Source organism: Diadema antillarum, unplaced genomic scaffold (genome assembly GCF_040938485.1).
Source record: "Diadema antillarum isolate AM-2024a unplaced genomic scaffold, OU_Dant_1.0 scf00000028, whole genome shotgun sequence".
NCBI lineage: Eukaryota > Metazoa > Echinodermata > Echinoidea > Diadematoida > Diadematidae > Diadema > Diadema antillarum.
This window is the reverse complement of record NW_027270917.1, coordinates 7,259,481-7,379,030: the sequence shown is the minus strand read 5'-3', so window position 1 is coordinate 7,379,030 and position 119,550 is coordinate 7,259,481. Positions and strand designations below refer to the sequence as shown.

At 39.4% G+C, this 119,550-nt stretch overlaps 1 protein-coding gene across 2 annotated transcripts; it reads right to left on the bottom strand.

Annotated features, from left to right (window-relative positions):
- Positions 1 to 6,298: 6,298 nt before the first annotated feature.
- Positions 6,299 to 117,493, bottom strand: LOC139737331 (signal peptide peptidase-like 3). Of its 2 annotated transcripts, none has more exons than XM_071648018.1 (11): positions 117,319 to 117,493; positions 68,412 to 68,489; positions 53,874 to 53,974; positions 50,548 to 50,664; positions 31,931 to 32,009; positions 16,842 to 16,954; positions 15,079 to 15,257; positions 13,643 to 13,731; positions 12,176 to 12,375; positions 8,636 to 8,745; positions 6,299 to 6,438 (listed from the first exon to the last, which is right to left on the bottom strand). In XM_071648018.1, exons 1-11 carry the CDS (start codon positions 117,333 to 117,335, stop codon positions 6,370 to 6,372), a joined length of 1,152 nt encoding a protein of 383 aa, XP_071504119.1. In that variant the 5' UTR covers positions 117,336 to 117,493; the 3' UTR covers positions 6,299 to 6,369. The 2 variants fall into 2 exon arrangements, with proteins under 2 accessions (XP_071504119.1, XP_071504112.1); XM_071648011.1 differs by lacking the exon at positions 117,319 to 117,493 and adding an exon at positions 82,226 to 82,822.
- Between the last annotated feature and the right edge of the window lie 2,057 nt (positions 117,494 to 119,550).

Sequence of the window (119,550 nt, the reverse complement as noted above, 5' to 3'; positions counted from 1 at the left end):
AGAGACAACAGCGCCCAAGAGGAGACCACAACAAAGACAGTACACGGGACTAACTTAAATAAATATTTGTTGTTGATCACAAGTCAATGTAAACATCATCCTAAACAAGGGTTACTTTCAGGAAACTCTTGTCTGAGCTGGGGGCCCTTATACTTGTCCATGTTACATGCCTGTCCCAACCCCCTCCCCCCCCCCCCCCCCCCCCACAACTAAATCTGTCTTGACTCAAGGCTACACTTTCTGTGGTGATATACCAGGCATCCATGCCAGTGCTGAGAACAAGCCACGGAAAATAGTCTCTTTCCAGGCTGATGCATTTATTCACATGATCAGGATGCTGATAGAGGTACAGCCATCACCAGCCTAAGATGTAGACTGCATATAATTTTACACGTCGGCAATCCACTGTAATTCTTATTCGCATATGACATGATTTACCATGCTAATGTTATAAATGGATGCTTTACGCAGCGAAAGAAGAGATAGGAGGAATTCTGAAAAACTCTCTTTTCTCTCTTTATCTCTGCTAAGTCAATTGGTAGTTGGGGCTTTGAAATTCAGATCACTCTACTTTGATTCCAACTGCCACCTTCAAATTAATGCTAGTGGACGCTGAGATGATTCAAAATTTGAGACATTGAACACCTGATATAAATGAAATTATCCTTTGTATTTTCTTTTCTTGTTTCTTTTAAGGAAAAAGTTCTTCATTCAGATACAAAACAAGCAACGGTTCACTTGTACATCCTTTTGTAGGATATGTACATGTTTTGTGAATTAGTCGTGGCAAAATCTGCTTCGACTGAATTGCCAAAGATTTCATCACTTTCTTTGCACAGACACCTGACCACTTGTACCAATCTTCAAATTGGCAACTGTGAATCCCCCCCCCCCTCCTATCACAAATAAAGCCACAAATTACCACCATATGATCACGCACATATAGTGGCTGTGCCAGAATGTATCGCTGTTGAGTTGCATGGTGAATACATAAATAAGAACGTGTCCTAAAAATAATGTGTGTCATGTGGCATGATTTTGGATCAGTAATACGTCCCATGTAAAGCGATAGAGGGCAGAGTAACACAAAGAGGATCTGAAGCTACATGTAGGGTGACCAATACTTCCTTCAAAAACCCATTAGTAACTGAAACTCTGTCTTATTACTCCTTAAAACGCCCAAAACCGCCTGTCTGCTTTTTAAAAAAATAGTCTTATAATTTACCATTTTTGTTTTCATATAGAATATAATCATGTAACTTGAAAGAGGTCAAAGGTCCACAAAAATATGTCAGGATTATTTCTGTGACACATCATTCTCTTGGTAAAGTCTTAATAGGCTTTCAAATATTAAAACATAACTTGAAATAGACAAAAAATAAACATGCAGTGAGCTATTCTACATAATTTCGAAAGTTGTCGAAGTGAGAATAATAATGCTGTACCTTCTAGGGAACAATAGTCCATTATGCATGGAATTTTCAGTTGTTAAAGGGTTAATAAATGATGTGCATATTTGGTGGATGTACTGTATGTACCCTGCAAAAGATGACGCATACCCTACACTCACATGAATTGCTTGAAAATCTATTTTTAGAAATGGGATAGACTGAACTCGTCAAATTTAAATCTTAAAACGTGACATGTTTTTTGAGCATTTGTATCTATAGTGAGCAGAATTTCTGAAAAGATTCAGGTGGATTGTTTTCTTCTGGCTGCAAATGGTAGAGTCCCATATGAACAATGCAATGATTCTCCTGTTGCTTAGTGCAAGCAGTTAAAAGCAGGATGGAACTTCCATTATTCAAAATTTAGTCATTAAAAAAAAAACTACTGGTATATAAAAACTTTTGATTTGAGGAAGCAATTACTGTTATGCAGCAAGTTTTGAATAAATCTAACTGCCTGGCAGCAAGCCTACTCTTTGACCATCTATTGAGAATGTCGGCACAGCGTATTTTTATGCTCTCTTGGTTTCGCCCTTGCAAACACGACATACATGCTAAGTCAACATAATTTGAGAGGTGCTTTTATTCATTTATTTTTCCTTTATTTATTAATTTTTCTCTCTTTTTGTGTGCCGAGGCATAGATACCCATACACAATGCCATTCTCACTTTTTCTAAATTCTAACCAAGACTCTAAAACTCTACTCTGGACATCTCCCGGTCAAAGATACTCTACGACAATTATTCCCCAGAGAACATAATTAACAAGACCGATAAGATAATAATATATCATACAAACATGACGAGTGACACTGACTTGAAGCATTTGTCTGAGACTAATGGTGTCGATTACTTGTTTGTTTCTTTGTTACGAACAGCACATGATTTACACAAAATCTCAGAGGACAAATATCGTAATCAGCACCCACGGACACAAGTTTACATCATTTATGAAGAGCACATTTAATACTGAGAATAGTTTAACTTGTCTAGAGTTAACAGTCTTTCAAATTGTCACATTATAACACATCGCCAACAAATCTGACATCGCTCTGTTTGTCACAAAAAAAAAAAAATAACAAAAAGGGCTTGTTGCAATAGTAGCTTATAATTAATTGCATTGACCAAGTCGATAATTAGAAGCGATTGAAGGTAACTGGATACTGACAAAAGCTGTGATAATTGTAGCAGTTGCAAAAAGTCTTTCGTATGACATAAGTACAGGTTTGACTTGAGGAAAGGAAAGGAAAAGAAAAGAAAGAAATGGATCTGCTGATTTGATCATTTGGTCATTGCGTATACAACACAGATTTACATTCATATTGCTTGGCATTTAGGGCGGCATTTAGAACATGTCATACTCTACGGCATGCTACGTGTGTAATACACTGTATTGTGAGATGGCGTACTAAACATACCCCCAATAGGTTAAGTCGATCAAAACCAGGTACCAAACTGCTCCAAGGATATATAAAAGAAAAACGAACAATTACTACAACAGTTACTGACCTTCATGGCAAAAATTGCATTAACGAGTACAGATCCTTGAAAATTTCATGGATTACATCACACATCATGATATGCTTCACTGGCACCCTGCTATCTGAGAGATACAAAGGGGACTCCTTCACTCGCAAAACGATGCAATTCTCATGGGGTGAAGGGAATCCAAATTTGCCCCTCACTAGAGGGGATGGCGCGGTAACACCCAGCATCAAACGGCTCACTGGGTCTTACAGGGCCTTGACCCTGAGCCTTCTGATGGCAATGCAGATGAGCCAAACACCGAGTTGGCTCGCCAACCTATCATCACAGGTGACTAAGGCAGCTGCTTAACGTGGCGAATATGAAGCGAGCAATACTTTCTCGCAAGAGGGACCCGTGATTAACAAGAGATCATTCTGGAGAACTTGGTTACAAAAGAAACAGTCGTCTAACATGGCCGTCATTTAGGTTTCTCAAATCAAAATGAATTATAAGTTAGTTTACTAAACATCATGTGCAAAACGAATCTGCGATTATCCCAAAATTACTCTGAAACGCATGGTGAGATTGAAAAAAAAAGAAAAGAAAAGAGACGGCTAATTTTACTCACACCCCCAAGGACCAAACCATTCCACACCACCACAATGGCGTGAAATCCCATTCATCATTGCTGTAACATGACCACACAGGGTCTCAACAAAATATATCTTTCATGAGAGTGGAGAGATTTCTCTCCTGGCCTGCATCAGTGTTCATGATTCCATACAAACCTCATCACACAGACAAGTTACAATTGCCATGATTCAAAGTTTGTTCCCCCCCCTCCTCCTGAAAAAAAAAACAACAACAACCTCTCAATACAGAAAATTCTTTGCATTTCCACCTTTTTGGCATCAAATGTGTAAAGTTAAATGCATATGTGATAAAAATGTTACCACGGAAACTTCATAGCCATTTGAATACAAAGTATTATTCATCTGCTTGAAACCTCACTGGAACGTACGTATTTCATTTCTACTCTTGTGCGAGGAAACTCTTTTACCATCCAAGTCATACTAAACGTCTTGCTTATTTTATGTCACCGATTTCATTGTCCAAAAGTTTACAGACTAAAGAACCTAGATCCATGGCTACCAGGCTACATGTACAATACATCAAATTGACAGCCAGCATGAAAGTCTGATGTGATCTTCACTGAACCAACTTTGAAAAATCCACATGTACGACAACTTGAGCTTGATTATCAAGTTCTATTTGTCATATCTTTCCGTACAAAAAATGGCCGGGATTACGCATTGCAGTGGAAAATACCATCTGGACATTTCAATAAAATCCGGTAGATACATGTACTTTCTCACTCATTTACATATATATCTGGACCCGATAGTAATCCTGCATAAATGTAAAACTATGTGTTCTTTGGACAAGGGTGCCATAACAGGGCGGAATAAACTGATTAGTAGGGCAAGCTTCACTGCATACTACCCTTGTAGACATTACTTTTACTGGTGATTGATGATAAGGGGGGGGGGGGGTACGGTGGTTTCTGGGGTTTGGGTCAGGGTGGGGTGGGAGAATGGTTCATCACACAAAATGTGACATAAAAGTTCACAAATGTTGCCCAAATTATGCTAACTTCTTTGAAACATCTGCAGAAATCGAAATACTTCTGTAAATATGCCAAGACAGAAAGAATCAGTATTGATTGAAAAAAAAAGAGAGAAAGACAGAAAAGAAAAGAAGTATATACTTCACTTGAGAGAAAATTACGATACATTCCAAACCCTTTACCTAATGATGATTTAAAAAAAAAAAAAATCACAGATTCCTCAAAGGGTGAGTGCCTTTGGTACAACAAGCCATTCATCCAACAGATACAGTTTTATTCTCAGATCATTTACACCCACCAGGATCCACCACACCCATGTAAAGTTGTGTATCATCCAATGGGCCTTGTGGTGAGAGCTATACATAAAAAATGAGAACAAAAATTTACCTGGAGCATTCTAGTACATGATTCCAACATACTAACGGTCTAAGTTGAATGGCAATATTGTCCAATTGAGATCAATTTCTACGCATTTGAAATGGGCGAGCCGTTGAGGGTGATAGGCCACGGAAAGATCTCCAAAACACACTCCTTCGATTCTTTGTTGTAGATATTTGCTGGTCACTGGCGCACGGCTCGTCCTGAAAAAACAGTGCCATCAATATTTTGTAAGCTTTTCACGGTGCGAGATGCAACCCGAAGTAACCCGCATATCATTGCACTACAGAAAGAGAAAACACGCGAGTAGTCTTTGTTCAAGCTCTCGCGGGGGCTTGTCGTTAACAAATTTCACATACATACGATCAACCATGATGATGATGATGATAATAATATTAATGACAAACAATGACTCGCTGTCCACAAATTTGGTTAAATCCGACGCGATAAAACGCCACCGGTAGCAATACACCTAGTCACGACCGCTGCTTGTAGAGCACAACGCAGTACGCTCAGAGAAATTTATACACTGCGGAGAGGCTACTGCTTGTGTCTTGTCCTTCACATCTGACAGACAATCATAACGCACGGTCCAGTCGGTACAAGAACGCTTCCTGCTGGGGGTGAGCGGCAGAGGGTCACTAAGAGGGAGGTCTGACCCCTCCCCACGGACGCCATCTAAAAATCTCGCTGCCCCGTGACCGCTGCATCCTACCGATTCCGCGGCCCCCGTGCACTTCTCATGAGGAATCGCTACTTTGGCACAATGTCAACAAAAATAAATCGGGGGAGCGTGTCATTCCGAATGGCTCGTGGGGCTTGGGACGAGACTAGTAGGCCGACAGGGGGAGGGGGGCATCATATTAGCTTGGCTCTCCGGCAATGCTTTGCCCTACAACCTTGTGTTCAGCCGTTTCCTGGTTTGTCTTCACCCTGAGAATACTCTGTGCGTGAGTGTCGCATCATTTTTTTCTGGCTTTGCTGACCGTACACTCTCACCAACAACCTGGGTATCCCAGGTCTTCTAAAACATGCATTCTTCTTTTTTTTTCTATCTCTCTTTTTATTTCAGTAAATTATCAATGTATTCAACATGTTGGTGAGGTATCCTTTCTGCCCAGTGTTAGTCTCCGTTCAAGTCACTGCCGTCAGGACACATTAACCAAGCAAGAGTCTCCATTCTCCAGCGAGCACGCCGTCATTTCATACCATTAATGGACCTGGTGCCATCGTAAAATGCGACGCTCTCTCTCATGACGGCACATGAGTGTCCCTCCCCCCGGGGGCAACGACGCTCCGCAGTCCAACCTACGGACCCCTCCGCCCACCCCCAAGAGCGCAACGGCATGACGCCTCTCGTGACGATTCCGTTGCGCTGAAGAAAAAGCTCGATTCCTGGTCTCTTCCAGCCTTTGCCTGTTACTACACCAGATGCATTTTGGCCTCCTGTCATACCTCCAGGTACTTATTCTGCTGGCCTTTGATGAATGGCTCGTGCCACATTCGCCGCAAATCGCCCTGAAATCAGAACAGAGGGGGGATCATCAGACATCAGTCAATCATTTTACCGTCAATTTCTCAATATACGAAGAACTTTTTGTTTACACATTTTGTGACTATGTAACAACCATGGGAATAAGACATCATGTCCAAAAGAAAACAAAATGTGCATATCTGTGGATTCTACAGAAGATCTTGTACAGAAGAGCTGAGATTTTTGGAATCCTATGCCATAATGATGCCATGGCTGAAGTCTTTGTATTACACTAACACATCACGTCCTTGAAGAATATTGTGGCAAGAATTATCATACATCATGTATCTTGTCAGCTTCGAGTAGGCACCTCCGAATTTTACTGCATATCCTATATAGTGTATGTTGGAATTATGCAAAAAGTGGGGAAATATACCAAAATAGATCACAGAAACACCAACTTTAATCATCTTTAACTGTGTTGAGAATTTAAGCAGTTATAAATTTAGTGATTTAGATGCATTTGATAATTTTGTAACCGACATTAAAAAATGGTGTATGACTGAAATAGGGCTTTATAGATGAAAGAGAAGTTATATTCTACTGTGATAGATACATTATGCAAAATTCCTGTCATATTTTCTTCATGTTATTCTACCACTGTGACATTGACAAACTGTGCAGAGGGAGAGTTTTCCTTTAAAACAAAAACCCCTCTAGAAGAGTAGTTTTGTTTTGTTTTGTTTTTGCTTTTTCTGGTGTGGTGGTGGTGGTGGTGGGGGGGGGGGGGGAGCTGAAAAGCTGTAGCCCCCACAAATACCAAATGAGAATAACTGGTAAGGAATGACATTATCAAAGCAGAACTACTGGAGTCTCAACCAAAACCCATACAGGAGCTGTTAGGAGTTGAATGTCAAGTACTGGTATACTGGGCTGATCCATCAGTGTTGGGGTATTTTGAAGCAGCAAATACTGCAATGTGTTACCACCATCACTCAAAGTCTGTGCAAACTGTAACTGTTATCAATCTGCTCCCCCCCCCCCCAACAAAAAGTATATATATATATATATATATATATATATATATATATATATATATTGTCTGAATGACTGAGCTAAGGCTGCCTAAAGCTATGACATACACTGTATGTACAACTGTAGGTATGTTTGTATGTATGTATTTAATTAATATCATTTCATTTCATTTCCAGCAAAAAAAAAAAAAATCATGTATGTACAAATTGTAGGCCTATACATGTCTGTATGTATGCATGTATAAATTGTTTGTGTGCATGAATGAATGTATACATGTCTGTCTGTCTGTCTGTGTATGGGTGAATGCTGATGTGTTTTTGCAAGTATGTGTGTGTTTATAAGTATGAATATGTGTCTGTAAGAACGAAAATATGATTGTATGTCAGTATGTGCATACATTGTATATGTGACCGTGCACCTCAAAACAAACAAAGTCGCACACACTGATTTTGCGTGAGGACAGAAAATAAAAGTGAAATGGGTCAACCTAGCTGAACTTGACTTTTTCATATTTTCTGAAGGAGCGGGTCTTCTTTTATATTATGCTAAAATTTGGTATCACAAAACGGGCAGAAAAGTGGTTTTTTTTAGCAGTTTATCTCGAACATTTTTGGTACAATAGTGTGATTAGGTGTGTCTTTAGAATCCCTTTTTCATTTCTGAAAAACCTTGTCCACACTCTTCGCTTTCAACTCTAATAACTTTTGAAAGGATAGTGCTACTGCTTTGAAAGTTGGCATTAATTATGGACAGAATGTGTTAATGAGGCATGCTAAATTTAAGTTTAATCTAATAATCCCTTCATTGTTGTTATTCTGGTGGTTTACTTCCTGTTTTTTGTCCCATTCATCGCACAGCCAGCACGGTTTGGTAAAGATTAAGCGCTTGAATAGACACTGTACTTCAGAGCCTCTTTTCTCAGTTCACACTTTTCCTGAGTTTGTGCTTTCTTTCGAATATTTAGATAGGTTAGGAGAGTCCATTTGATTTGAGTTATACATCATTTTAAAGCTTAAAATTTGCTCTTTTAGAATATGGTCTTAAATAAAAATTCATGTCTGGCAACTTTTCGTTTGTTTTGAGGTGCAGGGTCACATACGATTTCACAAAGGTTTCTCTGTATACTAAGTGCGTGTGTGTGTGTGTTTGTCTTTGTTATTTGCTGGTGTAGAAGGAGGGGTCGCCGTGGTTACGCTGTCATCTCACCTTGAGATAGGCCATGATGAGAAGGGGTAGGAGCGTGAATGGGACGAGGTACAGGAGGGCCGGCTGTGCGTTCTTGTAGACCTCCGACGATATCGTGGCCGTCAGCAGTCCTGCAGTCAAAATATCGACACACATGAAATCATTGAGCTTCTTTGTTGCACAGCTATCATCTTGGTGTTCATGGTCCACATGCTTTAGCTTCACTCCAAAATACGCCCCTGAACACACATGTAACAATTGTTACGATGTAAGTTTTTCATCCAACATAATATTAGCTTGATGTCGCAGAAAATATTTTACCTCTGCCAAGAAAGTTATGTGATTGCCAGCTTTTGTTTGTTGGTTTGTAAGTCTTTTAGGATAAATACTACTTATTTCAGTATTATCATTTTATGCTAGAGGTATAAAAAGGGAAAACTAGCAAAGATGTGTGCAGAGATCACTGAGAGATGAAGTGTTGTCATTATCTCTATTATCTCTAAATATCATCATCAAAAAAGTTGGAAACCTGTAGCACCATCTGGACTGAAACTGTACCATCCCTTTAAATAGAGATATCATAGCAAGAGTCCAGAGTCAAGACTACACTACTATCGACACAGCGTGCCCAGCAGGTGTGACCTTCATCAAGGTTGTAGAATTTGAAGGTCGCCTGACCTTTTCAAATTCCAGTTAACAATATTGTCCACTATCTCATAATGCAGTAGCCGCCGCATACCAGCTGCCCATCAATAGTAACGATAGTGTACGATTACCATTGTCACAGCTAAATTCAATAATCACAATTGATTTTAATTGTTTGTGGTGCCAGAGTAGGGTTAATCATGGAAAGTGCCACAAATAATATCTACAACCCTTACAGTTTAATAAGCAAGATACCAACTGCTCAAGGTCTACGAATAATGGCAGGGTCTGGCTAAAAGCAACCCGAAGCTCCATTAAATGCACACATGTATGTGTCTAGGCACTTAGCCTAAACATGTCCAAAAGTTTTCATCAGCATTCAGAAATGCATCCTCACTTGACGTACTCGTACTGGTATGTGTAGTTGTAAAGAATACCAAGCCCACTCAGGTGTAGCAGTTATGAAGGCTATAGTGACACTCTAAGGATTAGGGGGATTAGATAATCTCCATTATTTGACAATAAGTTTCCAGGCATATGTGCCAATTGGCAAAGACAGTACAGTCAGGGTTCACACATTACAACTGCTTTACTATTAGCATTTTCTGATTGTGATGTAAATTCATTACAAACAACTGGTGGACATAGCCTAACAATGAAGTGGGGAAGGACAGGCTGCCAAGAAAAAGTAAAAAACAAACTGTTATTTGGGGCAAAATTCAATAAAAAGAACTTAGCCAAGGTAAAGGCAAGGTATTGCATTTGATGTCAGTGTGCCACCGAAATTAATAAAGACACCTTATTTTGAATATTGATCACAATATGTTAAACTAGAAATGTCGCTACAGCGACTGGTTATACCCCCGCCAAACAACATTTCATAAGCTTTGGTCAAAAAACTGAGGAAGTAGTTAAATCGGCAAGATCTTTCCTTGATCTTCTGCCATTAATATGCCGTTACCATGGCAACGTACTTTCGGGTACTGTCGAAAAATGCGTCTTGCACATCTACAACCAAAGGCACACATCTGTACCAAGTTTCATGGAAATTGGGCAAAAACTGAGGAAGTAGTTTGCAACACAAAATTTTCCATCATTTTGGCTCATAATATGAGAGCTGTTACCATGGCAACATACTTTTTGTCACTATCAAGAAATGTGTCATGCTGACCTATATCCTAAGACAAACATTCAATATGAATTCCATGAGAATTGGAAGAACACTGATGAAGCAGTTTTGCCATGAAGCATTTTGCCCTATATTTTACCAATAACATGCCGTTACCATGGCAACGCACTTTTTGCCACTGCGGAAATATGTGTCTTGCACATTAACATATTCAGATGAACATCTGTACCTAATTTCATAAAAATTGATCAAAAACTGTGGGAGGAGTTCGCGACGCAAGATTTGTACCCATTTTTGCCCATAATATGCCGTTACCATGGCAACGTACTTTTGGGTACTGTCAAAAAATACGTCTGCACATCTACAACCCAAGGCACACATCTGTGCCAAGTTTTATGGGAATCGGTTGAAAACTGAGGAAGTAGTTCGCGACGCAAGATTTGCAACGGACCGACCGCCCGACCGACCGCCCGACCGCCCGACCGACCGCCCGACCGACCGTCCGCTGATTCCTATATACCCCATTCAAACTTTGTTTGGCGTGGGTATAATAAAACCAAAATCCCCCCCCAAAAAAAAAAAAAAAAAAAATGATTGAACAGACATTGGAAGGTGCTTGTTTTTTTTTTCTTTCTATGTATGAGTTAAGTCTGGAGACAAGACTAAAGTGCCCATGCTGGACTGGTCGGATTGACTGCTCTGGACACAGGCAGGCCTTTTTTTCCTTCATAATATAACTGACCCTGACCTAAAAGATGACCACCAGATAGTTAGCCGCTGCAGTGCAGTGCTTCCTTTGTATTTTAATGATATCATATTCCCCCCCCCCCCCAACACCATCCAGAAATTGACCTGCACCGCAAATCTCCCATTGTTATGATTATGTCTCCTCAAACAAGCTGTCCTCACTGACTTCCAGCCTTGTGTCATCAATAGATATTGATAGTTTTTGCAATTGATTTCCTGTCAATAAAAATCATACATAAAGCTTTCAGATGCACTTTCCTAGCTAGTTCCAGTTTGCAAGAGAAATGTCAGCCAATTGCTCTCTCTATTCATGTTCCTCTCTTGAATTTACTATGATTAAGTTTTATACCAGCACACAAACTAGTACAGTGTACTGTCACGCGTGGAGGGAAGAACTAGATCATCTTTGTGATGCTTCTTGGACCAAAATTTAACTGATATCACAAGGACACTTCAATTTTCATCTTCGCAATGAATGGTTACGGTTGTACATTCCTTACTGCGCAATCTGATGCTTCCCTGAATTGACAAATATGAGTAGATACTTCTGCGTTTAAACCCCCATCTCATGTCAAGGCGATTCTGCTACGATCCTCAAAAACTGACACAGCACGATGTGGCAGCATTGTACTATCATAGAAGCACTATTACCTTCAGTGCAGGTTGACTGCCGAGGACTCATACTGTATACGCTGTTTTTTTCGCATACAGATATTTTCGTGAATGATGAGGTCATGGACATTTTTGCAAGATATTGTTTTTTGCAAATTGATGCCTACTCTAACGTAAATGTGCTATTACCAAACGCATGAAGACATTTTCGCGTGTAGTTAAATTCGCGATCCAACTGAGATTCGCGAAATTCGCGAAAATTAAACCCTCGCGAAAATAACAGCTTATACAGTAGTGGAATCACCTCGCAGGCTAAATATGGAGATGGAGGGCTATTGTGCCATGCTTTGCAAAATTTTCAGAGATCGCAATGGCCGCCATGATCACCTTCCTAGTGAGATGGGGGCCTCGTCGGGGGGAATACCTACCGACAAAATAGCCGATGAGGGAACAGTGAAAGTAGGTGAGCTTTTGCGTGATGCTGTTCGGTGGCAGGATGGGGGCGGGAGCCACCACGTCCGTCTGCTGCCGCTTGTAGTTGTCGTAGCGCATGACGAAGCAGAGGAGGAGGCCGGGCATCACGATGTCGCCGAGTCCCAGCATGGAGAAGTGACCTGAGTTGTGCATGCTGTAAGGGGTGGGGGTTGGAATCGGGGGGGGGGGGGGGGGGGGGGATGTGGGGTTGTCAAGAAAGAGGGGGCAGAGAGGGAAAGGGGTGAGAGGAAGGGGAAGGGTGGAGATGGAGAGAGGGACGGAGGGTAGACATGCATTTATGGAGATAGACAGAGAAAGCGATGATAAGAAAGGAAAGAAGAATAAAAGCCATTAATTCACTACATCAAACCACAATCATAGTAAAAAAGGAACATGTTATTGACAGAACTGGTACTTGGGAGCAAAGGTGGGGGGCATCACTTAAAGGTGCATAGTCCCAGTAGTGTAGAGGGTACTGTTGATGATACTGCCGATCACCGTTAGCACTGATACGAAGATTACCGAAGTTGAGCTGTCATCAAGAGTAAAGTGCGTAGGTGTTGCTAAGTAACCTTGCCTTTGTTGTCTTCTCTGCGCATTGCGCAGTCTGTAGTAATGCCAGGGTGCGTACATAGGCGCTTGTTATTATGACATCACAAAAGAAGTTTGCCAAAGCTGTCATCTCCCTCAGCCAAATCATGAGCCGAACTGTGATCCGACCACTGACTACAGTGAATCGGACTTCTTCGGACTCGGGGAAGTGGGCCAAAGCGTAAGCGCTAAAGAGGAGTTGATAGCGTAGGTCTCTATAGGAAACTTGCGCCGTGCGCCCGCGTACGCATTTGACTAAAACACTGGGACCATGCACCTTTAAAATAGGAAACATGTAAATAATTTGTAAGTGAATATGACATGGGGGAGGAAAATGAATCTCAAAGGAGAAACTAAGATCATTAATTCAACTCAGCCTAAACTTGTACACTCATTACAAAACAGAAAACTAGAGCAAACATTGATATGCAAAAGGAGAGTCAAATATTAGACAGTACTATCACTTTTTAGTAATATACTGAAGTGTTCAAGGAAAGTAGTTTGAACTTAAAGCTGACAATTACTGACACTTGCGGTTCATTTACACAAGGATGCAATCTTCATGGATGAGAATTGAATCGAATTGAAAAGGCCAGATAAAGTAGAGGGAGAAAAAAAAAGAGGAAGGAAATACACCCTTCAACTTCCAAACGGCTGCTGTCAACCTTGCACAATTCCTTTCTTTCCGCTACGGTGCCCTGCGACATTGCGACGAAACGGGTCTATCACGGCTGCTCGCTCGGGCGTGACGCGCCACATCAATCAAGAGCGGCAGGGATCCGAAATGAACCATCCGCACTGTCAGTGACAGCTAGCTCTTTGCAACTCACCTTGGGAATATGAGTTTTCCGGGGAGAGAGAGCTGCGGCGCCTCCTTCGCGACTCCCGGCAAGTTGAATTTCTTTGCCATGATACCAACCTTGGGAAATTGAATAAAAAAAAGAAGGGATGGGGGGGGGGGGGTGAGTATGGGGAGAAGGATTAACAGCACAATCATGAAGAGTGACAGTTAAAGCTGCACTTACACAACCAAGGATACACAGCCAAGGATATTTAGTCTACTTCGTACATTAAAAGACCTCATATAGAAAAATTGGAAGCCTACCAATTAAGGGATTTTCTGTCTTTTTTTTTTTTCAATTCGAGGTGTTAGTTAGGTAGCTTTGTTGAACACAAGGGAAAGACCCCTGATTGAAATTTCCAGCAACAGCAAGGCCAAATCTTACACGTATATCACCTTTTGCCACCCAAAGACTACTTCACTTACAAATTTGTTTCCACCCATCCAAGTAGTCTCTCTTTTCTTTAGTTGTTATAGTTGCTTGTTTTTGTTTTTTTTCCAAGCTCGTTGCAATAAATTTCAGAGTCATTTTATCTTCACTGGCAATGTACAAGTACACATCCATTTGCCATAACTTTTTGGGGCAGGATCACTGGAGAATACGATCTTATTGCCAAAGCGACATTTGGGCTTTAAATAAGGAAGGTGCTGATACTTCCATTAGAGCACTTGTCAATCGCCTGACACTTCATCTCATTCATGCCATGCAGGCAGGTATCTCGAGTTACAGACCGTAGCCTCTCCGCATCCGAGATGGGTTACCACGGCGATGACTCACGGGGGTGTGAATGCATCGCTGCCCATCCTCTTACCGGCAGTATAGAGATAAAGTGCATACGTGTATGCCTGCATCTCATACATTCTCCCTGGGACTGCCTAACAGAGGCTCTTTCATTCTTTCTTACTTTCTTTGTTTCTCTCTTTCTTTCATTTCCTTATTCCTTTCCTGTTATTTTTTTCCTTCCCTTATATCTCATTCTTTCTGTTTTCCAGACACCACTTGAAATCTGGAGGGAGGCAGATTCTGCACAACCTCAGCTCTACGCCACAGCATAATGATGATGATTTTTCTGAAGAAAGTCTAGACCTCTGCAACGTGAATGTACTCCAGAAATTTCTGTTTCATAGATCCAATTTATTTAGGATCATGCAGATTCATTTCAATTACAAGCAAGTTTTCCGTTCTACTGACTCTTTCATTATAGTTGCCAAGTTTCAACTTACCAATATGATTGAACACCCTCCATATAGGCAGAATAAACTTTTGAAATGCATTCTTTCTTTACTCAATATCTCCCTTCTACGTCATTGTGTTATGTAATGTCTGTGATTAAAATGGCTGAACTGGAATGCTATGGAACATACATGTACGCATGTTTATGAAGAACTACACTTCAAACAGAAGTTTGTGGTGGAAGAACTCACTGGATTGTCGGCCGGCCGTGTGGCTACCTTGACCATGACGTTTGCATTGAAGATGTACGTGGAGAAGAAGACCCAGAAGACGTCGTAGATCAGCAGGCCGGTCAGCAGGAGAGTGGACACCTTGAGGCTGGGCAGCCGGACAAAGGCTATCATGGTCACACAGAGACCCATGGCCAAAGCTGCAGTCAGACAGGGAGAAAGAGAGGGAGATAGATAGATTAATAGATATATAGATAGATAGATTGATAGACAGATATATAGACAGACATACAGACAGATAGACATACAGATACAGACGTACATGTAGATATATAGATAGATAGATATACAGATAAACAGATAAGCAGATAGATAGACACACAGATAAATATATGAGATGGACATACAGATACACAGACAGATCAGTAGATAGACATACAGATAGATAGATAGACAGACAGGTAGATAAGACAGATGAATAGATCAATACAGACAGATGGGGGAGAATCATATGAACACAGCAGAACAAAAGATACAAGGGCATAGATGGGTAGATTGATGGCAAATATATAAATAGATGACAGATAGGAAGATAGATAGGCAGAGAAGACAGATAGAGATATATGGATATTTACTCAAAGAGAGGGAGAGAGAGGTAGATTTGTTCATGATTAAGGAGCAAGGTACACAAAGACAGGTAGCCAGGAAGAGAGAAAACAAAGCACGAGATAATGGATCATATGAACATATAGATAGAGAGAGAAAGAGAAGGATGCCACAGAAGCAAACAAAACAGCAATGCCTGATTCACAGCTCTTTGAAAGTAACAAGGTATATCCGGTTTCAAACCAATCACGACAAAACACAGTATTCAAATCATGATTTCAATTTCCATTAGGAAATACATTGATATTTTAGATGCATTATTACCCTTGGGGGCAAGGACATTTTGACTGGTACAGCAACATGGGGAAGGGGGGGGGGGGGTATGACCTTGCATGAGCCAATGAAATGCAAAGCCATCACTTACACCCTCTTATGTAATCTGCCCCCGGAGGACAGGTTTATTCTAGGAAGACATGATGCTCATATACCACTTGGCACTTAAAGACCACACCCATCAATACTTCTCTCTATGATTCTCCAAATAGATTCAACATTTCATTGCCATTTCAGCAGTAGAAGGTTGCTACACCCATAGACTTATCAAATTAATGAATTCTTGCATTAAGTTGCTTTTTTTTATTGTACAAGAATGAAAAATATCCTCTATCGGTGCAAATAAGCAACTGACGATATTCTCTGGCATACACATTGTTCAACCTGATAGGGCCTGCGGGGGGGGGGGGGGGGGGGGGGGGGGCGATGTATCTGCCATACAAAAGTCACCATAACTGTCAAAACTAAGGCTTTAATTTAGCAGCTCTTGACAAAAAAGCCCAAACAAAACACTATTGTTAATTCTTTTTTGCATATGATCCCATCACCCCCTTCTCTAAACAAGCTACAAGAACGATAAAGACCATAGATTCTGCCTTCAGGTTACTAGTCTAAGAACGAGAATCTCACTTGCGACAACATTCTATTGAAACGATGTGACAGAATATGTCACTCTTGAGTACCCCCTGTAACATTCTCAAATCCTCTCCCCTGTTTCTGTGAAGAAGATGGGGGGGGGGGGTGGTGGGTTGGGAGAGAACTAAGCCACTTACAGGATTTAAGGGATTATCCCAAATGGGAAAGGGGGGGGGGGGGGTGAGGATGAAAAGTGGAGATGGGCTTACCATCCATCAGCAACCAGTGGCCGGTCATGACCCAGAGAAATACCAGCATGACGGACAGACAGAATGACATGATCTCTGCCGACGTGAACCTCCCACAGCACCCGAATGAAATTCTGCAGAGAAGAAGAAATAAGGAGGGAAGAAATGTGAAGATGACATAAAAAAGGCAAATGATTATTTCCAATAATTATTTTCCTTCTACTCCATTCAAATGCTCTTATCTATTACATTTTGAAATCAGACTGTAAATCAATTTTTTTCTGCTTATGTATGACAACAAATGACTGAATTGAATTGAATTGAATTGAATTGAATTGAATTGAATTGAAATGAATTGAATTGAATTAAAGATGAAGAAGTAGAAAAGCAGAAAAAAGAGAGAGACGAAGGAAGAGGAAGAAATAGAGGAATGAAGTTAGAGAAGGCAGAAAATGGAAGAATGAGGAGGAAGAGGAAGAGCAGGAGGAGAGAGAAGGGAGGAGGTTGTTGGAATAAAGAATACAGAAAACAGGATGAACACAGAAGTGGTGGAAGAGATACTAGGAATTCAAAAGATGAAGCAGAAGAAGGAGGAAGGATTGACAAGAAGAAAAACAAAGATGCGGGAAGAAGGAAGTAAGAGAAAGAAAAAAAAAATCCATTAAACTGTGATTAATCGTCTCCTTCTCTCCCTGGATGTAAGATATAAGGAAGAGAGACCACAGCAGCTTTTCTGCATCTCTAATGTAGGTTGGTTGACATCAAGAGACATGGTTATGTTTAAACGTGATAAAAACATACAGAGAGACAGAAAGAGACAAACACGGACATGGTTGGCTTGCAGCACCTACCACGCTCCCACTTTTTATCTGACTTTTACTTTATGGGTGTATAATGTTTCCATAATTCATGATGAGTAATTCATTTACATTCATATACTATATAAAAAAAAAATCATCAATAGCTGATGATGTGTACATTACAGCAGCCAGCCATGCTGCATAATGACAATGTGCATCAGATCATTCTATGATTGCCAAAGTAGTAAACTGCACTGAGTGAAACAATGTTCACCATCCCATTACATAAATACATGCCTTTGTCATGAGCGCCAGAATTTGTGATCACAATTCAATATTTATGTTGTCACATAGAACCCCTCGCATTAACTCCTAGGCCTTGTTCCATAATGGATTACAACTGACAGTAATTTTATCTGATGCAGGACACAAAATCGACTGAGATGCGCAGGACCTTGCATCAATCTTCAGACCAAGTGCACAGCTCTTTCTGATTCCTCTCCCTATAATGGTTGTTTTCTAATCCCTATATATGCTCTACAAGGTGAGGGTATCATCACTCTTTGGGAAGGAGAAAGTGCTGGAGCGACGTGTAGGTTTGTCTGTTACAGGTTGACAGAGCCATTTGAGCAGCAAGTGCAGAGATACTTGTTCATGTCGTTTGTTTATTTGTTTGTTTGTCTGATTGTTTGCCCATGTTTCTACAGCTATCATACACCATCCACAAGCCCACTGGTTGTTGTGCCATGTAACACTTGCGCCTTACATTATACAGTACCTTGCTTATTAAGGAGAATCAATGTTTTCAAATAAAAATCACATGTTTCTATTTTGTTTAAGAGCCTATCCCAGTGTGACTTTTTCGCGTGTGTTTAAAAAAAAAAAAAAAAAATTTTCGCGTGATGTTAAATTCGAAAAGGAGTCAAGACAAGTCTTTGACATTGTAACAAACTCCATCCTGCATCCATGTCTTTTCATCAATCCTTACAAACCGAGATATCTGTCAATTGCAGCACCTTTTGTTCCACCTTGTGCATGCAGTCTGACATTACGTACTTCACATAGTGAAAGTAATTGTAAGGGGAACAAAGAGAAACGAAAGGCTTGTTCACACTCCAACAATCCTGACGATGCATTGCTTTCACACGGTATACTGAAAGCAATTTGTAAAATTGCCAATTTTAAATCCATCATGTGAGCAGGGTTTCCATCTACGCAAGATGGCTACACATCAATCATATCGACAGTTCACACTATTCCTTCCCAATGGGTCAGCTCTGCGGAACTCAATCATTTAACTCGTTGAGGACGAATCCCCAGTATACTTGGGGCAAGTGTCTATGGGAAATGCGTGTTGTAGCAAAATCAGTCCGTCCTCAACGGGTTAAGCATTTCATGATGGCCTACACTGTAAGATGCCCTGTTACAAATCCTGTTTCCCAAATTTGGCTTCAATACACAATGCGTTTTATACACATTTATTCATGAATGTTAGCTGTCTCTTGCATTCTTCAAAATATGATTATACTCAATATTTCATGTTTTTCCCCAGAGTAAGCCTTTGATAACAACTGAAACCTCCTCCCCCATCTCCCACAACCTCACTTCACTTGCTATCTCATTGTAGAGAGCTGGCCATGACATAGCACTCTGCTCTGCATGCTGAGAAACCTCTAATCAGCTGATGGCTTGCCCTGGTATTGACATTGGTGGTAACATGACACTAATAGAGTCTGCTTCTTTTTCCCCTTCCAACCTTCCAACCTTCCACCGCCCCACCCCCCCCCCCCCAAAAAAAAAAAAAGAAGTGAAAAATAAAAAATGGAAAAGGCAAAAAAGAGCTTGATATGACGAATCACACAGGAAGTAATGGTTAAAGGACATTGTATGCATTGTACAGATACAGGAAAAAATGAATGTGGCGACCCTATTTACCACTGATCGAACATGTACTATTGTAGGGGGGGAAATCAACAATGATATTTTCTCGGATGACTGTGGTCACATGTCTAATTTGTCAGCTGTTGTTCTATAAATGACTGGCCCCAGGGGAATTTACACTATAATTTTTTTTGTTTGTTTTTTGAGAAAGAACAAAAACTTCTCCTACATGTATGTCTTATAGTGGTAAACGCCAGCCTACCACAGATCATCAGAGTCAATACTTTAAAACAGGGTATACAGTTGTGATATCTGTGCAGCTTGCAGTAACAGCACTCTCCAAATGACCGACAAGAGCACTTGCTTCGTGGATCGAATGGTGTCGACAATCGTGAAGTGTTTTCTAGGGTAAAAACAAAACTTTAATGCGCCTATACTCTTGACAACCATATTCCAGGGAAACCACCAATATGGATGTGAGTAGGTGGGACAATGAGCTCATGACTTGCATATGTCAGCACATCTACAATGTATCATTGGACTGAAAAACCTACGCCTTCTTTAGTGACCTTCCCCAAAGAAGAACCTTCGGCAGAGACACAGATCACGTCCACTTAAATGAAACATAAATACTGTAAAACCAGAAATATTCGCGGCGTGAAACTTTCGCGAATTGGAGCTGACGGCGTTTTTTGCAGCATGAAACGTTCGCAAATTGCCCCTGGCATTCAATATGCACTGTGTAGAGAAGAACTTTTGCATGCATTTACCAGTTGCAATTCTTGGCTCCTCAGGAATTTTGCAAAAGTTTCACGTACACTTTTGTACATGAAAACTTTGAGTTTTTCACTGCACCTGCCATGCAAAAAATAATGGTCTATCAAGAGCTACACCGTATACCCAGCATTTTTTTTTCTCTCTCTTTCTTTTTCATCTTGTTGTTTGACTTTCTTGAGAGACGTACATGTATCTCTGAAGGTTACAACTGGTGTGGATTCGTCGCTGATCTATTTGACCCACATACGGTAGGTAGACTCGACGAGAGACAGCAGGCTTGGATCGGATCATCTCTCTGACTCTGCATTAATCACACAGGTTCTTCTAAAGCCTGTGCCCTTCATAGTGGATTATGGGTAATCACACAGAGGAAGGGTATATTACTGAATCTTCAGTTATTGTCAAGCAGTATACAATTCTTTTCTTTTCTTTTTTTTTACATTTTATGTACAAAGCCCTTACTACTTCAAAACCCCTTGAACACATTAGCGGTGAATGAAACCCAAATATATACATGGACTGAGTAAATTCAGCAACATTTAGTAGAATAAATCAGTGAAGTCTGAGGAAAATTGGACAATCCATTCAGAAGTTATTCTCTGAAACTAAAGTTTAGAGCAGCCAAAGCTTGGTGTCATATGGACATTACAAAGAAAGTTATAAAGAAAATTCAGCATATTTTCACTCTTCCAGCATAAATGAAAGAGCTCTTGACATACAAGTGCCTCTTTAAGAAAGCCAGGGAAATAATATTACCCTTTAGCATATGTCATTCACAAGTCAAAGGAATGCACATTTCTAATTTAAAAAAAAAAAAATGAATTCTATTGATTTCTTTTTTATAGTTTCTTTAAAATTGTTTTCCAAGATGACATCATGAACTGCAGTAGACTTCTCATCCAGTTATGGCTGCACGAAAACTTGATTAAAGAATTAATAACTTTTGATCAGATTGTCTGATTTTCCTCAAAGTTCACTGATGTGTTCTACTAGTATTGCTGCATTCACTCAATCCAAATACATGTATATTAATGGATGTCATTCCCCCTTTAAACCTGTACATTTGTATCACAGAATGGGACTGTTCAGGGGGAAACAAAAATACTATTTTTGTTTAAAGCAACAATCAATATCAGTCTGGCCTTCTTCTCGTGACTTGCTCGTGTTGGTTTTGGCAGGGAAACGAACAATGCGGCCGAGACCCAATTTAGACACGACAATGATTTCATCCCATGCTATAGACATTAAAAGGCATTACTCGCTAGCACATCACCCATCTTTCTGCTCTTGCCAAATCGAGTGTGAGTCAGCGGATGAATCTTTCAATTTTTCCTTGCTCGGTTCAAGGTTGTAATAAACGCTCAAGCTCAATGCAGTTTGGCCGGCACTGACGACGATGATCAAACGCACAGAAACACATGAGATAGGATAAGCCTGGGTTTAACACAGATTCTGCTGCCTCAGTATTTAGTGATGCTAAAAATATTTCACACAGCTTGGAAATACAGTCTACCACTGCAAACCTACGATGGGTATTTGTGCATAAACTGCAAAGTAAATTTATGAATGTCACCACTGAAACATGTCCTGATTGTCGAATAACAACAATATTACGGAAGAAGTTGACATAATTTACATTCATTTTTGCCTAGGGGTGCATTCACATACTTGTTTCTAAACATTTCTTGAGGTATTGTCACTACTGTGCAAAAGTGGTCACATCTTAGATTTTTACAGTGCGGGGCTGTTTTAATTCAAGCCTTTCAATATTTCGCGCATTAGTCGCGCAACCAGAAATGTAGCGCGAAACTGGACTAAAAGCACGTGAATATTTTTGCTTGCCATATGTGCCTGTGCGGACAAAACCACCTTGATGTCTTGATTCCGCGGAATTCCTGAAAAAATACGCGAAACTCTTCCGACCCGGCCAAGCGCGTGAGAAAATTAGTCCGCGCGGTTGAAAAATATCCACTTTTACAGTATTCCAAAAGCAGTTAGAAATGCAAACAGCATTTGCTTTTTACATGTCACATCTCAATGACATGGTTTTTTTAATATCAGATAAATGAACAAATCAAATATTGTTAACATCAGATTAATGAAGACATCAAACTATTTTTTTATAAAGTGCACAAAGATAATCTATCCTTGCATTATCTTTTTTTTCTGCCTCATAAAGTAACAGAGCTTCTATTTTTTTTTTAACCAAGTGTAAACTGGTTGTTGCTACTTCAGGCAACATTCAGACAAATTTGGAGATTGCTTGATTTTACCTGTTTACGGAATTTAAGTCAGCATGCAAATTATTTGAATGCATTGAGCAGAGCTTTCAGTAGTAGACCTAGCTCTGGTGTACGTTCTTTGTCAAAATACCTCAAGTATGAATTACAACTGGTTTCCATCAGATGTACTCGTAATTAAGCTGATCAAATATGGCAGGTAGTCCTTGCAGCAGAGCTCAGATGTAACAGGAAATGGAAGAGACACGTAGAGGTGGACGCAACGATCTGAGAAAGCGAAAGGTGCGAGATCGCCTGGTGTGCGAAATCAGCATCAATCCATTCTACAATCGGCCCCCGTTTGCGTGATTGATCATCAGATTACTGTGTCGGCAGTAGCGTGCGTACGAACAACCTGCACGGTCAACCGAAGCATTTTCCAGCATTTGTGGGGCGCGCATAATTGGCACCTCCGAAGGAAATCAAATATTTAATTGTTGCCATCATTATCAAACTACAGGTCACGGAGCACATGAATGATTTACTTTCAATATAAGCACACCATTGACTACAGTACAATGAGAGAAAGCCATATCTTTGCAGGATAATAGTGACTGGCTAAAAGACTGTAAATCATGTGCACTGCTGATTAACATGTCTCTTCAATGGTGAGCCACCTTATTTAATTTTTGTCCCTGATATATTCATTTAATACCTGGTGATTTCTGTATTAATTTCTTTGCATGGAATTACTGTCTGGGTAACAATTAACCACATGGACATTCAATGCCAAACAAGAGTGCCACAGAAAAATTGTGAGTCGCAGAAGTTTTCATATGCATATATCAAGACTCCTTTTCACAATCAGCCTCAACTACAGAAAGAGCGAGTGCATGGATAGGATCACTTTGAATTTATTTCATGGCTTTTAATAATAAGACAGATGGCATAGAGACAGTTTTGCTGCAGTGCCATTTGTTTTCATGCTCTTGTTTATGTACCAACAGCTACAGATGTCTATATGGACAAATGCATCTTTATTTCCCCCCTCCCCCCCCCCCCCCCAAAAAGTCAGCAAATAGTGGGCAACCTTCGCCGAGTGGGGCACGGAGCACCATATAAGAGAGGGAGTCAAATCGGACGTGATCGCTTTTAGGGATGATTTTTGACGTATCGTCCATTCTCGTCACATCTCCGAGGGCACGCACACTCTCTCAGAGCACTGTTTCATGGCACGAACTTATGGCTCCGACCTGGAACTGCCGTGCGACAGAAGTGAATTTTCTTGCGCGGGCTATCGAGGTAGGCACAGTATGCACCCAGAATTATCAATGATACAACATTTACATTCAGTTCACTCTGTATCTCTGTAAGATGAAGTATACATAAGTGTATACATATACACATACATATAGTATTTGCATATATCCATCTATCTATCTATCTATCTATCTATCTATCTATCTATACATTTGTATTATATTTACAGTATACTCATGCGTACAACTACAATGTATATATCGATAGATTCATATGTATACATACACCGTACAAAGACATTTTTGTGTATCTGGTATGCATCTGAGGATGTGTATTTACAAATTATTGTACGGAATAACTAGATGGTACATGTATAATACATTCATGAAAAATACTTATAATTGATTATGCCTAATTTCTTTATAATATGCGCTACAATTTCATACTTCAAGTTGATGCGCTCCTAGCATAATGGGCTTCTTTTAGTACCAAAAGAGACAGACTGCAAAGCTTTAAAATATCAAATTCTTATCTCATCCCATCCAGTTGGGAGGCTTAAATCACGTTTAAAAAAAAACGATCCACGCTTTCATCCCGTCCCAAGAATACCGGCACGCTTTCTCCTACCTCTCCCCAGAGGAGTCTGGCCCGATCCACGATCTAGATTGATGGCAAATTACACAACAAGATGAGGGATGGCTGTGCGTCGTCGAGAGTGTTCCATAACACCTGGTACTGCTATTTTCGTCACACATACAGTTTGGGGAGGAAAACAACTCTCTGGATTATAAATTGAAAAATTTTCTCTCTCTTTCCTTTTTCTTTCTTTTCAAATTTTACAAAGATCTACGAGAAAAACATCCTGCATCATATTTCATTTTCTCGAGGGAAATATCTCGACACTTAAATCGCTATTGTTTGACCTTTCTACTCACGGCGGAGTTGAAGAAATGGAAATGCTATCGCGCTCGAGAGAAATAATGAATTTTTGCCACCCTCAAGTGCATGCAAGCCCGGCTGGGCACTTGACTGCATGCAAATGATGTATAAGCAAAGCTGGCCGGCTGACTGGGCATTTTGTGTGTGGTTACAAAGTGTATTCAAATCACCAGGAGAAAGTCATGTTACACGAATCATATTTCTGCGCTGTGGGTTCATACTACAAGCAGTGACAACAAATTCGTAGGAAATTCGAAAAATCTCACCCTGGTGGGCGATCGATGTACCTCATTACGCAGATTCCTCGTAAAACGCATTACAGACTACTACTCCAGCTATCCAAGTCACTGCTAAAGGGATAAGGTATACAGCGTAGTTAATCTGTGGCAAATTGTCACTTTTCTGAGGAAATTGGTACCATTTGTAAATCAAACTTGCATTATCTTTTCTATCACCTTCCTACTCTCTGTAAAATCTATGGTAATATAAACCATTATGACTACCATCTTTTTTTTTTGTCATTCAAAATTTTTCTTGATCCTAATTCTATAAGCACTGTTTTGTCTTTACCATCATCAGTGTGTACCTCTACCCTTGCCATGGCGCTAGTCAATATAAATCTTTCTCTTCAAGATTGTGCGTTCATCGCTCCACAAAGCGTCACAGAGAGATGCCTCCTTTATCCCCTCCCCCACACCCCTTTCCCCACCCCTCTCCAAGAAACCAGCAAAAGGAACACCAACGTACTCCCATGCTTTCATCGTAAGCCTCTTAATTAATTGATACGCAAGCCCAAATCATAGATGTCCCCCATGAGGACAGACCCATTGTGTGCCGAACTTGACGAGCTCATTTGCGGAGGGGTTGCGTGCACTAACTTCATGAATATCCCACCACCCCTCATTTTATCCCCCCCCCCCTCCATCCCAGCCATTAGTTGGCCAAATATTCATCTGAATCTCCTTCCGCAGGCACCCTAGCGGATCCCTTGCTTTAAAGTACTGTTTACCGTTGGGAGCAGTGATTTAAAAGATGTTTGAGTTATCACATTTGATGCATATGTGCAGGTCTGTTGTAGCTTGTATCACAAAACATCCTACCATCTTGCCATAAAGCCTAAGATGTAAGGAGATGCCTATTTTTCTCAATAAACCATAACTGTAGATGGTTTATTCTAGAAACAATTTTATTACAACTACAGTTGTGTTGTTCACATTTTGTATATTCAACAATATTACTTACAAGTTGTAATATTGATTATACTGATTACCATTTTGACATCTGTTGTTTCTATCCCTAACTCACACTTAAAAACTAGTTTAAAGCACTAAAGCTGCATTTTTGTTTCATCTGCACATGGTAAACAATGCCTTTAACCTTTTGTTTGCGGATAAAATCATGCATGCAAGCTTGTTCCTAATTCGCCGCCGTGACGCTGAGAGCCTTCGGAAGAGCGAGCAGTGACTCTGGTCATTATGGAGTAGCCCTTGTGAGTGCATATTCTGTCCGTCGTCAAATATTCATGATGCACTCTGCAACCTCCATTCCATTTTTACTTAGTTCCCTCTCTCTCTCTCTCTCTTTTTTTTTCTCCCCTCCTATTTCCTTGGACTAGAAAAACGACAGGGTCAGTGTTGTTTTTTTTGGCATTCTTCAAGTACCTACACTGAACACTGCGAGCATGCTGAATTTGAATAGATTTGGTTTGAATAGAGCTGAATTCAATTGAATTCAATGTGATTCCCCTCCAATGAGAACTTATTACACAGGGAGATGATATTGACTGGAAGAGTAAATAAGCAAATAAACATCGAACTACCACCAAACAACAACAAATGAAACCAAAAAGATATGAAACAAGCTATAACAGCCATTCACATGCTACTAAATCTAATGATCCACAATCATCTGGGCTGTTTAACAAAGTAGCAACCTTGGTACGAGTATGTGACTATAATAAGGTGGGACAATACATGAACAGTTTTATTGCAAAATGAGCTACTGTAAAAGTGGAAATTTTCGCGGTGTTGAAATTTTCGCGCATTTCGCGAAACCAGAAGCCAGCGCGAAAATAAAAGCACGCCAATATTTTTGCTTGCCATATGTTCGTGTACTTTGTGTCTTGATTCCGCGGAATCAAAAACATGCAAAACTCTTCCAACCCGGCAAAGCGCGAAAAATTAGTTGCGCGAAAATATCCACTTTTACAGTTAGCACCATTTTTAAACATTTCAAAGTAAGTCCATCATCAGATAGAGCTACATGTAAATCAAACCATTCCAGTAATATCTCACTTGTACCATAAGAATAATTTGATATTCTAGAATTTATGATTAATAGAATTTATGATTTGATCTTGGCTTTTTGTTTTTAATTGTCTCGTCTTTTTACTTTTATTTCTGTTTCCTCCCTCTCCCCTTTTCCACTTCTTTTTTCATCCCGCACACTTGTAGTTAAGTTTTCACCTATTTTTTCCTCTTGTGAGGTGCCCACAGTGTACAAGCACAGTCTTTTGAGTGGGTACCTCCACTTTCTTTCGCAGAATGTATAAATATGTTTGCGTGAAAAATGCCTCATTTTGTGACGGCTACTGACAAATGTTATTCTTTGCTATCTATGTATCATTCCTTCAAACGCATGTCGAATTTATACTTTTTGTACATTCTGCTGAAAGAAGTGAAAATAAAACCTTTGAATTGAATTGAATTGAATCAAAATATCCTGTATTTTCTTTGTTTTTAGCAGCTCTTATCACAAATATTTTAACTTAACAAGAATGGAGTTAGCTCGTTTTGCAATAAAACTGTTCATTAGATCACTTGAGAGCATTATAGTTTGCATCTAAATCTTAAACCACATTTAGGTTATTCAGGTTTTGCTCATTTATCAAGCTTTCATTGTGATGGGTCACAAATGAAGAGCACAATGCCAATGCCAGAATCATGTTCGTCCAGAGATTTATGCAGAAATCTATAAAGTGAATGAACAGGCAGGTGTTTCACAAAGAATTTTAGTCGATCTTAAAAATTACGATCGACCTACAATTATGGTATGCTGTATCTGTGTCTTCAGTGGTATTCAAACTTCCCAATGAAAATGAAAATTTTGGAGACTTTGTCATGCAGCCATTAATAAAAAAAAAAATCAAAGAAGTCACACAAAATTTTTCCGTCAATTTTGATAGCATTTTGAAGTGGATTCCGAAAACACTGAATAAAACTGAACAGGGAAGCCACTGGCATATCATAATTTTAGATCAATATTGATTTTTAAGATTGACTTGAATTCTTTGTGAAACACCCCCAATGTCTTATTGAAGGGATCAAAAAAATTTATAAAAACAGTCTGCTTTTGAGAGACTAAGCTAAGAAGGAAATGGATGTTTTTTAATTGCCCACTCCAGCCCCTTGTTACACGGCATCCCTGCGAGATGGCAACACTTCAAGATCGCTCATAAACATGTTCGGGCAGTTTCCTGGCTCGTTTTAGTGTTGAGCCCCTGCCAAGAAATTGGACATGGGGTAGGAAAGGTGGGGGGGGGGGAGGCCTTTCGCATCGCTTGGTCCCCTCACGAACTAATATCTCACATAATGGCTACAGCGGAAATCCTGGATTTTTTAACAGAAAAAGAGAGAGGCTAAACTGAGCTACATACTTTAGGTCATCATTTACTCCAAACGATGGCCCACACAGATCTCTTTCACGCTGAAGTGTGCCCCACTGCTGGATGTCCATTTGGGTTGAGTCATACTTTGCATGCTAAATAAAGGCATTGGAAAGCCTTCTAAATATATGTACATGTATATAATAGACTCCTGACTTTCAGTGGGAGGTCTCCAATTCGAATCCAATCAAATGTCTGCAGAGACTCCAACTCTCCCGCTTTCGACGGGAGATCTCCCGCCGAAAGCCCATTTTTGCAGAATCTCCCGTTCTCCCGCTTGAGATTTGATTTCTCCCGCTTGAAATGATTTCTTACTTAATTTCATTGTATGTTGAAAAATAAGCCGTAGAAAGCGCCCCGCGAGAGAGCATTTAGAACCATAGACCGCAAGGAACTTCGCGCTCGTGATGATAATATTGTGCCCTTCGCGCACATCAATGGAGTCTCCCGTTTGCTAGGGGTTTCGGGCGGGAGAATCTCCAGATCAGAAGGTGCTTGGGGTTGGAGTCTCTGTGTCTGCATCCTCGGACAGGATGTTTTACCAACTTGCATTACAACCATGGGTAATAATACTGGCAGGGCTCTCTGGTAGAGCAGTGGCAACACCGAAGAGGCTATACCGTGGGTAAAGAATTCAATAATTGATATCATAATAATATGCAACAATTGATTAATACCTATTGGGTAATTGTTACTACATCAATAGATAATAAAGTGAAAGGAGAAAAAATGCTACATACTTTACATTATGCCGTTTTGTACTCTGAGATCTGGAATGAGCAGATAGAGTCATGGCTATTACACAGCAATCAGGTCATGTGATCATGGCTACCCCGCCATTTAACCCGTTGAGGACGAGTCCCGAGTGTACTCGGGCAGGTGTTTATGGGAAATGTGCCTTGTAGCAAAATCAGCCCATCCTCAATGGGTTATTTCCAGTTTTGTGGTGGGCAACAGCAAGCCATGGAGTGTCCATGACGATGCGATAGTGTTATCCCCTCCCCCCCCCCCCCCCCCCCTCCAATCACAGGACACCGTGAAGATGCATCAAATGTTTTTGACTTTGTCGCCTTCAGCTGGTGGGATTCAGATTGCATCTTGACAAGATGAGTCAGTCACGGTCGGACACAGATGCTGGCGCAAATTTTACCCTCCGGCTTTTCTCACCCATCTTCTCCGAGGTGTCAAACAGAACCCCTGAGGACCTGTTAAGAGGGTAGATGGAATATCATCCCGGGCAAATGCGCCCCATGATTCCTCCCTGCCATGGCAACGATTTTGCCATCTCCTGAGTTATGGACCCCCGGGAATCCCTTTCCCATTACTCTTATAAAGTTTTGTCGAGTGTTGTGTTATTTCTCTGTGCACACGGTTTTGGGAATTGGAATAACATCACGTGTGCTGGTTAAGTGGTAAGGGAAGGTGTGTGAATGCGTTCCTCTGTATTTCTTTATTAACATGTGGTAGTGTGTGTGAATGTTACGTACGTCTCTGTGCTTCTTTACAGCATAGAGTTGATGTGTTTCGAATGGACACGGTGTGGGTGCATGTTTCATGTATGACTCTCAGAACAGTGTGTGCGTTGTGTGAGAGTGTGGGTATGTGTGTGCAGAAAATCATTTTCCTGGTATCGCATCGCAATTTGCTGTAATGCATTTTTCATACTACTGCTACAAGTGTACATAAAACTACATTTGTGTGGCAGTTTTCTTCCACAGAAGTATACAGGATACCATTTTGAAATATTGTTCATCAGCTGAAGTTGCTAATCAAATATGAGTTGGAAAAATTATTCCCAGGTGTGTATGTGTGCAAGGCCTCCTATGATCTGAATGCATACAATTAGTAATAATCCCTCCACAGATATTAGTCTTCCTGTTAAAGGGCAGAATGTTTTGAAGGATATTCTAGATGGGTATAAAGTTCAAGTGAGCAATCGAGGCAAAATCTCCAATATTGTTGCAAGGATTCAAATGCAAAATGCATGTACATCTGACTGTTTCAAATAAATAGGTGTAATCCCTGCTGCAGTGTCGATCACGAAATTGGCAATGCCAGATGTCACAGCTGTTTTTCCATGCCCTTGCAAGGCAAAAAAAACAAAAACAAAAACAAAAACATACTATGTGGTTTTCTTCTGTCTTCTTTTACAAAGGATGTAATGCACTCACTGCCCAGTCAATATGATTAGGGGCGTCATTGCAATGGACCAGAAAAATGTGGCGAAGGCATGTCTGGGAAATACACATGAAATCAATACCGGTAGCTCTCTTTTCTTTCCTATATTTTCCTGCTTATCAATGCCATCGGTAGTCGCATGTGCATTTGTCACACACACTACGCACCATGAGACATCCAGAGGGTGCACAGTTATGATACAGGTCTTGCACCTTGCTGTGAGAAGTATTTCAAATCAGTTGAGTGATAACTAACTGCAAAAAAGAAAATAAAAAATACGCAAACATACACACACACACACACACACACACACACACAAGTAGCAGTCACAGGCTGCATATATGGGTGCTGAAATTTCATTTCATAAACCTATATGACATAAACTATAACACATGATTATACAACATGGACAGAACCTGGCAGAATGCACACGTTCAACATATTCTGAGTAGTTTTTTGAGCAGAGGCATACAAAATTATTACCTTAAAGCTCTTCCATTTTCAGAAATGCTGTTTTTTTATTTATCTTGTTTTTAATTCCAAGAAATTACTCCCTTACCTTTGATTGATAATAATCCTGGTATTTGGTTATGTGATTCTTTCTGTGTATTTTGTGCATGCATGGAAGCACAAGGGTTTTATGGATGGCTTTTTTTGAACATTCTGCACTTGTCTGGAGATTATGCTTGCCCCAAACCACCTCAAGGAGCGTAACATGCACACTTCTTTACCTTGAACCCCTGAAAGTTTAGGGGCAAGCAAACTCCGTTTTTGTTTTCTGCATATAATGTAAATGTGCCTTATGAATCAAGCTCTCAGATAAGGTGGAAGGTGAGTTTAAAATCAAGGCTTGTTTGTGTGGGTTTTGTGAGTGTGTGTGTGTGTGTGTGTGTGTGTGTTTCGTTGTTTGCCAGTGTAAATGGGCCATACGACTGCGACACAGACCCTAAGATTAGTTAGTTAGGGTTGTGATCGGGATTTTAAGTTTATTTTGATGTGAGGATTAGGGGAATAGGGTTATGTTTGTGATTAGAATCTATGTTTCGCTTGGCATGCAGATACTATCTAATGGAAGCAATGTCGCAGGAGCAAATGCCATGGTACAATGTACCTGAGGCATCACATAGGGCAGACCCTATATGATTGCTGGGTATAACGACACCTATTACATGTTTTCTTCACATAAATCATAAATGAATTGATTCATGACTGATCTATATTTCCTCCTCTGCTTTCTTCGAGGACATGTCCCATGAACTGGCATCAAGCCAGGCTGGATCAGCCTGGCTACTCCATGACTTGCCAAACCATGGGGTGTGTGTGGGGGGTGAGGAGGAGGGAGGGGGTTGTTGGGGTTGAAATTGCTGACAGAAATGCTGGAATGATACTCACTTTGTTCCTGACGAGCAGGGCCTCAATAAATACTGGCACATTGGCAACAGCAGGAATGCAAACGCCACCGTCGCTAGTACTGCAGAGAGGAAAAAGGATTGCATGAGAAAAGAGGGACAGAAGCAGAAAAACAAGTTAGAATCGAGTCTGCCAAAGAAGAATAACACATATATATATCAAGCAAAATACAACTACAAACTTTAACAACCCTGTTGTTTAACTAAACAATTCTGTACATTTGTGAATTCAAAGGTCTTCAGACATATCAAATGTCATTCTACAAGATAGAATATCATCAGTTTATTCCAAATACAGAGAGGCCATAATGGTGTTATATCATGATAACACAAGGGCCAACCACACATAACCCAAATAATGGTTTTTAAAAATCAGTTTTTGCAATGCGATACAAAACAAGGCAAGTGCCATAATGTGTCTCGCCCATTCGCGTACAAGAAATTGTGCGCGAATGGGATATAACAGATAAAGAGATATAAAAGGGTAAAAATTTATGGCAAAAAAGAAACGTGCCATAAAAACTTAACATTGGGCCCTTAAAGTTTGTGACCCCTGCCTGTGACCTTTGATCTTACAAGTGGTGACCATCCACTCCCCGAGGGACATCTACCATCCAAGTTTGGTCACAAACGGATCTATGGATCAAAAGTTAAGACGCATGATAGAAACGCGCCAGAAAAACTTAACATTGGTCTAAAAGTTCGTTGACCCTGCTTGTGACCTTTGACCTTGTGGTGACCATCCACTCCCCAAGGGACATCTACCATTCAAGTTTGGTCACAAACGAACCTATGGATCAAAAGTTATGACCCATAATAGAAACGCGCCATAAAAACTTGACATTGGGCTCTACAAGTTCGTTGACCCATGCTTGTGACCTTTGACCTTGTGGTGACCATCCACTCCACATCATACTCCAGTCATTATTTAGGCATGCGCAATTCAGAGTTTTGAAGTGCTTCACTGGCATCAGAGCAAAAGGGTTTTTTTGTTTTTTTTTTGCAATGTACGAACGGAGAGCAAATAGTGATCCCAAACCCAACTACTCTTGTGCATGGATGGGCCTGATATGAATAAAATAGCAAAGAAACAGGAAATGGCTAAGTTATCCTCGTTTTGACTGACAGCTGTCATTCTGTGACCTCACAGCTATGTGTGACTAATTTGGCCTGAAAAGGCCCCCTGCTACAACGATCTGGTGCTATGGCCGATCTGTCCAAACGTACCAAATATAGAAGGCGTAATGCAACAACACCAGCAAAGAAATAAATAGCCTTCTGCTAGGTATCACAGTATAGGACTACATTACAGACATTTTCAGAGCCTGTGGCAATTTTCTTGTGTTTTGATGCACACTATACAGACAATTACGAGTCCACTGCATAAAGAATAGAAGATGTATAAGAATGTAATGCTTAGTTCTCCACATGAGGTTTAAAGGGGAAGGCTAGTAACTGATCAGTGGGAATCAGTGGAAATGCTGGGAGATGATTGTTCCAATCCTTATGGGATTCATTCAAGAGTTCATTGTATATCTATTGTTGTGTGAAAATGATTTGCTTCAAATTGGTCTCATATTCAAGTAATGTGCAGTTTAATGCTTCCAGGTTAGCGTCCCTGGTCAGTGACGGAGCATTAATCTGCACATTACTTGAATATGAGACCATTCTGAAGCAAATCATTTTCACACAACAATAGATATACAATGAACTCTTGAATGAATCCCATAAGGATTGGAACAATCATCTCCCAGCATTTCCACTGATTCCCACGGATCAGTTACTAGCCTTCCCCTTTAAGTACACTAACTTCTATTCGGCTGCAAGACAGAAATCATAAATACTAGTGTCTTGGGTGATTTTCAAAGGTGCTACAGTAAAGTGCTTGCATCACGCCTGGCTTGAATGATTTTATCTGTTTCCAACACATAGTGATTGTGCACCTCAGTCAGTAGACTCTGCAGTGTGGTACATTGTACCTTCACACTGGAGTATGAAACTGTGTCTTAACCCGTTAAAGGACAAGTTCACCTTCATAAACATAAGGATTGAGAGAATGTAGCAATATTAGTAGAACACATCATTGAAAGTTTGAGGAAAATCAGACAATCCGTTCAAAAGTTATGAATTTTTGAAGTTTTTGTGCAGTACCCGCTGGATGAGAAGACTACTGCTGTGTATGAATAACATAGATGTCACATGCGTACAACAATATAAGGAAAATATAAAGAGAATTTCACAAAATTCCATCTTTTGAAAAAAGTACACATTCCCCTGACTCCTTACCGACACATGTTATGGGTAATATTATTCCCCCTGCCTTTAGAAAGAGGCAAGTCAAGCGCTCTTTTATTATGCGAAAAAAGTGGAAATATGTTCAATTTTCTTTTACATTTTCTTTATACTGTTGCACGCATATGACTCACAAGCTGTCGTAGTCTCCTCATCCAGCGGTTCCAACACAAAAATTTAAAAAATTCATAACTTTTGCATCGATTGTCCAATTTTCCTCAAACTTTCACTGATGTGTTCTACTAATATTGTTGCATTTTCTCAATCCTTATGTTTATGAAGGTGAACTTCTCCTTTAAGGACAAGTCCTGAGTATACTCAGGCAGGCGTCTTTAGGAAATGTGTGTTGTAGCAAAATCAGCCTGTCCTCGACAGGTTATGGTCCTGTTTACCTTTGGGAGCAGTGATTTAAAAATTTTTCAAGATATCACGTTTGATGCAAATTTGTGTAGATCTGTCGTATCACAAAACATCCTACCTTATAACAATTTTGCAATAAAGCCTAAAATATAAGGAGATATCACCATTTTTCTCACAAAATCATAACTGTAGACGGTTTAGTCTAGACACAATTTTATCATATCTATTGTTCACATTTTGTATATTTGAAAATACTTTTACACATAACATTGATTATACTCATTAACTTTTTTACACTGGTTGTTTCTATACCTAACTCACATTTTAAAACTATTTTAAAGCAGCAAAGCTGGGTTTTTGTTTCATCTGCAAATGGTAAATAATGCCTTTTAACCCGTTGAGGATGAGTCCTGAGTAAACTCAGGCAGGTGTCTTTAGGAAATGCGTCTTGTAGCAAAATCAACCCGTCCTCAACGGGTTAAAAGCTGCAAGCCATTCCCGACGCTGTTGATGTCTTCATCATGAAGCCAGCGTCCTGGGGATGCTTACTGATGATGCCATACAGTCTGTACATCTGGTGGGACTGAGTCCAACTTCCTCTGTTGAATGACCCCCGACCATGCGAGGTCAACGCACGAGAATAGTAACACAGAGAGTGATGGGAAAATTGCTTGTGTACAAAGTGTAGGCCTATATCATGCTGCCTCATGTTTTAACATCACGTTTACAAGCAAGACCGTTGTCAAGTCTCGTTGTTAGTTGTCAGTCTCATCCTGGCTGGAGGTCTTTCCACTTTGATTTCGGTTCGATTTTGGGCCAGTGCATGTACGCAATCCAAAGAGATTGACCTCTACATCACGACTGCAAAGACCAGATAATATCAAGCACACATTGTAGCTTGACCTCGCCTGCACAACGATATACTGTATGCACGGATGTACTACTCTTGCATGCGAGTATACAAAGAGATATACAATATGTATGCTTTTAAAGTGACAAGCCAAGGTTTTTGTGATACAGTTGTTGTGTGGAATCTTTATAACATGCAGCCAGTGGGAAGATCCCTTAATATTCCATGTTTGAACCGTCATACATTGTAACTGTCTATACGATATGAAACGCTTTCAAAACATGTAATTTAAACAAGGATCTTTTTCTTTTTGTGCAGTTTGCAAGCAAAAAAGCAGCGAGCATGATAGATAAGGGTGATTTGTCACGGCCTTCCTGTACGTGGAGCCGAAAGCGATTCTCTCTCCTTGGGGGTGGAAGGGGGGTGGCAAAGTGAAAACCTCCTTCAATACAACATTCGCCGGCAATACCGTTTCCTGTGCCGTAAATCAGAGATCTGATTTCTGCCTGTAGTAATTACCACAGTGAATAGGGGGGAACCTCTTTCTCCTCCATTTCATCGGGATAGAATTCCCCTTCCTTGGGGACCCTTCCATGTTCTGTAAAGATTTATTCGTTAGTGACAAATGATGTTGAATGGAAAAAAAAGGTATCTATGACAGCTGAAATCAAGTTGCCTTGAAATTCTGCATAAAGAATATAAAGTATTACATTTTTGTTTGAAATCATTTCACTTCCATTTCTATGCCTCTTTCTTTTCTTTTTCTCCACTAGCATGTGCCTGTGTCACGCTCCTTAAAGTCTAGGAAAATTTTCACTTCGCTGATGTGAATGTCACATAATGACAATACATTAAAGGGATGGTGTAGTATTGGTGTAGATGAGGATTGAGCTTTTATCTTTTTGTGAGATACCAAGAAATCACTTATGAAATAGTACAGAGCATAACATTCTAGGAGGAATTCAACATTTATTTGATGAAACTCGGTTTTGGAATAGCCGAGACATCCAAAAAACAAAGTAAAACAGAGCAATCAAAATGAAAGGTGGGTCCCACCTTTTATTAGGATCTCTTTGTCTTGGATATCTCAGCCATTTCAAAACCAATTTTCATCATATAAACATTGAACTCCTCTTGAAATCACATGCTCTTTCAAATTTCATAAGTTTCTCACTACCTCACCAAAAATGTTAGAAACTGTAAGTTAGGTCTCAACCAAAAGTATAGGCCTACAATCCCTTTAGAGCATTATCCAAAAATATAAATGCTTCAGTAGAGACATCTCCTTTTGATTTGATTTATTTTTAGAACTGCCTTAGCATGGTGTATTTGAGGTGGGGGGGGGGGAGGGAGCTATGGTTATCCTCATCAAGGGATATCTCAATGGTCAGTACATGAAAAGACCAAATAAACATTTAAACCCCCAATATGAATTGTGCACAAAGTGTCATAAGAGGTGCACAGAATTGTCATAAGAGGATGCAGTCCCACATATGAAAATTACTGTACTGTAATGCTCATTGCAATTCATCAGAAGCTGAGATTTTTCAAGAAGTCACAAGGATCTTGCTTAAAGAGCGTTGATACCCTTGAAAGAGATTGCACTCATTTCTTCTCCCTGCGGAAGGAAATTGCCGGCTAAGCTAGCAACCCATTTTACCTAACCCCATCTCCTCATCCCCCCCCCCCCCCCATCCTAAATTTGATACATCAACTGCCTACCCTGAGAATATTGTGGGGGATACTTCGGAAATGGCCTACTTTAGTATGTAGGTCTTTTGCAATATGTCATGGTGGAAGATGCGAAGTATCAAATATCTCCGCAATTATGTGCAACCGAAAGGCTTCCTCTATCAAACAAAATACAAATAAAAATGATACAACAAAGGAAAAAAAAAGAAAAGAAAGAACAGCATCAGTTTTGAAGTGTAGTGTCAAGAACTAATTTTCTTTCTTTTGCTTGTCTTTTCCTTGCCTGATCTGGTCTGGGATTTGATTTTAATTCACAAAGAGAGGCCTTGCTGAGGACAAGAAGTAGAGGCAGTAACTTGTTGAGACCGGCCAAGGCACCTTGTTTAGGACAGAAAGGCAAAAAGAAGGTGGGCTTTAATACTACACTCATCCGGTTGCCTTAATTGTTTTCGAAAGACAAATGTTGCTTTTATGAGTTTCATCAAGTAACCTCCTATATGCACTTTTTTTTTTCTTTTATTTTCTCCTAATCACATATTCAAATACATACGAGTTAATTAGGTGCACTGTACTTTTATCAAATTATGTGTTAGCATGGGTCAGCACGTACAGAACTGGAACATCATCCGTGTTGTCAACGAGTCCCTATCCATGTCGGCTATTATGAAATCACTCACTTATCAGAGAGCAACAGAAGGAGATGACATGCATTCATAGCTGCCGTCGCACAAGACATTTAGACTGGCGTTTTGAGGTGAAAGCTATCCACCAAAGCACTGCCAGCTGGATGCTGGGAAACATTACCCCATTGCAGACTAGACCCCAGTATACTCAGGCAGGTTTCTATGGGAAATGCGTGTTACATAGCAAAATCAGCCCATCCTCAAAAGGTTAACTCTTTAGGTGCCAATGGTGAAACCCCCCTGCGTGCCACACTATTCTGAGACACCAACGTAGTCCTGCTTTGAGAAAACATTATGTTTTTCAAATCTATGTAACTTCTACTTAATAGATTTCTGTTCAGCTGGACATGTAGGAGCAAAGTTGTAGAGAAAATGCCAAACTTTGCTTTGATTTAAGCTGTATGACAAATCGATGATTGCTTTTCTTTAAAATGACCAGTAGTTACACTACTGTAAAGGCACAACTTTTGCACACAAAACAGTGACAGAAACTTAGAATTTTCACGCAAATCTATTAGGGAACACTTGCTTTAAAGTCAATCACCACATAAAATTCAAGCTATATGTGAGACAAACAGAAGCGTGAAAAAAGCTTTCATTGTACTGCGGCATCTGGCGATTTATCGATAGGTTTGGGCGGGTTTGTGGGTTTGAGCAGAATATGCGAAGTTGGCACGCCGTCAACTGAGTCTGACGTGCGAACATGGCACATAAAGAGTTAAAGGGAAATTCAACCCAGATACTATGTTGCTTTATTTGAAAACAGATAAATCAGATAAGTAGATGTGCAAGAATTTGGGGGAAAATATCAGACACATCAGAAAGTTCAATGTAAAAGACGACAAAGCAACTTGATAGGATCTTGAGGTGTTGAGCGGCTCTCCATTCCATTTGTACACAAAAATTCACCATTTATTTTTCTCCTCCTCATAAAATTTGTCTGCAGGCGTGGTCTTGTGTGATTAGAGCAATACATTTTTGTGTGCCTTCTCCATCAGATAGGTCTGTCTGTGTCAAAATATTTGAGACAAATGAAAATTATTACAATTTTGTGTGCAAAATAAATGGAGAGCTACTCGACACCTACGTCACACAGTGCAGCCAGTTTGTCTATACTTTCATGCTGTTACAATTCATAACTTTGTTGATGTGTCCATACCCCCAACCCATCTTTACTGATGTACTTCTTTAATTGTTCTATTTTCATACAAAGCAACACAATGTCAGGATGGAATTTCCCTTTAATCTCACACACTCTGTTGAAGAGATGATCCTTCACACTTGTAAAGTGCAACAAGTACTCTACCACTGTTGTCCTTTACTACACAAAACTGTTAATCCTGTTTTCTGGGATTTAAAAAAAACTAGAAATGTCGCTACAGCGACTGGTTATACCCCCGTCAAACAACATTTCATAAGCTTTGGTCAAAACAACATTTGATAAGCTTTGGTCAAAAAACTGAGGAAGTAGTTAAATCCGCAAGATCTTTCCTTGATCTTCTGCCATTAATATGCCGTTACCATGGCAACGTACTTTCGGGTACTGTCGAAACATGCGTCTTCCACATCTACAACCAAAGGCACACGTCTGTACCAAGTTTCATGGAAATTGGGCAAAAACTGAGGAAGTAGTTTGCAACACAAAATTTTCCATCATTTTGGCTCATAATATGTGAGCTGTTACCATGGGAACATACTTTTTGTTACTGTCAAGAAATGTGTCATGCTGACCTATATCCTAAGACAAACATTCAATATGAATTCCATGAGAATTGGAAGAACACTGATGAAGCAGTTTTGCCATGAAGCATTTTGCCCTATATTTTACCAATAACATGCCGTTACCATGGCAACGCACTTTTTGCCACTACGGAAATATGTGTCTTGCACATTAACATATTCAGATGAACATCTGTACCTAATTTCATAAAAATTGATCAAAAACTGTGGGAGGAGTTCGCGACGCAAGATTTGTACCCATTTTTGCCCATAATATGCCGTTACCATGGCAACGTACTTTTGGGTACTGTCAAAAAATACGTCTTGCACATCTACAACCCAAGGCACACATCTGTGCCAAGTTTAATGGGAATCGGTTGAAAACTGAGGAAGTAGTTCGCGACGCAAGATTTGTACCCATTTTTGCCCATAATATGCCGTTACCATGGCAACGTACTTTTGGGTACTGTCAAAAAATACGTCTTGCACATCTACAACCCAAGGCACACATCTGTGCCAAGTTTTATGGGAATCGGTTGAAAACTGAGGAAGTAGTTCGCGACGCAAGATTTGCAACGGACCGACCGCCCGACCGACCGCCCGACCGCCCGACCGCCCGACCGCCCGACCGACCGCCCGACCGACCGTCCGCTGATTCCTATATACCCCCTTCAAACTTCGTTTGGCGGGGGTATAAAAAGTCAGTACTGTTGTTGTTGTTTGTTTGTTTGTTTATTTGGGGTTTTTTTTTTCGCTGTAATGAAGGTTAATGGATAGTGTTTTTAAAAAATGGTCATATCACAGAAGAGAAAATCTATGACATGTGATTCATGTGAAGATTAGTGCATGAAAAGTTAGGTACTGGTACTGTTCATCACTGTGAAGGTTTGCTAATCAGAAAATAACATAAAGTTCATTACTCCAAAAATGAAATAAAGTTCGTTACTCCAAAAATGGAAAAAAAAGGTACATACAAATGAATCTTCATCATCACAATACTTTTTTTTTTTTTGGTTAATGAACCTTCGAATTAGTGAGCCTTATTTCATTTCCAGAAATACAAGTGTAGCCAGAAAGTTCCAGTTTTTTTATGAATATTAGCAAAGGAAGACAAGGAAGATAAGGCCTATTAAGGTAAATCGCTTACATGGACGACACACTGACAATTGAATTTCAAAACTGAAATTCTTGGATATGCTACAAGATTGCAAGTAATCACAATAGTCCCAGATACCCAATTTTTACTCAATAAAGTGGTCTGAAAATTGCACAGTATAATAATCATGCTATCACAGTTAGATATGAAATGTGTGCAATCAAATTCTCTATACAAACTACAGCAAGTGGAAGTTCTTCCCGCAGATCTTTTTTTTTTTCCTTCCCAAACTACATTTTGGCTATAATCTGATACAGGAACTCCTCCCAAGGCCCCTAAAGAATGCCCCCAAAATTAACTACAAAGAAAAAAATATGAATATAATTCCATCTTTTAAATACTAGGGTAGGAAAAGTTATGACGAATGACTTTGTTGTCCAATACATTCTGATTCTTGAGTAACTTCTCTGTAGTAAAATATTCATTAATCAGACAATAAAATGGAAAGATAAAGTTCTGGCATAATGAATGCAACCCAAGTTTCAACTACATTTGACATTGATAGGTAAATTTCTGTAGATAGAATGAGACAACCACACACAAAAAAAAATACTAAAAAAATATGCATACGACAAAAAGTGGGGGGTAACGTTCGGCACAGCGCACATATATCTCATTGCAAATGAGTGGTTTATTGCAAAATGTCAAATCGCAAGTGACACTGATCAAAAGAAACAGCTTGAATTGGCATTGAATGCCACAGTCAGAAAATGCACATAACCACAAATCAGTCACACACAGACACCCCCCCCCCCCCCCCCCCCCTCCGTGTCTTGTATGGCAAGACATCATGTAGAATTCTTTTATATGCATAGAGTAAATGTCAAGCTGCATTATAAACTTGCATCTCACAAAAGACTCCCCGCTGAATTATTCATTCTGGATGTCTTCCCCCCACTCGGCATGGTAAAATGAAAAGTAGAGCAATGCTACATGTACAATAACAGCAAGATGCTGATACAGAGTTGTTGTACTGTGCACCAATGCTGCCAATGTGGGCAAGCACACTGCTCAAGAGGAACTTTCAATTCCAGAAAGATGTCTTTTTAAGATTAAACCAATCGAGTCTCAAAAACCAATTTTTTTTTTTTGGTGGTTTCCATAGTGCTTTACTTCTTATCATAATTTTCTTATCATTACCTTGGCGAAAGGGGTTACTGTAAAACGAGGAATGCTGGCGTGCATTCTAATTTCGTGAATCTCGCAAAAGCCAAGATTTGCAAAATCAAAATGCATGCAAAAAAAATTAAAATTTCATACCACGAAAAAGGCCGTCGGCTCCAATTCGCGAAAATATTGTGTTTTACAGTATGTTTTGGCGGGCGTTAGTTTGTCTGTCTGTTAGCATGATAACTCAAAAAGCTATGACCGAATTTGGATGAACTTTTCAGGGAAAGTGCTAACACAAAGCACTGATGATTAAAGTGTTAACACAAAGCACTGATGATTAAAGTGTTAACACAAAGATGATTAAAGTTTGGTAGTGATCCTGATCACTGTCTGGATCCAGGATTTTTTTTTTTTTTTTTGAAGGATTCTTATCATCATTGGCATATAGGGCCAACAAACGAGGGAATTCAAGCTGCACATATTTGAGGTGCACCTACACGCAATGAGTGCGAGCTCGAGGCCAGCAAGAAACTAAGGTATAGACACTAGAAAGGATGCTTCATCATTGGGAAATAAGGTCATTTTCAGCATATGAGTGGAAATGAGCTGCTTGGTGGAGGTCTACATTCTGAGCGTTTTTTTTTTTCTAATTCATTGACTAAATTTATAACTGCTTCTTTAATAAATTGGCAACAAATTTCCATAGATTGAAGCTTCTGCTGATGAAATGCTTGTGATCTGTCTTCCTGACTGTGTGTAGACTTTATATCTTAACTTGAAATCTTTATCTGATGCAAGCCATGTGAAATTCAGAGGTGCCAATTTGATGATGAATAAAAATGATGATTTCTGTAAAATATAATCTCTCTCCAATATGAGACGTATGAAATTCAAAGGTGCCAATTTGATGACTAGATGTTAACATTTCTGCAGCCTAATTCTCTATGGGTTCCATCATCAATCCTCCAATATAATTAGGCCCAAGCCCATATCGCCACATAATATTCGAACTCCCCAACCAGAAACCAAATAATAAACGAAATTGCAAACATGTTTGCAAAATACAATCTTTAGTATGCATTACTGCTGCCCTCTCAGATGCAAGAGTGACAAGAATGTGTTTTAGGATTTGCTCTAGTTGTTGCTGTTGTCTTTTTTTCGATCCATGCATTTTGCTAGCCTGTCAAATGTCAGGCGGAAGGTGTGGGTGCGTTTCTGCTTCAACGGATGCTACGACAACATGAGGCATTCGGGGGGAAGTGGGAAATCCTGGTGGATTTTCTTCTATAGTGTTTTCTGTCATTCCTCTGTGATCTGCAGGTGTGTCTACAATGCACATAAAGAACCATCATTCTTCCTTCTCTCCCCCTCCCCCCCCCCCCCAACATTGCGAGCATGGCATGTTCGTTTCCTAGCGACCAATACATCACGTTTTCTCATTATTACCTCTTCAATGGTTGCTTGGAGGTACCCGGCACTGCTTACGTTGCGCCTTCAAAGTGGAGATGAGAGGTTACATGCTTCCTGTTAAATTTGTTTATTCCCACATTCTTCTTTTTCTATCCCCCCCCCCAAAAAAAAAAAAAAAAAACAAACAACAACACAACAACAACAACAAATGACTGGGGATTTTGGTGATCAAAAAGCTCAACTTTATGGATACAGTATTTTTTCTTTTACAGGAAAGCCCACACTGCTGTTTGTAATATCCGATGGTTTCCTATTAAACTGAACTCAGTTTTTAACACATATGTTTGATTGTTGTGATTCTACATAGGTTGATGAATGTAACATTCTACATGAAAATAAAAGCTTGGTATTTTTTTTTTTCACATGAAATATACAACAATTTATGTAGTGGTGGAAGGAGCAATTATGCTGATTAGAATGATAATGATGACAGTACTACCAATATTGAATATATTTATGTATAAAAAATATGAAAGAATTGATCTGAATTTTTTTTCCCCCCACACAAGACTTGACGTGCATGCAAGCATGACGTGTATGCCATCAAGTACTGAATACCATCCACAAGAAACTGAACAGAGCCACGACGTGATGGATGCATGTATGTTTAACTGTGAGGCTAAGCCACAGCTGAGCCCCAGAATCACTGTTTAGCATCTAATAATCGCGGGGCCAAGCACGGCAACTCAGCCTAGCATCACCATTTACACCGCACTCGGGCCGCAACCGAGCTTTGGTGTAAACAGGGTTTATGATCATTTGCGTGTGCACGAGGCCACACTGCAGATTAACCAAGACTCTAGCCCCCTGGGAATGGATGCTAGATATTGAACATGTGTATGTAATGCAGATGGTACACTTATAAAATCTTCTACCTTATACTTCTCAAGTTAACCTGTTGAGGACGAGTCACGAGTATACTCCGGCATGTGTCTATGGAAAATGCGTGTTGTAGCAAAATCAAAGCGTCCTCAACAGGTTAAATGTAGAACTTAAGAAGGAATATATATTTGAGGAATAATCTGAAAGTACTAGAAGTCAAATGCTCCTTAAAGGGGATGGCTAGTAACTGATCAGTGGGAATCAGTGGGAATGCTGAGGGATGATTGTTCCAATCCTTGTGGGATTCATTTAAGAGTACATTATATATCTACTGTTGTGTGAAAATTATTTGCTTCAGAACGGTCTCATATTCAAGTAATGTGCAGATTAATGCCCCGTCACTGACCAGGGACGCTTACTTGGAAACATTAAACTGCACATTACTTGAATATGAGACCATTCTGAAGCAAATAATTTTCACACAAGAATAGATATATAATGTACTCTTAAATGAATCCCACAAGGATTGGAACAATCATCCCTCAGCATTCCCACTGATTCCCACTGATCAGTTACTAGCCTTCCCCTTTAAAAATACTTTGTGGCCTTTGAAAAAAATACAATAAGTCACCTTAATAATCTAACAAAGAAACTATTCTCAACAAGTGCAGAAACACAAATACAAGGGAATATGCAAATTATGCAGCGACAAAAATGCAGTTATATCTGATAACAGGGCATTAAAGAGAAAGAAAAAAATGCTAATGGCCATGGTCTATTCCAAGTTTTCTTGTCACTCATCAGAATTGGATTCACTGCCGAGAATGGGGTGACACTCCATCGTGTCCAAAGAGAAGACGACACGTCATGGTTGGGTGATGTTGGGTCCTGAAAAGTTGACTTATTGCCTTCTGGAGTTCCCAGTCTGGGAATGCAAAGCTGGAGTCTCTGATGATGCCAAACTCTGATGTGACTCTCTCCGTTCATCCGGCAGGTGACAAACGCTGCGAGATGTGTTTCTTTTTTCTCTCTCTCTCTCTCTCTCATCTGGGACCGAAGCGACTCTTTTAGATATCGGCTCTCCAGAAAGCCAATGCCGCATCACCCACGGATTCATTTCGTTTCCCTTTCCTTTTTTTTTTCTCCATGCTCTGTCTGTTCCGCGCCGAGTCCGGGATATCCATTGCGTTTGTGATCCAAGGAAGAGCGACGCTCGGTGCGACACCTGCCGCCGAACAAACATTTATCGGCCGACCATCGTCATGGGGGGAGCAGTGAAGAGCGGAAGGTGAGATGCCAGTCTTGCATATATCCATACATTCACCTGATTGTAGCTCTCATGTAGGGCACTTCTAATATATTTTTTTTTTTGCAGAAGAACTACAATTGTAAGCAGTAAGCCTGTCACGGCACATACAGCAGGGCTGTGTTTCTTGAAACAACCTTGCATTGCGCCTGGATTATAATGATTACCATTATACAACCTTGTAGCATGAGCAGAATGGGTGAATGCCACAATATAACGGAAATTGCAAAAACACTTTACTTGCGCCCACTGAGAAATTGACATCGATCTTGATATGCATGATCCTTTGAATATTCTTTTCAGTAAACACTACTTTACAATGTACAAGCTTGTGTGTTCATGTTATGACACAGAGCACAACAAAATAGGAGAAATTAGGTCTACTTTCATGGTTTGGTAGTTGAAGTAAACTATCTTTTGTGTGGTAAATCAGCGTGTAGCTTCCTTTTTGATGTTGTGGGGATGTTTCGTAACAAAAGTGCACAGCACACTATAAAACAGTTCCACAACATAGCTGTTATGAGCCTCTTGGCAAGTACATTGTACATTGCCCTTGTCTGTGTACTTTTGACAGCTTCAGCTTGTGGTTTGGACATTAAAGGGATTGTATAGTTTTGGTTGAGACCTATATTCAGGTTTCTAACATTTTTGGGTGAGATAATGAGAAACCTCTTACGAAATATGAAAGAGCATGTAATTCCAAGAGGAATGCAACGTTTATTTGATGAAATTGGTTTTGAAATGGCCTGAGATACCCAAAATGGAGCAATCCTAATAAAAGGTGGGAACCACCTTTTATTATGATCACTTTGTTTTACTTTGTTTTTGGATGTCTTAGCCATTTCAAAACAGATTTTTATCAAATAAATTTTGAATTCTTCTTAGAATGGTGCGCTCTGTACTATTTCATAAGTGGATTCTTGGTATCTCGCAAAAAGTTAAAAGCCCAATTATTATCTTCACCTATGCTATACCATCCCTTTAAGCCTTGATGACAACTTTTTTTTTTCTGTCTTTATGTCATGAAGACATATCTATGTCAGTGGTTTCTGTGGTCACATACTGCTCCTACAGCAGTAATATATTCTCCAAAGTGCATCAAATGCTGTACGGTATGGAGGAGTTTTGCAACTTTGCGTTTTTCATGGTGGTTCCAGGAATTTTATGATGGTAAAGCTTGTATTGGAGTAGGACAATTCCTGGTTTTGCATTTTTGGGGGTAGGGATAAAAGGATGGGACGGTTGGAGACAGGCATTCTGTGAATCTAACCTTCAAGAACAACTGATTCCTTGCTGATAGACTCTGTGTGTAATGCATCATGTGTTACAGCCTCAAGGGAGAAGACTGTTAATGTGATCTTTGGGGAGACTCTATCTCTATCTTCTCTCTCTCTTCTGTCACTTGATGTTCTTGCACAACGGAGCACATGTGCTCTATTCCTAAAAGGCTCCATAGTTTGGCTGTCCCATCTACATCCTCCCATCACCCCCTTAAAACAACAACAAAACAGAAAACTCCAAACTCTTCCTCTTTATCCCATCTTACTCTCCTCCCCTCCCCCACCCACACCCACTCTCTCCACCCCATTCTTCTTCTTCTCCTCCTCTTTTACATTTCTCACTTTTTCCTTCCTTTCCATATATTTTCTCTCGTGCTCCTCCGCTTCCTCTTCTTCCTTAATCCTTCCTTCTGCTTCACTCCCTTCTCCTCTACCCCTCCACCTGCTGCGGCAATTTACTCCATCATTCACTCATTCATCACAATCATAGTTGTCTTGATGAATGTGATGATGATGATGATGATGATGATGATGACGATGATAATGATGATGATGATGATGACGATGATGATGATGACGATGATGATAATGACGATGATAATGATGATGATGATGATGATTTTGATGACGATGATGATGACGATGATGATGATGATTATGATATCATCACTAAGCTTTCCATCAAACAGTTCTCTTCTCTTTGAGCACTCTTCAAATTGCCTAATAGTACAGACCTAATTGTAATCATCTGGTACTTTAATTCACATCCTGGTGAGTTTTATGTGCACCATCCCCACTCCCTATCACTCACTTTCATATCAGCACTTTGAATTTGTCCATTCTTTATTTCCATACTTTGCTGTAAAGGTCTTAATCACAATTTGGATGAAAATCAACCATGGTAATCACTAGGAGTAATGACCTTTTTGCAAGCCATCCATCCACATTATTTAATGAGCAAGTAAGACCTACACCCAGAGCACACAGTCACGTATTTGGATGGTGCCTGAGGGATCATCAAATTTGTATCAATGGTTAATTTTCCAACCGCAGCAGCACCTGGGTCCCACCTATGCCTTTTCGTGTCATGCTCTCCCTGGGCGCTTGCAGTATTTTGACCTCGACAACTACACGCTCTCTGTGAATGGCCATTTATAAGCGCAGCACTGGGATGATGCATCTAGTGCGTCATTGCATCGCGGAGCTGACAAATGTCTGGCTACCCTCCCACACACGCTGTTGGCATAACAAACAGTAACCATGAACTTGGCTAAGAGGTAAGAGATTAAAGCCCCCCTTGCTGGTGGGGGAAGGGAGAAAATGTTATATCATGTGACAAGTTATAACCAGCCAAAAAGTCAGATTTACCCGTGCCATAAAAATCCTCCCCCTTGAATAGTAACCAATTTTAGACCATGCTCTATTACGGCAGTTAGGTGTAATGATAACATACAATTCGGGAGCAGCATGGTATCAGAATTAGTTACTAAAATATATCCTTTTTCTTCATCAACAGAATTTCTTTTTCCTGACTTTTTGAGAAGTTTTGTGATTTCTGTAAGGGCCGTGAAACATAAGACAGGAAAATACACACTATATACAGCATGTGTCTATTGACTACACTTACAATGTACAAAGCACCTGATTTTTTTTTTATTTTCTTTTACACCCACTAATAAATTTACAATCATGAAGGATGACATTCCAATTCCTTTTGTAACTATTTGAATGAATAAACAACACTGAGGAGAAAATTGTGGAGTGACTTCTGAAGAATGCTTTAAGTACTTTACACAGCAGCTCCATGGCAAATGTTCACATGGCAGAAAAAAAAAAATTATTACATTGAGCCTCTGTACGGACTGACCTAGAGACTACAAGTAATTATCTCTCTAATCCACATCCTTTTGCTGTGAAAAAAAGGGCATTTGGCTTGAAATGTCAGTCACCTGACTTTAATTACTCCTCTTTTTTGGCTGAGCCGGAGAACAATACAGCTATCTGATTAATATCACGCACCTCCAGGTCACTGTGACTGCATGTCATTGACGGTTGCCTAGCAATAGTAATCACGAAAAAGAGTAAAGCAAAAAAAAAAAAAAAGAAGAAGATAGATTTTTCATCAATGAAAATTTGATGAAAAAAAAAACAAATTTTGCTGGATGGAAAATCTATTTTCATCTAGCAAAATTTGGTTGAATAGTTTGACTTTTGTAGTTGTTGTTGTTCTATTCTACTTGTTTGTTTCATTTGTTGCCAACCAGCAAAGCTTTTTCTCTGTATCAATCTGTTCACTCCAACCATCCCCCCTTCCCTCAAAAAGGCCTAATATCAGTTCTTCAAACAGTCAGGAACATATTAATCTGCAAGACTAGCAAGCACATATTATTACATGCATGTTACATGTAACCAGTATTTCTTGTAAAATATTTGACACAATCACGGCAGTTGATAAAAACTCAAGCATTGAAATATTTGAAGAAATGTTCAAATTGCATAATCCGGCAACAGTCCACAATGATAACACGCATTATATCGCAAAATCGCAAATTATTAGACTGGGCTGCCAACGTTGACAAACGAAAATCAGGGAACGTTCGAGAGAGCAATCAAGGAGATAATTACACATTATTTGCATCTCAAAAGATGAAAATGATATTTCAAAATCACGAAGGCATCATCATTCCTTGTCAGGAGACAGATAATTATTTTCAGGGAGCCTCCGGAAGGATGGTGGAGACTTGGCGGGGCCGTATTTATTTTGTGAAAAGATTCTGTTTGCTGCTTCCCTGCGGCCTGGTATTAATTAGAGACACTGTTTGACAACAGTGGAGGCTCCATTGCAGAAAATTGTTGAGCTATGCTGACTGAACAATATGATAACGCTCAAGTGTATGAAATGATGATCCACCATAAATAAAGACAAGTTTGAGAGCTCTACGAGCAAATACAGATGACTCCCATTCTAACAAAGTACTTGGAACTGGCAGTTTTCTTTTGTTATGTTGAAATTTCATTATAGCAAAACAGTAAAGTATATAAAGATATATGGATCATAATTTAAGGTCCTGAATGTTTACTTCATTGTAACAAGATTTATGGGAGTCTACTGTGTCATCATGCTGATAAACCATTCAATGAATGGTCTGTTCTAATAGCTGATATGTGAAATATTCAAATTATTTCATTTGCCATCTTCAATGCATTCAGTATTCCTTTTCAACCCAACTTATTCGCAAAGCTTCATATTGACATCATGTCCAAGACTCTGGTAGCATGCAGGGCCATGCAGCTTAAAATCTAATTTCATTTTTCCCGACTGGAAATGCTAGCTGCAGTCACACTGGCAAAATTGCGCAAAGTTTTAAGTTCTTAGTGCCAGTGAGACCGCAAACTTCACGAAAAACTTCTTGACGAAACTTCGCACGAAACTTCCCACTCAAACTACGGAAATGTCCCATAACCCTCACAAATCTAAAAGTTTGTGTAGTCTGAACGCTCGCAACTGACACTTCATGAAATTTGTCACATGACCAGTCCACTATTTGCAGCGGAGCCTCCGAAGCATGCACTAATTGGAATGTTCATGAGTGCATTGTTGCCTTAACAATCAATAGCTGTCAGGTGGCAAACGCTTTCATCTTTGTTGCACGTGCGCACCCATGACCCAAACTTTGAGGACTGAAACTACAAGAATTTTGGCCGCAAGTGTGGACGAGCGAGCAACCTTTGCAAAGAGTTCTTGAAGTTACAGTGCAAACGTCTGAATAGTTAAATGTCAGTTTATAGTTGTGCAGGCGTGAGACTGTGGCTGCTGCTCAACGGTGACTTTATGTTTTTCGATTTTTGCCGAGACTCACCTGCTGTGCAAACCGCAAACACCATCTGCATGGAGTCGAAGAAGAAGAACATGACAAGGAGGGAGATGGAAGCACCAATAGGGAGGAACATAGCCTGGGTGGTGTCAATACTGTGGACTGTGGTGGGAATACAAAGAAAGAGATGTAATATACAGATAAACAACTGAATGAATATGTAAATACATGGATTCAAACAGGTATATAGGCAGACAAATAGATCTAAACAATACCAATGATAATTGTGAAAATGATAATACTTACTACTGCTACTTCTACTACTATGACGATGACTACCACTTCTACAACTAAGTACTACTATTACTACCGCTACTACTATTACTACTACTACTACTACTACTACTACATTGTAGTACAAATGAAGATACATTGTACTAATAAAAATTAGATTGCTAGGAATACTACTGAATGGGATAATCTCGCCAAATTGCCCTCACTATGGAAAGCAATAATCATGTTCATGTGTACAGATTTTTCTCCCAAAAATCGATGTGGATACACCTTTGATGAATGTCTTGCACATACATGTACATTGTATCCACAATGTGTAAAAGTTAAGCAGTCACAAGTGCCACATTTCAAATCAAAACCTCCAAAACTGAAGAAGTTGGCAATCCACACAAATTCTGTGCTGCTTACTTTCCTAGAAATGTTGTTACCACTGCAATCCACCATCCAACATTGACCCCCCCCCCCCTAAAAAAAAAAATGTCTTACACATCTAATTCATTATCTTTAATTATCATCTAATTTGCTGAATGTCAGATGGGAAACATAAAAACTGAGGACATTTCTGTATGTTATTATCTAAAAATGCTGTTACCATGGTAACACATCATTCAACATTAAGGTTCAAGAAAAGACCTAACGAAAGATATATCATGTACACCTGCAAAGTACATGTATAGCTGTCGCATGTGCCAAACTCAGATCAAATGCTCAAAAACTGAGGGGGCTACAATCCAAAATATTTGGGTATGATTTTCATTTAAAAAAGCTGTTACCATGCCAATGCTTGGCTTGTTAACTTAATCTACAATTCTTTTGTATGCCTTTTATTTCTACAAAAATTGCTGTTACCATGGTAACACATTTCTTGACAATTACAGAAATGTGTCTTGCACATCCACATATAACTGGTGACATGTGTGCCAAATTATAAGTCAGCTGCTGAAAATCTAAAAAAAAGTAATTTGAAAGATACAATTCTGCAACAGACAGACAGACAGACAGACAGACTGACTACGACGTCAAATTTGTGGAAACTTGTTCATCTCTGTATACATGTAGTGTGTTTGCTTCAATAACACCCACTGACCAAGCATACATTGTAATACTGAAACCAGCTTTAAATAGCGTTTGTTTATGGGAAGAAATCCATTCATTTAAATACCAGGCAAAAACATTGCCATTGTCTGCTTGTACAGCAGACTGTTTTGTTTAGATTAGTTTTAGTTTAGTTTTGTTTTCTTTTTGTGTGAACTGTACTAGAAGTACACTACTTTCGAGCATAATGTGTATTACCATTAATAATTTGTGTCCTTTCTGTAAAATTTTAGCCACATGTGCGCACATATAGTGGTGATTACCATGAACAATTTAACAAGTTGAAATACAAATGTAGTGAAAAAAAAAGAAGTAAACCAGCAAGAACTGGCAAAAAATGGTTTTCAAAAAAAAAAAAAAAATAGAATCAATCTGTTGTTTGTGTTGCTTTATTGATATCGAGCTACTCAAAGCAAATACGAGAGCCAACGGAGAAGTGACAGGCAGCAGAGATAATGAATGTTTGAGCATCACTTCATCTCTTGATGGTACCAAAGGGAAAAAGAAAATTATAAAACATATAATGAATATCCATATCAGGCAACAGGCTTTATATGTAAACACGAAACTACCCTAGACAGACTGCCGATCACAATTTTTGATCGAATAGTAGAAGATACAGCGTGGAAAAGATAAAAGCTCCACATAATGACATCAATATTGCCTTCTATAACCCCTCCTTCCCCCTCACCCACAATTCCTTGAATTCTAACATGGAGTTGACGCCCATCTTTCGCTCCCCCCCCTCCCCCCCCCCCCTCCCGAACTGCTCCTCTGCAACCATCACCTATCAAAGCCTATCTCTCTCAAACGCTGAACTAGCACAACCGCGACTGTGCTCGCGTCGCCTAATCTAATATACTTCTCATCTCGCACATCTGTCTGTTCCCATCACCCTGATTACACCCAGTAATACAAGCCAGCAGTTAGGATGTTCAACTCAGGATTTTGTTTCTTTTCTTTCTTTCTTTCTTTCTTTTAAGAGCAAGTGGTCTTCAAAGTTAATGAGAACAACTCAAATAGTTCATGGCAGGTGATCTAACAAAACTGTCTCTGTCAACTTTCAAACAAACAAATTCTAATTATTTTTTTTTTTTCATCTCAACCATCAGGTGTTTCTGACTATTACAGCTGGCCATTTTCTCACTCTAAAAGTGTTGTCAAAATGCACAAACAAACAAACACACAAAAGAACTACAAACAAGCCTACGGCATAAATCTTTTTACCTCCTGATGAGGCCTTGAACATTATCTATCGATCTGTTCCCTGCACAATTTGCATATGTACAAATGAGGGTTGAAAATGTCCTGTAGGGTACCAAAGGAAATACTCACTGAAGACAGATTTAATGTCAACATTTTGACCACATTTTCTTTTTTCCTTCTTCAAGAGCTAGATGGCCAAATGGTGTGGTAATTACTGGTAGTAATCTCAGCAGCCATACATTATTAGGGCAAAAAGAGGTACTATGTCTGAACATCTTTTTTTTTTTTTTTTATGCGCATCATTGACAGAAGTAGCAAAGGTATCGATAGCTGTAACAGCAACAGGGAGAGACTATTTTAACTTCTACGATTTTAGAAGAAAAATGAAAGATATGTTACTAAGATTAAAATAATTGATGTTTGACCCATAAAGTGGTGATGGGAACACAATGTTGCTGTTGCTGTTGCTGTTTTGTTTTGTTTTGTTTTTGTTTTTGTTTAGTTTTTTTTTTTTGGGGGGGGGGGGGGCGGGGGAGGGGAGGAGTAAGTAGGTCCTACGTCCCGATCTAAGGAAGATGTGGAATGAGTTTCATCCATCAATCATTAAGTAACCATTAAACAACCTTTAATCTGTACCAACACCTTTAATCTGAACCTTTAAACTTTAATCAAGAACCTTTAAACTTTAATCAACAACTTTAATCTGCACCAACACACTAGCAAATCTGCAGTTAAAAAACAGGTGCCACGCCCCTTTGAAAGGGGCATCATCTCACCATTCTCCGCTGCTGGTTGGATCGGAGCCGTCGTCCCCGACAGGTTGTCTTTCTCCTCCCGCTGGAGTCGCTCCTTCTCCTCCTGGTCCATGTTCAGGGATCTGCACGGGGTAAAGAATCAAAGACTGGTATAATTTCTCTGCACATGAAAGCAGATGCTTACAGTAAGGGATCTGCAGAGGTATAGAATAGAGAGTGGTGCAGGGGTAAAGAATCAGAGACTGGTGCCCTTTCTCTGTGGATAAAAGTAGCATGCTTTCAATAATGGATCTGCAGGGGTAAAGAATAGAGAATGGTAGGGTAAAGAATACAGAGTGGTGCAGGGGTAAAGAATCAGAGAGTTGTGCAAGGGTAAAGAATAGAGAATGGTGCAGGGGTACAGAATAGGTGGTGCAGGGGAATAGGGAATGAGGGGTATCAGAGAGTGGTATCATTTCTCTGCACTTGAAAGCAGACACTTTTGATAAAGGATCTGCAGGAGAAAGAAAAGAAAAGATAGCAATGCAGAGATAAAAAAATAGAGAGTGGTATCATTTCTCTGCACATGATTTAGCAAAAAGTTCTAATAGAATCCGCTATTGTAAAACCAAGAGACCCAGAACATCAGAACATACAGAGTGACATGAGACAAGGATCAAGAAGTTTGTAATTGTCTAAATACTGGAACTCCAGTCATTACACACAGTTTTCCAATGCATTATTAAATGAAATTTTACATAATTGATCCCGAATGCGTGAGCCAATTCATGCACAATCATATTGTGAACAAATTGTCGTCCATGCTGCCATAGATGTTTACACTGTGATCGCATCGGACACAAGTCCTCTCGTACTGTAGGAGCCAAGCAACATACCACTACAAACCAGAAGAATGCAGTTTAGTCCTGTTTAGCAGTTTGAGTGATATGGGGCTGATGCCAGTTCTTGTATTTAGGCTGCCAATTTCAAACAATCAGAATAGAAGATTTATGAAATGAGGTATATGAATATTGCTATAGTGTGCATTATCAGAACATTTAAATATTTCTGCATGGCTCGTGTAAAGTTCATACCACTACAAACCAGAAGAATGCAGTTTAGTACTATTCGGCAGTTTGAGTACTATGGGGCTGATGCCAGTTGTTGTATTTAGGCTGCCAATTTCAAACAATGAAAATAAAAGATTCATGAAATGAGGTTTATAGATATTGCAAAAGTGCGCATTATCAGAAGATATAATTCTGTGTTGGGCGGGCGTATACAATGTGATAAATTGCCCTTTGGATGACTGGCCAATGCAATATAACCCCTTCCATCTGATGAGATTATGAAGGAAACGATATTTGTGTATATGTGCCATGTGTGTGTTTGTGTGTGTGTGTGTGTGTGTGTGTGTGTGTGTGTGTGTGTGTGTGTGTGTGTTGTGTGATATTAAACTCATTGTTGCTGTAATGAAGAGGACAATGGAACAGTCCAAGGTCAATAAGGTCAAATCTGGCCATTTTGATTGTCAGCCTGAGGAATGCAATTAGCGGTCAGAAGATGCAATCTGAAAAGACGAGCATCCAGCCAGCGTCCAGCCAGATTGACCACCCATTAGGAAGCAGACCCAGCCTAAAATGGGGATTAACTCCATTAGCGTCCTCCACAGAAAATAAAAGGTAAACAGCAGCATCACTGCTGAGAGCCTCATCATCTGGCAATCACATTTATAAGTACATGCATGCGCACACGTTGTCTCACAAAATTTAATGCACACAGCACACTTGGACCTCATCTCTAAACCGCACAGGACACACAAACACACACACACACACACACATACACAATTCATCCAAAAAAAAAAAAACCTACAAAACAAAACAAAGATAAAATACAGCCTGCGTGTGCCCTGCGGCTTCGTAGCAAAATCTGATCTGTCGATTCGTCAGCCATAATGGAAATGGATGGGTCGATTCACACCAGATGGGGGAACGTACTTGTACGAAGCACTTTGAAATGTGGATTGGGCTCATTTGTTCTTCTTACTATTACAAAACTCAGACAAATTGAGTCAGTAACATGTTTGTGACACCTGTTTTTGATATATATCCAGATAGGACAATTGTCTGTGCATGGTCATTTGTCATGGCTGCCATAATTCCTGTGCCTTGCTGTACAAAATGAATAACTGCAAAAACTACATTACAGCAAATGAAAGAATATGTAATTTGACAGTTGGCCCACATTTGAACTGTACGTCCCCTGGACGGGAAGCATTCATACTACTTAATACAACTTTAGCAACTTGCATATCATCAGCCTGAAAGTGATATCCCCTTTTATTACTTTGTTCCCCACATAGAGAATGAAAATATTATTGGAGTCATAAAGACAAAAATGGCAGAATATTTCTCTTTCTCCCTGCAACTGCAACTGCAACTAAAAAAAAAAAAAAAAAAAAAAGACAATAAGGGTCATGGATTTAACTAGAGGAACAAGAAGAAGTCAGCATTAATTATACTGGTACTATCAAGTGACTCTTTCTTTCTTGTCTTATTTTTTTGTCTCCCTCAGTGCATTTTTCCAGAAGAGGGAAGAAGGGTAGCAATGAACATTGATTATTCATGAAAAGATGCATTTTTCAGGACCTCGGAGGATTCAGCCATCCATTTCCAAGATGCTAACGGGGCAATTGAGGAACCGAAGAAAGCTGATGAATTTTGCAACCTCCTTGTGAGGGGAAATGAACCAACCAACCAACACGCACAAATTAACACACACACATACACACACACACACACGCGCACACACGCACACACACAAAAACAAAAGAAAGAAGCTTACATTGCCTTGCTAGTTATAGCTACAGTGTGGCATATATATACAGAGTTCAGAAGATGGGTTGTGAATGTAAGACAAGTCAAAGTCTCCACAAATATAGTGTATACACCATACTGCTACAACACCATCATGTTTCTTTATCAAGTGGTGTACCAACTATATGATACAAAATTTACTTCACAATCCAATTATGATTGTCACCTCTACCATTTTTGTAAAATAAAAATGATAAATCAAATAAATCAAGATTGCAGTAATTGCTGTTTAACCCATTTAATGCTCCTGGGTTGACAAATGAAATCTTAATTATTCTCTTACATCACCACATACGTTTCTTTTTTTCAATGTGTTTTTTAGAGTATGTTCTAATCTAAGGAAGATATGATATTGTATATGCCGAATATTTCACGAGGTTTTTAGTTTCGTGAATTTCGCGAGTCAGGTGCTATTTGCGAAATTAAAGACACGCGAAAATATTGACTCTGATCCCGATATGAATGTGACGTACACGTGTACACTTCTCCGTTCAGTACAGGACTCCACGATTGCAAATTCAACCACTCGCGAAATCGTCGGGAATTCCTGATTCGCGAAAATTTAGACTCGCGAAATACATGGTGTATACAGTATGAGAAATAGCATCTTGAGGGCTCTTCAAATCAAGCACTTATTGTATCTTGTGAGGATATAAACTTCCTGGCATGGTCACCCTACAGTATATTTTTAAAATTTTCTTGGGGGTTTTCCCCCAAATTTTTCAAATTTCCATGTATGAAAGTGACCACTGTCAGTGTTTTCTACATACAAAGTATATCAAATTTCCAGACTTGATCTTTCTCTCTTTGTCTATCCAAGTTCAATCACAATTTTAATCTTTCCCTATTTGATTTCCTTTCTCTCTTCTTCTTGATATAAAGTTGAATCTGGAGTGGAATTTCCTTTTGAGGAAATTGATTTTCCTGTGTCTTGAATCGAGCACACAAACATATTGTCCTTGGTGTGGCTTAAGCGGAATCATTATAAGATTCCTCTCTCTCCAGAAAAATGTGAAATCAGGGGGTGTTTCACATTCAATATATGCCTCAAACCTTTTACAAGCAAAACCATATTTGCTGGATCAAACAAGCTTTCCTTCATTTTTTTTCTTCTGTTGTTCTTTTTTGTTCATTTTTGTCTCCACTGGACATACTGCATTACACAAAGTCTCACTTACAGATTTTGAAGACAAATTTTAATCATCTGATATTTTGTATGCGCATGCTGGGTGGAAGTCATTGCATGCATTTCATAAATTTGGTTGCATGCAGTCTCAAATTTTGAATATGATTTCATAAAAGGCTTTAACTTTGGTATTCATGCAAATTTCAAAAAATTAAGGATAGATAAGTAGAACTTACACTAGGAATTTCAAAATGAATCAAACTGGTACAAAGGAACAGTTGTTACGTGTTCACTATTCAACTGGTATTTACAGTGTACGACCAACGAACTGCAAACTCTACTGAAAAACCACTACAGACATCTTGAAGGAATTAACGTAGCGCTGGTTGCCATAGCAATGCAGTGTCGCCGGCTAATGCAATTCTTCCGGCCATCAGCGGAAGGAAATGTAAATGCTTGAGTCTACAGGTAAAGTGAGGAGGGTAACAACAGAGTTATCTCTATCTCAGGGCGGGAGCAGAGGGCAGGTGAGCTGAATGCATGAATTTTATAAACAGGCTCTGGAGGGGGGTATGGAGAGGAGAGGGATGAAAGGAAGGGAGGAAGAGGAAAACAAATATGTGGAGCAAGGGGAGGATGAGTGGAGAGGTGAAGAAGAGGAAGAAAGGAAAGGAGATGAGAGATAAGAGGGGAGGAAAGGAAGATGGATGCAGAGAGAGGAGGAGGAGGAGGAAAGGATAGAGGTAGGAGGAAAGATAGGGAAAGATGAAAGGAAGGAGGAGGAAATGGAGTGGGGAGGTGCAGGCATGTACAATTTGTATTGAGGAGGTGAACAACATTTGCTCCTGTGACAATTGCTCTAGTGTTATGTTCTCTATTGAGGGCTCAGGGTTAGAATTAGGGTTGGGATAGGGTGTTAGGCTTAGTTTGAGGTGAGGATTAGGATTAGGGTTAGGGTTAGGGTTATGTTTGTAGGTAGAATTCATGTTTGGCTATAAAATGTGCCGATACTTCATGGGAGCAATTATTGCAGGAGCACGTGTCATGGAACCGTTGAGAAATGATGATGATCGTGTTATAAGGAAAGTGCTGGAGTTTAAAACGAAGAAGCCACAAGAGCGAGGATGACTGAAGATGATGTTGGAAGAGACAGGTGGAGGAGGAGGAGGAGCTTGGGATGGTGTGCGTGAGAAAGGAGGATGCCCCAAATTGGACGAGGTGGCTGGAAAGTGTAAGAGCGGTTGCTGTTAGAGTGAGAGGTAAATCCGACCCCCGATGCTATCGGGAACAAAGCCACATCAAAACTGGATGATGATGATGATGATCAAGAAAACCAGATAACGATGAAAGGAAGTAAAAACAGCAGAGAAGGAAAGGGATAGAAAGAAGAGAGGAGGTAAACATATGACAGAAAAGGGGAAGCACAGGGAGGAGGGAAGGAAGAACAGAAAAGGGCAAAGAGTGGATTTGAAAAAAAAAGGAGGACAGGGGATAACATGAATGGGAGGACAGGGGATAAACATGAATAGAGAAGAGACAGTAAAAAAGAAGGAAAAATGTGGAGGGAAAGAAGGGATGGAGATGGAAGGAGAGGGGAGAGCAGTGGGGAAGGAGAGTATATTGGGCAAAGAAAAGAATTTTGATGGGACTGGGGAGGGCAGGCATGGAGAAGGGAGATGAGAAACCTACCAAAAGCTGCACTGAGCAGTCAGGCCTGTACCTCTCTTTTGCGTACTGATTGAAGTTCTTTCAGGCATAGATCCCCTTTTCTTGCTCAACCGCAGAAGATCAGTACGGTTCAACTCTGTGCTCTAATTTATCACTCGTTTGACACACAGGCTTAACTGTAGACATTGCTCTCTCTCTCTCTCTCTCTTTCTCTCTATCTCTCATCAGGGTTAATGACCACAAATTGTGCCCACGGACAACAGAAGGCGAACTTCTGGTCAAGAGTCCAGCAAAAATGGCTATTCCCAAGATACAGATGACGAGAAATGGATGACTAATGTCATATTTGCCTGTTACACTGCTGTGTTTTATTGTTTGCCACCATCATCACAGAGAGAAGGAGATAAAGAAAAATAATTTACATTACATGAATTATTTGATGTCTAGCATTTATCTACTGTGTTAAGATCACTATAAACACACACACACACAAATTTTCTTGCCCAAAACACTAAATCTTACTTTTATTCTTTTTTTTTTTTTTCTTTTTTTTGGGGGGGGGGGGAAACACCCAACTACAGTGCTGCCACCCTAAAAAAAAAAAATAATAAAATAACAACAAAGTCGAACAGAATGGTAATTTCTTAGTCCGTACTCCAGTGAACCAATCATACAGGTTGTTGATTGTGATAAACTCTTGAGTTTATGTTTCACTAGTAGCTTTCTGTATGCAGTTTACTGAGAAAGAAACTCATATTTCATTTTTTGTCCATATTGCCGTTTCATACTTTACGACTAAGGCTGGTCTCCTGGGAGCCAGTTATCATAGAATTAGTTGTTCCCCTTTAACTAATCACATTGTAGGTCCTTGGAGAATTTAGCAGCAGAAATTATCAAGTTGTTATCATTACGTTGGCAAATCTGAATTTCACTGCATGTCTTAAACTGGAGATAGATTAGATTAAACTAGTCAAATTCAAGAAATCTGCAGATAATCAGACAGAAATTGAGAAGAATTTGCCAAATTGAAAGAAAAAAAAACGTGTAAGTTGTGTAAGTTGTGTTATTCATTTTGGAATAAGCTACAAATTCCGGAATTTTGAGGGGGAAATGCAACTGACTTTCAAGGGAAAACTGAAATTTTTGAGACTTTTAAGAAAAAACTATGCAGTTAAAAAAGTAATATATTTTAATAAGAAGTTGACTTTTAATACATGCTAGGAGAATTTACAAACAATGTTTTATTTGAACAAGAAATACATGTATCTTGGAGTCCCAAATATTTCATGATAACAGGATTTTTAAACCTGTATTCATAAAGTACTTTGTATATTGTGGGTTTGGTCATTGGTTGGAAGTAACCTTGCCCTTCCTGATGGACACACTTGGGGAGCTCATTAACTCTCAGTTTATACTGTACTTCAATTAGATGCGCTTGAGTACAAGACCACCTGTTGATCCCCCCCCCCCCTACACACACACACACATACAAAATTACACACATGTATAATTAACGTAGCCTTGTTCCTAGTTGTCAAACTTTGAGTGTGTGTGTGTATGTGTGTGTGTATGTGTGCAACAGATTTCATTCTTTCTGTCATAGATGATGTTTTGATGACAAATGCCCTTGTGATATTTTGAGGGATTTCAAGGAGATTCTTTTTTTTTTCAGCTTTGAAATATTTCATGTACAGGGGATGCGTGGGAAGTCTCACAAACACTTCACAGCATTTTTCAAGTCTTATTGATCACATCACAATAGATGATTCAAAGAAACTCAGGTTGCCCAATGTCCATATTATATTTTCAGCGGTACCTTAATCTTCTTTCACATTATAAAAATCATTTCATGCATTTTCTCTGCTATTCAGCTAAGTTCACACATTACTGTTTGATTGAGCTCCTTCTGGGAAAAAATGCCCATAATTCTCTCTCTCTCTCTCCCTCTCTCTCTCTTCTTTATCTTTCTCTCATTCTGCCCTAAGTCTCTGCCTCTTACTACCACTTTTTCTCTGGGGAAAATTAATTTTTAATCAGCCTTGAGGCCAGGCTAGATTGGCCATTGTGCTCAAAGACAATATTTTCATTTCTCATGCGGCAAGAAGTATTGCTGGGGCTCAGTGACAGCGGGTAAGGAAATATGACAGACAACCTTCACTAGTGAGCATGAGCACTGGAGTATGATGACATAATTCAGTCACTGAAGTTCAGTTTGATAGATACACGCTGGCCTCAGACACATATGGCAAATAACAGGGGATAATTTTCCTGGTATTGCATTGCAATTTACTATGCATCTTTTGTGAAGCAGCTTTCTTCCATAGAATTGTACAGGATGCCATTTGGAATATTGTTCATCAGGTAAAATTGCTAATCAAATCCGAGTAGGAAGATTATTCCCTGAATAAGCTTGTGGGTCTTGGGACTGTTATCTTAGAAGATGGACTGAAAAGTCATTTCTCCATTTAAAGCCAAATTTTAGGCCACACTTGTGAAGTATTTGCATCACATTAACAACACACAGCTTGCAGTCCAAAATTCCACTTAGTCTGAGCAGGATAACATGATCCCATGAAGTTCAAAACCATGTGTTTTATTGGTGCATCTTTTGAGTATAATCCTTGTCATTCATTGCTGTACTATTTGTTGAGGTTGAATGAACATTTCTATTTCAAATGAATGAAACTGAATTAGAAGCATGTTGAATGGACATTTACTAATTTGTTGTTGTTTTTCTAAATCTCAGATGCAGAATATAGGGCTGCACACTAACCCATTATTTGTACTGGTCCAACCTGTCTGTTGGACCAGTAGGTACCCAATTTTCACATTTCTAACAGGTCCATTCCTGAAAAGTTACTGGTCCAGCAGTGATTTTTACTGGTCAGAAACCATCGGACTAGTGCCAGTATGCAGCACTGCATGATTATTCAAAGCCTCTAAGTCACTGAATTTACAGATAACTCCTCAACTGGCAACACATCTGAGAAGAATAAAGTTAATGCTTCAACTTGAATCGGCACATTTGGATTTTGTAATGGGTAATTCTCTGTATGAGACTCCAGGTTTGTCAGACAAAGCAAAACTGTAAAACTGTTTTTAAAAAAATCAACATTTTGAACTTTTGTGACCGTTTGGGGAGAGGGGAAGACAAAAGAAAAATACCAAAATACACACAACACAGTCTCCTTGAACTATGTTCACACATGGCAAATTTTCAGACAACTTGTCAAGAAAAACAAAAGCAGAGTGAAACTTTCACACGTCTCGATTCCATTACAAGCTGAAGGTGAAATATCGGATGCACCCTTTTACGATCTCAAAGAATGCAATACCCTTTGTACATAGTTCAAGTGTAATTGAATGCCACAGTTTTAAAGTTGACTTTTAAAATTTCTACTGTAGATCTAGTACAAGTAAAATCAGTTAAACAGAATGGTAGGAGATTCATCTAAGACATAATAAAACGAAGAAAGACCAACATGATTTTAAAGTCTATTGGTTATAAACACACACATAAATTGGCAGAGGTGATGACATTATTGCATCACAGGTTTCCCATTGGTTTGGACACAACTCTGTCACTAAAATCATATGAATTTGGTCCATAATTCCGCATCTTTAATCTCTTTTCCACAAAAGCTATTGTCACTATAGGTTACTGCAAAAGACTATGCCGATTTGATGCAATGGATGCAACTTTGTCATATCAATTTCATGTCAAAAAAGGAGGAAATATTAGCGGATTTTTGTACCAGTCAAAGTGAACTTTGTGAGGTGATAACATCATTTCCTCTTGCAGTTTGTGAAAGTGGTCGCTCCCAATCTAACTACTTCATAGTATTCTATAAATATGTGGCAAATTTTAATATTCCATATACAATTGTACATAATTTTTCATTATAGGTGGCATTTTGATTCAACTTCTATTATTCTGTAGACCTGATTTGAATTTTTCTCTTTACAGCCAACTGGAATGTCGCATGGCATTGCACTTTAAGTTGTCCATAGATAGATACTGTGCGATGCTCGTTCAAGATGGTAATCCTCACAGCTGTGTGTATTGTACGTTCTCGCTTTTAATTATCAAACAGAACCTACGAACTGTATCATACTCGACAGCAAATTTACTCGGAGTTTATTGGCCCCGATCTTCAGAACAATGGAAACCGAATACTCTCTTTCTATCTTTCTTCCTTTTCAATCACAGGAGTGTAACCAAGAGGCACAGTGACAGTAATACCACAACATCCACATTGAAGAGTATATCAAACATCAGACTGCGATCAATAATATCCCAAGGCACAGTGAGGTATATGTACAATGGCTGAGTCATGGCTCGATAATGACAGGGGCCATATCACATGATCAATCAAGCCAGAATACTTGCTGATGTGACAGAAAGGATAGATAGATAGATGTACAGAAAGGTAGACAGATAGATAGATAAATAATAAGATAGACAGAAAGACAGATAGAAAGATAGACAGATAAAAAGATAGAAAGATAGATAGACAGATAGAGAGATAGATAGACAGACAGATACATGTAGATGGATGGATAGATAGATAGATAGACAGATAGATAGACAGATATATAGATGGATAGATCGATGGATGGATAGTATAGATAGATAGATAGATAAAGATAGATAAAGATAGATAGATAGATAGATAGATAGATAGATAGATAGATAGATTGATTGATTGATTGATTGATTGATTGATTGATTGATTGCTTGATTAATTGATTGATTGATTGAGATGCAGAAAGAGGGGGAAGTTAGAAGACAGTGAGAGAGGGGGAACAGACGGTGAGAGAGAAACTGGGAGAGAAAGAGGGGGAGAAAGGAAAGGATATGAGCAATGGGAAAAGAGTCAAGAAAGACATAAATTAACAAGTACAGTGAGTTGAGGAAAGAGCATATTAATACTAACAATTTGTGTGACTATGGACCACAGCAAAGGAGAGCTGCCAGTTGCAGTTAAGAAATCCATCCTGAAAATTAGTTTGTGTGAATAGAAGCAGAAAAATTAGACGAGCAGGGCGTTGAAAGTTTGATCAAATTGAGCTGAAAACTACAAAAGTGACCACTTTTTGAAGTTGTCATCAATCAAGCACAAATTAGCAATTCTGTGATGTCATATACAGTAAAAGCTCTCCTCCCCACCTGTTGCATAATTTTCTCTGTACTATAAGTAGGCCCATTTACACTTGCTTGGAAAAATCACGATTTTTCTAATATCGCAACATTTGGGTGCAAGTTGCTAAGCAACTACACCCAAACGCCCTCGAAACATCGCCAGAAAAATCGCCAGCCGGAGTGCGATTTTTTGAAACTTCGCGATGTTTGAGGCGAAGATAGCGAGTGTAAACCCAAGCTGCAGAAATATCGCAATTTTTCATCACGTGACTTTTGGTATCAGATTGTACCGGGCGTTTACGCATGCTCCCGATTCTTAGCTCTGTGCAGGGTACAGGGTAGATGCTGTACAGCATACAGGTAAACGGCCGATCCTCAGCTCGTGGTCTCTCACCTCCCTCTCCCTGATGAAACTATAGTACATGAAAACTAGTAGCAAACCTGAAGTTCTCCAACCACGTATCATCACCCCATGACGACTTAACAAAATAATGTTTTCCCAGAAATGCGTTGATTTTGGGAGTGCCCATACTGCACTGCTCTCGGTATACATTGTTTGAGGAATACATGTCATGAGTACGTAACAAGTGTCGGTAATCTTGCTGTCGCCTGATAACTTACCAGTCGTAAAAAAAAGACCTGCTTCTCACTTTCATCTAAATTTCATGATCCTCCTGAATGCCTCTGATAATCAACTTTCCCACACTTATATGAAGTTTCACACACCTACTGCATATAATTGTGCCAACCAGCTAGCTGTGAACAAAATATACTGCACTGCTGTGAATACGAACAAAATAGCGCACGCTCCCACTCATCTACCGTGTTGAAGAGAGGTAAATTACACATGCGCACTACCAACCAAAACAAGGAAAAGTAGAAATTACGCGGTGCGTAATATATGTCCCCGCCGGAAGTAGCATTTTGTAGCAAAATGTGCAATATAGGTAAAAAATCAAGGTCAAAGGTCAAAGAAGTCAAAGGTCAAAATTCTGTGTAAAAGTTTTGAAGCCCTCACCTAGTGCCATCACATAAAGCAAACGGAATCGAAATCGGGTTAGAAATGGCGAAGGAGTAGCATTTTATAGCCAATGTACAATACAGGTCAAAAATCAAGGTCAAAGGTCAAAGAAGGCAAAGGTCAAAATTCTGTGTAAAGTTTTGAAGCCCTCACCTAGTGCCATCACATAAAGCAAACGGAATCGAAATCGGGTTAGAAATGGCGAAGGAGTAGCATTTTGTAGCAAAATGTGCAATATAGGTAAAAAATCAAGGTCAAAGGTCAAAGAAGTCAAAGGTCAAAATTCTGTGTAAAAGTTTTGAAGCCCTCACCTAGTGCCATCACATAAAGCAAACGGAATCGAAATCGGGTTAGAAATGGCGAAGGAGTAGCATTTTGTAGCAAAATGTACAATATAGGTCAAAAATCAAGGTCAAAGGTCAAAGAAGGCAAAGGTCAAAATTCTGTGTAGAAGTTTTGAAGCCCTCACCTAGTGCCATCACATAAAGCAAACGGAATCGAAATCGGGTTAGAAATGGCGAAGGAGTAGCATTTTGTAGCAAAATGTACAATATAGGTCAAAAATCAAGGTCAAAGGTCAAAGAAGGCAAAGGTCAAAATTCTGTGTAGAAGTTTTGAAGCCCTCACCTAGTGCCATCACATAAAGCAAACGGATTCGAAATCGGGTTAGAAATGGCGAAGGAGTAGCATTTTGTAGCAAAATGTACAATATAGGTCAAAAATCAAGGTCAAAGGTCAAAGAAGTCAAAGGTCAAAATTCTGTGTAGAAGTTTTGAAGCCCTCACCTAGTGCCATCATATAAAGCAAACGGAATCGAAATCGGGTTAGAAATGGCGAAGGAGTAGCATTTTGTAGCAAAATGTACAATATAGGTCAAAGGTCAAGGTCAAAGGTCACGACTGAAATTCTGTGTAGAAGTTTCAAAGCTCCCATGTAGTGCTATCATATAAAGCAAACAGAATCAAAATTGGCTCATAAATGACAGAGAAGTAGCAAATTGAAGATTTTGATCACACACGGACGCACACACGGACACACGGACGGACACACGGACGGACACACGGAGGGACGGACGGACACACACACGTACGGAGCCCGTTTCATAGTCCCCTGCTCGAACTCGTTCGGCGGGGACAAAAATCATCATGTTTCGTGAAGCTCAAACTTCGCATGCTTTTGCGCAAGTGTAAACGGTGGAACCAAAATATCGCGATTTTAAAAATTGCCCTGTTTGTAGGTGTAAATGCGGCTAATACGACAATTTCATTTTCAAAGCATGTTAATTTTCTATTATACATCTATTCACCCTTAATGCAATTACAGTAGATAGTTTTCTATACAATTCATGCATGCAAAATTATATTGTTATCAGTAACATAAAAAAGAAGGATTTTATGGAATTCTATGCACAGGGTGAATTGAAGGTGAGCTCAGAAGTGCTGCATCATGGAGTTGCCAATTGTGCTTGATTGATCACAACTTCAAAAACATCACAACTTTCCTAAGTTTATACCAGAATTTGCTCAAAACTTTCAATGCCCTGTTCCTCTCATATTTTTTTTTGCTTCTATCCACATAAAAAACTAGATATATCGCTACGGCTACTGATATGCCTCCGCCATAATGCATGGTTCTCCTAATAGGTCTAATGTAAGACAATGTGTGATGACAGTTTCACACAATTGGCAAAATATTAAAATGACAGGTTTGACACAAATGTGCTGAATGTTCACTTTCCTAGAACTAGGTTCAATTGGATGAATGATTAAAATGTCAGAGTGCAGGTATTTGGGGGACTGATGATTTTTACTTGACTTTTGACCCTTTTATAAGTTTATGCATTGAGTAATTTTCAAGGTATTGAGAAAAAGTATAATTTCAGTATCAAATGGGAAAATAGCATTATCTAAACCTGGCCTTTGACCTTTGACCTCACAGTTCCAAAGAGAATCACTGTTAGGTTGAACATGCATAAATATGTAAGTTTCATGATGATACCTTGAGTTACTTTCGAGATATGGAGGAAAAAGTGCAATTTCGCACTTTCACTTGACCTTTTACATTTTGACCTTTGACCTTTTGGCAAGAAACTTCCCCAAAATATATATATTGGGTAATACATGCCATACATCAAGTTTTGAAAAAAAAAACCTTCAGGCATATTGCATTTTAAGGAAAGTAGTGATATTTTGAGGAGTTGACCTTGACCTTTGACCCCCCTGACCTTTGACCGATGACCCCCAACTTCCCTAGATAATCACTGTCCATCGGTACAAGCATATATACTAAGTTCCATGAAGATACCTTGAACCATTTGCGAGATATGGAGAAAAACATGAAATTTCAATTTTTTTTTTCACAAAATAACCTGTGACCTTTGACCTTTGACCCTGTGACCCTAAAATCCACACAAAGTATTATCCCCCAAGGATATACCCTCATACCAAGTTTGATGTAAAACCACCACACGGTTCTTGAGATATCGACAAAAACAAAACGGGACGGACGGACATACGGACGGACGTACGGACGGACGGACGGACGGACGGACGGACGGACGGACGACCCGAAAACATAATGCCTCCGGCCACTTCGTTGCGGAGGCATAAAAATTCAGGGTGGACCTTCCCTGTAAGGGACTTGGAAAGAGGAAGAAAAACAAAAATTGCAATACGCAAGAAAGAAATCCATTTTACAAAAAAGGATGAATTTTGGGTTTTTGTGAAAGGGATTGTAGACTCACCTGAAGCTTCCATAGACGATGAGGAGGATGGAGATGAGGAAGGTAGACACACGGGATGAGTCCACCAAGGAGTAGGCCCTGGAAGAACACAAACAGAGAAGAAGAGATAAAAAGATGAAATTTAGACAAGAATATAGATATCAGCCAATAATATCATTACAATGTGGTCTTCTTTATCCAGGGTATAACCTAATCAGAGGTCCCTGCCATCATTATAACCCTAACGTTGTCAGGTACCCATTTATACACCTGGGTTGAGAGGGACACGGTAGGTAAAAATATCCTGTCCAAGGACGGGGGAGCCCCTTGATGGGATTTGAACTCTGGACCTCTGATGAAAATCATGAGTCAAATCCACTCCACCAGTGCTCCACCCCCCCACCTTCCCAAATATCCACATGGAAAAATTCACCATCATATTCTGTGGGAATGTAAATCAATCAGCGGTAAATTATGGCCACAGATTTCCACAATGATCATTTCCATATTTGCCGAATTAAGTTTCAGTTAATACGTATAATCACTATCCTCTTTCAACAAGATTGTATTGATCATTTTCATACAGCAATAAAATATAATTATGTCTCATACTTGTCCTATTTTTCTTTTTTTAATGGGCATCATATTTTTTTTCCCCTTTTCACCCCATTTTCTCCCAGGTCACTCCCAAATTATGTCCCTGGGAAGATGGGAGTACTGAAGTTCTGGGAAGGCACCAAATCTATTACGGAGAAGGATTTACAGTAATTTCATAGGGCAGCGGAGGAGTCAATATTGACAGTGCATGCTGGCACTGTGTGAATACCACTCAGACATGATGATGAAGGTTATACCCAAGAAGGCATTCCCTGTTGGATTTACAGAAGCCTGCAACTTGCTCATTTGCACAGATTCCAAGTGCTCATTTGGACTTCCACGCTGGACCCAGTTATACACCTGAATATTAATATTTGCATTTGTGCACGAATGCATGGGTACGTTCATTCATTTAGGGTTACTGACATTATACTTTTTCCTTACCTGCAATGCCAGTTTTTAAATATGCTCCAAGCATATTCCTTTTTCCTCTGCTCTGATATTAGGTTTCCATCCCGTTCAATTTGTTTTGTTCCATCTATATTTTGTCAATTATCTATCTTTCCATTCATGTATCTTACATGTGTGCATATCACACAGCATTAGGAAAGTGCTGTAAAGGTCAACCTACCCATCTGCTATATCTTTCAGTCCACATCAAATCTTGTCATCAATCAGTTAATTTCTGTCTGATAACATATGACCACTTTCAAAGTGAGGGTCCAACACCTTTGAGTTAAGTTTCTATTTGATATCAAAGCCTTTTCCTCTTTCAGCTATCTTAAACCTGTTGAGGCCTAACTGATTTTGCTATAAATGGGCATTTCCAATAGCCACCTGCCCGGGTATTCTCGGGTCTAATCATCAACGGGTAAAGGGAAGAGCTGGATGGGCGCAAACTGGCAATGCTTACAAACAAAACAAGTCCCAGTTTTCGCAGGGGAATTCAGCCAGCATGACCCCACAACCCCTCCTCCCCTTACCCACCGCAGACCAACCGAAAGTGATATCTGTCAATCCAACCACAGACGGCAAAAAGGAGTCATAGTTCACAACAGTTGCCAAACAAGACCTACATGTACACCTTGTAGATATAAATCAGCTTCTGACAACTCGTCAGTGAAAAACACTTGACTGAATCAGTGATATTCTGATCAGTAAGAACAAATTGAAAATTCCTTCCTTTATCATGACAAAAAGATGATTAAATCACAATGGTTCACAAGCAGCTACTTTTTCATTACCACTGCAGAGTATGCAGTGTTTATATTCATTCATTTATATACATTGTATAAAAAAACTTAATGATCTGCATTGCTTACAAACTGTTAATTTATGGTTTATTAAGCTACCGGTACTTTGTATTTGCATTACTGTAAAAGTGGAAATTTTCGCGGTGTGGAAATTTTCACGCATTTTGCGCAACCAGACGCTAGCGCAAAAATAAAAACACACGAATATTTTTGCATGGTTCCAGCAGTAATGTCCTGATTCCGCGGAATAAAAAAAACGCGAAATCCATCTTACACAGCCGAGCGCAAAAAATTACTCGCGCGAATATATCCACTTTTACAGTACCTTTCTGCTGGAGGGAAATAAAAGTTCGGTTGAATTGAATTGAATAATACAAAACATAACAGCACTTGTCTCAAACTATTGTGATGAAATCATCTCAACTAACCATCACTACAGCACATGTGGTACAGGCACAATATATACTGTGAGGTCCAACAGCACAAAAGACTGACTATACACTCTATAAACGGTACAATACTACAATTGAAACAAAGAGATGTATTAATGATTGTAAAAAAAAAAAATGCACTAAAATGACAAATCTGAAAAAACAAACTTTAAACTTCCCTATTGTTCATATATGCAAACAGATACTGATTAGAAACTATAAACAATACTGAAGACCTTCCTTTGCAAGAAAAATCAGGAAAATTGGAGCCAAATACTGAAAAAAAAACAACAACAAAAATCCTGCAATTAGACTTCAGTATTAAACGACGAAAATGTATCAAAAGAGATGAAAAAAAAAAGATCTGGAAATGAAAAGAATTGTATGCTGTAAAAGCTGTCATTTTCAATGTTGATTTCACAATTTGACATCAAGGTTATCTTCAGTGCATTAATGCCTTTATCCATTTGCAATATTTACACATGTTGTCAAATTCATGGCCCAACAGTGATTTGTGAAATTCACGAAAAATGCACAAGTCCCTGAATTTTATTATCTTATGTAGTGCTGTTAACTTTCTATACAAACAGGTCACAGGTAGGACAGGCAGGATTAACAAAAGCTGTTGCAAGTTGTTGTTGTTGACATTTTGATTTTTAAGTGTTGAGTGGAAATGTACATGTAGTCTCACTTCAAGGACAAGGAGAGTTTGAACATTAACAGAAATGAAAAAACAAAAACAAAACCAGAAAAATTAAATTCTCTGTAAACATCAAGAGTTCAAACAAGTTCAATACTTGAACCTGACATGCCCCATGTTCATGTTACAGGAATGATTTGCTATTCTTTTTGGAAGCTGTCATTATTACATTTCCTATAATAAGCTTTGAATTGAGTTTGCTGATACCTCTCAAGGGGGAAATATAATTGTAGACTGCAAGGTTGTATGCAGTCCCATTTGCCCATATCTTGGGAGTTACAGTACATTTTCCAAATGGCTTTGAAACAGAAACCATAACCTCCCGTTAATTGCAGGCGATTACCATGGCAACGACCCCCTCAATGGAACACACTTGCTCTACCCCAGTCAAGGAAGCTGCATAGAACAATATTGCGACATTTGTGCAAGCAAGTACAGCAAATCGGTTCAATGAGGTTGCACTTTAAGTCAATGGTACCCAGTTTACTCTGTTGATGGCTATGCCTTGTGTGTCTGCAACATTTGAGTCAACTCAAATACAAGCAAATGTCAGAAAAATTTATGACTGTATGCTCTCAGGATCGATCAACCATTAATGTCCAAGTGAAGTCTTGAAAGAGTGTCTAGCTCCTCATTCATTCTGTCTGTGAAATGTCATTAAACTTTTATTTCAAATCACTGGTCTCTGTACTGGCTTTAAGGTCAAAGGTCACTTACCTGTGCCCCTAAGATTGACAACCTGTTTCCTATCGACTGTACATTTGTATGTCAATTGGCATTTTTGAATTCATTGTCTAATGTAGGGATGATTAAAGTAATAGTGGTGACATAGTCAATTTCACATTTTCTCAAAGTTTTTTTTTTGTGTCTTCCAGACTTTGCTCATGGCAGTCACTGAATATAACATACAAATATCCCACCCACATGAGGAAAGTCAAAACTGGAATGACAGTTCAAGAAAAAAAAAATTGTATTTTGGTCTTTTTATTGAAGCAGCACAACATGCCATTTTGTGCATGTAATGTAACGATCATGTGACTGAGACAATGAATGACGTACTATTTTGAGATTCACATTGAATGTTCGACCCCATCGTAGGCTGAATCATTTCCAACTCAATGCATAATTTGGATTTAACCTCAAAAGGACAGTATGATTCTTTTGATTTCACTGGGTTACTGCAAAATGATTTCCTACGCCTTCACGAACACAAACATCTTTCTGGACTTTTAACGTCCAATTCCACACTCGAATTCTTCCACAGTTCAGTTCACCACAAGGAGTGTAGGGCTTTTTACACTTGTAAATTTTTGCTTAGCCCCGGACCAACGGTGGGGCTAAGGGGGGGCCTTATCCCCACCGTTGATACGGGACTATCCTTAGCCCACTTTCTGTTTACACTCGTTTTTGCCAAAGTGGGCTAGCCCCACCGATAGTACGGTACTATCTGGCCCTGCAAAATAGCAGGGGTTAGCACCGCAATTGCGGTGCCAAGCAAGTGAGTGTAAACAGAACGAAAAAAATAATCCTGGGCTAAGTGACGGAGATGAAGTCCGACCCTCACTGACCAATCAGAAATGAGGTAATCAAGTGCTGCTGGTGCATGCGTGTATGTGTACAGTACACAGCGTAATCATGAATATTCATGTGGTTTGGAAAGTCCGGGGCTAAGAAATACGAGTGTAAAAAGGTCAGTTTTCTCCTTAGCCCCGGACAAGAGATAGTACAGGACTAATTGGCGAGTGTAAAAAGCTGAAAAAATTGGTACGGGACTAACGATAGTCCTGGGTCAGAGAAAGTCCGGGGTTAAGAAACACAAGTGTAAAAAGCCCTTATGTGGTGCTACTGACAGGCAATGTGCCATTGGCCATGACAGAAAAATAGCAAAAAGCACAACCCTGCAAAAATACACACACTATTGTAAAAACACAATGATGTGTGTCAATGAATTTATCAACTGTTTGAACTCTTCACAATTGTACAATGTACATTGTACGTCCCGCCATATTAACTTTACGCTCATTCACTCGCGAAGTGTTATCAGCGTTTGGATGGCACTTTATATTTGCCGCCCTTTCGCACATGCCCCCCCCCCCAAAAAAAAATAGATAAATAAATAAAAATCATGCAGCAAATGAGGCATTCAAATTCTCAAAACTGTGCATGCCTGAATAAAGACCAGAGCATGACCCTACTGCAGGCACCACCCTCACACTGGGCCTAGTGTGGCGAGTTACATGTGTGTACATTTTATGGGATTCCTTTTGTTTTGTTTTGTTTTGTTTTGTTTTGTTTGGTTTGGTTTGGTTTGGTTTGGTTTTGGTTTTTTTGTCCATGCTGGTTCACACATACTGCGTGAGGTACTAAATTATCACAAGGGTTTCGAGACAAATCACGACTGACTAATTTTTGCACCTTGATGAAAATTGCAATAGTAAGTTATTGTGTAGGCCTATGTGTGTGTGTATGAGAGATAGCATTACAAAACTGAAGAAGAAAAAGTTCATTAAATTTCAAGACCATTGATTTCAGGTGTGTGCGTTGCTTGGGACCACAGTATCACCACGGAGGTGGGCAAGAATCCCTTCCTGGGGGGTGTTTCGTCAATTTAGTCAGTGCTGACAAGTTGTCAGTCTCTGACAATGACCATTGTAACAGTCATTGACCAGAGCATCTCATCCAATCAAAACCAAGGATTTTGCTGAATTGTCAGAGACTGACAACTTGTCAGCGCTGACTAAACTGATGAAACACCCCCCTGGTCACACCTCATCCCAAACCTGTTACAGGGAGGATAAAAAAATAAGTGGCACAGTCTGGGATCAAGACTAAACATGAGAGTGCCAGTGCTCTCTGCTGCTATCCTCACATGACCTTTGGCATCTCTGTAGCTGCCTGGCGATGACTGAGCGGCTTGATCTCGAATTATTTTCATTACTGTGCCACACTTGATACAGATTTGCACACCAATGCACCCACTTCAGTCTTCACATGCCTTTGAAACTGTGCAGTATAGTTTCCATTGCATTCCTCTGAATTCCTCGTTTCTCGTTTTGGTTGGATATTTTTCGGACAAACTATTGCAAGCTACTGTAATCCTTGCATCTGATTGGCTGAGAGCAAATTTGCCTGACAACTTTGTCGGACAAAATGCTTCATGAAATGCCCCCCCCCCCCCCCCCCCCCCGGACTAATTGCATGTAATCCCTCTGAATGGCTTTGCCACAGTAATATGGATGGACAATGAGCTAAGACTGGCACGAGTCAAATTCGCAGATCAAAGTTTAGAAAGTTATATTGTACTACAGTTGCAGATGAGGATCCCCCCCCCCAAAAAAAAAACAGTTTTGTATTCACTGTGTAATCTTCAGTGAGCAAGTTAGCCCAACCATGTGTAATAATTACAATATCAGTATCAATACATTAATATTATATTATCATACAATAGCAGTAATGTAATGTAGTCATTAGTTATACATATCTATCATCATTAATTAGGCCTACTCTCTAAAAAAAATTGGGTGAAAATATTCACTCTTGAAGGAGTAAATACAAAAAAGAGTGAATTTAGAGTGAAATTGGGTGAATTTCGGGTGAAAATGTTCATTTTCACTCGTTTTAGAGTGACGTCACGGATCACTCCAAAATCTTCGAGTGATCCCTGAGGTCACTCCAAAATGAGTGAAAATGAACACTTTCACTCGAAATTCACCCAAATTTCACTCTAAATTCACTCTTTTTTATTCACTCCTTCAAGAGTGAATATTTTCACTCGAGTTTTTTTAGAGAGTATATCTCAGCGCTATAAATTTCATTGTTTTTATATCACTATACTCCTAATCATCATACCAGTAATAAAATGAACATTCATCCAGCACAAACTGCTATATTGGAGGTCTCTGCAGCCATGTACAACCCGTGCTTACACCTCAACGACGGATTGAGGAAAGAGTGAAAGTTGAGATCATGTGAATGAAATACCGCATCATAGTGTAAATCATCCTTTCCTACATCCCTACAGACGATTTACACAGGAAGGCTACTATGCTACAAGCCAGTGTGAAGGAAGAAAAGCAACAACGACAACAGCGAGAAAACATACATGTACAGTGTACATGTACAGTATCTCAGTGAACGGTTTGCAATATCATGCATAGGCCCATCCTCTTCCTGCCGCTTTAGTGTCGCAGAATTAGAATGAGAACTCAGCATGTACCATTCGTTTTATAACACACGTGTACACGACGTACGATGCGTGTACATAACTGTACATGTATGTTGCCCTGTGCACTGCGTTTTATGCAGCATGGCAATCCGGCTTTCTGACAGTGATTCATTCGACATGCACACAAGGTCCTGTGCTTGAAAAAGAAAAAAGAGAACAAAACCAAAAAAAGAACACTTCACTCTCATGCCCATTACAGTTCGACACCATGGAAGGATGTGCCGTTAATGGTAATTACCGCAACACCTTAACAGGTCTTTTCCCAGTGCAATAATGTTTTGTCTCACCTTCTATGCATTCTGCAAAACGACTGTTGGCGGGTAAATGAAAATTAAAGTCTTGCTCTTTATCCAACAGCAATAAATAAAATAATACACATTAGTAAGGGCATTAAAAAGAATTAGCCACATATGATACATCTAGGTTGTTTCAGAGGTACATGTACATTAATGTACAAAGTGCGAGTAATTATACTATTGTCCAAACAATGTGATATTTGTTTTATAAAATAATCTAGCAGATTCCTTGTGGTCGAAAGAATTTCAAATACAGGTGTTTTAAATTCTGTGGCAGCCATTTTCGGAAGTAAATAAAATGATGAAACCTCGCCCGGTCACAATCACAACCTGAAAGTGCTAACGACTGGTCATTGTATGTTACTAATGACCGGCCAAAAGCAAAATTATTTGACAGGCAAGATAAATGGCTCGTCATGTGTACATTCTCGATCATTCATTTGATTAGGATCTGCTACATCATTTTAAGTATCATATATCTTCTCCAACACTCCAAGTTTTGTGGTCCAGTTGCTCGGAAACTGAAGCTACTTTCTTCACATATTGCACATGCGGCCAGTATTGTTATGTCTTTATTCTGCATCTCTGAGTTGCTGTGCGGTTTTATCGCTTTACCTGGTAACACACCTGAGAAATGTGCTCGGAAAAATGTGACTAAAATTTGCTTTTTCCTTACAACAAAGAGTACCTGGTACTAACATAGGGTGAAATGCATTTCAAGACATGTTTACAAACAAATTCTTTCATAGGTGAGAAAACTCACAACATTTTGATAAACTGTAGACATTGAATACTAGCGTGGCTAACAATGCATCTTGTACTCAAAAGGCATGCTTGAATGAGAGGAGGAATGTGTGTAACGAGATCTCAACTTCTGCCACTATGCATGCACAAGTGATCAAGATGGGTCTACATGTACTGTAGGCCTACAGTGTAGTTTGCTTCAAGGGATTTTAGCCTTGGCACTGGAGTTCTGCAAATATGGCTGGGTTCATGGGCACAATCAAAACAAGCTTGACTGATGAATTTCCTTGGGGGAGGTGGGGGGGGGGGGGGATAATGACCCCCCTCTTCCCATAAACAGTCCACACTTGCTTGTTTAAACACACATGTTATACACATTATACAGTTGTACATGCATGTTGCCACTCTTGTTAAAATTAACATTAGTTTACAGGTGTATACACACACCACCCACTACAGTACCACACATGTATGCCAACCTATGTCTCCTAAATGAACTCTGTGGCAAATTGACCAAAAACATCCATGCAAAAAACACCAACAACAACAAACAAATGAGTGCATGTATAAAATGCATTGAATGAGGTTTGCCTCACGGGTTGGCAGAGGAAAATAAAGCAGGAAATTCAACTGACAGTCAACAAAGGATAGGAAGTGACCCAGGAGGGCAAGGCACTTGAATCTGGCACTTGAGTCAGAGCTGGCTGTTGCTGGCGACAGACAAACATTCTAGCCTCTGCTCTAGCAAAAGAAAGAAAGAAAAAAAAAAGATGTCAGTTCTTTTAATAGAGTGTAGATCTATGTCTCTCTCGCTCTATTTTTCCTGACTGAAATCAGTTCAATCTAACCCTGAAAGCTTTGTGTGTGCTGAATGTGATCTGGCCCTTGGAAGAACTGCAAAACTTGTACCTACAATTGTACTGCAGGCCCAGGCTGTAGCATTGCAGCTATGTACACACAGTTGTACATGTGCGTGCTTGAGAACACTGGATAAACTGTGACTAGATTTGTTCTGCCTACATGACAGGTAGATTACCAAAAGTTGTTTTTTGTTTTTTGTTTTTTTGCATATCATGTTGATGGCAACAGAGGTAATTATAAATGAATGACAATTTAAAAATGAGATAATAACTTGAGAAGAGTACGCTAGGAACATAAGGAGGATGATGATGAAGAAGAAGTAGAACTCATAGTAGAAGAAGACTAAGAAAAAGAGAGAAAGAAGAAGATGAGCTGAAAGTCGAGACAGTGAAGATAAGAAGGCAAATCAAGTAATGGAGGAGGAAAAGCAAGAGGAGGAAGAGTAGGAAGATGGTGAAGAAAGAAAGGATGACATGGAGATGGCAGTGGAGAGAAAGGAGGATGAAGAAAAGGAGGGTGAAAAAAGGAAGATGGAGATGAGATGGCATAAGAAGGAGAGGGTGCAGAAAAAGAAGGATGAATAGGAAATGCAGAAAAAGAGTAGAAGGATGAAGAACTGAAGGATGATAAGGATATGGCAGAGGAGGAAGATGGTGAAAATATGAAGAAAGACGAGATGGCATAAAAAGAGTAACATGAAGAAAATGAGACGAGGAGAGGATGGCTTGAAAAGGGAGAAGGTGAAGGTATGGGATAGGATAAAGAAATGAATGAAAGAGGAGGAGAAGGGTGAAGAGAAAGAAAGATGCAGAAGAGATGGCAGAAGAGGAAGTGGACGAAGAGGATGAAGAAAAAGAGGATGAAGAGAAAGTGGACAAAGAGAGTGAAGGAAATGGGATGAAGAGGAGGTGGTAGAAAAGGAAGAGGGCAAAGAAATGAAGGATGAATATGATTTGAAGAAAGAGAAGGGTGAAGGAAAAGGAGGATGAATAGGAGGTGGCAGAGGAAAAAGAGGAGGAGGGTGATGAAATGCATGCAAGATAAAGAAGAGATGGAAGAGCAAATTCAAATAAAGATGGGGAAGATGAAGACACAGACAAAAGCTCGGAAAGGAGGATGATAAAATGTTCGATTACAAGCAGGCATGACTGACAGCAAACAGGAAGGTGGTGAGGCAAGGAAGAGGAGGAGAAGTTTGGGCAAAATGTAAATGAAAGATGCTCCCTGATCTGCAGGAAGCTTGCCTGTCACGAGGCAATCGGCTGTGGCATGATGGCAATGCCCTATATATAGCGGCGGCGAGAAATATGATCGCGCAGCGCCGTCCTGCGCAACGCTGGTCAGTGGCGTTCAACCTTTCAACGAACTGAACATGGGTGGCATGTTATGGGCGACATGTTTCGGGAGGGCATATTGCGGCTCATACTGTATCATCTGCACCCTAACACTTCTCACTCTCGCTGCTGCGTGAGGTGTGGGAGCACTGTCAGGACCATAAGGCTATCCGCTTGCGGATCGCAACGCTGATGATTTCCACACGTGTGTTTTGTGCGAGGTTTAGGAGTTCAACTTCCTGGGCACAGCAGTCAATGTAGTGTATCTGCCCTGAATTGCTCGGCTTAAAGCCCTCTTCTGTTAACCCCCACAAGTTTTCAGAATATAGGTCCTCTGCATTTCACCATACTGACAGCATTTCAAACACGTGGGGCAATAAAAGCATTACCAAATAAAAGGTAACAATTCAAAAACATTTGACAGCACATGCCAAAGTCGGAGCCTAGCCTAAAATGATGAATTCCAGTGGTTGAGTGCTGCAAGTATTGGTTGATCATCACTTTTGATTTTGAAAGTAAGTACCCACAAGTTGAAGTTCTTGGATACAAATTTGTACTACACCACATACCAAATATAACACTTGGTGTGGCAGCCAAGAAAGTGCATGTAAGTCTTTCTTCCATCCTTCTCTGCCATCAGCGAAGGTTATCTTTGTGTACAATATATTAGTGGAAAAATGAGCACAGAAAATGGGATTCCATCGGGATTCGAACCCAAGACCAAATGGAGAGCTGTTCATCACATAGCTAACACAGAGTTGCCAACGTTGTGTCGTGTTTTAAAGAAAGAAGAGAAAAAAAAAAATTGGGGCCCTATATAACAAATAATTTGCCCCAGACAATACTGACATAAATCAAACATAATAAATCGTAAAGGTATCAAACAAGAATATTAGATATACCATAATGATATCTCCTTGAGGGAGCTCATAAAGTCTCCATGAGGGAGCTCATAACATCTCCACGAGGGAGCTCACATTTGAAGTCTCAACTGGGGAGCTCAAGTCGCCAACCTGTCTTATTCTCTAAACTCTTGCAATTTATAACTTATTTATTTGTCTCTTTTTTCCCCCAACGTTTTCACAGATTTACTCAACATGATTTTTTCTGTTTTCATACAATAAGCAATATTAATATCAGCATGAAATTTCCCTTTAACCCGTTGAGGATGAGTCCCGAGTATACTCGGGCAGGTGTCTATGGGAAATGTGTGACATGTAGCAAAATCAGTCCGTCCTCAATGGGTTAATATATCGGCAAGCAAAGGGGTGACGGCACTGCTCCTGTTCTGTTTGTGATAGCTATGGATACAATCATATGTCTCTACTTATCCTTCCTCATATTGTCCTTTTGTGTTCAGTGTTTGGTGTTTGGTATTCCGTTATGTATTGGTCTGTCCTTCTCCATTTTCCACATCTCTTTCTGTATCACACATTTGTCTTCTCTTCTGGATATCCAATGCCTGCATATTGTCTTTTTTTTTACTTTCCCTTTAGTGAGCTATTTTCATCAGAAAACTCTTCACCCATTAAGGAAAGGCTGATTCTGCTATACACTGTATACATTTCCCATACACACCTGCCATAGTAACCTCCGCATCAGTCTTCAACAGGTTAATATACAACTTTTACTGTATGGAATTCATGAAGCTGAAAAATGGTTGAATACTTTTAAGGTTGCATGTGGCCATCTTTGTGGGGCAGAACACAACACTGATCTTTCTGTCTCTATGTGATGAGTTTTACTCTCGCATTGCTACTAAATTGGTGTACAATGCTTTTGTACCCATCCATACAATTTCTACTTACATGTAACTTCCTATACCTGTATAAATCTTTGGGATTATCTCTTTTTCTATCCCGGTAACAAAGGCATGGCACATGTGGGTGAGGGGTGATTTGACAAAGCTGACTACTCATAGGCGTGATCAGAAGGCTGCAGCAGCCCACAGGAAACGGACTATTATTCAAGACCGGTCCTTTAATTCATCCACGCTGTGACCGTACCTCCAGTCAATAGAGCTGTATAATAACTGCAGGCTGGTGCCTATGGCCTGTGTATTGCATTGAGACGAAGGTTATCCCTACTCATCTAACGATCTAACATTCTTTATTGCTGTGACCACAGATTGTAGCCATCTTGTGGAGGTGAGAATATAAACGCCCCCCTAAGTGGACATATGGGGCCACAACACACCTCCTAGTTCGGACACCAATGCAAACAATGGAACAGTGTCTCACTATGGGCCAGCTACAAGGACGGGATTTACTAAACAAAGCTCTGTGGTCCACCATGTGTTCTGTTATTATGGTTGGGTACACAGTCAAACTACGAGTAAGCATGCTTACCCTCTCCTTTGTAAGCCTTTGCTGCTCATAATACGCAAATCCCTGTACAGTAAAGTTGCGCTAAAATAGAGAGCCATGCAGCTGTAAAGTCCATAGACTTTGCACAGTATTGATACCTATTCTGGTTCTACACAATAGGGTTATCTACTATAACACTGTCATCCTGAATCTTTTCTGCTCTGTGATAAATGTAAAGTGCCTCATTTGGCATTCCTAAATCTGGATTTGCTGTGTTATCATTCTTCTGTTTGTTTGTTTGTTTGTTTTTTCCTGAACTACGCAGCAGAAAGTTTGAGAATGCACAGAATATCACGAACAGCTATAAAGCACAACGAGATCCCCATATATGCTTACCAAAGTAAAATCCCTTTATATGTTTACAGCAAGTATTCTAGACAAAGAAATACAAATTGTATAATGTATTTAATACTGCTGTTTGCAAACTCCATCATGAATGATGGTAAAAACACATATTCTTTGTCCAGGATAGCAGACAACCATCACACAAGGGACTCCGGTCCACAAGGGACACACAGCCTGAAATTTTTGGATTGATAGTAAACAAAAAATCTGGCAGAAGCAACTACCATGTTAGCTGAAACAAATATCTAGTATCCAATGCTGCTGAAGAAAAGTATGTCAGTGTTGTGATTATTTCCAAAATAGCACAATAATGTGGTTTAACAAAAATTGGAGCTTGTTTCCATGGGATTCTGGAAGCGAGTTTCAACATGGATCTAACATTTGGACAGAGTATATTCACACCCAATATTTACTCAGATGTGCACTAACTCTAGTGACTACAGTAAGCTCTGTTCATCAAGTTCATCCTCAACACACACACACACACACACACACACACACACACACACACACACACACACACACACACACACACACAAACAGACTCTGCATACCTCACAAAATCAATTCACACCTCAGCATCTTACACTACAGCTTGCCAATCCATGGGCAAGCTGGAAATGAAAACATAAAATGCCTTTTCCCTCACTGACAGAAGAGGATAGAATAAAATATTAACTTACAACTCAATGTTGGACTGATTCACATCCTCCATGGCTGTAGTTTGGCTAGAACTTTAAATCCACATAGCAAAGACAAAATGTCCACCGTGGCAATTAAAACCTAAAAGTACATCCAGATAGGGAAAGGACTGCAGAATGATGGGGGCAGAAAAGATCCCTCAAAGGTTTCAGCACACTCCACAAGGACACTGTAATGCGTGGCGCATCATATACTGTACATATCTCTCTCTCCGCTGCACATAAACGGTTAGCAGAGCTGGAGAAGATGAATCCGTTCACTCTCTCCCTCTCTCACTCTCTAATGCAGCGATGGCTGTAGACAGAAGAAAGACGGTCTCTCACTGCACTAGGAGCTCAGCTCAGCTCGGGCCGCCCGAACCTGAACCTCAATACGCTTCACTTCAGCGGGCCGCATTATTCCACTTCCTTCCCACATAAACTTTCACCCTTCACCATGTGACGTGCACCACAGTGCAGCGGGTATCTCGACATCCGCGCACGCACCGGATCCCCCTGTGCGACTTTCCCAAATTGGGCCGACAGTGAGAAGGATAGAAAAGAGCGAGGAGGAGATCGAGAAACGCGCAAGTCGTGTTGAGCCCCCTCCGTCTGTTTTTTTTTGTGTGAGAGAGAGCAGCGAGGTTTGACCGGAGTGACTGACGAACGAACACAAATGCAGCAGGGCAAACAAGACTTGACGGAGTGTCCCAGTATGGGAGCAGGGAAGAGGGGGGACAGCTATGCATGCCAGTATCCTCCTTTGTGTGTTTGTGTGTGTGCACTGATTCAGGGTGAGTAATGGCACAACAGTGAATGGGGGTGGGGGGGGGGGGGGGGTGGTATGGTTGGGGGGGATAAAGGGGACAGAGAAACTTCTAGGTAGTCTTCTCCCCAGCCACTTCTCATCCAAATAATCACCTTTCACACATCTGATTGCCTTACCTAACCAAGGGTAACCTACCATAGGCCTATAAAGAATGCATATTAACACTTGAAAAGGGCATTGCAAACTATTACGGATCCAGTGCACAACTGTGGCTCACAGTGAAGTGGCTGTACGGTTTGGGGGTGGAGGGAAAAAAAGAGTAATATATCAGAACAGACTCACAGTAAAGTCAAAAGGAAAATAATCACCCTTTTGAAGAGAAACATGCCAGAAGTCATTTTGATTGGCCAATCAGGCAGTACATTGTGTTTGAGAATGGTGACAACAAATAACCGTGGTATTTAATACCACAGTAACTCAAATGTGAATGCACCTTACATGTACGATAATTATATAAGTTTCAATTGGCTTGTCAAAAGCAAACTCATTCTTGATTCAAGGTTTTGTCCTTTCATTTGTTTGTATTATTTTTCTTGCTTGCTCACTTGTTCACAACTACACTGCCAGGGCAGCAGGGAGTCACTGCATGCAAAATATGCTTGGGCTGCTGATGACGAACAGTCTGAACATGAGGCTAGCACTACCACTCAGGAGGGGCAGCTGAGGTCACGGCCTCAGTGGGTCCTGTGGTTTGCAGACCCCTTGGGGCTTTTTTCCTTGACAGGCAGAAGGATGCTAATTGTGTTCGGTCAATTGTGATTTCCCAGTGTCAAAATGCTTACTGTACTTTAAATATATCATCATATTATGTGGCTGGAGAAAAAGGCTAGAGACAGAGGTATTCAGAGCAAAACTGACACTCATTCAGATGGCATGATTTAAAGGGATGATATAGTTTTGGTTGAGATGAGAAATTATGTTTTATTGTTTTTGCAAGATAATTACAAACCACTTAAAGGGATGGTATGGTATTGGTTGAGCTGAGGATTGAGCTCTTAACTTGTTGTGAGATACTACAGAACCGCTTAAGAAATGTTGCCGAGCATTAGAATTCTAAGAGGAATTAAAAGTTAACTTGATGAAATTTAGATTTGAAATGGTTGAGATATTCTCTAGTACAAAGCAACACAAAGTGGTCCAACAAAGGTGGGTCCTACCTACAATTTTGTCTTACTTTGGTCTTGGATATCTCAGCCATTTCCTAGCCAATTTTCATGAAATAAACTTGTAAATGCTCATAAAATTGTATGCCTTCACACAGGCCTTTGCATGCAGCACATATCAGACAGCATATTTTGCTGCAAAAGAACTAAACAGCTAATAGTATGAGAAAGACTGAGAGTGAAAGAGAAAGTGTGTGTGTGTGTGTGTGTGTGTGTGTGTGTGAGAGAGAGAGAGAGAGAAAGGAAAAGAAAGACTTACTTTTTTATTAGGTTCCTTATATTACACATCATTCATATGTCCTCATACATTTGTGAAACTTTATCTCAAATTGACTGTTGTGTTACACTATTTTTTTTTTTAATCAAATGGAATATACAACTTGTACGAAATGTGGAATATGGAACAAGAAAAAAACATAAATTGGCAGAGGATGGAGAAAAGAATATAAGGAAATATAAGCCTGCTGTACATTCCAATTCAAAATGTCTTATGTGTACTGTGTACAGCTGTATCTCCATCATCTGAAAGAATCAACACTTCAACGGCAAGATTAACGAGAGGAGAAATTTGATAGTTTGTGGTTTCCCTTTCTGACATTGGGCCAGCTATAATTAGTGACATCTTGTTTGCACATGTGCACTCGCACATAAATATTGTTTATGGAATATGCCTTTACATACATCGTAATACCGATGGGTGACCAAATGCATTGTCTTAAAACTAATTCATCAGACATCACTATGGAGGCTAGCATTACAGTGACTTCACTTCTTCAATACTGGACTGTGACGTCATGACTGCGATGCAGCTGGTTTCGTATTAAAACCATAGCAGTAAAGTATTGGCAAGCCCATGAAATGTCTTTTATGCTTTTGCCAGAGTTTCATAGATAGAACTGAAACCAGGGCAATTTGACTGTTAAGAGTGCAATCAACCGCGATACTCTCACACTCAAACACAATCACTTAAAGCCACTGTTTACCATTGGGTGCATTGATTAACAAAATGTGCGAGTTATCACATTTGATGCATATATTGTAATTTTTTTATACATCTTTACAATTCAGTTGTATCACAAAACATCCTACCATATAAAAATTTCACAATAAAGCCACACACAAAGGAGATAAAACTAATTTTCTCAATAAACCACAACTGTAGGTGGTTTATTCTAGAAACCATTTTAATACAACTATTGTTCACAATTTGTATATTTAACAATACTTGACATTAATTATAATTATTAATATTTTTACATTGATAGTTTCTATCCCTAACTCACATTTCAGAACTATTTTGAAGCACTAATGCTCGAGTTTTTTTTTTTTTTTTTTTTTTTGGTTAATCTGCAAATGGTAATTACTGGCTGTAAGATGCAGCCACAAGTATGCATGATGTTTATTACATGCACAGAAAGTGTATTGACCAGGACAAGTTAATGATACTGACAATTGCACTGAACCCTTATTTTGCTATTAAAAGGAAGTTTTTCAATTTTTTTTTTTTTTTTTGCTAACCATCACACCCAATGAAACTCTACTGGCTTCTCCTACATATGTGTAGTTGTACTTATGGCCGGAAAATAACAGTTTTAGCCAGAGTGTATAATAGTGAACTTTGGCCTTTTTATTTGACCTTTTACCACCTCATTTCATGTCGTGTCTAAAATATTATCTCAATATTGGAGATATTATTTTACATAATAATCACCTGGCATTACAGCAAGTGAGCAAAGACACTGTCTTGGAACTCAGTAGACTTCAGATGATCTTCAGAAACATACCAATATAGAGACCGATAGATATATGGAAAACGTGAGAGAGAGAGATAGAATATTTATTCAGGAACATCAATCAGACAATTCCAGACTTTTTAAAAGATGCTACACAGAAAGCTCATCACTTCATCATGCCAGTCTCATCCTTGATGGCCTAATCCCATCTTCCTAAAATTAGCATTTAGATTGGGATATGAGCAGTATCTCTCTCTCTTTCTCTCTTTGCTATCTATCTATCTATCTATCTATCTATCTGTCTATCTGTCTATCTACCTTCTATCTATCTATCTATCTATCTATCTATCTATCTATCTATCTATATATCTCTATCTATCTATCTATCTATCTATCCCTCTATCTATCCTATCTATCTCCCCACCCCTCCCCTCCCCTCTCTCTTTTTCTTCTCCTTCAAAGCCGTGATATCGCGATTTGCTCTCATCCCGGCAAAGGATTTGGCGTCGATATTGGAAGATTTACGGCAATGCTCGCGAGCCGTCATCCTCTCCCCCAACGCCGGGCAAAACACAGCACGACCCTGAGGGATGCGAAAGATTTCCTGTCTACCAAACCGTTATCTAGCCACAAAGCAAGATATGAATCGGCTAAATACCTAGTTAAATTCACTGCATATGTTCATCTCATGTCACTTTAGCAAGAAGAAGAGAGAAAAACAACAGAGAGAACTGCAAGTCTGTCGAATGCAAATGGTGGGATGGAATCCTCCCACTTTTTTGCATAATCAATCTTTGTTTTTGTTGTTGTTGGTTTTTTTTTTTGTATGAAGTTTTTTGTATCATCCTTGAGAGAGAATGGTAATGGGCACTTTTGGCTCCCTGTCAACGCGATTGGTAAAACTCTCACGGGTGAGGTTTCGGGGATGAATAGAAAACTATATTTCAAGGAAATCCCTTGCAATATGAATATATATTGACGGATTGACTGTACTGTAACTGAGGATTTTCGAGCATACCAAGTTGGCATCATTGTGGACCAGCAGAGAGTGAAGATGAAATGAATACATCCAAGGGCACTTGCCAAGCAAAATATATAAAATGGCCAGAGCAGATATTTGACTATACACACCACATATCTTGGCAGCACAACGTTTTCGATAAATCAGGACTTGCATGACAATTTTATGGGGGGATAAATTTGTTGTTGAGCACCACATTGAATTGTATGAGAAATAATATGTATTGCTCCTTCAAAAGTAGGAAAGTTAGTGATTTTCAATCTTTGAGACAATACAAGTTATGAAGAACTGGATTGCAAAAGGATAACAATAATCCTATACACTGATGTCTAGCAAATACGCTTCGATGCCAAACTGTACCACTAACAGTAAAAGAAACAGATCTGGGGCCCGTTGCATAAAAGTTACTGTTATGGTAACTTTGCCATCCAATGGCAACTACCATGGCAACAATACTCAACAGCCAATCAAAATCAAGAATTCCATGGAAGTTACCATTGGATGGCAAAGTACCATAATAGTAACTTTTATGCAACAGGCCCCAGGGATTGAATTTGAGCATCACAGCAGGCAAACTTAAAGTTTGTTTTCCCACAAATGAAATCATATAACAAAAGAAACAGTCAAATGATAGTACTTGCAAGCTGAGATGCAATGATACGGTGTATCATTTACTACATTACTTTGTGTCTCTCCTAAGCATGTTTATAATACTGAGTGCTGTCAGCAATCCCGTAGTTTAAAAAATGCATTCACATCTTATAATACATTACCTATAAAAATAGTGATGAATGACCATCAAATTCATAGAACTTATCAAGAAATCTGCAAAGACCCGGGCAATGACTTATACCACACAAAAGAGACTGTAAGCGTCTATTACGTTGTGATTTTGGAAAACAGCATCAGAGGATTGGCGCAACAACATAACTTGTTATCATTATAGTGGCACTTTACACTGATGCAAATCAGTGAGATCCAAACCTCGAGATTTGCATCAAGATCTAAAAATCTCACTAAATAGCAGGATCAGCATTGCAATCCAAATTTCATCAAATCTTACGATTATCTTGATTACTATATAGCACAATAATTTGCATGACTCTACTCCACTGCGCCTTGAAATCTCTCCCCACGCCGTCATCTCTATACTATTTGTACCTCGTTGATGAAATTTATTCTACATTTATGCAGCAGCAGCAGTAGCAGCACAGTAAACGCATGTGGGTGCGTTGTGTGGGTGCAGTCAGCACCCACATACTCTTACTCCCCCCCCATCCCCCCCCCCCCCCCACTCAACATCGGCATTCACCTGCTCCAACTCTTGTGTGTGGGAGGAACCAAAGGGGGTAAGTACTTGCCACAAATAGCCCTACAAAGCTTATTCCAGGATTCGTACAAGCCTGAAGAATCTTTAGGGGCTTTTTAAAGGATATTCAAGGACTGTTTCTGTCTTTTCACTGTTTTTTTTTTTTTTTTTTTTTTTTTGGTCTACTTTATCTTTCCCTGCATTCGTCTACGGAACAGAGAAAATACAAAAAGAATACAAAAGATTTTCTCTAGAAAAGTGGCAAGTTGATGGCACCATCGCTACACCTCATAAAGTGGCTGCCGGCATTATCATCAGTTTGCAAGTTGTAAATATGAATACAAAATAAAACTCTCAATTCAACAAATTATGTATTTAAAGTGGGACTTCTGCCATACTGAATTTTGCTCTACCCATCAACATCGGATTGATCATAAAGTGGCATTTTACTGGAAGGACAGACAAAATTTTATGCAGCTGTTTGAGTGATTGCAGAATGCAGTTAGAGACAGGACATGCTACAACGTATATAAAAGCTGTTTGCTATAAGGATATTGGCCAGTCAGAAAACACACAGGAGCTGAAAAGTGAGGTGTTTTGGGCTGGAAAGGCTCAAGCCTTCCCTCGAAACCAAGAGAACAAGACCTGTTGATGTTTGGATGCCTGCCACGTCTAATAGAAGAAGTAACCCCTGGTGAGTGTGTAGGTTGACCCCATTCCCAATATTACCCCCACCCCACCCTTTACTACCGAGTGCGTTTTTGTGTGCAACATGTCAAAGGGGTGCGGGTTATGGAAATAACCAGGGAGGTGGGCCACCTCACTGAAATAACCTGCCACTCCAGAGAGGGAACCCAGGGAGCTAAATGATTGGCATATATGAACTACAAATATGGCTGCCACATTCCCAAACCACTCAGGCTGTTTTCACACGCACCGAGAGTGTGCCATTTGAATCACGATTCTTGCGATGATGCATCACTAGGATCATGATTCAAATGACGCATTTTGGCCGTGTGCATGCAAACTGGAATTGCGGAGGATGATTTGAATAGCGACTCCCATTGTGATTTAAATGATGGTCTGGAGACTGTGTTTTCCGATCATGATTCTCCAGAAAAACGACACAAAACAGAGATGAGTACAGATTGACCTCCAAATCGTGTTTTGGAAGGCTGAGCTCACGGTGACCTTTCAAAGCCTTTTGCAGAAAAACCCTTGCTCCTCAAATGCTCGCACTGCAGTGGTAGCACGCACTACTTACTGCACAGGAGTGATTAATGGGAACTCAGAAAGAAGCCACGTCTCCTCTCCAGATCCTCACTCTGAAATTCAAAACCGCAGAATCCGCAGCGCCTTCCTCGGTCATGTGCATGGAAGATGATTCTCATTATAATTGTAATCATAATTGCAATTCAGCGTTGCAAGAACGTTTCTTAACCCGTGTGAAAAGGGCCTCAGATGGACCACGAATCAATCTTGCTAATTTTCTCTCCATCTCTCCCCCTCTCTCTCGTAAGCCGCAAAACTCACTTAAACCTATCCATCCCAGTTGACGTCATGGCCCTTGATGCTCGAGCTGGCGATATGGAAAGGGTAGTCATGTGGATTAAAATGTATACTTGGCGATGTATACACATGCACAACAGTGACAGCGACGGACGTCGCTCTACGCGGCCATGATTTCCGGCATAGGCAGTTGATCGGCACTGAAGATGATATCACCTGCAATTCGAGATACAGGTGGGCTCCATTGACTCAAACGTGGCCTGGGAGCTCTCCACATCCTTCCGTCCTATCTCAAGCGCACATTGTAGATGAGACAGAAATATGTAGACTTTGAATGCAAAAACAAATACATTGTATGCCATTTTTAAAGTCTTTATTATTAGTGAGGTCATTATCAAACACAGAAAAATGAAATAATTTCAATGATACTGCACTCATTACATGTAAATCACAAGAAATATTTATGAAGATACTATGAAAATCATCAATAGTAATTTTCTTTATCTTTTTCAGCAGCTTCAATGTCAAATATCTCAAGTCGAAAATGGAAATTTTGTTTTTTACATTTAAACTCTTCTTAAAATAGGTAGGCTATGTAATTATATGTCTGTGTGTATACTCTGTACACGTGTATAAGTTGTAATTTACAATATTATCTTTCTCTCTCTCTCTCTTTTGTTTTTGAAGAGTGAGTTTATTGATTGCTTTAATATCTGGAAACTCGAAAACGATGGTAGCGTGCATCGAACAAACATGTGCACTTTCCTTTACGCATAATATCACCAATACCAGCATGCTCTCAAGAGAACAACTGTCTGTTTTGCATGTTAGGATCTCATGTGATAGCAACAGTGCTCACCGTGGTAAATCTTTGACAGCACCTAAAATAGGAAGACTATTTTATATCCACACTCACTGGTAAAAGCACAGAAATGGATACATTATGTGGACTATAGCAACACTATTTGAATTGATTATCATTTCATTGATATTTCATTAGCAATACATCCCTCTGTGATTGGCCAATGTCATGAAAGGACAAACTTGGTTTAATCCAAGGAGAACAATTACATCCACATTTAAATGAGGTGATGGAATGCCCCTGGAACAAATCAGAGCTATTAAATTGAACGCTGCACCAAATGTTCACTGGAATGCATCCTTGTACCATAATCAAGCAGGAGAAAGGAGAGAGGAGTACATACATTTTTTAGTAAAATGTGCAATAAAATCTAGAATTATCCTCATTATTATTATTATTATCATTATTATTATTACTATTACTATTACATGTACTATTATTATTATCATTGTTATTATTATTATTATTATTCTTATCATTACCTTTATAATTTAAGTATTATCATTACTGTTATTACTACTATTATAACTGTGACTATCATCACTATAATTCTCAAACAAATGTACATGTACAATGTATGTATGCTATGGTGAGCATGGTGGACACTGTGAAAGCTTTGCAATTGGTGTATGCAGAGTCTTTGGTATCATCTACAAGTTTCAGCATCATATTCTATACTGCCAATAATTCCAGCGTGCCATAGCTGAGTTCTACAGTGTAGACTCCTACTGGTAGTCTCTGAATACGCTGTAGCTCTCGCTGAATTTTGCTGGTACCACCAGATTTTTCGATTTCCCCTACAATTGCACAAGTACAAAAGCAAAATGTCTGTGAAAATGGTGATGATCCTCACAATCCTGGCAACCAGCATATAATGTCCAGCAACAATGCAAAGGATTGCACTTGGCTGGTTGCGGTTTTTCGTTTTGAGACAATAACAACAAAAATATTGTTTCTTTGCATTTTAACGCCCAGATTGCATCCCCCCCCCCCCCCCCCGATTTAATACTGTGTATCACTCGCTTCATTTGCCATTTGTCTGATACAAGAAAATGGATCTGCCGATGGGAGAAAATTATGTGCATATTGAACTGAATCAAAGTAACCATGTTTGTGCAACTGCTGGTATTTGACATTTACAGCCATGTACATGTACATGTAACATTATGGTTTAATTTGAGCCAAATAGTTCACGGAATTCTACCCAAGATACAAAATATGTACAAAGTGTATGATTTTCACATACATGTATTAAGGTGAGTGTTGCTTCCACACATGCCACTATTGGTCAATGATATTTCCCTTTACTACAGGGGATGCCAACCTTGTAAACAGCACTGCTCCATTCTGAGGGCTGAAAAGGCACATTTTTTTCTGGGTGGAAAACAGTATTTTGCCTTTCCTGCATATACATGTGAGGTTATACAATTTGGGGAAAACAGTATATTCCATGGAACCTGCAGTATTTTTGGTAAAAATTTACAAAATACTGCAAAAAACAGTAATGGTTGGCATCTCTGCCTATATACATACTTGCATGTTATTGACAAGAACAACCACTTTGCACTGCAGTGAATTTGCATTTGTGCTTTTTGATATTAAACTTATCATTTAACAAAGGTACATTGTACCTCATGATGTACAAATACAACTGTAGGACATATAAAATGACTGAATCACTCCCTTTGGTAAACACGCACTTTGATGTCACCATTCCACGTGTTACTTTAGTACATTGTATATGCAGCTACGATAATACATGCACTTGTACATTGTATCAGAAGTGCTTTAGTCTGCTCACATTCAACATGCCCCACTTTTAATACACACATAGGGACAGTATGTCACTTGGCTGTGTAAAAAAAAAAGAAAGGAAGAAAACAAACAAAGCACCTGTCTAGACAAACTGGGTAGCCTACATTCAGACTCACTCTTCTTTCTTTTCTTTTCTTTTCTTTTCCACACCTCAATGAGGCCGACTTTGCAACACATCGCAGAAAAACTGCCTAGCAATTCATATTGCTCAAAAGCGTGTTCATTCAATTAAGGGTTAAAAATCCACATTAAAGGAGAAGTGGTTTTGATGAATATTGATGAAATCATATTGACAAATAGACTTTTAACAAATAATCTGACTGAGTATGGAAAGTTACGTATCTAAGCAAAAGTTCAAATGCAGATAAATTACCTCTCACATGGTTACCTTGAGATACATTGTACATGTTGTATATTTAGCTGCAAAGAGCTATATTGGTACACTGTAACATGTTTGTGATACTGCTTCCAATTAAATCACCATGTAATACTAAAATGAAAACTTGTATTTGATTGTGCGTATATAGTCTGAGCAAGTGCGTGATGTTCAAGTGCGGGCCCATGTACTAAAATTTTTGTGAGGCAAGACAGATTAAATATCTTAGGCCTACTCATTTTCATTTGGGACAAAAGTCATGCTCCGGAGTTGTCATGATTATGTTGCCGTATAAAACTGTATGACATGAACCTTTCCCTAAAGGAAAATATTTCACTGTGACTTTACATTAGATTAGTGGAATACCATTCCTTACCATCTTATCTCTTCAATATCGCCCCTCCCGTTAGTTTAACTGATTATTCTGTTTAGCTCCAAAACAGATTATCTCAACGGAATTCAAAGGTCTCTTTGTGGTCAATATCTAAAGTTTATAAATACAAATGGATGAAACTGAATGCATACCCCCTTCAAAAAAACAAAACAAATTATTGTTTCATCGTGTTTTTCCACGCTCGACTTGCAAACATTATATGGTTAAAAAAAAAAAATTAAAAAATGGGCAAAAACAAGAAGTTGATTTCTAGCAAACAACAGTACAGTAATGGTTTACAGGTTTACAAGTTGTATGTAAAGCCTGTAACAAAAGGTACATTGTACATGTATAGCTGAGTTGTACAGAACACTTTAACATGGTACCTAAACAAACACAAACAGAGGTGGCAAATTAACAGCCACACTTTATACAAATGTACAGAAAAGTACTCAAGCGTGAGGAATAATGTGATCAAAGATAGCGCTGCATCAGAAGCAAAGCGAAATAAATGCATTCAGTGAATTACATGGAAGTCGCTGAGCATAAGATAAATTCTTTCAATCACACAGCCCACATCTAAAAAAAAAAATATATTTAAATATATAAAATTGTGCATCACTATTATTCTGGGTCATGCTCTATAAACCACATTCCTTCCCTTCCATCAACCACCAGCTCCCTCACTCCTTTCAATATTCCTTGCCATAATGCTTCTCATAGAGTAAACTTTGCCTTGGCTTGATAAAACTGATTTATACAGTGCACTCCCGTTATAACGAACACGATTATGATGAAATTCCGGTTACTACCAAATGAAAATCTGGGTCATAAAATTATTGGCTCTATGTTTTTTATTGTTTATTTGTTCGGTTTTTATAATGAAATTTCTATATGTGACCGTGCACCTCAAAACGAACATAAAGTCGCACACACTGATTTTGTGTGAGGACTGAAAATCAGTGAAATGGATCAACCTACCCGAACTTGACTTTTTCATCTTTTCTGAAAGAGCGGGTCTTCTTTTACATTATGCTAAAATTTGGTATCATAAAACGGGCAGGAAAGTGTGTTTTTTAGCAGTTTATCTCGAACATTTTTGGTAGAATAGTGTGATTAGGTGTGTCTTTAGAATCCCTTTTTTATTTCTGAAAAACCTTGTCCATACTCTTCACTTTCAACTCTAATAACTTTTGAAAGGATAGTGCTACTGCTTTGAAAGTTGGCATTAATTATGGACAGAATGTGTTAATGAGGCATGCTTAATTTCAGTTTAATCTGATAATCCCTTCATTGTTGTTACTCTGGTGGTTTACTTCCTGTTTTTTGTCCCATTCATCGCACAGCCAGCATGGTTTGGTAAAGATTAAGCGCTTGAATAGACACTGTACTTCAGAGCCTCTTTTCTCAGTTCACACTTTTCCTGAGTTTGTGCTTTCTTTCTAATATTTAGGTAGTTTAGGAGAGTCCATTTGATTTGAGTTATACATCATTTTAAAGCTTTAAGTCTGCTCTTTCAGAAAATGGTCTTAACTAAAAATTCATGTCTGGTGACTTTTTGTTTGTTTTGAGGTGCAGGGTCACATATACACTGTAACAAAAGAAAACTGCCAGTCTCAAGGACTTTGTTCTAGCGGGAATCTACTGTACTTTATGGATAAGACAGGCTAGAAGATAACAGGTTGTGATAACTTTTAGGTATACTTTCCAAAAAATCTTTCAGAGCGAACAATTCACATAATTTTGCAAAATCCGCAATTTTCAGGACTTTTCGAATGACTAGTGTTACTTTTGCTCCAAATTTCATTCTCTAAATAAGGAATTCTGGGCAACAAAAATAAGGACCAGGCAAGGGGGGCATTTCATGAAGCATTTTGCCCGACAAAGTTGTCGAACAAATTTTCTCTCTGCCAATCAGATGCAAGTATTTCAGAAGCTTGTAACAGTTTGTCAGAAAAATATCCGACCAAATGAATCGCCTCATGAAATGCCCCCCAGTAAATACAATAGACACTCTCCTACAATGTTTTGGGGTTTTCTGTGCCAATCAGGCACTCTTTAAGTACACAAAGAGTTATAAACAAAGCATGGAAGGTGCTGAGGCACATCATGTAAAACAGCTGTCCACTAAAATACAAGGTTATGCATCTTTTTCCCCTTCCAGCTGCAACAATTAATTTCCAACATCATTTTCTACATTGTGTTCAGGGAAGGAGGAGGTGCAAAAGCGGTATGCCTACAGACCATGACAATGGACTCGGCCCCCACAGGCTGTAGTATACCAAACACATCTGTCCCTTTCACAGCAATATTATTGACCTCGACCTCAGAAATGGGACAAAATAATTTCATGCTGCACTTCTGTATGAGGACAAAGGGATTTCCCTTTGTCCTAAAATTGGTGTATTTAATAGAGAAAATACATGTGCATCTCACACATGCATCCTTATATTAAATCAAAATCAATACTAATTGATATGCAGCAGTATTTTAGAACTTGTAGATTATTAGGATTTTTTTCACGATGGACAAATGTTGCTGGTATCAGTTAAGAAACAAAATATAAAACAAAACTACAGCACATTACACCAAAGTACTATGAGATTTTATTAACAGTGATCTGCAATGATTCTTTTATTTCACCCATAAAACCCAATGTGACCATTAGGCCCATTTACACTTGCTTGGAAAAATCGTGATTTTTCTAAAATCGCGACATTTGGGTGTAAGTTGCTAAGCAACTACACCCAAACGCCCTCGAAACATCACCAGAAAAATCGCCAGCCGGAGTGCGATTTTTTGAAACTTCGCGAAGTTTGAGGCGAAGTTAGCGAGTGTAAACCCAAGCCGCAGAAATATCGCGATTTTTCATCACGTGACTTTCGGTATCGGATTGCACCGGGAGTTTACGCGCGCTCCTCTCTTTGGAACGTGTAGAGAGTTCGTCGGTCACTGGCCAGAGTACTACTAGTAGTACACACGGTATAGACAGCTGTGTACAGGTCTAAACGGCCGATCCTCGATCGGCTCGTGGTCTCTCACCTCCCTCTCCCTGATGAAACTAGTACGTGAAAACTACTACATAGCAAACTTGAAGTTCTCCAACCACGTATCATCACCCCATGACGACTTAACAAAATTATGTTCTCCCAGAAAATGCGTTGATTCAGATTGTGGGAGTGCCCGTACTGCTCTCGATATACATTGTTTGTGGAATACAGGAGTACATAACAAGTGTGAGTTCTTGCTGTCGCCTGATAAAATACCAGTCCTAACTTCCAAGTCAGTGTAAATGCGGCTATGGTAATAACTTGTCATCACTTTTTTTTGACCTTGACTATGATACACCTGTAGGCATACTTTTACATAAAGATCAGTCTTGAATAGCCTGAACTAATCATGTGCCAGTGAGTGCTATGTGTATCATTGGTAGCCATGTACAAATTAAATCTTTTGTCTACCATTATACCGAGGATAGGGCGTGTGGCACTTTTTTTTTTTTTTCTGTGCAATAAAGAAGGAGTGCACTGACATGGCCCTTTTTTAAAAAGAAAAGAAGCTGGCATAAGGCTCAAATTTCAATTCTAACCCTTTGATCTCTGGTCCATTAACCCTGATCCACTTTCCGACAACACACTCACACACACTCAAACTGAGTGTTGCCAATTTGATCACGTACAAGTCAATGACACACAAGCCATAAGGCGGTGACCATGGCAATACATCCTTCCTTCCCACCTTCCTTCCTTCCATTCCATCCACCCTTCTGGTGGCAAAGGAATCCGACTGGCCTGGACCGTCCTTTTTTAATGTTTTGACACGAAGATGCTCTATTTGTCCAGCTGTATCTCCACTGTTTAAAAAAGTGGCTCGATACTTGACTCTGGTTAATCTAACCCTCGGCAAGCAGGAAAACAATGGTGGAAAAAAGAAGAAGAAATTGATAGAATTGGTTCAGGGTGTGTGTGTGTGTGTGTGTGTGTGTGTGTGTGTGTGTGTGTGTGTGTGTATGTGTGTGTGCTAATACACTGAAATATAGGCCCATGAATCCATCAGAACTGCAAGAGCTACAGTACACATATTTCCCAGTGTGTTTAATACTAAGGTTGGTACAAAGCCTAAGCAACATGGGGGAATTTCCACAAAATTTGTCCTAATACCACATCTTGATCGAGTAACACCCACGACTTCCGGCAATACCAACCTGCACTCAGTGAAGGAAGCGAAATAATTTCCCACAATTTTGAATGGGTTTATACAGACAAGCAGAAGTGCTGCAGTGATAATGGGCCGAATGCATAAACGCTAGCAATTGCTTGTGCTAGCCTTTTACTCGAATCCGTATGCATAAAAACAAGCAATTGCTTGCAAGCAGAAGCTTTTGCTAGCAAACACAAGCTATTGTTTGCTGCCCGCAAGCAATTGCAAAGAGACCAAGCATTTGCTGAAAAACGTATGCATAAAACATACCATTTGCTAGTTCTTGCTAGCCTATTTTCCAAGCTCTGTAAAATGAGCTTGAGCTTTTGCTTAACCGGAACGTTCCCTTTTAAGTATCATTTTCATATTTATGAAAGAAAGACCACACTTGTGAAGGAGTGGTATAAATCTCCAAGAAATTACTCATAAGTAGTGTAAGAAACTTTTTCATTTCAACAATGGGAATTTCCAGTGGTTAGCACGCAAAATGTGATGAAAAACAGGTAGGATGTCTGACTTTGGTGGAGAGCGAGGAGACCTCTCTCCACATGCGATCTGGCAGATCCGGGCTGCTGTAAGCTGCAGTGATGGGAATCAGCCAGTAATACGTGTGTGTGTATAGATGTGTGTAAAATGTATGTGTCTGTGTGTGCATTTCATAGCTCTTCTGCTATGTCAGGAAATGTTTCCACACACACATGCCCTTTAAAATACATGCTGCCACACTCGCCTTTGTTCTTGTGTTCGCACAGGCGTGACATCCCTTTTGTTGAAAACGCAAGCAATTGCTTGTGCGGGGCAAGCAAAAGGTATTGGCATAAAAGCAAAAGATTATGCATATGGATTTAAGCAATTGCTTGAGCTAGACCTTTTGCTAGACGAGCTTGTGCTTTTGCTTGAAGCAATTGCTTACAAGCAATTGCTTGTTCTACGCATTCGGCCTACTAGTATGTGCACTCACATCTCACATGGTTAACTAAACTATACATGTCACATAGCCTCTATGTGAATAAGTAGCCTTTATGTTCCTTTTCTTTCATCGTCATTCATTGGTTGAGGTTAGAATTCAGCTTTTAACTTTTTGCGAGATACTTATAAACCACTGCATGAAATGTTAAAAAGCATACAATTCTAAGAGGAATTCAAAGTTTATCTGATGAAAAATCGGTTTTGAAATGGCTGAGATATCCAAAAACAAAGTAAAACAAAGCAATCCCAATAACAGGTGGGTCCCACTTTTTTATTAGGATAGCTTTGCTTTTGGATATCTCTGCCAGTTCAAGAGCTATTTTCATCCAAAAAAACTTTGAATTCCTCTTAGAATAATATGCTCTTTCATATTTCATACGAGGTTTTTCATTATCTAAAAAATAATGAACAATAAGTTGGAAAGCTCAGCCAAAACTGTACCATCCCTTTAAGTATATTGCCAAGTAACCCTCTGAACCTTACCTCATTTTACTCAGGTTAATTCTTTTCCAATTTATTAATCAAAAAAATGAAATGGAAACTCTCAAACTCTCTTGCAGTTCCTTTTTAAAAGAGATTCAAAACTTCATATCTCTGACTCAGTGTCTTATCATCAATTGATCATAGACCCCCCCCCCCACCACCACTCTTCTGAAGCTTTGCAGACGACTGATTTTTCTCCTGGCTCATTCCTCCAGGAAATCGCGACTAACCCTGAATAAATTGCCAGCAAGTCACATTATATAGCCATTAACTCACTCTTTATCTCATTATCCATTCATGACCAATTTAGAGCATTACCTCGCTCCATAACTCCTTATTATATGCTCCAATTTTGATACTGGCCAGAGCATCACCCCACTCAATTTTATTCATGCATTTCAATTATTGACCTACAATTTTGTACCTACATTATATTTTGAGTATTAACCTGCCTTAAAGGCTATGGGCTATTTTCTTCTCTTTTTCCCCCCATCTTTCTCTATCCTCCCCATGTTTATTGTATATTGTCCAAGTATTACTCCTTATTGCTTTGATTTTGGGAGCAAGTGATTCCTCTAATATGCCCCCACCCCCCTTCGTTTTTTAATATTTCTCTATTTGAACAACTTTGAAGACGGGGCAGTTCTAGCAGCCTACAACTTTAATAGACACACTATTTAACCTTTTGCCTATATTCTTGTTCTATTTACCCCATTATAAAAGCCTCACTTGCCAACATTTTCTTCCCAATCACAAACTATTTCATGGCATTAAAAGGGCATTAGGCTTGAGCAAGACTAGCCATTCATGTCGACTCTGATATAAAGGAAAACAAAAAGAAAATTAATCCATGCAAACTGAAAGATTAAGTTTCATAGAAATTGAAATACACACACAACACACACACACACACACACACACACACAAATGAGAAGTTTGTGGCATTCTTACAAAAGCTCTGTATTTATTATGTATTTATTCATGGCAACACAGGCAATTTTGTGAAGAGTTGGGCACAAGTGAATTAGAAATACATGAAGAAATATTTCTTTAATTTTGATATGAGACTTGCACCATCATTACTGTACAAGTTTCATATTAAAATCAAGCAAACATATTGTCATTATGTTTGGCTGATTTCAGTATGAAAACTGTAACTAATCCTATAGCTCTGCATATCGTAGTTCTCTTTGCATTTGTAATACTGCTCCTCCATCATATAAGCTCTCAAAGAATAACTGATTTTGCTCAGTGTGTTCTGCCAAATATACAACAAGGGTTTTGTTTTGTTTTGTTTTGGTCTCTTTTTTTTTTTTTGGGGGGGGGGGGGGGGGAGGGAGACAGCCAAAGCAACTTCATGGCCCCATGCTGCTTAATTTGCAATTTATCGCTCTGCACACACACAGATCTCCCTACCATTATCATTCCCCTCAGAAAATGATCACCACTCGCAATCTCTTCTTGCTCGCATCCATTTTGACATCCATCTCCACAGCCATCTGAAAAAAAAGAGGAGAAATGCAGTGTTGCCATGGCAACTAAGCATGTCCTCATACCTCATTGCATCCAACCCAATAACAGATAATACATACCTAGCCATCCTCTCCTCTCCCCTCCTCCTCCATCCCCCCCCCCCCTCCCCGCCCCCCTCAAACGAAAAAAAAAAATTGTTACACAACTAGAATTCTGATAGAGGTACTGAAGTATTGTCTTTACCTCCATTTTCTGGTTTTAGCTTTGAGATCTTCTCTCTTCATTCAATACAAGTTCCATTTTCCTTCTTGTAATCTTCCTATTCCTCTGCCTCCCTCACTCTTCTCAAATTTCTTTCGGGCTGTCTACAATCTTTCTCTCTCCATCCTTCTATCTATGCATCCATTCATCAATGATCTTAAACTTCATCAATTTAACCCTCTTCTCATCTGTTCATCTGTGCTAAAACCATCTATGTCCATCTATGCATGTCTCCAGTTATCTACAGATATCGTCTGCTGAGAACAAGAAAGGCATCATCGCAATGTGGTTTTTTTTTTTTGGGGGGGGTATTGAGTTATTGGTATCACATTGTAGAAATTGATCTCTTCTACATCATGATGACAATTTCAAATTATTTTCATTTTCAATAAAATGTTTAAAAAATCAAAACTGCAAGGGCACTATTTTATTCAACATCTGGAGCAATGCTTATGAATCTACACACTTTTGGTTAAAAGCAAACTTTTTATTTCATGAAAATCGATTGTTTCGTTTGTATTTATGCTCAAATCTTAGAACGTGATAGCGCCCTTCTGCAGGTTCTCAGCTGCTGATGATATATGTACCCTCTCTCTCCCATCTCTTCTCTCCCTCTTGTAGTGCTCCTGATTGGAATGAATATGAGAGCAGCTTCATCTAATGTTTTCCTCCCTCATACAAAGTGCATCCCGGGACTTTCTCGTCATATCGGTGATCAGTTCTGTGCCATCAAACTTTCATTATCCGCAGTGCCGCGGCGCACACACGAGCTCCCTCCTTTCCGTCTCTGCGCGGATCGGTAAATAATCTAGATGAAGAATGAATGGCTAAGAGCATATTTGCTGTCATTTCCTGCGACCGTCTCTCCGCAGTCAAATTCTGAAGAGGCAGTCATTTTCTTTATGTCCTGAACATGACAAGCAGCTTGCAATAATAACACAAAAGACTGGAAGACTTTCTCCAAGTTCCATCCCTTTCTGGGCTGAAAATTCAGATAATGCAGTCTCCCCACTGATTGACCGAATTTAATTGTGTGGGGTTTTTTTTCATGACATACACTATATGTGACCATGCATCACAAAACGAACAAAAAGTCGCACACACTGATTTTGTGTGAGGACTGAAAATAGGTGAAATGGGTCAACCTAGCCGATCTTGACTTTTTCATATTTTCTGAAAGAGCAAGTCTTCTTCTACATTATGTTAAAATTTGGAATCATACAACGGTCAGGAAAGTGTGTTTTTTAGCAGTCTATGTCGAACATTTTTGGTAGGATACTGTGATTAGATGTGTCTTTAGTGTCCAATTTTCATTTCTGAGAAACCGTGTGGACACTCTTCACTTTCAACTCAAATAACTTTTGAAAGGATGATGCTACTGCTTTGAAAGTTGGCATTTTTTATCTACAGAGTGTGTTAATAAGGCACTCTTAATTTCAGTTCAACTTAATATTCCCTTCATTGTTTTTTATTCCGGTGGTTTACTTCCTGTTTTTGTCCCATTCATCACACAGGCAGCACGGCTTGGTAAAGATGAAGCGCTTGAATACACATTGTAATTCAGAGCCTCTTTTCTCAGTTCACACTTTTCCTGGGTGTGTGCTTTCTTTCCAATATTTATATAGGTTAGGAGAATCCAAATGAATTGAGTTATACATCATTTTAAAGCTCAGAGTCTGCTCTTTCAGAATCTGTCCTCAACTAAAAATCCATATCCAGCGACTTTTTGTGTGTTTTGTGGTGCAGGGTCACATATATAGAAAAAAAAAGAGAAATTTCTGGAGTTTGTTGAAAAGTGGAACCACAGTAATGGATTTTCAATATATATATTAGGAAGGATATGAAAGAACAAAAACATTTAAAGGGATTGTACAGCTTCGGTTGAGACCTAACTTCTGATTTCTAACTTTTTTTGGTGAGATAATGAGAAACTTTTTATGAAATATGAAAGGGCATGTAATTTTAGTAGGAATTCAGCGTTTATCAAAGATGAAAATTGGTTTTGAAATGGCTGAGATATAAAAAAAAGAGCGATCCTGATACGGACCCAGCTTTTACTATGATCGCTTTGTTTAACTTTGTTTTTGGGTGCCTCAGCCATACCAAAACCGATTTTCATCAAATAAACTTTGAATTCCTCCTAGAATGGTATCCTCTGTAAAGTGGTTTCCTGGTATCTCAAAAAAAAAAGTTAAAAGCCAAATTCTCATCTCCACCAATACTAAACCATCCCTTTAAAATAATGATGTGACATCTTCAAATAATATTATGTACATAAAAGGGACAGGAAGACCAACCAACATCTTCAAAAGTATTGAACAAGTTAACAGATAAAAAGAGACGAACAGTAAAGAAAGTAAATAAATTATATAAAAAAAATGTCTTCCATTTTTTACAGCGAAATTCAGATCTGGCCATAGTAAAACATCATGCACATGTCAACTCAATGTGCCCTTCGGTATGGAGTGATTCAAAGTATGAAGTCTCATCTTGAGTTGAGTTTCACTTGTTCTAGAAATACAATTACCTCCGCCAAGGGAGGAAGTTATGTTTTTGTTACCGTTGGTTTGTGTGTTTGTGTGTTTGTTTGTCCCTGTGCAAAATAACTCAAAAAGTTGTCAACGGATTTGGATGAAACTTACAGGAAAGGTTGAGAATGACACGAGTAACAAACGATTAAATTTTGGTAGTGATCAGAGAATTTTGGGGGAATTTATGAAGGATTTTTGATATTTTGGCAGGTAGGGTCAATGAACTTGGGAGTTCCGGCTGCATGATTTGAGGTTTGCATGTGCGCACTACAGTGCGTGCTCTAGTTTCTGCTAGAGCGAGGCGCGCCGTGCAGCTGAGGGTTTATGACGTAACAAAGGTTTCTATATTGGGAAATCGGGTGTCTTTCAGCACGGGTGGAAATCTCTATGGAAGAACAAGATCAGTGGTGGAAATGAGCTGCATGCTTGGCGGAGTGCTTCTCTAGTTTCATCTGTGAAGGAACTCGAGTACAGCTAGAATCACTTCTTAATGTCTTAGAATCTAAACCATGGCAATTTCACTCCATTCTCTAATGAGAAAACCCACAAATTTAATCACCCAAACCGGTTTGATAAGAAAATAAATATAAATAAAGAAGCAATAACATGGAAACAGACATCAGGAACATGGTATAGTAAAAGAGTTGATGTAGTTTCCGTCTCCAGGGCTGTAAATTTCTCTTCAAAATCTTATGCTTTTCAGCAAATAGTTGAACATGAGCACTCCTTCTATATGAACAGCTTCTAATACTTAGCTTTACTTTGACTTGTGCTTTGGGAAGTGAAGACATGCCGCAGGAAGTAGTTTGTGTCATTACAAATGGTTGGGAATCTTAACCTCACACGCAACATCTACATGTAAAGCAGTGGCATTCAAAGCATACAAATTATTCTTGTCATGTACAGCAAAGAGACCTGTACAATTCCAGCAGCATCGTACATGCACAATGAGGCTTGCGGGATGCAAGACGTACAATGTAGGTTTGTTACAAAAGCGCTGCACAACAAGCGCATTCACTCGGTGCACTGGCTCCCATTCCGCACCTCGGTTGGCCTCGGCCTTATAAAATCGGGCCTCAAGTGCCCTGTTTATCGCTGAAGAATTTATCCCTCGTCGCTGCATCACTTCCACGAAGCAATGTCACAAACGGGCAATGAGTCTGTCCTCTCGTCCTGAGGGATTAAGGAACCTTATCCTTGTTTTGCTCCAAATCTTCACTGTTTTATTGCCATAATTTTTCATTAAAATATGTCTTCCCTTTCAATGAATATTTTTAGAAATTATTGCCAATTAATTTGTATCACTGGTGGTTTATCACTTTGGTATCAAAAGTAAAGTTGGGCAAAAATTGGTACAAAATGAAGTTTTGTGAATTGTAGTAACACCTTCATTGAAGATGAGTGATCTAAACTGATTGCAAAAATAATCAATTTGACCTACATGTACCTTTGTAGGGATTACAATGTATTGTGTACTTCATAACTCATACATTAAGAATGTTTAATCGCTGATTGATCAACATGATTGTCCCTATTATGTACACTTGTACAATTGTTGTACATTTCCTATAAAATAAATGAAGTGGCCAAAGTAGCTTTTGGTGATGAAACATCATTTAGTAATTTGAGAGATACAACAGAAATTGTATGCTGACCAATGTTGGGCATGCATGAAACACAGTATCAAATGAAATTAAAACGAAGAGACGTTCCTGAAGACCATGTCCATTCAAATCTGCCAACACAGATGTGAATGTGTGGGACCATGTGCACCGGCAACTTCTTGAGCATTCCTGACAGTAAAAATTACTCTCCAGCCTGATTTGTTAACCCCCCAGTCTTACTTTAATATATTTCATCAATGCTATAGGCTCTTCTCTGTTGTAGTATTTATCAATCACCTTTGAAAACTTTGTGTTGTTATTTTTCCCCTTGTTGGGGCGGGGAAGGAGAGGTTCAAACTTTGTTCGGGATATAATACACTCAAATGGTACAGGCTGATGTCATGCCTCTCTCTAGCAGACTGCAACATGAATGCTAAAGTCGCTGTGTGCACATTTGAGACAGCAGGATAAGGCGTTTTACATACTGAACATGCAACGAATGTGGTGTGCACTAGAGTGTGCAGGAAGCCATCAATCAAAATCGAGGCCCGTCGCCTTGGCGATGTGTAGTCGAACTCCCTGAGGAATTCAATTTCAACATGTTGTATGTGCCGTAGATTATTTGAGCAATCTGCCAGGAAAGCAACCTTTACATTGTCGCATGAGTGTTCTGCATGAAGATCATATTCCTTGTTTCTTTCTTCTTCTTCTTCTTCTTCTTCTTCTTCTCCTTCTTTTCGCATCAGAGATGACTACAAGAGCAAAGTCAAAGAATCACTCAGAGAAAAATATTCTTTCCATTCAAATGTTGGCAAACCTTTCTTGTGGTGTTCATCGTAATATTGTACGTTGCCTTCTCACCAAAGGCACAATGATGAGTTTTCAACAAGTCTCGTTTCAGTCTTTTTGTTCAAAACTGGGCACAAGAGTGAATTTCACTTACATGTATACAGTATGTCACCCTCTCATTTTGAGCAAGGTGCTATATGATGAGTTTCAAAACAGACTAAACAAAGTGGTGAGGCGAGTTATCAGTTGCGACTTTTTTCTAGTTTCTTCAGATGTGCCTTCCTACAAGCACTGTATCTGGCATTCTAACATAGCAGTTCAGGTATTCCTATCATATTTGTTGCATCTCAAATGTCAATGTCATGATGGCTCATCAGGAAGACCCAGCAGACACAGACAGCTCAATCCGTTTGCGCTCAACTTTCGCTTCTGCACAGGTGGTCTAACAATATATGCCTGCATTTATAGTAAACCATTTCAGTAAATGTAAAAAATTTGTAGATGTTTCTTTTCCTATATAGCCTTGTATCCATTGATTTCATTCACCAGCTCCCTCACATTCCGTTTCCTAGCAAGAATTGATTTTCATAGTACATTCATCAGTTTGTTGCTAGGTAGGGCAAGCCTCTGGCGAGCCTTGTGATGGTAAAGGCAATCTTTTCTGAATGAAGCAAACTAGCACAGAATTTGAACACATTACAGTAATGGTGTATTGTGCAATATTTCAATAGGCCTGTTCACATCCCTGTAACTGCTTATAATTTAAAAATGAGTGACAACCCTTGTGGCATGCTTTACAACTTTATAGGCAAATCGACAACAACGAAACTGAAAAAGCTTGAGCTTGCTGCTGTCAAAAGCATCCACTATTTAAACTAAAACTTAAAGAGCAAATCATAACTTGGAACTATGAAAGTGAAACTTTGCTACAATTTGTATCTGGTACATTCTACATGTAATTACCACATAAAGTTCTGTAATGCCTGGTTGCCCCTCCATGAAACAGCAGCAACAACATACACTTGTACACACAAACACATTTTTCACGTCTCTCCACATTCATAAGGGCCCCTCTGCCTAAAAAAGCTTTATGCTCAAAATGGTACTGACTTTGCTGCAATAGTGTGACTAACACTCACAAAAGTTGGTTAGTGGTATGCTATCCAACCTATCTATTTATACTCAGTGTACAGCTGTAGCTGTCACCATGGATAATTGCTGCTACGTGTACACTGTAGGTATTTTAGACCAGAGGGTCCTGGCATTCCATTTGTTGCGATAAGGTACAGCCATACATTAAAGACACTCAGTCGTAGCGAGCGGTTTGTGCGGCACGGAGACGAACGCAACACGCTGCCTCCCCCATTCTGTATCAAATGTAGTGACCCCCGAATGAGAATAGCGCTGGCTCAATGGGTCAGCGAAAGTATGGTAGGCTACAAGAGAGCTCCCTGTGCTTATCTCCTAACCCAAAATGGCTGTCAAAGCGAGCCACGAGAGCTTCCGAATGGACGCACACTCTCAGTGCGCATGCACATGAAGAGAGGCCGAAAGAGCCACGCGTCTTCTGGCCTCTCTCCTCCAATCACCGCAGCTCGCGGTGACAATATTTGTGTATGATGCGTACACGCACACACACACACACACACACACACACGCCGCAGTGTCTTCTGGCCTCTCTCCTCCAATCACCGTAGCTCGCGGTGACAATGTTTGTGTATGATGCGTACACACACACGCACACACACACACTTGTCTCAGTGGTAGCATTGCGCAATTGCATGCACAAACTTCGGTCGTTCGGAGTTTACGTACCATTAGGGATGGCGATCGGCTGCCTTTAATACTCTGTATGAATACACTGTATGTATACTACACTGCATGCTAGGTGACGAAGAGAATTGTGAATTATGGTGCAAACGTCTCCGCTACAGTGTGTAATAACAGGCTTTAGATTTGCGATGCGAACACCAAGACGACACAGCCTCCCAGGTTTAGACAATGGAAACAGCTGTTTCACTCAAGTGCAGAACTTTTTCTTTTTTTTGCATAATCAGCGTTGTCTTTAAAGCATTCCCATCGCAGTTCTAAAGTTCGCTATTAAAGGACAAGTCCACCTTCATATACACGTACATAAGGATTGAGAGAATGCAGCAATATTAGTAGAACACATCAGTGAAGGTTTGAGGAAAATTGGACATTCCGTTCAAAAGTTATGAATATTTTAAGTATCTGCGCAGTCACAGCTGGAAGAGAAGACTACTGACAGTGTATGATGTCACATCCGTGCAACTACCTATAAGGAAAATAAAAAGAGAATTTCACAAAACTTTACTTTTTGAATAAGGCCAAGTAAAAAAAGAAAGTAGTTTCTCGTCCGGGTTTTTTGAGCAAGGCGATGAGGGAGGTCCTTACTATTTGATATCTTACTATTTTTTCGGGGATTGTCAAAATGAAAGTAATATGTGTTTCTCGTCCGGTAATTCTGAGAAAGATAACGAGAGAGGGCTTTACTATTTTCTATATCCAATTTATGAAATGAAATATCACTCTGGTAGCTGTGTTATGAGAGACCAGGTCCCAAGTGTATGTCTTGCCTGCACTCTGTGCATTTTAAAACAAATAGATATATACATGTAATACGCTATGTACCATACTTGAAATGAAACTTCATGAATGCAGAAATACATTTGCTTTTTCTTTCCACCACAGATGTCAAGGGAAAATGACCATCTTAATACTGGTATTTAGTGTTGTAATGGCATTTCTGATACCAGTGCACTTGCAATTCTGATGTATTGTGCTATTAATTGAAACAGGTATAAAATATACTATCAACAAATGTACAACTGAAATTTAAATTCCATGATATTCAAAACACTGCTTTATCATTGTGTTTGTGACTTTTTGTGTCCACACAGCTGGTATATTGTATCTGCATCTCTTCACAGTACAATTGTAGCACATTCAACTAGAAACTGGCTGGTACAATTGCAGATGGATGTCAAAATGATACTGATTTGGCATTATAGCATTAAACATTTAAATATGTTTCTTCATATTCTAAAAAGACATTTGATAATCACTCATCATTTGGATGATGAATTGATTGTATCACACTACAGGTGATACGACTCACGGCCGCGTTCGTGAATTTATATCGTAAAGAAAAGTATCCCGCAGAAATACGAGACAAACCAGAATCCGTTGAAAAGTTATTTATTTTGTGGATACACCCATTTAATAGTTCTACGTTTGCTGGAAAAGCGCATTCATTTTCTCTTCAAAATAGAACAATACATCGCCGTCAGATGCAACGTTAACAGAGCAGTGTTTGGGCCTCTTACACATTCGAATGTGTTCATGCGTGCGTGCAGACAGCTGACAGACCAGGGGGATGGGGACCCTGGCAGCTAGCTACAGACACGCATATACGCGGCCGGCACGGCCACTGCACTGGCACCCTACCTTCCGACACTGCACACACGTGCACATAGTCACAATGACATGAAAATGTAAACTCGATACAATCCTCACAAGCATTTGTACAGTACAATTCATCCCTTTAAAATATGAGAAACGGGGGAAAAATATGAACAATGCGCGAAATTAGATAAGTGGAATACTAGTATCAGCGATCGTTCGCAAAAGATGTTGCCGCTATCGCGTTCACGACGTACCGAGTGCGCTGTAATAGCCCAGGCCCGCGCGCCCATCCAACTACAGCTCGACTGCTTTGTGGGTCATTCCTTCTTGCCGAGCTCGCAGTGTGAAATGCATGCGTTATTACATACGCACTACGGAAGCTACAGCTGTACTCCAGCTAAGATAGAGGACGCGTTATACACATCACGATTGGTAGGTGAATTGTCGATTTTGTGTTTTCGGCGGCCGAAAAAATAGTAAATATCAAAAAAGTCGATGCGGCAACTGAAAATCAATGCGGGCATAGAGCGGGTTGGGACGAGAATTATGAATTCCTTGGTATTTTCAGCGCCATTTTGAAAATAGTAAATAGTAAAAAAATCGATGCGGCGGCCAAAATCGATGCGCGCGAGGACGAGAAACTGGTTTCTTTTTTTACTTGGCCTAAAGTGCACATTTCTTCGACTTGCTACTGACGTATGTTAAGGGTAATATTATTCCCCCTGCCTTCTGAAAGAGAGAAGTCAAGTGTTCTTTTGTTATGGGAGAAAAATGGAAATATGTTGAATTTTCTTTATTCTTTCTTTATATCGTTGTACCCATAAGACATCACAAGCTATAGTAGTCTTTTCATCCAGCAGAAACTTCAAAAATTCATAACTTTTGAACGGATTGTCCGATTTTGCTCACACTCTCACTGATGTGTTCTACTAATATTGCTGCATTCACTCAACCCACATGTCTATGAAGGTGAACTTGTCCTTTAACATGGCTCCTGTACTGACTTGGCTGCATTACCGTAGCTGGTTTTGTGAAACTTCGCAGCGATGAAACTGATCCAAATCCATAAAGCGGGTATAAGCAGCAAAGTACGGGCGTACACCCCACCTGTCATCGGCACCTACAATTGTGGCTTCCTTTGAAACTTAACCTGCCTGGCAATTCTGGAGGAAGGGGAATTGATAGGGGGGCGTGAAATGTCACCGGATTCAACAGTCTGATGGGATGTTTTTCCTCATTACAATAGCGTCCAGACTATTAATGGTATCAAATTATGCAGTGTCATATTTTGCCTGGTGGAACTCCTAAAATCCAACTCTGTCGAATTGTTGTTTGTTAATCCGTTGAGGACAGTTTGATTTTGCTATTGTACAACACGCATTTCCCATTATAGACACCTGCCCGAGTATACTCGGGACTCATCCTCAATGGGTTAACGGAATAATAATTTTTTGCTTTATGCCTTGGCCACGACGCAGTGTAGCAGGTATTATTTTGTCAGGTTTATGTCTGTCTACAAATCATAACCGATTACTGTACATGTATATACATTCATTTCTTCTTATAACTGTGAACAATAGAACAAAGACGGTGACCATGGAAACAGACATTTGAATCTAAATTAATGGTTTACTGAAAGTGACAGTCAAATTCTACAGTATACGGCATAAAATGTATTTCAAGCGTGTGTCCAAATACATATATTATGTACATTCGAATCTCATCATTACGTTTGATACTATACACGTCATGTACAGTATTTCCCAATTTGTTTGTTTTTTGTTTTTCTGCACAAATTTCACAAGTGGGATGTTATTTGTGAATTCAACAACACCTGAAATTATTAATTCTGATCAAAACATGAATGCAAAATGCATGCATGTGTCATGTACCCATATGCAGTGGGTACATGAACATGGTGCATTGTACATGATTTAGACGGCCCCCAGTCTTGGTGCACTGTACTGTGTGCCTGCCTGGATGTGTACGACTGTCAGTGTACTATTACACTTCCTGATTTTCCCGTCCACGCACTGTACTCCCAGATCGTGAATTTAACCTCTCGTGAAATTGTCTGGAAGTCCCGACTCATGAAAAGTTAGACTCGCTAAATATGTTCAGAGATCTATGTATACTGTAGCACTGGGTACAGGAAGAACTGTGTATCACAGGAAACAGAGAATGCTGCAAACAGAGAATGTACAACTGTACATGCCATACACCTCAATTGCACAAGACCTCTACATGTGTTACACTGTACACTTGTACATGCTCACTGTTTCACTACAGGTCAATTCCACGGAAAGGTTGCATTTTATGAAAATCAAACTATTGAGTATAGATGATTAATGAAGCTTAATTAGATGATCTGAGTGTGTTTACTCAAAGCAGCCTTTCACAACGGATATTTTGATACCTCATTTGTGAACATCGGTGAACGTGGAGTGGAGTTATGTCCGAAAAACCTTTATTTTTCATGAAAATTGCCAATTTTTCCAGAATTTATGTATCATTTCTGATACACTATTATGACCATAATACAGCTTGTGTAATTCTCAGATGGCTAATTTTCTGAATGTTCTTTGGTCATAAATTTGTTTTATGATGTTCTATAACTTGTTCCGGTATCAGTAAATATTATTCTCTCAATCTCAAAATGTGGTAGTTGATAGCATCCCATAAAGTCACGTTTTTGTGTCCCATCAGTCACACTGGTTTTCCCTATCCTGCTACTGTAAATGAGTAGATATTCATACCACTTGGCTCAGGGTAAGCACCAACCCTTTGCTACATTCAGGAAAGAAAATATCTTTCCAGAGACTCTGTGTGTAAGAATATTTCAGAACTTACTTTCCTATGTGAAAAACGGTGGTCCTCAAATGTCCCATAAGTCACGACAGCAATTTTTCATTGCTGTACGTAATGCAATGATACTTTTCAAACTAAGTGTGGTGTTTTCATACACTGCGATATGATGGATCTAACCATGAACTGAGAAAAATGCATTTGATGCAACTATTTTCTCAAAATACTGGTTTGAAATTGCCGAAAATTGTCACTTTGTCCCATAAGTCACAATGGAATTGACCTACACCAGAATAATCCAAAGTTGTAGGCCTACACAGCTAATGCGATTAGGGCAATCCACATTTGCTGTGCACAGCAATGTGTACGAATATTGTACAGTCCCCACCGCTTACAGTAATTGGGACAATTGGGGAGTGAGGTACTTGTTTCAATTACGAGTATTACGTGACTGTCTTGATTAAGAAACAGTTAAGACATTGCATGATCGAGTCATCTCAATACAGCTGTACAAATGTACTTCACAGAACTCAATACATGGGCCTACAGAAGCACTAACAAGCTCACAAAGCTCCCTCCCTGCAGTACTGCAAAAGCAAATTGTGCATTTCACGCAACATAAAACTAGCATGAAAAAAAAAGTATGTGAAGGTTATCCTTATTATAATGAACTGTGGAATTTTACAGTTTCATGTCTTTGATTTCGCAGAAACTTTTAGTTTTACAGTAATGCCTGTACCTAAAACTGTACAGAATCTCATATGAACATTTATTTCGTAGGTTTGTTGATTCTTTTTTTTTTTAGACTAATGAGAATATCATCTAGGCCTCCACGAGTTAAAAATGAAGATACAACACAGAAGTTCAATGTGCAGCTTCCCGTGTGACAAGTTTACTGAGTGAGTCATCGGTTTCAGGGATATGAAAATGAAAAAAAAAAAAAAAAAAAAATCCTCCCCCTCAAAGACATCCCTCACCTGAATGCCATTAAATATGCCATTTTGAGGATCATTCATTTCAGCATCAAATATTGGCATATATGGAGACTGTGCAAGAAAAGTTTAAACCACTGCTCTTTAGCACCTTGGAGATACACATTGTAATTACATCATATACCAGGTACACTGTTTTTTGTACAACGTCTGGGTATGCAATTCATTTTATAACACGTGCATCAACCATTATCAGGTATAGACTGCATCTTCTTTACACACAGTGTGGGAACACACTGCTTCGTCGAGTCAATATTTGGCCCGGGGAAAGATTGCAAAACTGCCACTAGACTCCGCTGTACAATCATGCATGATATACATTGAAGATATCAATAGGTAGATTCAAACCCATCGTGTCTTCAGGCTGAAGGGTATCTATTTTTTTTTTCTCTCCTGCTCTCTATTCTAAGCCTGTGTACACACAGGAAGATTGAATGGACTTTGGAACATAATAAAAAATTTGATTGGATGCATTCTCAGGTTCACAAATTAGATACACTTTATATGCACATCAAAGATATGGTACATGTACACCGGTACAAGTTGCAAAAGTAAAAGGTAAGTGACAATTGTTTTTATTCTGCTTTCCTGACTTAATTTCAAAATAAAAAGTGGGAAAAAAAATGGCACTTGTGCATGTTCGACACTGCAATGTACACCACGTGTGACTCTGTAATTGGCAGGGTGCTAACCTACAATATACAATGTACAAAAGTTGTATTTAACACGACATACAAGTTTTACATTGTACATGTACTGTATTTTATTGAATGCTTACATGTTCTGTGAATCAAGCTTCTTCTACCCAATATGGAATTGCACAGTATTGCTCACTTACTGTACAACCAAGCCCTTTTTGAAACATGCGAAATTAACACGATATACATTGTAATTTAATCCATTGCATGAAAAATATTAACCATTCCATTACTGTATTTAACAAGCTGTTACTTTTGCGAGGGTTTAATTTTCACGAATTTCATGAATCACAGTTAGACCGCAAATTTAACAACACGCGAAAATGTCACTGTGCGCTAAGGTCATAGTGCGCTTATGAAGGCCTCCGTGTCAATTTGCGAAAACAACATCTCACGAAAATGTCTGTGGCTTTCTCATTCGCGAAAATATCTGTATGCAAAAATAACAGCATCACAGTATTTGGTATCATTTGATAGTAGTTTATATAAAAAAAAAATAACCACACAACTCCCTGAGGAAAACACCAGATAAAAATTCTTCCTGTGGGAAAACCAAATGATACACTATCACTCTCTCACTGAATGTTTTATACCCACTCACTGCATGGTTTTCAACAAAAGCAAAATGATACATTGTACAGTATATGTACACTACCATGAGAGGTTGTGCTAATCACTGAATGACAAGTAGGGTGTAGAGTCTACCAATTATGTAAATCTGAACAATGGACCAGAATACGAAAGTGTGAATCGACAACAGAGGTAAAAATGGGATCAGCAATCGAGGACGCATCTTTATCAGTACATATCGGAGTGTTGTACAATGTAGGCCTACCATACCAAGGTCCTGCAGAAACCTAAAGAACCTTACATGTGTACATACTGTACATGGTAATTTGCAAAACACTGTAACATATAATTGTACTGTCTTGTATATTTAAGAGCAAGGAGGCCTTGAAAAATATTTCTCTAATCTTGCTACACACCCCGCAGAATATACATGTACAAAATGTACAGTATGTAGTGCAATAATGCCCACAAGCCACTCCTACTTTCCGAGAGTAATTACATTTATTTTTTCATCTGATATTCAAACGATTAATAGCAATTCTCAACACTGTCCCAGTATCGGTAGATACACATTGGTATAATGATATAAACCAGCGTGCAAAAATGCTATATAAAGACGTTGTTTGGGGTTACAGTATTTGTGGAACAGCGAAAGAAATTAGTTTGAACTATCTGTATCAGCTGTATGTATTCTTCCTTCTTTTTTTTTTCACTTTGTTGAGCACAATCAATCGTGTATCAAGGAAGGTATACCGGTAATGGTTCCTTTGAAGTTTTGCATTTTCTCTGAACTGACAGTTCTCTGGTGACTGAAAAGCAATTTAAGCATGCAGAACTTTGTATTACTTCAGAACAAAGTATTTTCACACTACTGACCTTCATACTCTACCAGTTTGGTTTTTTTTTTTTTGGTCTCTATTTTGTTATGTCTCTACCTTTTTCAAACACAAAGGATGTTTCTTGCTTGCCTAGCTAAAACAAGCATTGCCCAAATCACTTGAATGGTCCTTTACCAAACATAACATTGTACAGTAGGCCCACAGAAGTTATTGTACATTGTACCAGAGGCGACTTTGAACCTCATTATATTTGCTGTGCACGATACACATTCAAATACAGCTTTGAGATGATCGCACAGGTATTTGCACCATTTGTGTTTCGTTCATTGAATGTCAATGTGATTTGCTGAAACAGAAAGACAGCCAAGTTTTAAAAAGCAAGAACAGTAGTACAATTGTATGAACATTTGAAATACTGAATAAAACTTACAAACAGAAACATCATTCATGAACTATCCCTGATAAAAACCAAGTTTCCAGAACTTCCCTTCTTAGGATATTACATATGTAGAACTAAAATTAACACTACCCCCCCCCCCCCCCCCCTCCATGCACACAGTATACAAAACAAGGTCAAGAAGCAATTGGCTTTGAAACAATAGTTACAAACTGTACCAATACTTGGGCCGAGTTTCCTTATCAATTGGAAAATAACACTATCTTTTTCTGATTCTAGATGTTTTTATTTTTCATTTTGGGTGATGCAGTAACTTCTAATTGTGATGATTCAGCCTTATGACACTTTTAGCAATCAATTAAAGATAACAAATTCTATTCCAAATGCTTCCATGATATAATGTATATAAATGACTACTGCCTCAAGGGTAAAAACCATACAGTGTGTTCTGAAAATCGGACAATCTGTTCAAAAGTTATGAATTTTTAAAGTTTTTGCAGAGTCACTGCTGGATGAAATGACTACTAAAGTTCATTCATTATGTCCCATGCGTAGAATGTAAGGAAAATATTTAAAAGAGAATTCTACAAAAAAGTGCATATTCCCTTGCCGTGTTACAGGACCTATGATGTTAAGCCAAATGTATTTAAATTCTATATTAAAGAATATATGTGTTTCGATTAGTTTAAAATAAATGTCAAAAAGACAAAAATGGTATTGTATTTGGATAATCAGTGTAACTCAATAATGTTTACAATGTATATTGTCTTTGAGACCACAAAGAGGAAATAAATTCTGATCAATCAATTGATCAAGTAATCAATGATTTAGCCCCTGGTACAAGAATCTTGATGCATACGTAGAAGGCTGTGACACCAGAGGCATGGACCTTTACATATGTCGTCGCAGTAGCTGGGTCACTGTTCATTTCACTTCATCTCACTCCGTCTCACTTCACTCCGTCTCTGATACATGTGACCATGAGCTGCTAGTATCAGGTACATGGACATCTTCCAACAGATTGAATATTTAACAAATTGCACTGAGAGCCTCTAGATCTACGTGCACCTAGTTGAAATTTATATAAATTCTGAGGTGACAGGTCGGGCACTATTTTTTGAGGGGAGCAGCCCCAAGTATGCAATAATGCAATTTCAGACACCGAGGAATCCAAAACTTATATCATTCTAGAAGCTCTAACATGTTACATTGTAAATAGTGCATGATAGAGTGTCATAATTGGGATGGCTGTCCTACAATGTAAATCACAAGGGAATTTTTTTTTTTTCTGAGATAGATTACATTGTATATCAATGGATCTATTTAAATCAAATGAAAGTTGACAGGACATTCAACTCCAGGCTGCATGTGTCATCATCAGCAAAACAACAAAAACAAATTGGACAACATAGATCTAACTAATATTAAAGAAAAATAATTGGGATGAAAAGTAGTAGGCCGTCAACAAATTTGACGGGATACCGTCAAAAATTCGACCGCTGACTTTTGAGTACTCATATTAAAGTCGTTCTTGTGCGCAGTCAAATTTTGGTATTGGAAACGAAATATAACAGACATTTGGGGTTTCAGACTCCACACGAAGTACAAACAGTGCGAAAGTACATTGTATATGTTTAGATTGCACTTGCTCAGAAGAAGAAAAAGAAGAAGACGAAGAAGTAACCGTTTAAAAGTAGACACTTCTGACGTTAATACATTGTAGTACTGTAGTACTGACACTGTTCTAGAACACTGAGAAAAAACTATAAGTTACATTTAAATTGAATAGTCTATTGTTATAGACTCAGAGTAAATTTTTTAAGTTAACAGTTTAAGAAACCTCTCTAACAGTTAGGCCTAAAGGCTAAGTCTATGGTTAGAATTAAAGACATAAGGACCTCTCCTAACGACACATGTTATAACTAACATTACATAAATTTACAACTACAAGTGATTATCATGCAGACAGCCTATCATTTTTGTTTTTTGTTTCTTCAAAACTAGACATTGGATAAAATTGAAATAGTCTATCTAAACATGTACGATGTAGAACCGTCCAGTCTACTCACCATTCGTACTCAGCCATGTCTGCTACTCTTTCTCAATCTCCAGTCGCAATAATAAACAAAACTAGACCACCTATATGGACTTTAAATACACAACAAAAGACCACTCGCTCGCTTGAGTGCTTGGTATATGTTCCAACAGATGCATACAATGAACTGTATGTACAACGAACTGTTCTATGTACAATATGTAGGAAGTGTTCAGGCCTTGTGTGTACCCATACAGTGTGGAGTGGGCCGCACACCCCAGATCGTCACTGCACTGCTGCTATGTATGAAGAGATCCACATTACTCCAATCCAAATGCGAGAGGGTTGTGATCTATCAACAATTCATTCCTCTGCTTTCCGTCCGTGGCAGAAATGTTCACAAAATAACATCTGGAGCCATAGAATGATCACTGTCCATATCGCAAGTCATTCTACTGCCGATTTCCATGGCAAAACATATTCGGCTCCCTTTCCGGAGCATGAAGACGATAACCACACACAGTCAACTTGCTAGGATATCTCTGTTTTGATCGGAGACGACCTATGACCCTAGCCCTTCGCTGGCAGCTACACCGTCCCATACACAAATCATAAACCACTCGCATGAAGCCATTCATGTACAAAGAGCGCTGGGGATGCGTTTGTCCATTGAATAGCTCATCGTAATTCGGAGGAGGAGTCGGAGTCGGAGTCGGAGGAGTCGGAGGAGTCGGAGGAGGAGTCGGAGGAGGAGTCGGAGGAGGAGGAGGAGGAGGAGGAGGAGGAGGAGGAGGAGTCGGAGGAGGAGTCGGAGGAGGAGTCGGAGGAGGAGGAGGAGGAGGAGGAGGAGGAGGAGGAGGAGAAGGAGGAGGATGATCGAGGAGAAGGAGGAGAAAGAAGAAGAAGAAGAAGAAGAAGAAGAAGAAGAAGAAGAAGGAGAAGAAGAAGAAGAAGAAGAAGGAGAAGAAGAAGAAGAAGAAAAAGAAGAAGGAGAAGAAGGAGAAGAAGAAGAAGAAGAAGAAGGAGAAGAAGAAGAAGAAGAAGGAGAAGAAGAAGAAGAAAAAGAAGAAGAAGAAGAAGGAGAAGAAGAAGAAGAAGAAGGAGGAGGAGGAGAAGAAAATATGTAATTGATTGATCCTAAAGAAACACGGTTCTTCATGGGGAATGATAGTAATAATTGTGCGACTTTTTCCTGAAAGTTCTGGCATACGTTCGCTTTCGTATGTCCAAAAGCAGACTTCCCCAGATATTTTTGGTAGAAAATAAAAAGGAAAGCATATAATTTCGGATTTACTGATTACAGGCCCTGCTCTATGATGCTCTATGATCAGATACTAGTAATTATTATCAGCAGAAGTTGCACGAATAATGTCAAATTTCGATTTCGCTTTATTTTGTTTAAACTGCAATTTTGTTAACGTTTGTTTTCTTCTCCTTTTATAAAGATTTAATAGCCTACGCCCACACAGGTGCACGCACACACATGTGCACAATGTCATACACACAGGCATGTCACATACTCACAACATACAATCATAAAACATAGGCCTATATAGGGCCTATGACTGATCTTTTTTGTGTGTCCATTTTCATTTTCATTTCATTTATTTATTTTCATTCAGTTCAACGAGAATATAAGCCTACAAATACGTTATTGTGCTAAGAAAATATAATTCTACATAATTAGAGTCAAAATATAATTATAGTATAATCTCACAAAAATATTTTTTGTAAAGCAAAGATGTGATGCATTGAACTTATTAAATTATGTCGAAAATGGAAGGGATTCCAAGTAAAAAGCATAGTGCTTGCATTATGCATTCCCCTCAGAGCAATCAAAACTATTGTTTGGGGTGACACGACATAAAATTGCTCGTGCGGCAATATTGCTCGGATCTTATTTTCTCCCAGGACTTAGGTTTAGGGTAAGGATTGTGTTCAGCATTTTAGGTTTAGCTGATGTGAGGATTATAGGATTACATGGTCGGCGGAACTGGAGGGGGGGGGGGCAGGGGGCTCGCCCCCCCCCCCCCCTTTTTTTTTGCACCATACAAAGGAATAAATACGGTGTCACCACTCTCCCCCCCCCCCCCCCACACACACTTTTTTTACCCCGGAAGTGCGTAAGTGGCACTAGAAAGAAATAGACAGAGACCATGAACTTGCAGGGTGAGCGCGGTAAGGTTATGTTTGTTGTTGTTGTTGTTGTTTTTTTTTTTGCGCTGAAGACTTTTTTCTTTTGCTTGTCAGCTGAAGAAACCCGGAA

Excerpts from the sequence above, each read along its gene's own strand:
- LOC139737331 (XM_071648011.1), bottom strand. The coding sequence starts at position 82,257 with ATGGAGGATGTGAATCAGTCCAACATTGAGTT. Across the intron at positions 16,955-31,930 it reads CCCTGCTCGTCAGGAACAAA|AATTTCATTCGGGTGCTGTG; the intron begins GTGAGTATCATT and ends TCTTCTCTGCAG. Across the intron at positions 12,376-13,642 it reads GGAAAACTCATATTCCCAAG|CATGCACAACTCAGGTCACT; the intron begins GTGAGTTGCAAA and ends CACCCCTTACAG.